This window comes from Dipteris shenzhenensis, chromosome 17 (genome assembly GCF_047967505.1).
Source record: "Dipteris shenzhenensis isolate YYH24624 ecotype China chromosome 17, Dip_SZ_1.0, whole genome shotgun sequence".
Taxonomy (NCBI): domain Eukaryota; kingdom Viridiplantae; phylum Streptophyta; class Polypodiopsida; order Gleicheniales; family Dipteridaceae; genus Dipteris; species Dipteris shenzhenensis.
In genome coordinates, this window is record NC_141612.1 from 39289254 (window position 1) to 39433432 (window position 144179).

At 43.4% G+C, this 144179-nt stretch overlaps 2 protein-coding genes across 3 annotated transcripts; both read right to left on the reverse strand.

Moving 5' to 3' along the window:
* Positions 1–2408: 2408 nt before the first annotated feature.
* On the reverse strand, positions 2409–63224 carry SCY1 (SECY homolog 1). The gene is made up of 8 exons (XM_087388892.1): positions 62945–63224; positions 43503–43672; positions 38245–38630; positions 29041–29340; positions 28852–28941; positions 17424–17547; positions 17054–17217; positions 2409–2799 (listed from the first exon to the last, which is right to left on the reverse strand). The coding sequence occupies exons 1-8, from the start codon at positions 63154–63156 to the stop codon at positions 2560–2562; spliced, it is 1686 nt and encodes a 561-aa protein (XP_087245018.1). The 5' UTR covers positions 63157–63224; the 3' UTR covers positions 2409–2559.
* Positions 63225–78811: 15587 nt separating this feature from the next.
* Positions 78812–107822, reverse strand: DEG15 (protease-like protein). Of its 2 annotated transcripts, none has more exons than XM_087388672.1 (14): positions 107581–107822; positions 102661–102707; positions 96479–96650; positions 95964–96029; positions 89068–89166; positions 88828–88971; positions 88315–88446; positions 82387–82490; positions 82138–82223; positions 81932–82026; positions 80997–81813; positions 80672–80858; positions 79461–79555; positions 78812–79350 (listed from the first exon to the last, which is right to left on the reverse strand). In XM_087388672.1, exons 1-14 carry the CDS (start codon positions 107644–107646, stop codon positions 79010–79012), a joined length of 2451 nt encoding a protein of 816 aa, XP_087244798.1. In that variant the 5' UTR covers positions 107647–107822; the 3' UTR covers positions 78812–79009. The 2 variants fall into 2 exon arrangements, with proteins under 2 accessions (XP_087244798.1, XP_087244797.1); XM_087388671.1 differs by having other exon boundaries at positions 82138–82238.
* Between the last annotated feature and the right edge of the window lie 36357 nt (positions 107823–144179).

Below are 144179 nucleotides of genomic sequence, written 5' to 3' on the forward strand. Positions count from 1 at the left end.
GCAAAGAGGGCTATGTGCAAGTCTATGATCTAGCTTGTTTGTCACTTCAGCCTGCTTTGATACTAGTGAAACATCAACTTGCAAATAAAAAATTAGCTTGCAAAGAGGGCTATGTGCAAGTCTACCACCCAACCACGGATCTCCTCCTTGAGATCCCTATCATCCCGTGTGTGCCTTTGCGTGAGATCTCCCGTGACCTCCTTCCCAAAATGGACCTCTGACTCTAGAATCCTCCCCCATGCCTAATGCCTACCATGTGGAATCCTCATAGTGTGACATGTGTCCTTGAATGGACCCTTCCCTGATGCCCCTCAAAGGCCTTTGATTTGCACCCTAATAATGCCTAGGCCAAGGAATTTCCTCTAGACCCTAGCCTTTATTCCAACTTTGCAAGCATTGTTTAGCCCTCTTGTTTCTCGCTTCACCATAATCGAACCCCAAGGCTCCACGATTATGGTTGATGTAACACAATCCCCGAGGTTGATTTCATTTGTGTTTTAGTATACTTTTCCTTTTGTTTTCTCATTGTTATAATTTGAATCTTTAGCTTTATTTTGCATTTTCACAAAGGCTTTGTACCAAAAACCAATTTCTTTGTCGTGAGTGAGAAAGTCCATTTTCTATAGTTTAGTTAAGTTTCTACAATGGAAAGGCAAAAAAAATTAAATACTGATTTTGCATGGTTGATTTAATTTTTATTTCTTAATCATAAAGTTTGGTAATTTTAATTGAAGGTTATGTCATATAAGCCTTGTGTCATTGCCTTGCTTTCCAATGAGCGTGGTTTGACCAAAAGTACCCCCTCAAATGTTGACATTAGAATTTCCATAGCTATGATAATCATAGCCCTTAAATCCTTTATACCTACTCTCGGTCTACATAGCACATTTTTTACAATTGCATAATATATTGGGTGTTGGAGTACATATATGAGATCAAACTTGCATTAATAGTTGTGGGTTCTAGTAGTAGCATTGGAATGTCTTCCATGATTGTAACCTGTTGCTTAATAAATGATTGAGATCGAGGCACCTCCTCTTTTGATCTCTTCCATTAAATCTTTATTTGATCAAGGGTGTAGATCATCTGTTAATGGCATCCCTTAGATTTACACCTTGATCTAATGGGTAGGAGTGTTCTACCACAAATTTGAATGTATCCCTTGCATTGAAGATTAAACCAATGGATAGTAGAAAAGATCATGGGTCTAAACTATGGGTTAGAAGTAGGTACCACCTCTACATGGCTGTGTCCCACAAAAAGGGACTCTCATTTGGTCCACATGGAGTCCCTCTCCTAAAATAAGGGTTACGAATCACTCATAAAGGGCCCTTTGTAACCCCACATCTTCCCTTATGTACAATGTTCCCTAACACGAGCTCCAACCTCCAACCTTTTCTCCCCTCCCTTTCATTCTCTTGTATGTCTCTCTCCCTCTCCCAAGTGGCTGCCCCTCCCCTTGAAATGTCTCATTTTGCTACATGGCTCTTCTCCTTGAGAACCTTTGGATTCCCTGCCCACAAAAGGACTGTGAACCATAGTTCATGCTTTAGCCAATCCACTGGTTCCTTATAAATTGTTAATGTTGCATCTATAGGTTAGAGCTGACTTTGAGATGTTCTACTTCCTCACAATAAACTTTCTTTCATTCCTTCCTAAGTTCACATGATCCCCAAAGTCAACATACTTGGTAACTTCCATGTCAAGTTTCATGGTCCTTGATGTCATTTGGCGTTGTGGTATCTTTGTGGTCTCTCACGTGATTGGATCTCATACTACCATTCTTATCATCAATCCTTCTTGTGACACTCAATTGGTAGATCCTAACATTTGAATTTAATAAATAATCAAGTTATTGTAGCGCGCTTAATTTGTTATTTGCTTAGGTGTGCATACCTGCTTTCTGTGAAACATACGTGCATGCCATTATGAGATTTAACTGCTTAGGATCTCACTTGTTTCCATGGATGTGCACACTGCAGTTGTGCCACTATCGGATAAACCAAAGTCATGAGTGCATTCATGTCATTAATGGATCGCACCACCACTATACACACTCTCTGCAATACATGAGTCTACACTGGCCATGGAATCATAGTAGAAGTGGTGGATAAAAATTAAATACCTATTTACATGTTGCAAATAATAATGAGCAATATCAGGTCACATGAAAAGGGAGCCAGCATAAACATGCCACAATGGTCAAGATTATGTACAAAAGTCATATGTTCTTCTATTGCATGATCTTCATCTCGTCAGCACTGGGCCAAATATTTGCTGACCTAATAGAAATTTGAGAGATACAGAGCTGTAATGCTCGCCGTTTATTAGCCAGGCATGGCCAACTGGAAAGATCAAATACCAGTCACATTTTAATAGGGGGAAAAACTCCAAGATAGCTTGCTTAAATGTGATTGATACCCTTTACACTCCCAAATTATTCTCTGTTTGATTTTTTCCACTGTGAGCACACACCAAGATTTTCTCCCTTTGGACCAACAAGCTTTCACCATGACTGTACTGGATGGGCTATAAAGTTTAAACACATCTGCTTCAGTTTCAATTCTCATTCTCCTTCTTATTGTTTAAGTCATAAAAATCAATCGTTTCATACTTTTGTGATATAAGCTCAGCTTGGACTTTCCGTGCTATATCAGTGGCACTACCAACAAGAATGAGCACTGAAGTTCCTGCAAACCCTCGAAAGGCTGTCAAGTGTGTGGCACCTTCAACTATAGATGGTGCAGCTGCCATAATCCCAAGAAAAACAGAGCCTAATACAGAAATTCGACTCAGTACCTGCATCCAAGAGAAGATTCATATGAGTCAGTTCTTGCTGTTTTTAGTAGTCGTGTCACGTTCTCTATGCACAAAATAAATGCCACAAACTGAAATAATGAGGTAGGAGTCCTTCCTTTGTTGTCGATATCATTGATTGAGAAAACTAATAATTTACCCATCCCCCAGGAATTCACACAAAGAGGCCCTCAAAAAATTAACGTGAGGCTTGAGACAACAGAGACCGAATTTGCAAATCGGAAAGAGCCTTAAAATACATGTGGTTTTGTTAACCAAAGTGTAGACATGGGTGACAATCATGGGATCAATCCTGTCCTAACTGCGCAACTGAATAAGTTCTAGACACCTGTAGAGCGAGCCTAACAACCTTTTCCCTTTGTTAAAAAGTTTCTTTTTTATGGACTCTGTGTGTGTGTGTTCAGACAGTTGGAAGTCCTTCATGACTGCTTCTAGTTTCGAGTAGTAGCTGTTCCACTTTGGACAGCTATGAATTTACATTTTCTTGAATGAAATATCTCCCTTACCAAAAAAATGTGTGTGTGTGTGTGTGTGTGTGCGTGTATCTATAATGCATACATACATATCTTTCTTTGATTGTCTGCAGACTCATTGCGTAGACTACAATGTATACTTGTCATATACTGAGATCTTCTGCTGATGTAATGTTGAGCTCCTCGTTGAGGTGGAAGCTTCTGTGTAATATAAAGCAGAAAAACTTTCACCAAAAAAAGAGTGTATGTAAGTATAATACATACATACATATGTATACACACGGGGTTTGTGTATGTGTGTGTGTGTGTGTGTGTGTATATACTGGGGGTGTGTGTTTATAGTGTATGTGTGTGTGTGTGTGTGTGTGTAGTGTGTAGGTCCGTGCCAGGCTTCCGTACAGGCCCACGCCCTGCCCGTACAACTGTACGGACGCCGTACAGACAGCCCGCTTCCTCCCTGTGCAGCCCCGGCCGTGTCTGCTAGTCCTTCGATCTTCACCCCACTGTATATCCGTACTCTCCGTCCTTTTCCGTACAGCCTGATTCGCCGTTTTGCGTCAGCAGCCCCGTCCATCTCTGCTTTCCGTACAGCCTCTGCGCATCCTGTCACCTTTCCGTACGACTCAACCCCCCTCGTAGATTCTCTTCTGTACACCCGTACGGTTTGTACATTCCGTACAGTCCGTACAGTGTGTACTTCCACCCTATACCTCGTCCGTACAGTTCTGCTCCGCTTCTGCAATTTCATCAATCCCGCCCTGCTTCCCTCCATGGAAGACCAGTTCAAAAGTTACTCTCGCAAGGAATCGACCCGGGACTCCAAAAGACAGCAAGTTGATTTCTCTACTGCAGATTCCGTAGACACTCACTATGTTTTTGACATGCTTAAAGATGAATTTCATCACAGCCGGAAGGAATGGGCCAAACCTCCCCCGGCCATCAAATATAAGTTGAAGCTGCCTTCATTGGTTGCTCCTCTTCGAAAGTTCTCTCAACAAGCAGTTATCATTTTCTTCCCAGGAAAGTTATCTTCAGCAAATGATGTGGCCCAGTGGGTTCAGGCATTGTTGGGAGGCTGCTTTGTTGAAGGAGTATACTTTGCTTCCAGAGGTTTTTATGAAGTGCATTTTTTAGATGCCTCATATCGTCAGTAGATATTGGAGATGTCGCCTCTATTCTATGGCAGACAAATGGTGCATGTCATGCCATGGTCGCCAAACAAGGATTACCACAGCCTCATTCGACATCACTGCCCCGTATGGGTTGAGGTGGATTTTCCAGACTATATGAGGGCTGAGTTACCAAGTTTGGCAGCTACTTTGGGGCAAGTTGTATGCCCACCCCGTCCTTCGGGTAATCGCAATCGCTTTTGCGTTCTTTGGGATACAGATCACCCAACCCCTCCTTCCATTGCGGTAGAAGTGGAGGATGTTCCCCTCGGTGAAAAATATTTTGATTTGAAATGGGGAGTTTTTGCAGGTGCTTGTTTCACATGCCATAAGTTTGGCCACTTAGCCTCACAGTGTCCTGCAGTCCTGCATCAGCTCCCACCTACAGCTATTGCTCCAGGAAATACTCCCCCCCCAACTTATGGCCCGGGGCCTAAGGCTATGCCTACCAAACTGGGTGATGTGGCATCTAAATCTGTCCCTTCCAAAGAAAATGTGGTTCAGGTTTCAGACAAGCAAAAGGATAAGGGGAAGGGCAAAATTTCAGAATCTCATGCCTCTCCCCAGGGTGCTTGGCAGCAACCCAAAAAGGTATTCGCTCTCAAACCACGTCCGTTACAATCTCGCCATTGGGATGCTTCAACTTCTACCCCTGGTCAGACCTCTACCCCCGCTGATAGCCTCACTTCTCAACTGTGGGTTGATGTGTTAAAAAGGGGCATCCTTGTATGTGACAATGATAAGGATCATAGAGCTAATGATCCAGGAGGCCAGGTTGATGTTGATGTCATGGCTGAGGCCTGACAGCTTATACTTTACTCTGCTTTTTGGTTTGACTGTACATATCTTCTATGTCTACTTCAATTACTTGCATTACATACAATGTTCAGGGTCTTTGCGATGTCAATAAGTGGAGATTTTTCTGGCATTATGTACATAGAATGCACCCCGATGTGATCTCTTTACAGGAACACAACCAACACTTCTTGGCTGGCCAGCAAGGCCACTATGCTGGTTATGATATCTTTTATGCTGGTACAATGTACTTTTCGGGGGTCTGCATGCTGGTAAAACATGATATGCAGCCCACGGTTGCTTACAATGACCCTCAGGGTCGATGGATGGTGATCAGGTGCATCTGGCAAGCTGATCTCTATGAAATACTATCTGTTTATGCCTCACAAACTCCTGCGACTAGAGCTCAAATGTGGGCCTCCCTCAAACAATATCCATGGCTGTCCAATGCTTTTTTGTGTGGAGACTTTAACAACTCGCCTGCCACTCAAGACAATACCACTCATCGTTCTCACATGATCCCCACTGAGCTTCGACATTGGGAAGATATGCTCTCATCCCTGCATGCAGAAGATCTATGGCTCTCAATAAGGGACAGAGATATGGGTTATACATATCATCACAATGCCTTTACTCATTACTGGGCTCGACTTGACAGAGGGTATTTGCTGCATGCTCAGCAGTATGCTGATTTTACATGTACACTATGGGTTGATCATTCCCTCTTGCTATCTGATCATTTTCCAGTATGCTTGACATTGTCTATAGCACGTCTGACAGATGATATGCCTTTTTTTGGTCGTCGCCTGCTCCATGTTAATAGTGCTTATTTGCTTCATCAACAATTTCAGAACATGGTGAGAGTGGCTGTCCGTCCCCTCCTCTTACATGCTCAGGAGGATATGGATTTTGCTTGGATCAGTCTTGCTCATCGCTTGCAAGCTGTTATTCAAGATTATGGACGGAGTTACATGGAAAACCTCAAGCTCAAGCTGAAATGGGCTCAATCTCACAAGCAGCAAATGGATGCAATCAGTTCTCATAGGCAGCTTACCTCTTCTAAACAAGATTCTTGTGCTTATGCGGTTCATATCATCCACCAAAATGATCTTCGCAAATTAAGAAGTGGCAAATCCGAGATCGCATGAAACCCCTTTTGGATAAGGGCTGCTCCTCGAAAGCCTTTTTTAAAAGTCTACATGCTAATAGGCGAAAGGAGGATATTTGCAAGATCAAGAAAGATGATGGCACCTGGACCACTTCCAAATCAGAATTGGAATCGCAATGTTCTAGTCATTTCCAACATCTCCTTTCTCTTCAGCCTCATCATTTGATGCAAGTGAATGCAGCTAGGTCTCAATTTCTTATGCATGTCCAGCCCATATTGTCTTGGGAACAGGCTCATGCATTGGAGCAGCCTTTTATGCTTAGTGAACTGGATGATGCTTTGAGTCATCTACGCAAAAGCAGCTCTCCTGGTTGGGATGGATTGACTGTCGAATTTTTCCGTGCATTTTGGGGTGATCTCAAGAACACTCTTCTTCTAATGATCAATCATGCTTGGGCAGAACAATCTCTTTCTCCATCCTGGAAACATGGCCTAGTCAAATTGATTCCCAAAAAAAGGTTGTGTGAGACGATGGCTGATTGGCGGCCTATATCTCTCATGCCTGTTATTTACAAACTCGTTGCTAAAATGATTGTCCTCAGAGTTCGCTTCTTTTTGCAAGCAGGACTTCATCCTAGGCAGTATGGGTTTGTCCCCAGAAGGCAGATCACTGACAATATCTCCAATGCTTTGCTTGCGATTGAGTATGCCAAATATTCTAAACAAGATGTTCTCATTCTGCAAGTAGACATTGTGAAAGCATTTGATACTGTCCATTGGGATTTTATTTCTCAGACTATGCATAAATTGGAATTTGACCCTCGGCTCGTCCATATCATCTACTGGCTCTATTCTCATGCCACGGCGCAGTGCTTGCTTGGTGGTGGGTTGTTAAGAACCTAGACTATGACCCGCTCAGTGAGACAGGGTTGCCCTCTTAGTTCCTTACTGTATGCCATTGCTACCCATCCGTTACTATTGCATATGGACTATCTTGCAGATACAGGACAGCTTCATGACTTGCAAATTCCAGGGGCACAGTCATTTCTTGCACACGCATATGCTGATGATTTATACTTTATGCCCAGGAATTCTCAAAGTGACCTTTCTCATTTGATGCATACACTGAATGACTTTGGCATAGCTGCTGGACTGCATATCAATTTTCAGAAATCAAAACTTCTAGCTTTGAAAGAAGCTGATTGGCATGCACTTCTTTGGCCAGGCCACATTATCTCTTCCCATACTATTGTGAGGCATCTAGGCTACCCCATTGGCTGGAATATTACCCCGCAACAACAGCTCAAATGGGTGCTTCAAAAGATCAACAAGAAGCTGGAATACTGGCATTTGTCCACTTGGCCTCTACACGTTCGACTTCGGATAGTACAGTCCATCATTATGGCATATGTGCAATTTTATTTGCCTCTTCTTCCCTGGTCCTTTAAGCATTTGGCTTCCTATATGTCCCGGGCTATGGAGATATTTTGGAAAAGCAAATCTCATAAAAAGACTTTGCGACTACTACCTATGCAGTCTATTTGTTCACCCAAGACTCATGGGGGGCTGAATATTCTCAATCTCCGGGTTCATATGTTGGCAAGAAAGAGCACTATGATTGCTGATTTTTTTCAGCAAAAACAGCCATGGGCTATTATGTTAGCAGCTATGTTTGGAAACATGACGTCCCATGCATATGGGCATTGGATTACAGATCACTGGGAAGCAGTCATGACCACATTTCAGGGGAAAATTCCTGGTTGCCCTATTTCTACTGCTTTTATTCATGATTGGAAGAGAATTCTCTCATATGCTAAATGGACAGGTGCTTCCTCTCATCATGGTGATTCTTTTCGCTTGGAAAGCATCCATTGGAGCAAGGTGTTTGAATCGCCTCTCGCTTTACAGGCACCTATTAAAGCATACAATCTCATGAAATTGGGCATAAGATTTGTTGGCGATGTTGTGGATCAACAAGGTTGTATGCTTTCATTTTCACAAGCTTGCTAGACATTCTCCTTGGGTCTGCATCATAGGTCCATTTGGAGAATACTTTCAACTATGTTGCAGCCATTTGTTCCGGTTCCTCCACTGTTTGTACAGGACAGATTACTGGACTGGAATTTGACTTCCTTACCTCCTGCTACCCATACGCTTTCAATGCATAATCTGACCTCCTCGAAGGTCTACAGATTTCTTCTTCCACCGCCATGGATTGACAAGCATGCCAACACTCTTTGGAATTTGGATAGGCCTTTATCTTGGTGGCAATCACGACTCATGAAAATCTGGAAAGCCAAATTGCCATTGAAACAGAGGCTTTTCTTTTGGAGATGTATAGTGGGAGCTTTTTCCATTGGGGTGAAATTGGCAGCACGCCGCATTGCTTCCCCTTCCTGCCCCTGTTGCTCTCATCACCGCGAGACAATTCCTCACCTATTATGGTCTTGCCCACACTCTCGCATATTGATCACTCATGTTTCTCATTTGCTGCGGCTTCGGTTTCCTTCTATCAGATTTGGGAAACTCTTCTGGATGTTTGGATGCCTCTCATCTCAGATGTCTCCATTCCTCCTCTTCTTTCACTAGACTCGCTTTTGGGTACTATGGACCATTTGGACACAGAGATTGCATTCTAGGATGGGTCAATAGTTTCCTCAGGCATATATTTTCTTCAGAATGTCCCTCAAGCAATCCTTATATGATAGTTTTGCTGCAAGGGACTTGGATGCTACTAGCCTTGAAGTGTTTTCTAACTATTTTTGAGTTCTTCCATTGGGCTCTCCTTTGGAGTCTAATGTCATGTACATTGATTTTATGTTAATATAGTAATGTGCTTTCACCAAAAAAAAAGTGTGTGTAGTGTGTGGTGTGGTGTGTGTGTGAGAGAGGAGTAGAGACGCCTTGCAGATTAGCTCCAAAGCCCCCCGCAACCAGCCCGTGAACATCAGCACCCTGCTGCGCTGCATCAACGCCCTGCAATCGGCCTTTTGGAGCAATCATCAGCCGCCGTACAGCCTGTCAGACTTCCGTACAGCTTCCGTACAGCTGGACGGCCTGTATGGACCATTTCGTCTGTTGTAGTCTGCTGCTCCCACATCATATCTGGTTTCTGGACTGTTTTCCACGCAGGGTTCTGCCTCCGGACTACAGCTGCGCACTGATCTTGAAGGCCTTCACTCCCGTTTCTCCCCTCTTCAGTCTCTGGGTCTGCTACACCTTTCCCATCGCTAAAATCTTCCACTTTCCTCTGAAATATAGTTCATCTGGGGTTTTTTACTGGTTTTTTCTCTCGTCTTCCTCTACAAAACTGTTTTCTATCCTATCTCAACCTCTACATCCCTCTTTCCCTTCTTTCTCTTTACACGTATACTTTTTTTCTCTTCTCTGCGGGTTTCCTGTGGGCTTTTTTTGGGACTGGTTTCTTTCCTCCAATATCACTTTACAGGTACCTCCGTTCTGAGTTCCACTTTTTACAAAGCTATGAAAAGACATTTCAAAAGGAACGTTCGGTTCACTGCAAGAAGCAAAAGCAAGCTGAGGGTCAGCATGACCCGGTACATGATACTCTTGAGGCCCAACTGGTCTATGATGTCATGCATGAAGGATTTGCAGACACAAGGAAAGAGTGGAAAGACTCGGTTCCATCAATTGGCCTCATGGTGGAAGTAGATGAAATTGTGGATCCTGTCAGAGAATATGCTAAAAATGCAGTCAAATCGATTTTGCATTCTTTGGGATACTGATAATCCCACACCTGACTCTTATTCAGTCACGGTGAATAATGTGGACATGGGAAGTGCCTTTTATAAACTGAAATGGGGACTATTTGCAGGGGCTTGTTTTGACCGCAAAAAATTTGGACACATGGCTTCACAGTGTCCAATGAATCAGCATAAAATGCCTCCTACTGCTTTGCCGGTTCAAATGCCTACTAAAGATGCTCCTACTACTATTGCAAATAAAAACAAAGGTAGTAGACAGTTTGCTGGAATTCAGGATAAAGGCAAAGCTCCAGTGGTTTCAAATGGAAATGTTTCTTCACATTCACCTCTTGCTATTCAACCCTCGACAAAAGGACAGAAACCTCCAACAAATGGATGGCAAAGTCCAAGAAAAGTTATTTCTGCTAGAAGACTTCCCCCCCTTCGCACTTGGAATGGTGCGTCTTCTAGTGAAAACACCCTAGAGGTCAATACAGGAATTGGGATCACATGGGCTGTAGTGACAGCTAGCAGAACACTCTTCCCTGAAAAAGAGGTTGATGCTTTGTTGTCTACTCCTCAGGTGGATATTTCTTCTCAGGAGAGAAGCATTGACCCTGAGATAGAAATCCAGGGCTGACATCATGAAATTTGCTGTTGTACATAGTTAATATATTGCTATAAATATCTATAAATATGACTGCTCATATCAAATGCTTTACACTCAATGTCCAAGGGATGTGTGACAGTAGGAAATGGAAAACAATGTGGCTGTACATCAATAGATTTCAGCCTGACATAGTGGCATTACAAGAACACAACCAACATGTCTATACCGGAAAGACAGGACACTACTGTGGCTATGACATTTTCTATGCTGGAAAGCAATCTTTCTCAAGGGTGGTCATTTTGATCAAACATGAGCTTCAACCCGTTATTGCCCTAAATGACAACAAAGGCAGATGGCTTGTTCTTCAATGCATTATTCGAGGAGAGGTGTTTGAATTTGCCTTTGTTTATGCACCTCAATCCTCTAGAGAAAGAACTGAAATTTGGAATGCCATGCAACAATATCCATGGAGATATCATGCCTTTATATGTGGGGATTTCAATAATGCTACAATACCTCCAGACATACTCATATGTTAATCCCTGAAAGGCATGCATGGTCTCAATTACTGATGCATCTAGATTTGGTGGACCTTTGGAAGGAATTGCAGCCTTTGTCACCTGGATACACATTCCAACATAATGCTCTTTCTTCTTATCAGGCACGTCTAGATCGATGGTATAGTGTAGCTCCGCAACAAAATGGGGATTTTACATGCAAAATGTGGATTGACTATGCCTTTGTGCATTCTGATCATGCACCTCTATGGTTGCGGTTATCCTTTTATGATATGCCAGATGATAGATTGCCACAAAGGCGACATCTAATCGTGAACAATAGCTACTTACAACATGATGCTTTCAAGGCCATGGTTACTAAAGCATCTCATTCTCTGTCTTCTCGCAGCCATATTCATATTGATGATGCATGGGATTCTTTTGTTTCCAAAATGCAAGTTGTGATAAGAGGTTATGGAAAGTCCTACATGAAGACTCTGAAAGAAAGTATTGCTCAGGCCAAACTCACTTGTGAGGATCTCACTGAACTCAGCCATCTTCGTTTGTTGTCCCTACATGAGCAAACAATACTATGCAAGGCCAGACATTGTCTTAAACTCAATGATCATAGAAAACTGGCTAAATGGGAGACTAGAGCCAGACAAAGAGCCTTTACAGATAAAGGCTGCTCCTTCAAAGAATTTTTCAAAAGCTGGCATCAGAGGAGATTAAAAACAGAAATTTGCAGGGTGCTTATGCCTGATGGATCATGGACCACCTCGCGGTCACAGCTTGCTTCTATTTGTGTGCATCATTTCTCTCAACAATTTGGTTCTACAGTTCCTCCCTCACAGCAAGCTTTGATTGCAAGAAATTTACCGTTGCAGCATGTTTCTCCCATTATTTCCACTACTCAAGCTTTGGAATTGGAGGAACCTTTTACTGAGAGAGAACTGTCAGATGCAATCAAATCTTGCGGCAGATGGAAATCTCCACGATGGGATGGTCTTACAGTTGAGTTTTTTCTAGAATATTGGCCTCTTTGCTACATATGGTGAATGCTGCATGGCAAAATCAAAAAATGCCAGACACATGGAAGAGAGGTCTTGTTAAACTCCTTCCAAAAAAACAAATTTGTGAATCTTTGGCAGACTGGAGACCTATCACCCTTATGCAAGTCATTTACAAAGTCACTACAAAAATGATTGTAGATCGGCTACCTAAAAGGGTTTTTACATGATGGGTTGCATCCTGCTCCCCGCGTACGCATATCACAGATAACATTGCTAATGCCTATGTTGGAATTGAATATGCCAAATACACGCAGCAGGATGTTTTATTATTGCAAGTTGATATTGCAAAAGCCTTTGATACTGTTAAGTGCGATTTTATTTCATCGACTATGCAGGCATTGGGATTTGGCACAAAAATGCAGCAAGTCATCACTCGGTTATATCAAGATAGTAAAGCTGCCTGCATACTTTCAGGGGATATTTCTACATCCTGCACTCTTGGTTGTTCTGTTAGGCAAGGATGCCCCCTAAGTGCTTTACTTTTTGCCATAGCCACTCATCCAATGCTTCACTATCTGACCACCTTTTGGACACTGACCAGTTGCATGGTTTGGAGATTGCTGGCAGTCACACCATGATCGCTCAGGCATATGCTGATGATTCATTCTTTACCCCAAAAAATACTCGGAGTGATCTGTCCATGATTATGCATGCTCTTTCTACATATGGATTGGCTGCTGGTAAATTTTCAGAAATCAAAATTGTTGCCGTTGCATGAACAGGAATGGCACAGTCTTCTGTGGCCTAGGGAAATTGTCCCCGCTTCTCAATTTATTCGACATCTTGGCTATCCTCTAGGTTGGGAACTCACCCGTTCGCAGCAAACTGATTGGTTGTTGACAAAGTTGAGGGCAAAACTTGAATATTGGAGGCTTGCAACTTGGCCACTGCATGTTCGTTTGCAAATCGCACAATCCATTTTGATAGCATACATACAATTTTATCTGCCTCTCATTATGTTCACTAAGGCAGAGCTGAATTCCTTTATGTCAGCTATCATGTTCTGGTGCGCAAAAAATGGCAAGAAAAGTCTCAGATTACTCTCTATGCATCGTCTCTGTTCTCCAAAGATGCACGGGGCTCTGAACATTCTCAATATTCAAATGCATTTACTTGCTCACAGAGGAAAAATGATGTTGCAGTTTATGCAAGGAGATCAGCCTTGGTCTTTCATGATCCGCTCTCTCTTATTACATATTCATACTTCTGCCTTTGGGCATTAGCAGCCTACTCGGTGGGATTTCATATTTGGCTCTATCCAAGGCAAGATCAGAGGCTGCCCTTTTGTTTCTCGCCTGCTTCTCGATTGGAAACATATCTTATCCCACTTGGAATGGCATGGTCGAGATTCTTTGTCGAGAAACTCTTTGAGGGCTGAGAATCTTTATTGGTCTAAAGTATTCCACCCTTCTTTGGCCATTCAAGAACCAAGACGTTCTTATTTTCTCTCCTTTAAAGGCATTACATCTGTGGCAATTTCCCATCTTCACGCAGCTTTGGATCTTGTACGCAATATCCACGACCCCTCCCGATCTTTGAGGATGTACTTCAGGATGATGGTACACTTTTATCTTTTTCTATGGCTGCCAGCAAATACGGTTTGGGAGCTCATTATCGTCCTTTATGGCATAGGATTTCAGCAATGCTTCAACCGTTTTTGCCGGTACCTCGCTTGGAACTTCAGAATAGGCTTGAGGATTGGATTTTACGCTCTTCCTCCTCTTCGACCCATCCCTTGAAGCTCTCACATATCACAGTGCCATCACTGTATAAAGTGCTATTATTTCCACCTTGGATTTCTGAAAGAGCAAATACTGTTTGGCATACGGATCGCCCCCTAAAGTGGTGGAGAAAAAGGCTGCGTCTCCTTTGGTATTACAAAGTCCCTCTTCGACAACAGCTTTTCCTTTGGCAAGTCTTGCTTGGCATTTTTCCATCTGGTCAGCTACTTGCACACAGACATATTGCTCCGGCTGTTTGTCACAAATGCTTACACCCTACTGAATCTGTGCTGCACATCTTTTGGTTATGTCCACATACTTGTGACTTCATCACTCTCATCCGACAGAGGCTTCGAGTGAGATTTCCTATTGTTACATTTGGCAGGCTTTTCTAGTTGTTTGGTTTTCATCCAGCGAGACATGGTTTTGACTTATTTTTTGTATGGGTACGCTACTGAGCACTATGGACTCTATGGATGGACAGAAATCATAGAGTCTTTGGTGATCCACTTTCTTCATCCTTTATTTTTTTCAAACGATCTCTGCAGCAATTATTCTATGATTGTGTTCAGACTCGTTTGATTGATTAGGATGTGTATACAGCTTATACTGAGATCTTTAGTTGAGTAATAGTTACTCCATTTTCGAAGTAACTATGAATGTAATTATTTTACAGCAATAAAAGATTTCTTCTCACCAAAAAAAAAAAAAGTGTGTGTGTTGTACACATATATATATATATATACACACACACACATACACATACACATTTATGTGTGTGTGTGTGTGAATGTGATATATATATATATATACATACATTTATGTGTGTGCATGAATGTGTTCCTTTCCTACAGCCGTCAGACTCTATGCATTGGGACAGCATTATAGGCCTCTTTGGTCTCTATTGTCACAGATGCTTCATGATTTTCTGCCCATATACCTGGTCTTGAGATACTGGACTAGATTCTCCAATCGAATGATCATAATTACTGTCCTCTACCATTGGCTCACGGTTGCATCCATAGATAAGGACTTGCTGCTTCCCCTTGGATTTGTCTTTGTGCCAATTGCATCTGGTCCATCACATGCTCCTCTCAGCGGTGGTGCCGAATATTGCAGTATATTTGGGCTTCCAAACTTCCTCTTTGGCAAAAGTTCTCCTTGTGGCAATTTTTATTTGGAGTTCTCCAATTCGGATAGCTTTTGGCTCGTCGTCATATTGCTCTTGCCACTTGTCGACGATGTCTAGCCTCGCGGGAGTTTGTGCCTCATATCTTTTGGCATTGCCTTGAATCCTATGATTTCCTGCTTTTGTTAAGGCAAAGGCATCACGCTCGTTTTGTTGGAATAAGACCCTCAAGGGGAGTCTCTCGTGGCACATGATTGGAAAGTCCCTCGACCTTGTTGGCAAATAGACGTGGTAAATGGCTAGCAGCTCGAATGTGATTGGATTGTGATATTAATGGCATGGTGATTGGCTACACGGGCGACTACCAAGCACATCTACATGCTTCTAGCGTGGAGGCAACTCCTGCCTCCTACATAGTAAGAAGGATGGCCTGATTTTTCTCCTTTTTACTCGGGCCGTGAGCCTGTGCTATATCTCTTTGTCCATCCTCTCGCACATTCACTGTAGAGTAAGCTTAGCTTGCAAGTCTATAGATTGAGTCGTATGTGTCTTTATTTGTGAGTAGCAACAAACCCGGCAGGAGTGAGCTGTGTGTCTGTCCAGAGCCTATAGATTCATTTCATATAAAGTTTTTGGTTCGTGGCATATGTTGCAGCTTCATATGCCATGAAAGGTCATGTGATTATCGTCATTCACTCAGTTGTAATTTTGTTCTTCAATTCTAACCACGTGCTATCCAGTGTGAATTAAAGGCTCAAAATCCAACAATTGCTATTACAACCGAAATCTCCTTAAGGATCTGTGAAGTGTCGGGTGAACTCTTGAGAGGTCATTTCATTTCAAGTATTCAACACCAAGATTGAGTCTGTGAGAGCTGTGAGGTCTTGCAATCTGTCAGAGTCTGAGCGTGAGTTTTGGAGCTTCAAACGGTTGAGAAGAGAGTTTGTCCAAAATTTAAAAGTCTTATCTTGCCCCACTGTCATGCATGAGGTAGCTTTTGTGACTTGGCTTTCAAGCGACACCATAAAATATATATTTGAAGGTGTTTTGTATGAGTGATGCATTGGCAGCGAGCATCACAAAAGCCTTTTGAGCTGAGAAATGACTTGCTTGATTTGATCACCCAATAATCTTCACCAGCAGAACTATACTCCCAAGTGTTTTGCTATTGAACAGAGGTGGTAGAGAGTGTTTTCACTAGCGAGGAGTTTGCAAGATATGTGTGCACTGAAGATGGTTCGAGGGCGGAAGTTTTTAAGATTGTCAGAGTTATTTTTTGTTGGTGGGTCGTGCCCTATATGGGTGACCGTTTCCATTTTGTGGGTGGGTCATGCCCTGTGTGGGTGACCGTTTCCATGTCAAGTGACTCTGATATTTGGTATTTGGCCCGCTATGAGCATGTCTTCTACTCTGTTGTTTGAATACAGCAGCCTTGCAAATCGCTGACCCCCTCTTAGGCTTGACTTCGCCACCAGCCTTCCCCAGATGGTCATCACAGTGCTGCCAGTTTTCTTGCATGAGCCAAATCCATCTTTCTATACACGTGACCCTTACATGTACACTTCCCAAAAATGCTTGCCGCCTCTGTCTATGCTGCACCTTCGCCAACTATTTCATCCAGCCTCTCAACCTATGTACTGCTTCTCCTAAGCCTTGACCCAGCCTACTCCCTTTTGACAATATCTGCTCAATTTCTTCCCCTCTAACAACCGCTCTTGCCTATCCTTTACTATCCACTTATTCGAGGAGTTAGCCTTGGATTAGTTTTTCAGCTACCTGCTCTCAATCACATATGCTGCTCACTTTTACTGGAGAGATCACCACCTTTAAAATAATGCATATAGGAGGAAAAAGTTTCAAACTTAATGTTACATTCATTCGCTGCAATTAAACCCTTTTTTTTAATGGAATAATAAAGAATGGTCTACAAACACAGGCAAAATAAGAAAACACTTACATTCCTTATGAAGGTTGATGTGGCCTTTCCAGGGCGTATTGTTGGCACAGATGCACCTTGACGCTTCAGCTGGTCACTCACATCATCAGGATCAAGCTGAAGGAAAGTGTAGAAATAATTAAAGAAAGCAATCAGGAAGACATTTGTTGGCAGGTACAATGCACCTGCAGATAACAATGCATTTTGTGTGTAAACAATGGTATGGATCATCATCTACTGAAGAAGATGAAATAAAGTATGCGATTGGGTGGAAAAGCTGCATTCTATATGTGCTCGGTGCATTCCGCACATCTCATTCATAGCTCAAATAACTCGATGAAAGCAAGGCTTGCTTTGAACTATTTGAAGAAACAACAAAATCTTCATATACCTCCTGGGTAAAGGGCAACAGCTGCACTTTTGAAAGCTTCAACCCCAGTAAACCGGGCTATAGCACCAGGAATAGCAAGTGATGATGTTGAGAAGATTATAGGCATCACCCCTGAGCTGTTTACCTGTGGTCCAAAAACATATATATGAAGCTTAACAAAGAGCTCTCTCTCTCTCTCTCTCTCTCTCTCTCTCTCTCTCTCTCTCTCTCTCTCTGTTCAAGTTCAGAAATCAAGCACTCCTTTCACCAAACACATGGCTATACAACTAATGCTGAGCCCCTACAACCTCTTCTCAATATCACCATCCCTCGTGAAACTTTGCAAGACTTTGAAGACCCTCCAGAAAACTCTATAAATTTCACAGTTCCCGAACTCGACATTGTGATGTAAAAGCTAAAATCACCAACGCACACAATGAAGACCATAATCTCCTTCCACTTGCAAAAAGAAGCTTATTGTTTCATGCATTAACCTTAAATACAAACCCATTCATATCTCTGACAACAAAAAACTGAAAACCCAATAGGCATTCTTGAATCTGCACTGTGTGCCCATCCTGTTAAAGCTTTTCTGAGCCAGATAAGAAGTCAGCTCTCTAAAAAATATCTTTGGATATTATCCTAGGCTTCCAAAGGCCAAGAAATAGGTCCTGGATAGCCCAAAGTGTGTGCACAATACACTGCCTGTAGGCTAGGAATCTTAGAAAACACTCATCTAATGTGTCTCTTAAATCAAATAAATGTGATCTCCAAACCCTGCATTCAACGAAAACTTGATAGAAGGGCGTCGGTGGCCCTAATACCGATAGGCTTCGCCTTCCAGGGGCTGGTCCTCGCTCGCCGGCGGTTGCACTTCGCTAATCAATTTACAAAATTTGTGTCCCAAACTTATTTCGCTTCACAATTTTTCCATGCAAGACCAGCTGGCTATATCATAAGCTTTCTCACCATATAAATTGACAAGAGGAATCTATGATGCCTCTTTCTCAGAATACTCAAGAACAAGCACGATCCCAAAAGTCTTTTTGCTCCCAACTAACACGCACCAAAGGGAATTCTAAAGCCTCCTAACAAAAATATATCAGATCTTGAGATTGACATGTAGAGGTCCTCCACATTGCAGACTTCATTATGGCTTGTTAAATTAAGTTCAAATGTGCCTAATTTCGAGTCCTTTCCTAATCTCACTCAAATCTTGACGCCACCTTATGCATAGCTACAGACTTTTATGGATTCCTCCTCTCAACAGATCTTGACACACCTGCTAGAGATGATGCCAGATGTAGATATTTCAGTTTTGGTAAAACCAGACATGAGAGCTTTACTTGATGCACCTCTCACCAATCTCGAATTTAGGACTGCAGTTCTTGCCCTCCGTAAGCGCAAGTGCCCGGGTTCATATGTGTTGACACATACGTTCTTTATTGCTTTTTGGGATACGATTGGGGACCACATTACCTCAATCCAACAGGGCTCCAGTATTATGCATACAGAGGGTCTCGTTCATCTTATCCCAAAAGGGGGTTGCAGAAATTTAATTTTTCAATGGAGGCCAATCTTGGGCACTTTCTATAAGATTTTGGCCAAAGTCATTAGCTACGCCTATAGCCCACCATCCCTCTAGACCTCATCCATGATACACAGACAGGCTTCGTTCATGGCCAAAGCATCTTTGAAATGTAGACGATCTTCATTCATAGCCAAAGCATCATTTTGGGAGGCTTCACATTGAGCTATGCAAAGTGGTCAATGCCATTCTACTCCTAGATTTTGATAAAGCTTACGACAGAGTAGATTGGGGTTTTTTGGAGGGTACTCTTCAACGCTTTCGATTCTAAGAAGCTTGGATTAGAGGGTCTTCTCCTTGTACAGACAAGCCAATAGCCAGGTGCTTATCGGGAGAGAAAGGGGAGAGAGGTTTTAGATTTCTAGATCAGTTTGCTAGGGAGGCTCTCTTGCCCCCTTTCTGTATTTGTTTGTGGGAAGCAATAAGCATATTTTTTAGATCTCACGCAAATGTTATTGGGCTGATGATACTGATGTTTTTTTGGATGCCACTCCACAAAGCCTCACTTCTTTCAAGGAAGCCTTGGATTTACTTTGTTTGGCAGGCAGATGCACATATTAATTGAAATAAATCCAATGGCTTTGGATTCGTGACCAGGACGCTCAAAGTTGGGGGGCTGATTTTGGTGATTCTGTCGGATATTTGGGCTGCCAGGTTGGGATGGGCATCTCTCCTACGCAGCAATTTGCCCCTGTGTTGGAGAGTATCAGGAGGAAACTTCTTTCGTAGTTCAATTAAACTTCATCCGGCTTCTAGGGTAGTGGTGGTCAACTAAGTACTGGTGGCCACGGCATGGTTTGTTTGCCTTGTTTGTGCCATTCTAGAGACTGCATCACTCATCTCAACAGACTGATAAAAAATTTTCTTTGGAGTGGTCTAGATGGTTCAGTAGACACAAGAGCCAGGGTGGCTTGGGAGACTTTAATCCTACCCACGTGGGAAGGAGGACTAATATAATAGATCTAGACTTGCAGAGTAGAGATTTACTATGCAAGATTGTGGTCACAGTTTGGCACCTCCTCCTTGCCATTTGCCCCTTCATTAAAGTCCTAACCCCCATACCAAGGACAACGTTGGTTGTCCTTGGACCCAACTTTTAGACCCCTCTTTTAAAGCCTTTGCCTTGCCCTTAGGACCTAGTGGTGCACCTAGACTTTGCCCTTAGGAACTTCTAGGAAATGTGCACTTCCTCTAGCCAGTCCCTCTTTTAAAGCCTTTGCCTTGCCCTTAGGACCTAGTGGTGCACCTAGACTTTGCCCTTAGGAACTTCTAGGAAATGTGCACTCCCTCTAGCCAGTCCCTCACGGCCAAACCATTACAACACTTAACCATGGTTAAGCGTAGGTTGAGTTAATGAAGATACTTTACATCACTTTTCACATCCTCGTGACATATCCTTCTCTTAAAACAGCAAACTACCTAGGTTGCTGCTGAAAAAGTACAAATAGGCAGAAATAGCCCATACCAAAATATACATCATCTGTAAGATACAACCTACAATGATAATATGGGCTAGGAGAGTCTATCCATACATCAATGCATCCTCTATGTCGAGTGTCGTGAACACCCATCATAGAGACATTACGGCAAAAATATTGTCAGCAAGCAGCATCTCGGGTGAGACAATCGGTGCCACCAAGCAATCTCGAAAGGCATTGTGTATGGTCCAAGTGGCAGGTAGCTTCAGCCTGTAAGCTACATCATTAATGCATTCAAAAACCTGAAAAGGACCATAATACCACATCTTCAGCTTTGTGTACACTTTCGTCTTCCTGAGTCGTGCTTTTTGAAAACGCAGCAGCACCTAATCGCCCTCTTTCAAGAGTAACTCGTGGCGATGCTTATCGGCTGCCCGTTTGTGCTTCTCTTGGCTTTTCTAGAGGGCTGTTTTGACCATCTGGTAAGCAACATCCAAACTTTCCACAAATCTATCCGCTTCAAAAATCTTCTCTTTCGTATGCAGAATGGGAGGTACCTTCCGTTCTCCTGCCACAATTTCAAAGGGGGCTTTCCCCGTGGATGAGTGCACAATGTTGTTGTACGCGAACTCAACTAGCGGCAAAAATTGCTCCCATGTCGATTGCTGATCCAAAACATAGCATTTGAGAAGATCAAGGGTAGTGGAATTGGCTTCTTCAGACTGCCCATCAGATTCAGGATGGAAAGAGGATGAGAAATTCAGCGTGGTACCCAAATTCTCAAAGACCTCTCTCCAGAAAAGACTTGTCATCCGCGGGTCTCTATCACTGACAATTGATTGAGGCATCCCGTGATGTTTAAACACATGAGACATAAAGAGTCTCGCCATCTCGTCCGCTGTAATTTTCTTCTTGACGGGAATGAAGTGGGCCTGCTTGCTGAATCTGCAAATAATGGTCCATATCCCATCTCCAAAATACATCTACCCGAGGTATAGGGAATCTGTTCTTAATGGTAATCTTATTGAGGGCTCTATAGTCAGTGCACATCCGCCATGATCCATCCTTCTTTTGGACCAAGAGCACGGGTGAGCAGTAAGGTGAAGAGCTGGGCTGAATCAGCCCTTCTCCAGCAGGTCCTTGACCTGGTTCATAATTTCCTCTTGCTGGGCTGCAATGACCCTGTAAGGAGGTCGGTTAGGAGGACTGCTACCAGGGATTATATCTATCGTGTGGTCTTCTGGCCTTTCAGGAGCAACTCCTGTGGAAGTGAGTCAAAAAAAGTCCCTAAACTGAAAAAGAAAATCTGTCCGCTGTTTTTTCCAGCTTAGAAAAATGAGACTCTTCTTCTACTGACTTCTTTTCAGATGCAAACACTAAGTACGCTGAAAGATGCTTTTTCATTACGTTGCCAATGGCAGAAGCAGATACAACAGGGATGGATTCTCCCTTCAATTTAGCATCTAAAACGTGGGTCTTACCACGGTGAGTGATTGTGATTGTGATTGTTTTATTCTTTGTATCCAAAACAGCCCCAACACGAAAGTGCCAAGGTATCCCCAATAATACATCACAACAATTCAACGGCATAATATAGAACTCTTCTGTGCCCACGTAGCTCTGAATATGCATCCGCAGCTTGCCTATCACCGGAGTAACTGACTGGCTAAGTCTCGGACAAGCCATATCTGCATCACACAAAGGACCCATCTCTTCTGCCCTTATTCCTAACTTTCCAGCCAGTTCTAGAGAGATGAAATTGGCCTTGGCTCCCGGATCGAAAAAACATCAGAGCTGTCTGGTCTCTTATCTTGCCCCATGCCCGGCATAACTCTGTAGCATATATATTCTGAACAGTCCCAATCAAGTTTGGCAAAAGACCAGCAATGGGCTTGGGCTTTTTATTCTTCTGATTAGTCTTCTTTTCCTCCTTGTGCTCACCCTGATCAGAAGGAGGGAACTTCCGCTTCTTATGTGGGCATTCAAAAGCCCTGTGGCCTTTCTCCTTGCAAATATAACACTTGTTGGCATCATAAAGAATTTGTTTTTCCTCATCAGACACGCAGGTCGGTACTCGCCTCTGTCCTCCAACAAACTTTGCCTTCATGGGCTACGAAAACTTTCTAAACTTCTTAGGGGATTCCATCTTGCTGCCCTTTGACCTTGATGTCTCCTGTGAGCTTCCTTGGAACCCAGAAACTTTCCCTTGCATTAGTGCATAAGCTGTAGTGGCATTCTCAACCAACTGAGACATATTGGAAAACCTTGTCTTCGTGCAGTAGTCCTGAATCTCCTTTGGCAACCCGCAGCAATATCAAATGTAGCTTTCAATTGGGCCTTGAAATCTGCAATTACTTCCTCATTTGATCCGGTGAGCAACATGTCATCTACATAAAGAATGATGACCAGAATATCCCCCCCATCCTTCTTGATGTAGAGGGTGCTCTCAGTTGGACTATTGTGCAGCCCCTTGCTGGTCAGAAAGGCATCAATTTTGGCATACCATGCACGTGGGGCTTGTTTCAGCCCATACAAAGCTTTATTCAGCTTGCATACCTGAAGTGCGTTTCCTGAAATTTCAAAGCCCAGAGGTTGTTTGACATAAAGCTCTTTCAGCAAGTCTCCCTTAAGGAAAGCTGTTTTAATGTCCAACTAAAGAACATTCCATTCAAAATTTGCAGCCATGGCTATAACTGACCTGATGGTGGTCATCCTGGATGTAGGAGCAAAAGTCTCCTCATAATCTATGCCTTTTTTTTTAGCATATCCTTTTGCAACCAGCCTTGCCTTGTACCAATCAATGGACCCATCTGGCTTTCTTTTGACTTTGAAAACCCACCGTGTACCTATGGCATTTTTACCTGATGGCAAATCCATAACATCCCAAGTCTGATTTTTATGAATGGACTGCAACTCATCGTGCATGGCATTCATCCAATGCATATTATCTTTTGCTTCTTCAAATGTCTCAGGCTCCTCCTCATCAAGAAGAGCACCTACATAAGCTGATTCAACTGAATGAGCTCCCTCCACGTGCCTTACTGCACTATGAGTTCTGCGAGGCAATGGAGCTTCAAGCCTACTCTCCCTAAGAGTCTGAAGCAACCAATGCGGGACTATTTTGGCTACGTGTATCTCTTGAATTTCTTGCCTAACAACTTCATCCACACCCTGAGGTTGTACCAATTCAGCTGGGGGCTGAATCTGTACTTGTGGAGCTGGCGGAGGTTGCTGTAAATTCTGATTTTTAGCGGGGGAACCAAATGCTATAGGAAGCATCCCCTCAAACACATCATCTGAAGAGGCCGGAATCTGAAATTCAGCATTTGTATGTGCAGAATTTTCAGAGAATATGACATCTCTACCGACAAAAATCTTGCGTGTAGCACGATTGTAGACACGATAGCCTTTGCTTTGTGAACTATATCCCACCAAAATGCATTTTAGTGCCTTATCTGACAACTTGTGTCTGAATTCCACAGGCACGTGCGCATATGCAACACAACGAAAAACTCTAAAGTGGTCCACTGAAGGCTTTCTCCCATGCCATGCCTCATAGGGAGTGATTTTCTTCAAAGCCTTTGTAGGAGCACGATTTAAAATATAGTTTGCACACATGAGGCCTTCCAACCAAAACCTGTGAGGCGACTTCTTACTTGTGAGCATGCATCTATCCATTTCCATTGCGGTGCGATCCTCCGTTCAGCTTTGCCATTCTGTTGAGGTGGCTTCACTATAAGCTGATGCATAATGCCTTTTTCTTTCAAAAATGTCTCAAATTCATGAGACATGTATTCCCCCCCTCGACCTGTGCGAAGTGTCTACACCTTGAGTCCTGTCTCATTTTCAACCATAGCCACAAAGTGTTTGAAATGCATAAACACTTGTGATTTTGCCTTGAGACCATAGACCCAAGTATAATTTGTAAAGTTATCTATGAATGTAACTAAATAGAGATAACCCCCAAAAGCAGGTGTCCTCATGGTACCGCAAACATCACTGTGAATAAGCTGCAATTTTCTTCTAGCTTTCACTGCACCATCCTTCTTGAAGGGAAGCCTATGCATTTTGCCAAGAATGCAACCTTCACATGCATGAGGAGAAGGCGACTCCAAAGGAGGTAATGCATCAACCATATCATGCCTCTGAAGTGTCATTAAGCTGCCATAGCTCATGTGCCCATACCTGGCATGCCATAACTCCGCATTGTGCATCGCAGCAGTGGGAGTGCTAACTGATAATGCAAGAAGGGATCTTTTTTCATATAAATCAAGCTGAAAAAGACCCCGATACAAAGTGCCAAACAATCTCAAAGCATATTCATTTTCTTTGTCTCTGACTGCACACTTGTCATCATCAAAAACAACCTGAAATCCTCCTCTATTGAGTGAGGACACTGAAAGCAAATTCTTCTTTATACCTGGCACATAAAGTACATCTGAAATTCTGAAATCTGTGCCATCAGTGGATGTGAGAATAATATCTCCCACTCCACACACTGAATAAGAAGAATTATTTGCACAAGTGACCTTCTTCTTGGTGGGTGAAGAATGCAAAGTTACAAACAGATTTTTCTTGAAGTGATGTGCTTTGAAGCACCACTATCAAAATACCAAGTATGTAGTGTCTCATCAACACTGAAAGAGCATTCATCCTTTGAAGGATCGTAACTGCAAGTCAAAAAAGCATATGGGTCATCATCATTAGTGGCTGTAGTATCTGAACTACCCACTAAAAAATCTGAAGTGCAAGTCAAAAAGGCGTGGTGCTCTTCAACCAAGTTGGCTGCAACATCTCCTCCATCATGGCAATGTGGACCTGATGCATCTGATACAGCCATACCGGAATCCCTTTTCTTTTCTTTGGCTATGCGCTTCTTGCACTCTCCAATATAATGACCTGGCTTCTTGCAATAATGACAGATGCCCTTATTTTTCTGCTTGTTTGTATCACCCTGTGCCTTATAAGAAGGCTGTCCAGAATCAGCTTTATGCTGATGTGTGGGCTGATGGGCATATGGCTTATGCTGCCCTTTACCCTTGGGCTTGAACATAGAGAGCATAGCATGCTCGCCAGCCCGGGTTGCCATATTTTTGCGTGTTTGTTCCTCCTGCAACAAAAGTCCTACCAACTCTTGAAAGGAGAGAGAATTGCTGCCCCCCCTCAATGACAAATTCAGCGAGGTGTGGAAACCAAGATAGGACTCAGGGAGGGAGTTCAGAGTGGTGGAGATCATCTCTGAATCCGGAATGACTTCATCAATGTTCAGCAATTGTTCCCTGAGATCCTGAAGCTTCGTGAGGTGAGAATTCATGGAATCTCCCTCCTCCATATGTGTACGGGAAAGTTCTCGCTTCAGAAACGGAACTTTGGCATCGTTTCTTGCTGCAAACATACTCTCCAGTATTACCCAAGCTGCCATAGATGTCTTGCATGACCGAATATGAGGTATAATGAACCTCTTGACAGAAAGAGAAATTACTGAAAGAGCTTGTGCATCTCTAGAGTCCCATCTTTTCTGCTTTGTTGTGGGAGCTCCTAGAACGGCTGCTCCAATCACCTATGCTGTATTTGTACCTCTACCCCTGCCTCCAGCTGTAGGAGTGACAAGTATAGGCATTGTATCTCGTCTTCCTTCATCTCCATTGACATAATCCCAAAGATTTCTGCCAACTAAGATATTGCGAGCCATGAAACTCCACAAGGAGTAGTTGGTGCCATCCAACTTATCCTCCTGTGTGAGAACCCCGAACACCTCATTTGAGTTGTTCTATGCCATTTTTGCCAGATAAACTCAGAAATACAGCAAACTGAACAAGTAAAATCCCGACCTGGGATGTAAGATGCACGAGTAAAATCTGCAAAGAAAAATATGCCCACAGTGACAAAAACTATCACAACCTGTCAAAGGCTCAAAATGCACCACAATGCTCTGCTCAATGCCCAAAAATCTGCAAATAGAATCTGCAAAAGGTGGCAAGAGTCTGCAATTTGACTCCTACTGAGTCCAAAATTGTTTGCAGACTTCCAACATGCCCTTTCACCCACAAAATTGCAACCCAAATGCAAAAGCCCCAATTTCTTGTGGGAAATTGCATACAAAAGAGGGCAAATGGTCTAAAAGCCCCAAATGTTGCACAAATTGCACTATGCCTGCAAAAGCCCCAAATTTCACTGTGATGTACGGAATAGCTACGAATGTACGGCTGTACGACGAATGTACGGATGTATGGAACAATCCATGCGACTTGTACGGACAGCAGCGCAGGAGCAGCGTACGGACGACGAGCTACTGTACAGGTTCCGTATAGTCGACTGACAATGGTACGGCTGCACAAGGATGGCGCACGAATCAATGGTACGGACAACATACATGCTAAGTACCTGCAGCACTTTACCTACGTACGAACGTGTTGCTTGCAGTACTAGCAGTATGGGCGATGTATAGAATAGTGGCGCAGATGTACGGGCTTGGGCAGGTACAGTACGAACAGCAAGAGCGTGAGCTTCGTGAATTGAAGCATGGGCTGTACGGCTGTAAGGGGCTGTTGAGCAGGGAGGTAGGTAGGAAGTTAGGAGTAGGAAGCTTGCGGGCTAGGAAGCAAAAGAGCAGAACCCTTGCTCTGATACCAAATGGTAGAAACAAGAGAGTGTGAGAGCAAGGGAGCTCAACGTAGTGCTTGCAATAGAAGAAGTGACTAATACAAGTAGTGGGATGGGTTTTGTCTAAGTGACAAAACCTTATCCTTCACTAACCGTAGTTAGTGAACTAACTGTGGTTAGGGGGAAAAACCTCTAGAAGAGGATATGCCAAGCATCACCTCGATGTGTCTATGTGGCTATGCGACCTCGTCACTCCCACGGACAGCCTGGAGCTGTCCTAGACAGCCAAGAGCTGCAGTCAACATGCAGCCCCCATCATGGTGATGGATGGCTGCTCAATGCATCTATATCTCTTCTTCACCTATGTTATCATGCTCTTCACCTATGCTATGCTACTGAAGGACAATGAAGGGTAACAGAGGGTGGAGTGGAGCATTGACCCTCAACCCCCTCTTTGTTCGACACTCTTCAACACCCTCTTTGGTCCACACCCCGGAGCATTGACCTTCAACACCTTCCACACTCGACTATTGCTTTGGTCCAATGCCAAGAAGCTCCAGTATGAACTCATGAGTTTCATAACTCAATGCCTTGGTAAAGATACCTGAAGCATTCTCTTTTGTCGGACGATACAAATGATTAATCTCTTTGGTGAAAATCTTTTGTCGAACAAAATGATATTGAACTTAAATATGCTTTGTTAGAGCATGAAGTATGGGGTTCTTAATGATGGCTATGCAACCCTGGTTGTCCCAGTGTAGGTAGTCGAATCATCCTTGCCGAAACCCATGCCATCTAGGATCCACCTGAGCCATACAGCTTGCATCACATGTCACAGTGAACAATATCCCGATACTCTTGTCTCTTTGAAGAGAGTGCAACCATGGGTTGCTTCTTGCTTAACCATGAGACACACCTACCTGCCAACCTAAAACGATACCTAGAAGTAGACCATTGGGTGTCTATACCTCCCTCCCAATATAAGTCACAAAAACCACTAAAAATACATCCTAAGTTATATCTAATACCATATTCTTGAGTACCCTTGACGTACCTAAGAACCCGTGTTGCAGCAAGGCGATGATTCTCACTTTGTTTCGTGGACTAACTCAACAACAAACTACATAACTGATATATTGAAGATGGGAAAGCACAAGGAGAGTACAAATGTGACCTTGGAAGACTCAAAATTCGAACCTGAGGATTGCTCACAGGGAGCATTGTTCCAGACTGAGAATTTCATGGAGAGATTTGTCAAATGGTCGTTACCACTTGGAGGGTGACATTGTGGACACCTTAACAAGTACGACTCAGCAGTTTCCACATGACATGGACCACGCCATCAAAGAGCAAATGTTGGAATTTGATCTATGAGTGTATGGACCAGACATAGAAGATGCCTACAATGTATTCTCCAGCGCTCTTCCCATGGAGTAGATGGAGCGCATTCTTTAAGGAGTGTCAAGTGGGCTGGGGCTCACACGTTGAGAGGGGTGTCAAAGAATTAGGCCCAACCAATGACAATATTTATGAAAATCAATTATCTAAAAATCAATATGCTCCAAACATACAGAATAAGCAAAAGTGCCTTAACCAAAGCTGTACACATCTTGATACTGTGCACTTTGCACCCAAAAGAAGATGCAAGTCAAACATTTGTATTGATGCCAAAGTCTGTATTCACAATTATCATATATAGATCAACATTGTGATGGCTAGACTTATGGAAAATAAACCATGATAGAACATGGACTTGACATAACGTGCTAAATAATGCTGCCATAAGTAGGATAATTCAACAAAAGGCTTCTAAACATACAGATGAGAGAAGCCAACAAACCTTAAAAGGTAGGTAAGCAGCTTTTCCAACTCCTCTTTCATTGAAAGTGTACCTTGATGCATAATTAATGGGAATCTTTCTCTCTGCTTCCTGCAAGGTGGAACTACTCATTTAAGCAATAAGAAATAAATCCAAGAAACAGCCACTAGTTGAAAAGAGTCATTTCAACATACTTTGAAAATGACCAACCTGCACATAGACAATGCCCAGCACCAAAAGAAAGAATGCAAGAATAATGGCAGCAAGGCCCGTGTAGTTCCCATCATTTAATGCTTGAACTACAGTTCTGCCAATTGACGCTGGCAAATATGACACAATGTTTGTGAATATCAAAAAAGAAGTTCCATTCCCAAGCTTTAATTCAGTGATCTGCTCCCCAATATATGTGGTGACAACAGCTCCAAGTGTCAATGCAGTAACAGAAGTTAGAACCCATTCAATACTGAAGTCATATGCATATGGTCGAATGTATAGTACTTGCCCAATCGCCTGCCCATGAAACAATTACAGATAAGCTTATCTCTCTCTCTCTCTCTCTCTCTCTCTCTCTCTCTCTCTCAGTTACACACATTCAGAACCGGGTTGGCACCCCGCGAGCTACGGGTGTGAAGCTCAGTATTCACAAAGAACATTGCCCGCAGATTTCAGTAGAGGGTTTCATTGATCCACCAAGGTACATACAGATCCACATCCGCTCCCAAATGGCGCGCAACGTAAAGATAATGTCCTGCAAGATGGCAACAAGGATAGCCGATGGAGTGATCTGCTGACCTACCATCACCTGGCTACACCGCGCGACCTATATGTTTCAAGCAGTGATGCCGGATACCGTCTCCAGGCATGCCCTCCCTCCGTGAGCCATGCAACCATCCCCCAAGTGAAGTCTCACTGTATCCACTGCGTGTGAGCCACAATCCTAAAGGCCGCCAGCCAAATCCTCTAAGCTGTAGGACATCTCCATAGGCAACGAGATATCGTCTTTAAAACTCAACAAAAGTAGCTTCCATCTACATGCATCTGCTCTAGCCAAACCTCCTACTCGACCCAATAGAGGCGCTCTCGAGGTTGTCCAAGCAGCTGCCTCCAACTGAAGACGACGGCCAATGCGAGTCATGTATGGGAAAAGGGCACCTCCTCTACCTTGCTCGAGTGCCCTCCTCTAGTTGGCCAGAACCACTCCTCCATATCCCGTTGCATATCAAGGAGGGGTCGGCCCTCCCAAAGCCACAGACCCCATCCTCTGGGGTTGATAGGATTGTGTCTGGATCAATGTGCCATCCCTTGCCTAAGCGTCCCACCACCCTGACCCCCTGCCACTCCAAACCATCTAGGACAGCCTCATCTAGACCATCCCTACCTATCTAAACTTGCAACAGCATGCCTCTAGTCCAACCCTGTAAAACCTGTGGTGAAAGGAAACAAGGGTCTCTCGAAAAAACCAAACCTTGAGAGGTACCCCTGTCCATGAGAACTGCCCATACCAACTGTGAGGGGTCCAAGAACTGCGTAGCCCTTCCCACCAAGAGGTGGGGATCGCTACGTCAATCTCTGTTATCCGTGTATCTGCCCCCTTCAAATGCGAAAGGGCACTTCTAAGGAGGGAGAGCTTTGAGGGCCTCCCAAAGCTCCTCATCTGTGAATGGGGCCTCCAATTGTCTGCTCAAGCTCTGCGGGACAACCGTTGGAACTTGCGTCTAAACTGCCTCTTGAGCTATCAGAGTCGCCGAAGACTCCTCTGACTGTAACAACTATCGATAAAAAGATGTGGTCATCTCAAGGATCTGAGATCCATGTGCATCTATGCATGCTCGTCCCTCAATTTCTGAAGCTGATTCCTAGCTGATTCGGGACCAAAGGTTTGGAAGAACTGTATGGTTATCACATCCCCATGCTGTACCCATCTGGTTTTGGAGGAGTGGTACGAGAACTCAGCCCGACGAGTCTCCGTGACCTGCAAGTCAAGCCGCACACTCTCGTACCTATAGTTGAGCCACTGGGAATCTTGGTCCTTCTCTCTAAGCCTCTCAATGGATGCCATATCCCCTCGCAATCCTCTCTCCCTCTGTTGAAGAGCATGCCTCCGCCGAAGGGCCTGGGACTGCAACTCCTGAATACTCCACTGAATCGTATCAACTACCCAGACGCCCAACTAAACATCTTGTTTGGTAGCAACTCTAAAGACTTCTAGCAAAAGTTTCTTGAGCAACGGAGTACTACTACTCTCATCAGCACCATCCTCAAGCACTCCAATGCATGTCCACTCTACCACATTCCTCACTAGCCATCCCCCAACCTCTCGCAACTAGCTTGCCCCGTAGCATGTTCATTGTTCACCACTACTGATATCAAACAAGCAGCCCTGAAGTAACATAATGGATGAGCCAAAGATCATGAGGGACTATATACTAAATACATTGCATATGGACTAAGTACGTAACCTCATTCTTGATAAAAAACATTTAAAAGTTTCCCCCACAGCTTGGACCCTTAATACCGATTTACAAGACAAGGGATCCCATGAACCCTTTGCACAGCTTGGACCCTGAATACCAATCCACAAAACAAGGGATCACATGAGCCTAAAAAATTACGAGACCATCATGATTGAGCATGTCATGTCCAAGATTTATGCCTCGGTACTCGACATGCATTTAGCCAATTCGCGGAGCACGAGGGACACAGAGCTGCCTGACAGGCAGACTTTCGTATTGATCAACAAGGCAAGGGATCCCATAAGCCTAAAAAACTACTGGACGATCATGATTGGGCATGTCATGTCCAAGATTTATGCCTCGCTACTTGACATGCATTAGCCATTCACGAAGCACGAGGGAGTCAAAGCTGCTTGATAGGCAGATCCTGGATCACATCCGTATATTGCAAGGTGTTATTGAGAGGAAGAGGGCATGACAACAGAGGGTTTACTCCTGCTTTGTGGGTTTTCGCAAGGCTTTCGACATAGTGCCACAGGTTCGCCTCATCAGACACGTACAAGATCTAGGATACAGTCAAGAAATTACTTGGGTAATCTTGATACTTTATGAGAGGGTATTGCCCTCGGTCACTAATCATGTTTGGCATCTACATAGATGAGCTTGAGACATTCATCAAGACACTGGGTGGTTCTTTAGCTAGATCCTTAGTTCAAACCGAAAGATGTGGTCTTACTCTCCGCTTCCATTGAGGGCCTCCAAATGACATCTGGATGCACTTCAGACCTTTTGTGAGACAAATGATTTAGGTCAACCCCAGTAAAACATGTCCGGGCTGGTCACGCATATAGAGCAATTTACTTTTGATGGGATGCCAATAGAGATTGTTGCATCCTATACATATCTAGTAGTGCTCCTCGATCTTCACCATGAGACCCGCTATACAGGACTTGCGTAGGCGCTGTACAAGATCGATTGAGTAGGGGCTATGCCACACTTGCCAGGTCAAGCACCAATGCTTCTACTCTCGTTTCTAAGATCCAACAACCAAATCTCTTCTCTTGGACTCTCTAGTCCACACAATTGGTACATATGGCAATCCTTGCTGGGGTCCAAGGCTCCAAGTTTTATTGCTCATACTTATGATATGCAAACATTCGGTCAGACACCTAATCCTCCTAGCTGAGTTTGGAGTTGATACCCTCCAGCTTGATGCAGCCGTCCAAATGATCACATACCTCCATCGAGTAAAAGAATTTTGCGAGTCTTGGACTTCACATGGACAAATTGCCATCTTTTCAATATAGCCTCGACATCCCATGTGTTCCACTCACTTATAATGAGGCAAACCACGACATTCGAGACGATCTTGTATAGCTCCAACACCTACACGACTTGGTTAGCACCTAGCGAGCTTCCAGTGAAGCTCAGCTTCTATAGAGCGCACTATCTACAGGTCTTAGAGAAGGGTTTCATTGACCTGCTTGACTACACTCGGATCCACCTCCTCTAGGCTTTGAGGTTCTCAACTGCGCAGTTTCTTGTTTATTCTCACAAACTACGAATTGAGACTCGATGAATTTTTTTCAGATGTCTTGTGTACTATGAGATCCGACGCCGTCACCATTGCCTATTCAAAGATGAATTCAGACCCCTCTTCAACCTCTTAGTCCAAATGGAATTGTCTTTGCAAACTAGAATCTCCTGGTTGCAATTCTGCTCTCTCTCATGCAAGACTATTTCATGCTCATGTAATGGGAGTTTCAGAACTCTCTCTAGGTTTCTTTTTTTCCTTTGAAGATGCCACTGGTACGGTCATGCCTCTTACATCATTCACCAAATAAGGGCTGCTTTGCATGGCATTACCTGCCCGAGTGCTCAACATTTTTGGCTCAGCCCCAAGGACCTACATGTGAGATTCAGCTGTGGAAGATGCACTTGGAAAGTTACCCTCATAGGTATATTTTTGCACTTCTCGATCCCAAAACCATGCCTAACAAGGATGTGGACTCGAATGCACTGAGCGCACTGAGCCCCCCCTGAGTAATCATGACGGCATAATTTGCATCTCAAATTGCTTACTTCTTGAGCAACCTTTTCCTTCTTGGCATCCTCAACTGCCAAGATTGAAGAAACACAAATTGCATTAATGCCTGTAGCCTACCACTTCTCATAGTGGCACCTGCACACTTTGACCTGCAGACCTATCATAGATGTACGGTACAAGAAACACTTGGTAGTCTGTCGTATAGACTTCAAGCTTTAGGAGAGAAATCTTCAACCTACACAAGGCACAATCAAAATTCAATATAGAATTAAATCACATGACGATCGAATCATGAATGAAAGATAGTACTCAATCACTATCAAATTTCAACATAAAAATTAAATCTGCAAGGCTGCAAGCATTGGCTACAGCCTACAACAGTGTACATACTACAGCCTAGTACTTACACGCTTCCAGATTAAGTCGTGTACAGCCTAGTACCTACAGTCTTGCGCCTTGGCGAATGCAAAGCATGGAGTCTAGAGTGATGCTCTGCAATGCTCACTGATGCAACGGAAGGACTATGCTGCATGCATATGTTAAAAAATGTGTTGATAAAAATGTGCTTTAAAAAAATATTTGCTACAAGTAGCAAACCCGTTTTATTGCAACTATGGTTTCTCATATGTTATGCATAAATAGGAGGATGCAAGGTCACGGTCCTCTTTGATAGGGGCAGTTAGAAGATCTTATCAATGATTACATCACAGCCAAGGTCAATTAAGTAACCAAGTAGTCTCTCCGCTCCACAGATATTTGGCATGCCCCACAACCAGTAAGCATCAAACTATTAGACTCAATGATCTACATGGGCTCGCACGTTTGAAGTTGTAGCTAGTCTTTGATGACCTAGAAAAAGGCTCCATCTTATCAGGAATGGTAGGATCTAATGGATGCCAACTTAGAAGGGACAGCATATGGTGGCACAGACCCCAAAAAAGCAAGCACAGCATTCATGTACCCAATACAGATCATCACAACGCTCCAGAAAATTCTGCATCTATTTCGGCTCTAGCAAAAGAGATGCCACGGGCATCTCTCAGCCCGTGGCCATCTGTCTAGCCCTTGGGCAGCCACAAGGGTCGCTGAAACCCCTACGGAGGTAGATTAGGTAAGCAGCCAATTTGTACGCCATGTGGACAGCCCAGCATGCTGCCATGTCGGTTACCACAGCTCCACAACTGTGGACAGCAATGTAGGGCTGCCATGCCGCTCCAGCCAATAGGTCTACACTGGAGCAACAGCAATAGGATCACGTTGGGGACCTGCCATGTCAGCAATTCATCCATTTGCGGATCCAATCAGCAATTTGGCAAACCCAATCATCCCCTTCACAAACCAAGTTGGATTGCTGTCTAGTCAGGTCAGAACTGGAGAAGAGGGCCTATAATAGCAGCCCTCCTCATTCTACTGCATCAGCAGTCTAGCCTTCAATCCTAGCAAGCTATGGCCAGCCATAACCAGCCCTAGATTCAGCCTATCATTGAGGACAGATAAGGTATATATGGCCCCTTTGATAAGGGATATAACATTGTATTCTTTGAGTTCTGGTGATTGCTAAGGCCACCTGTAACACTATGTAATAGTCTATTTGTGAGAAATCATGGACTTTAGGCATGCACATGGGTTGATTTCTCTTTCCAATTAGCATTCACGCTTGTGCACTTAGTAGGTAGCATGAGCATCATTCTCCGTTTCTCCCTCTCTGACTTCTCTTCCTTTCTCTCCATTTTGTGAAATTTGGCCCACCGGGGAGGGGTTAAAAGGGGGAGCCTTCCCCTCCATCAAGTTGCATTTGTCTGCTCGAGTTGAATTGGCTTCTCCTGGATTCAGAGGGGTATTCCTGTCAGATATTTGGGATGCCAGGTAGGGTTGGGCATCTCTCCAACACAACAGTTTACACCAGTATTGGAGAGTAGAAGGAAAAAGCTTCTCTTCTAGAACTCAGCCAAACTTGACCTTGCATCTAGAGTTGTGGTAGTGAACCGAGTTCTCTTGGCCATTGCCTGGTTTGTGTGTTCATGCTAGTCCCGGTCTAGAGAGTGCATCACTTAGCTCATTAGACCAATCAGAAATTTGTTATGAAGTGGACTCGATGGCACGGCAAATGTTGCAGCGAGGGTGGCCTGGGAGACCATTATTCTCCCTACATGTGAAGGGGGCCTTAATATCATTGACCCGGACTTGCAATGCAGGGCATTGCTTTGTAAGGTGGTGGTGAAGGGTCTCATGCCTGGGCGGGAACCTTGGAAGGACGACTTTTTTGGACGCATTCAGGCTTGCACACCTACCTTGGGAGATGATTGGGTGGACAGCCCTCGCTGGATTTTTACTTCCGACCCTCTTAGATCTCCTGCATCTCCTCTCATGGCTGCCATCCTGAAAGCTTGGGGCAGCTCCAGGAATACACTTCGCAGGGTTCCGCCCTCTACCCTCGAAGAGATTAATAGGCAGCCGGTCATTTGGAATGACAGTATTCTTGATGAGCATGGCAGACCACTGGGCACTTCGCATTACATGCAGTGGTCTAGATGGCAGAGAGGCCCCACCTTCGCAGTAGGCAGTTGGAAAGCATTTATCAGGCTACTTGAGGATCAGAGACTACAATCCGTGAGTCACCTCAGAGGGACAACACGCAAGATTCAGCAGATAGATGCAGCCATCCCGGTGGACTGACAGTTGATATGCCTATTACTTCTGCCACTTGAATGGGAGCTTTCTCGAGGACAGCAATTCCTCTTCCGGTAATCGCTCTTCGAGGTGTTGGGGAGGATGCACTTGTCTTTGACGTTGGGGATGGGGGTCTATTTTCTAGATCCACGGATGATATTCTTCTTTCAGCCTGTTAGGATTGCTGGCTTTGTGGATCATGGAGCGGGTTTGCAGTGGTATTTAGACCCCGAACCTTTGCTCTTGGCCCTGGGATCCTAGAGATTGTGGTTATATGGAGGTGCACCTATTAGGTGCTTACAGTGGGACCTAGGAGAGTGGGAGTGGATAGATCATGGACACCGAGAGTGGTATTTAGACCCCGAACCTTTGCTCTTGGCCCTGGGATCCTAGAGATTGTGGTTATATGGAGGTGCACCTATTAGGTGCTTACAGTGGGACCTAGGAGAGTGGGAGTGGATAGATCATGGACACCGAGAGAGGAGGATTCACTTCTTTCGTTTCACGGTTGGTAATGCCAGGAGATTTCAGTTGAGCAGTGGGTTGGATTCCCTCCAAAGCCCCCCATTGGGACAGCTTCTTCATCATCGCAGATTTGCGTAGGAACTTCTGAAGGAGGCTCTGGAAATCCCTCAGAAATAGAAAGATCACTCTTTTCTTTTGGCTTTCTATTCATGGAGGGATTGCACTAAATTTGTGGAGATCACGATTTGGGGTTGACCCTACTTGCCCTCGTTGTCATTCTGCAGAGTCGTCAGTGCGACATTGCCTTTGGGATTGCAGTCAAGCGAGCACTGTTTGGAATGGGGTTGCTCGGATACTCAGCATTTTTCACACCTCCCCCTTCTTCATGACTTGGGGCTCGGTAGCCTGGTTATCCCTTACTGGGCCCAAGATGTTTTATGAGGGTGATCCTTCTTCTTGGGCACTCTCGGTCCGCAGGCAAGTGATAGAGACCTACTCTCTTCAGGATGTACCATTTACACCCTTCAAAGCTTCTCATGCTTCAGTGGACACTTCCTGGGAGATTCTGGCTCATTTCCTCTTGGCACATCTAGAGAGCCAGATGTAAAGAAGCCCTGGATGGCACCCATATACACCCTTCACATGTGTTCACGGGTATTTGGACTAACACGGTTCATACTTTGATAGCCATTTGGGCTAGCATGCAAGGCCCTTCATGGGCAGCCGCTTCTAGGGAGGGGTTCTCCCTTTTTCTCGGAGGGTTCTACAGGATTGAGATGGCACTTTCAGCCCCAATCCTTTCTTTTTGGCTTTTGAGCTTCTCATGCATTGCATGGTGTATCCCACATGGAGCTTGCTCTAACAGTTTTCTTTAATACTTAATAGAAGTCTCTTTTTGCACACACACAAAAAAAAAAGGGGGGGGAGGGTAATTACAAAGACAAAGCAGCATGTACCAATGAGACCCTCGAGATACTATGAGATCCAAGGCCGATACAAGGAGATACCCCACGGAGGCCTTAGTGGTACTAATGAGATGCCTCACAAGGAGCTACAAGATCCAAGGCCGATACAATTACTTGTTTGGCCATAAGTTTATAGACATGAGTCATGTCATTGACAACTTGGACCAACAAAACAGTACACTGCTCTTTTTGTACTTGAGATCACTAGGCATCTGTCCAAATTCATGAGATCCAAGATAGCCGGGGACCCTGACGACTCATGATCACAGATTTCTTCTTCACAAGAGACAAGCCCACACTGAATAGACCCCATAAGCCGAAGGATCCCGAGCCCATCCTCCAAATACGTCCAATCAACAGAAGGCTGAAAACACGACTGTGAGCTACTGCCCCATTTGAGGCACCCTCATTGTACATCACAGCTGATAGGTTTGCCCCAAGAAGCTGCACAAAGGACAACAGCGCAGATCTCTGACATGTTCCAAACACACCAAGAGTCCTTGTAGAACTTCAGTTGGGCCTACAAAGAGCTCGAGTCATTCTTGAGTGATCCATGATACGACAGTGTTCTTATGCTTATAGTTTCAATATCAGCTTGGAGACTTCCATTTCCCTCTTAGGGGTGCTTTTTCTAATGATGTAACTCAAACTTGGTCTCAAACACTAAATGCCAAAATAGCTTACTCTATGGTAAATATTCCTTGCAATCTTTAAATCTTCCTTCATCAAACAAAAAAAACATCTCATAAAAGATTTATCTTTGCAAAAAAATATAAATCATACAATAAAAAAGCCGATGTGTGGTTAGGGATACCTGAAATATAGCAAAGCCTACAGATGCATATCGTGTCCACTGTAGCACCTTTTTTCTTCCTGCTTCACCTTCCTTTTTTTGAAGCTCTTGAATTGTAGGATAAAGCACTCCAAGAAGTTGGAAAACTATCTGAGCGTTTATGAAGGGCACTATGCCAAGTGAACAAATGCCAAGCCTTCCTATTCCACCACCTGAGAAAGAGTCTAAAGTTCCCAACAAACTGTTCTGATCAAGGCTTCCTTGGAAGGCTTCTCTATTCACTCCACCAAGTGGTATGTATGTTCCAATACGCGACAGAACCAACCATGCAAGCAATGTCAAGAGCTTTTTGGGAAGCTGGCCCTTGAAAAAGTCGTTAAAATCAATAGAGCTGTCCTCAATAGCCGCTGCGAAATAACCACCCAGGCACAACTCTAAGCAAGTCAATTTCATATGAAACCAAGGTGCTATACAAAGCTACTTAAATGACAAGATACATTAACATGCAATGCAAATACCTCAAAGAATCTGCATCAATGATATAAATCAGAAAGCACTATAAAACATAAATATGATGAAAAACAACTTGCCATGAACAATCCGACTCCCAAAACAAAATCATAGTTGGAACCAGATGCGTATGGTTACCCCAATCAGATGTATGAGATCCCCCTTTCCATACGCATATGGAAAGGGGCAAACATACTTGACTTTTTGTTGGTTAAAAATCCATGTCCTGGACCTTTTGAAAATCACGTTTTTGCAAAAAAAAATTGTCTTTCATGAGTTCAACGTTCTATAACTCTCTAACGATTAAATGTGTATAATATATAATTTCTTCTTTTTTGTTTGTTAGAATTAGGGTCACATATGATTCAGCCCCACGGGCTGAACCATATTCCAATCATATTTTCATGAAACGTATGGAAAACACTATGGACAACATTTAAAGTGTTTTCATCATGGTGTATTAATAAACCATGGAAGAGGACAAAGATTAAAGGGGCATTATAGAACTGCAGCCAGCCTGAAAATATATTACAAATCCCTTATTCGACAGAAAAGGAGCAGCACTGTCTTGATCCCAAGGGAGCCTTACTCTCAATGTGGAGAAATACCCACAAGTGCCCAGAGGAAAGAGATGAAGACAAAACGGAATTGCTTTGAATAAACTACAAAACACAGCTCGCCCTTAGCCTTCTCCTCCTCTCCTCCTTGCAGCCTCAACCTCTCCCTTTCCCAGTGCTCTCCCACCATCCTTCCTGCTGCCTGCACTACTCCTGCAAGGAAGCTGCAGCTGGGATCTCTCTTCTGCTCCTCTTTTCTTCAGGCGATTTCACCCCCAACCTCGCTCATAGCACCTTTGATTTTTTCTCTCCCCCTGAACTCTACAGCACACTCCCTCTGTGTCAGCCACTCAGCTGTTTTTCACTCACACCTGCAGCCAACTCTCTTTCCCCCCTGCAACTTTCTCCCTCTTTGATTGTAGCTTACGTTTCTACCTGCACAGCCCATGTCTAGCATGGTTGCTTCACCCTCTCTTTTTCTTTATTTTTACCTCCCTCTCCTTATGCTTCTCCTCACAGTCGCTTTTTCTATTTTCCTTTCCCTCCCTTTACTTTTTTTTCTATCACCCTCCTTTTCTATTTACTTTTTTGGGGGGTGGGAGAACAGCCTTCTTCTCAACTCGCCTTAGGTCATCTGGGGTATCAGAGACTTATTGATCACATTGGATGTGGACCCTTTATATCAAAGATCACAAACTGTAGGTGCAAACAATGTCATCCAGGAGCATATCAGCTTGGACCCAGGTGGAGAAAGACAAAAATGTCTCAAAGACCAGGCACAGCACTCAATCTATCATCTTTTGAAGATTCCTCATCCACCTTAGTCAGTGGCCAGTTGCCTTCACACAAGATCCTTTTGAGACCATAGATCATTTCTTTTTGGGCATATACATTGCAGGTCCCTTTCAATGTTCATCAACTTAGAACACATGATCAGAGAATTTGTGGAGGAAGCCTTCAGGCGGAGCATCTCAAAAGACTCTCCTTCCTAAGCCAATGTCTCTCTAGGCAAACTTTATGCATATAACAGTCCATCATGTAGCAGGGGCTCTTGAATCAATGCATTTCTACTTGAGGTGTAGGAAGTTTGGCTTGTGAAGGTATCGCAATTTTAGAGGTGCCTCAATTGTCATAGCTATAGATTGCTTGGACGACATGAGAAATAGCCTCATGCCCCTCAACATTAGAATGCCCATCAATAGATAGCTCCCACTGATATTTCACAAGTGCCGAGGCAGCATGAGACATAGCTACAGCCTGCTAGAGGCTCAGCCTGTTCAACCCTTCCTCCTTACCCACAACATCATCATCATCCTCATACTCGGGTCAGCCTGGCTGGCACTGGTCCATGCGAGCGGCCCCACAGAAGTATATGTGTGTCAGGGGGATATTGATATGTAGCCAGTGATGGGGCGCTGGCGACTATCTGTGGGTGCCATCCGTCTCGGTCTCTTGGCAATGACTCTGCACTTGACCAGGGCTATAGTAACCCCTATGGACCGAGCCCCAGGTCTGAACAGGGATGGGAGGTCGCTCAGTGTGATATGCATGTCCGTCCGCTGTTGAATGCAGCTTGCCTCGGGCTCTGGGTCTCTGTTGCCTCTGCTGTCAGTGACTGTAGGGCGCGTGCGGTCTGACTGGAAGAACTCTATGATCCTGCTCTGAGAGGGAATGGGTCATGTGCCTCAAGACTGTCTCTGTGTCCTTAGTAAGTGCTCCCTATAGAGGACCGCCTCATGGATGAAGGTGGCGAGGCATCCCTGGTCTGGGTATGAGAGAAGTATGGATATGGCCCAAGACCGTCCCTAAAAAAGGTATGGTATCAACCGCGGATCTCGTAGTACAGGGGGCATCTGAACGCGAAGTGCTCCTCTAACTCCACCTCCTATTGATCATATAACGTGCATATGCGTCTCTCCTTGGGTATCCCCTCAGCTCGCCCACTCTCAATACAGAGTCGGTGTGGTGAAACTCGAAACTGCTCGATAGAGATCCTCAATGAGTGTGGCATGTGGATCCGAGTGTACTCTGGTGGGACAATGAAATCCTCCTCAGAGATGTGCAGACAATGGTCTCTGTAGAAACTGAGCTTCACTGGAAGCACCCTCGGCTCCAACTAGGTCCTGAATGTGTGTAATTGTAGTAGATCTTCTAGAATGACCTGGTTGACCTCGTGGTATCCCAGTGGGATAGATGGAGTGTCTAAGCTGTCCTGAAAGGGGGGCAGCCTGTCTATGTGAAGCCCCAATCTCTCAAACCACCTACGTGTCTAGGCATACCAACCTCTCTCATCCCCCCCATCTGCAAGGCCCATGGATGAAGACAGAGCCAGCCATGGCAACCTGCGTCGCTTCGCTGTACTGGACCCGTACTGTCTGACGCGGTGTAGATAGGTAATGGTTTGGAACGCCGCATCTAGCTACAGTGGGGACGCGCGGCCCGAATGATGTGATGTGGACTGATGGCTTGCTTCGGATCATCCACGAGAGCAAGAGGATCTGCAATCACTCCACCCGAGCCCACTCTGTGTCTAAGAGATCTGGCCCCCAACAAGGGCTACCGCACATGCCTGCTGGTCAAACCAAGTAGTCAAAAAGAAGAGCCTTGGTCCGAGGGTCCAATAAGTGTCAGTGGAAGCATTGTCTCTCCATGCGAGCAAGTGAGGCACATCTCCGGCTCAAACGGGGCTGCATCGTTGGTCTCATTGTGAAAATCGGGCCAAAGAAGACGACGCCCAGGTAGGTATATGAGGAGATGATCTCAACCGATGATCCATCAAATGTGAACTGCTCACTACACATGACGGCCCGAGATGTGTTGAAGATCATTACCTTGGTCTTGCCAAGGTTCACGTTCAAATCATGTGACTCACAAAAAACCTATAGTGCATCCAGATGTCGCTGGAGGCCCTCAACAAATGAGGATATCAAAACAACGTCACCCGCATGCATAGCCATATGCAATAAACTCAATGCATAGCCCCTCATGATCTTTCGTTCGGCCATTATGGAGCCTCAATGCCGTGTCCTTGACACCGCCTCTAGTGAATAGGGTGGTGCGTGTGATGAGTCCGGGGCTGGTTGGTTGGGGACATCATACAAGCTATGTGCGTAGGTGTGCCAAACTTGAGTGTCAATGAGGGGTAGAGGTGATTTCTACTCAAAGAACTTGTGCCAAAAGTCTTTAGAGTTGCTGCTGAACAAAGTATTCAATAGCTCATCCTTGTTTCAGCGGACAAATGCCTGCTTCGTCCGGCGTACTAGACAACGATACTCGCATATCGTGTCAGGTTCACTCGGAAGGCTATATTGGGCCTCGAGTCGGAGTTGCCGACGAAAAGCCTTCCACTCCTCATCGTACCAATTATTGCAGGGCACAGAACCAGGAGGTGGAGGTCTAGTGGAACGTGTGGTGTAGGAGAAGGCATATAGGGCAGCCTCATGGAGTGAGCGGCTAACTAGGGCGGCACGATCCTCTAGGAGTATGTGATCAATGTATGCGAGTAGTGTGTACAGCCATGCGGAGTAGGCGGGTGATAAGTCGTGATCAAAGTGTATGTCATGATAAGTGGTGATCGGTGGGGTGTGTGGTGCTGTGAGACCGGGAGTGGAGATGTTGAAAAAGAGGTAAGTGTGGTCTGCCTCACGTGGGAGCGGTGAAACAAAGAAGTCATTGATGTGTGCTGTGAAGGCAAGAGATCCCATGATATAGTCAACTATGCTAGAGCCCCCCCCATGTGAGAAACAAGTGAAGCCACCTGAGGAGGGCCATAGCTCAAGACCATTATAGATGATGAGGTCGTGTACCCTACCCATGTCCAGAAGTGAATGCCCGTATGATGTGACTGGCCCCTGTCTGTCCGCAGATGCTCGTGTCATCCCTGCCTCATATGGAGAGAGAGAGAGAGAGAGAGAGAGAGAGAGAGAGAGGAGTTTGGAAGAGACGTGAAACAAAGCTAAAAGTAGACAAGAAAACTACTTAGTGAGCAAAGCTACACTTATGTTCTCATCATTATCCAAGCATAAGCTGCCATCTAGATTTTGAAAAATGCTAGACAAATGACACTATCAACAGGGGAACGATCCCCAGTTCCAATAGTAAGAATCATGAAACTTGCTTTGTTTTCCCCAAACACTAAGATTCTAACAGGAAAAACAGGGACGTCCATGTGAAAGGAGTCCATGACTGCATAATAAACATCAAAGATAATACCTGCTACACCTTTGCCTGAAGATGAACCTGCTGGCCTTCCTGACTGCTTGCCTCTAACAGCCTCCATGACATCTATGAAGAGGTCCCTCCAATCATTCAATAACCTTAATGATGTGCTCTCTTGGAGTCCCAACGGATCAAATGAGTAATCTCCCACAAGCCCTGTCCCTCTGAACCCACAATTCGCCATAAACTAAAAGCATTTAAAATCTAACATCTCTTCACCTCACGCTTTCTACATGGCCTCACAAAATTACAAAAGCAGCATAACACTTGCAGAAGCCAAATTGTAAAACTGCTCTTTTCAAAAGGCAAATAGAAGGACCAAATGTACCAGGATTTTACAATACAAATAAAGGAGTCACTGAGAGGGATAAGCATGTGATAATATCATTATGTGTAAATGATGAAATAAAAACCCTTGGTTTCCTCATGATTTGGTTCTTATAGAAATAATATCTTAAAGGGGCAATTATATATACCAGAGGCAAAAGATCAGCATTCACTACTCATGTCATCATCCTTCAGGACTATGCTGTATTTGCTCTTTTACATGCCAGCAGAACAGGGAATTAAACGTCATCCCAGCTGGTTTGCTCCAACCTCTACCTATTCCAGAAGGTAAATGGACACATATCTCCATGGACTTTGCCTGTGACTCCTAGAGGCCAGAACAGCATTTATGCTGGGATTGATAGGCTCACTAAAGCTGCACACTTCATACCCACCAAAATTCAATACTTAGCCTCATCATTGCTTCCCAATTTTAAAAAATGTCTTAAAACTACATGAATTACCACAAGAGATTGTGAGTGACCATAATGCCAAATTCATGGGGCATTTTTGGAAGGACTTGTTTAAATCTATGGGCACAATTCTCACCCGTAGCACTGCTGATCATCCTCAAACTGATGGTTAAACAAGCGTAAATAGATGGTTGGAAGAATACCTCAGACATTTCTGTTTAGGCACTCAAAACAATGTGGGACCAGTGGCTTCATCTAGCTAAATTCTCTATCATAGTACTAAAATACCTCTATTGGGATGAGCCCATTTTGAAGCTCTATGTTTGGCTCCAAAGTTCATGTGCTTTCCACAGTTGTTGATTGAGCAATGGCCAACCAAACCAATAAGCAAAGGATGATCTGGCCCACATGACTACTTTACTACAGCAATGCAAGGATAATACAATTAAGGCCCAAGCCTACATGAAACTGTATGCAGATGAGAATCGAAGAGAACTTTTTTTGAGGAGGGGGATTGTGTGTTTCTCAGGGTCCACAAGATGAGATATGCTTCTCTGAAGGGAGACACTAATACCAAACTTGCACATAGATATAATGGTCCATACAAAGTTCTAAGGAGAGTTAGTGAAGTTGTCTACCAGTTGGAACTGCCCCCATCTTCCAAAAAAACCGGCCTCAAGGAAAATGCCACATGGCATCCCCCTCTTCATTTGCTCCCATTGCCCCTCTAGTGGGGCAATTTTAAGACCAAACCAATGACCAACTTGAATTTCTAGGGGTCCTTTGCCCCCTCTTTGGACCAAACCCCAAATTCACCCCCAAGGCACCAATCCCTAGGGAGAACTTTGCACACCCACATCCCATGGCCCTGCCCACTTGGTTTTCCACGGTCCCTGCCCACATGCAAGTTCAAAAAGCCAAGCCCTCATGACATACCCCTCGCTTGAAACATGGCAAGTGACCTCGATTGCATTTGGATGTTACAAGGATATGCAATAACTGAAATACATGTGATCAATAGAGCATAAGAAAAGGATAGAATAGTATAATCCCATATTTGCTAAAAATCAGCTGGGATAAGCTGTATCTGTCAATTGCATATAACAGCAGGGACTTTGCTCCAAAATTGGGGAAAGTAAACTTCAAATGAAATGACTCTTGGCACAACCCTTCCGGCTGCTATTGCGATTCAAAATGTCTTGTCATAACTGAATTTGAAGCACTATATTATTAGCTTGCAGCACCTGGAAAATGGGCTTTTGCCTCAGCATCATATCAATCATAATCCAATCAATCCGAGACATGGTGCAACCCTTTGAAATGCTTTTTTTTTTCGCAAAGAAAAGAACTTTCTATTAAAACTTGAAAAAAACTCCATACAAATCAGCTGCTAACTAGGGCTGATGATGGTAAATACAAACAAAGGACCTGGCTGTCCAAATCCAGCGTACCAGCAATCCCAGCTCACTGCCTAGGGACTGTCCAAAACAGGGGCTAACAACCAAGAAGGTGGTCTATACTTCCAACGGATATCTCTCGTGGAGAATGTGTAGAATATGCTTGCAAGCCAAGCCTTGCACTGCATAGAGTTCTTTTTCTAGTGTGGGCCAACGATATTGGGTGTCGTCTAGCTTCTTACTCTCAAAAGCTACAAGTCTGCCCTCTTGGAATAAAGCTGTCCCAATCGCAAAATCACTCGCATCGGCCTCTAAAACATAAGGCCGGGTAGGATCGGGTAATGCAAGAACAGGTGCTTCCTTGATAGTTAACTTCAAGGTTTCAAAAGCCTTGTTCAATGCATCATTCCAAGAGATCGGCTGGGTAGACCTACGTCCACGACCTTTCAATATGTTGGTCAGGGGTGCTGTGATGTGTGAATAATCATGCACAGACTTCCGTTGAATACCCGTGAATCCTAGGAAAGAACAAAGTTGTCTCACCGTCTGAGGGATAGGCCATTCCGAGACCTTCTAGATACGATCCAGATTAATGCTAATACCTTCAGAAGAAATCCTGTGTCCCAAGTAAATGATCTCCTTCATAAAGAAATCACATGTACTCATCTTGGCATAGAGCTTATGTTGTCTTAGAATAACTAAGACAATCCGGAGGTGTCCTTGTTACAGAAAGAGAGTGTGAGAGCAAGAGAGCTGAACGTAGTGCTTGCAATAGAAGAAGTGACTAATACAAGAAGTGGGATGCGTTTTATCTAAGTGACAAAACCTTATCCTTCACTAACCGTAGTTAGTGAACTAACTGTGGTTAGGGGCAAAAACCTCTAAATGAGAAAAAAGTGCCCCTAAGCTACTTATTACATTACATTGGTCACTGCTGAATTATAATAATAATTCTAACACCCCCCTGCAGTGCCAATGTCATGTACAAGGAAATGATCAATCACCAAAAGGAGATAAGTTCAGGGCACTGCGAAATGCCTCAAACTTTTCACGTGGAAGTACTTTGGTAAAGATGTCTGCAACATTGTCATGTGTTGACACATAGATCATACTGATCTCTCCTGCATGCAACTTCTCTCTGACATAGTCATAATGAACCTCAATGTGCTTTGTGCGAGCATGAAACACAGGATTCTTTACCACTGCTATAGCACTCTGACTATCAGTGAGAATCTGAGAAGAACCCTCCAATGAAAGATGAAGATCAACAAATAAACGACGCAGCCAAACAGATTCAACTGTCACTGTGAAAGCTGCCCTGTACTCAGCTTCACATGAGGAGGTAGCCACTGTAGATTGTTTCTTGCTCAACCAAGAAATGCAAGCATGTCCTAGAAAGAAACAATTCCCACTGGTGGACTGCCTAGTATCATAGTCTCCAGCCCAATCTGAGTCACTATAAGCATGCATCTGCAAGTCACCCCCCCTAGTAAACATCAAGCCAAAAGACTTTGTACCTTGCAAGTAACGGAAGATGCGTTTTACAGCCTGCCAATGCATAATCTTTGGGCTGTGCATATACCTACTCACCCGAGAAATATCAGGTCATGTATTGCAGAGATAAATGAGGCATCCAACAGCCTGACTATAGAGTGTGACATCAATTGATTCACCCGCATCATGCATTGTAAGCTTCAGCCCCGACTCCATGGGAGTGGACATAGGCTTGCAATCATGCATGTCCAAGAGCTTTTGAACATACTTGGACTGAGACATAACAACGCCACGTTTCTCTTGAATAAACTGGATCCCCAAAAAGAAATGTAACAAGCCCAAATCTGACATATCAAAAGTAGCTTTCAATTGAGCCTTGAAATCTGCAATTACTTTCTCATTTGATCCGGTGAGCTTCCTCATTTGATCCGGTGAGCAGCATGTCATCTACATAAAGAATGATGACCAGAATATCCCCCCCATCTTTCTTGATGTAGAGGGTGCTCTCAGTTGGACTATTATGCAGCCCCTTGCCAGTCAGAAAGGCGTTAATTTTGGCATACCATGCACCTGGGGCTTGTTTCAGCCCATACAAAGCTTTATTCAGCTTGCATACCTAAAGTGCATTTCCTGAAATTTGAAAGCCCGGAGGTTGTTTGACATAAACCTCTTCCAACAAGTCTCCATTAAGGAAAGCTGTTTTAATGTCCAACTGATGAACATTCCATTCAAAATTTGCAGCCATGGCTATAACTGACCTGATGGTTGTCATCTTGGATGTAGGAGCAAAAGTCTCCTCATAATCTATGCCCTTTTTCTGAGCATATCCTTTTGCAACCAGCCTTGCCTTGTACCGATCAATGTACACATCTAGCTTTCTTTTGACTTTGAAAACCCTCCGTGTACCTATGGCATTCTTACCTGGTGGCAAATCCACAACATCCCAAGTCTGATTCTTATGAATGGATTGCAACTCATTGTGCATGGCATTCATCCAATGCACATTATCTTTTGCTTCTTCAAATGTCTCAGGCTCCTCCTCATCAAGAAGAGTACCTCCATAAGCTGATTCAACTGAATGAGCTCCCTCCATGTGCCTTACTGCACTACGAGTTCTGCCAGGCAATGGAGCTTCAAGCCTACTCTCCCTGAGAGTCTCAAGCAGCCAATGCGGGACTGTTTTGGCTGCGTGTATCATTTGAATTTCTTGCCTGACAACTTCATCCACACCCTAAGGTTGTACCAATTCAGTTGGGGGCTGAATCTGTACTTGTGGAGCTCGCGGAGGTTGCTGTAAATTCTGATTTTCAGCGGGGCAACCAAATAGGTCATTATATTGGAGAGTGCAAGAAGCGCATAGCCAAAGAAAAGAAAAGGGATTCCGGTATGGCTGTATTAGATGCATAAGGTCCACATTGCCATGATGGAGGAGATGTTGCAGCCAACTTGGTTGAAGAGCACTATGCCCTTTTGACTTGCACTTCGGATTTTTTAGTGGGTAGTTCAGATACTACAGCCACTAATGATGATGACCCATATGCTTTTTTGACTTGCAATTATGATCCTTCAAAGGATGAATGCTCTTTCAGTGTTGATGAGACACTACATACTCCAACTTATCCTCCTGTGTGAGAACTTCGAACACCCCATTTGAGTTGTTATGTGCCATTTTTGCTAGATAAACTTAGAAATACAGCAAACTGAACAAGTAAAATCCCGACCTGGGATGTAAGATGCACAAGTAAAATCTGCAAAGAAAAAAATGCCCACAGTGACAAATATTGTCAAAGGCTCAAAATACACGACAATGCTCTGCTCAATGCCCAAAAATCTGCAAATAGAATCTGCAAAAGGTGGCAAAATTCTGCAATTTGACTCCTACTGAGTCCAAAACTGTTTGCAGACTTCCAAAATGCCCTTTTACCCGCAAAATTGCATCCCAAATGCAAAAGCCCCAATTTCTTGTGGAAATTTGCATACAAAAGAGGGCAAATGGTCTAAAAGCACCAAATGTTGCACAAATTGCACTCTGCCTGCAAAAGCCCCAAATTTTACTGCAAAATTGCAGTGTGATTGCAAAAGCCCCAAATTTTGGACAACCTGCAACCCAAATACAATGTCTGCCCACAAATACAGAATGCCCCAAATTCTCTGCAAGATCTAAGCCAAACAATGGCTATCTGCAAACAATGCCTACCAAAAAACCAACTGCTAGAGTACCTGCTAGAATATAACCTGCACAAAAGTGCAGATGCCGACGAAAAGTACAAGAGCTTGCAAAATGTAGGGATATCCGTACTGTGTACGGATTTGTAGCAACATGTACGAATGTAATGTACGGATTCCTGTGTGCGAACGTACGGTCCTTCCTGTACGGACAATTGGCGCAAATCTGTACGGAACTAGTACAACGCAGGTACGACGGATGTACGAAATAGCTGCAAATGTACGACGAATGTACAGCTGTACGAAATAGTCCGTGCGACTTGTACGGACAGTAGCACAGGAGCAGCGTGCGGACGACGAGCTACTATACAGGTTCCATATAGTCGACTGACAGTGGTACGGCTGCACAAGGATGGCACACAAATCGATGGTACGGACAATGTACAGGCTAAGTACCTGCAGCACTTTACCTACGTACGAACGCGCTGCTTGCAATACTAGCAGTATGGGCGTTGTACAGAATAGTGGCACAGATGTACGGGCTTGCGCAAGTACAGTACAGCAGGAGCACTTTTTCCTCATTTAGAGATTTTTTTCCCTAACCACAGTTAGTTCACTAACTACGGTTAGTGAAGGATAAGGTTTTGTCACTTAGACAAAACCCATCCCACTTCTTGTATCAGTCACTTCTTCTATTGCAAGCACTACGTTCAGCTCTCTTGCTCTCACACTCTCTTTCTGTAACATTTGGTATTAGAGCAGCAAGACCCTGCTCCTAAGTTCTTGCCTAGCTCCTTGCTCCTAACTTCTTGCCTAGCTCCCTGCTCAACAGCCCCTTACAGTCGTACAGCCCACGCTTCAATTCACGAAGCTCACGCACAAGTCCACGTGTTACAAGTGCATGAAATAGCACGTAAGAGCAACTGTGTAGTCTTGAATCCGGATAGAAAGTGCTTCAATCTTGCGATCCCAAAGCTGCTTCCCAGTTGGAAGCTGCACCTGACAGCCCCATCTTCTGGACAAGTTTGTAATTAACAAAATTATGAGAGCTGCCCGGATCAAAGAGACTATGAACTCTTTGGTCCCTCACTTCTCCATAAACTCGAAAAAGATCATGCCAACCAAATAACGAATTATTAGAAGTGCAATTACAAGAAAGTGCGGACCTGCATGGAGCTTCGGTCCCGGCGCTTGCATCTGGTTCTTGCGCTTAGGACAATCATTCCTAGTGTGGCCCCGCTCCTCGCAGATGAAGCAACGTCCTTCTTTCTTTAACTTCAATGTGCAGAGGAAACGGGCATGACCATTCTTCGTTTGAATCGAGTGCTTCTTGGAGGCGTTGTCTATAGACTTCGACTCCCTGGTACCAGTGGTAGACTGGAAGAACTTCCTCTTGTTCTTCCCACCCGTGTCGGCAACGGTGGTTCCCTTTGCGTTGGCCATGGTATCATCATAGATGCGCGCATAATTCATGGCCTCTTGCAAAGTGGTACACTTATTATTCTTGATCTGTAGCTTGTACGAGTCAAGCAAACCATCCACAAAGAAACCTAACAAGGTCATTGGATCCATCTTTGTAGCTCTGGTTTGCAAATCTCGAAACCTCTGAAGATAAACCTCAAAAGTCAGATTCAGCTTGGACATATCGAGGGCTTTGAGCTTGCCAGCGATATCGTAACCTTCCTCCTTCTTCAAAAACTCTTTCTTGAAGACCCCTTCGAATTCTATGCATGTTGCAGGCTTGGGTCGGAGTTTCTTCCACCACAATAAAGCCTTTCCTCACATATACCCTGCTGCAAGCTGGATTTTCTTGTCATCTAGGTAAGGGTGACACTAGAAGTGTACTTGCCACTTGTGCAACCAAGTGTCAACCACCTCCTTGGTACGGGACTTCTGATCTCTAAAAAAAGGATCTGGAGTGATATTCGGACCTAACACTGAAGCCAAGGCATCCACATGCGTTAGCGCCTGAACAGTGCTAGTCAAAAGTGGGAGTGACGTCTAAATCCCTTGGAGTTGCTGTGTCGACCCTGTTTGATTCGTGTTAACCCGCTCGAACTTTTCATCCAGAGCAGTGGTGAATTCACTGAAGGTAGTCTTCGTAATCAAATCATCGTAGAGACCCTGGTCATCATCCGCATGGTAGTTCATATCCTGGTCTCCCATCGCAAGCTCGGGGTCTACGGAATCAGCCATGACTGAAATCTGATCTGAAAAAGAAGATAGGCTAGAGAAGAGAAACAAGCAGGTGACCTCGGAGCTAGGAGGTAGAGATGAAGTGAAAGCTAGCCAGGAAGGAGACGATGGAAGAAGGGAAGGCTGGCCGATGAAGAAGGTAAGCTGGGCTGAGCTGAGCTGACGATTCAGCTCGGATCCCTGAACCCGAGACTCCCGCTCCTTTTTGTCCATACAAAGTGCTGCAGCAGGCCGTACAGTGGTTATGGCTCCCGAGCGTGAAGACGTAGAGGGGCTGAAAGCTCGCGCAATCCACAAGCAAGGTGCCGAATTTAATAGCGGGAGAGCAGGCTTTTAGTAAAGCCTTGCTTTTCAAAAGCTCACCCTCCAAAAACGGAGGGATAGTGCTTTTTTAAGCCTCCAGTTCCCCCCGAAAAGCATCTAGCCTAGATTGCAATCTAGCCCTATCCTGCTGCGCAGCTTCCGGTGCTCCTCTTCTACCTAGCATCACGCCTGAGCAGCCACCCATATACGGAATCCCCCTTGATTTGCCCCAACCCTACGCTCTCTCACGACTCCCTTCTCACTCCTCTACCCAGACCTCACTACTTCCTCCTAACTACACCTCTCTCCCTCTCTCTCAGTCCGTCACATCTTGCACAAAATCACCCTCTCTCTCTCTCTCTCTCTCTTTCTATCCCAATCCAGTACCACTTCCCTTAACTGATGAACCAACACTCACTTGCAAGGCATGTTTGCTCTAATACCTGACACGACCCCAAATCAAGCCTGTCTAGCCCTAAGCCTCCCCAGGCTACCTGAGCTAGTCCTGTGTACCCAGTACACGTCACAGATACCAATCCATGCACATGACATAACTGACACGACCCCAACACTCTTGAAACCTTTGATCTGCAAGCAAACACAAGAACGTGAGGAAACTAAGCAGGCTACTCACCACCCAACCATGACATCTACGGGATGCGATCCTGAATCAAGAGATGTCCCCTCTGAGCCACAAGCTGAGCTACTGGCACGAACTCCCAACCAACCTGGTGTCCCATACCACCAAGTGGCACTGTGAAGCCTGGGATCTACTGCTCGGCCTTGGGCTACGCTATGATGCACGCGTGCGTCCACTACTCAATCCAGGATCAGACCTAGCACCTGGGAACGAGACTTGCTCCCATCGGCTCCTTGAGAACTGAACCTCTGGGCCCCTTATATAGACTTGGGTCCCAAGCGCCAAAAATAGCGAAGACCTCTAACTAGTTCGTACCCTTGCCACTCAGCCCAAGAATCAAGCTTGCCTAGCCCTAAGCCTCCCCAGGCTACCTGAGCTAGTCCTGTGTACCCAATACACGTCAGATACCAATCCGTGCAAATGACAGTTAGGCCCCACGAGCCACCATCCAGAAGACATAAGAATCAAGATATCTTCCGTGGTCTCACACTGGACCATAGCCATGGCCAAAAGCGACTAACCACCTCCCTGGGAACGTCTTGCTCTAGCCAATGTCGCTCCCTCGAGGGGGACCATCCTGCTGCATCCAATTGATGCCGATGCGGCTCATGTAAGAAAAGAACGGCACCTCCTCTCTCCTGTCCGAGTGTCCCACTCAAACTGGCCAGAACCACTCTCCTAGATCCCACTGGAAGTCCCTAAGAGGCCTGCCCTCCCACAACCAGATATGCCAAACCACTCCCTCTGGATCAGCTAAGATCGTTATGCTACACTTTGCCCGACCAACCAACAATCCTAATCCTCTACCACTCTAAATCCTCCATGCTCTCTAAAGAGCCAGACCCAGAGAGGCACCCCCATCAAAGAAAACTAGATGTCCCAACAATGGGGGGTCCAAGGGCTGCGCAACCCCTCCCACCACAACTCTAGGATCACTACATCGATCTCAGCTATCAGTATACCTGCTCCTTTCAGGCGAAAGAGTGGATCTCGCTGGGCCACTGTCCCACTGTGCGCATTCAATGTACGTCCTCTGCCCTGGCATCCGTCCATCCGCATCTCTGACCTCTAGGTGCCAAAGAATCGGTTGTTTCTCAAATTCCTCCTTGCCAGGAAGGGCTAGCCGGGATGAGTCCCCTTGAAACTCTATGCCACACCGTGATCAGGCTCCACCTGAATCGGGATCCTCTCCCTGTGAGCGATGCCTCCGAGAAGATCCACCTGTAAGACTGTTGCAACTGACCACCTGTCCGGGGGGTGCTCCTGAGAAGTCCTCTCTGGAGGAGTTTCCAAGGCTCTCTGCCTGGTGTGAGACCACGAAGCACCAACTTTCCTAGAAGGTCACGGCTCTGCATCTCTGCGTCTATGATGCACAACCCTGCACTCGACTGTGGAAGAATCACTGTCTGCCAGGCCACTCTAGCCCTAGTGTTCTGTGTGCCATCCAAGCCCACCTAGATAAAGTTACGCACCAATCTTATGAGCTGTCCCATCCAGTCCCTATGGAGAACACCAATAGGATGCGATATACCTAGACGTAACGAGTAGGACCTGGTTAGCCACTAGGGCTCTGCCAGCAAGGGAGAATTTGGCCGAGTTCCAATATAGAAGCTTGCGCCGAAAGCTCTCAAAATTCGGGGCAATCTGCTGCTCTACCGAGATATCCATCCCCGCCTGACACCCTAGGTATCTTGCTGTCTACCCACGTGGGATCCACCTAAATCCAAGGGCTGCCCCCCAATATCGGATCTCTTAGACCTCCTCCATGCCTCCACCATAAAGAAGAAAAGGAAGGGGGCAAGAGGGAAGCCCTATCAAGCTGAACAGGATAAAAGAAAGGCCTCTCTCGTGTGGCCATCAATAGTCACCTAACTGGAGCTCCTTGCATAGAGGGCTGAGACCCCTCTAATCCATCTCTCTGAAAAGCCCAATCTCCCTATCGTACCCTCTAGGAAGGACCACTCCGCCCTATCATACACCTTCTCGAAGTCCAAGAGAAGGATAACTAGAGGCTGAGCCTCCTCTCTGGCCCAATCCACTGCCTCCCAGAAGGTAAAAATGTTGTCTAGGATGCTGCATTCTTAAACAAAACCAGTCTGTGTCATCAATGATAGATATTTGGAAGGTGGGGCCTCAATCGCAAACTCAAGACCTTGGCTAAGATCTTGTATACAATGTCCAATAGGGTAATCGGCCTCCACTGTCAAATGTCCGACCTATCCCCCCTTTCGAGAGCAAGCAGATCCAACCACGACTCAAGGATGGTGGGAGAGAACCTGTATCAAAAATCTCCTCGCAAGCTCGCCGGAGCGGAGTGCAGATATGCTCCAAGAAGAAACGAAAGAAAGTCGGAGTCAAGCCATCCTCTCCAAGGCACTTCTGAGGAGGAAGGGCCTTGAGGGCCTCGCAGAGCTCGTACTCTATGAAAGGGGCCTCTAAGCATCTGCTCAGGCTCAGAGATACCACCACTGGAACCTGCTCCCACATTGCCTCCTTGGCCACAAGGCAAGCGGGATCTCTTCTATCTTAAACAATTGCCTATAGAAGTCCATGGTCATCTCCAAAATCTCCTGGGGGTCCATAAGCATCTATCCCTATGCATCTCTCAGTCGCTGCAGCTGCGTCCCTGCGAAGTGTGGTCCGGTGACCTGGAAAGACTATCGAGTCATCCTATCCCCCTGTCGTCACCCAAAGTGCTTGTGACTCCTGCTGCTCCTTTCTGGGGGAGCACTGAGCCCTCTCCTCTTGGGTCTCTCTCTGCACACTCTATTGAACTTGTGGGGGAGAGGGAGGAGGCCGTGTCTGTCCTCAAGATAGTGTCGAGCTACGTGCCCCCGCTATCTGCAGCATAGGCACTGCCCAGGAAGTCCAAAGATCTCCAACCTCTGTCGAAGTGTACCCCCATCCAGGGTCTCGAGGAGAACCATCTCCGGGAGGGACTCTAGGTTCTCCACAACTAGTCTGAGCCTGGGAACCCCATCATCTGCTACTACTAAAGCTGTTGTAACCGGTGGAGACTCCATGATTGTGTCAAAAGCCCCCCCTATAGAAGGATGGACCTGCACACCTCGGGAAACGGAGCGTCACTAGAAAGCGGGGGACGTGATGTGTCGTATCCATATCCTCCACCATGAAGCCATGATACCAAGGGATACGGTAGACCAAGTATGACCCAGGAAGATCAGACTCTGCTCCACGAGGGCCTGTGAGGTGGCTGGACAGCTCAACTGAAGGAGAAATGCACCCCTCCCATAGATAATAACTTCCTACATGTGGTCACCCGCTAGAGCTAAGCTTGCCTGAAGCCACTCCGGAATCTGCCTCCTCGAGGGTGTCAAATTGACGATCTGTCCTACCACTGCTCTATCCTGAAGAGATTGAATTGTGTGCTGAACCTGTTGCTTGTTTAAGGAGGAGAGGCAAATCTTAACAGCTTTGGGAGTCGAGGATGCTGCCATGAGAGCTCCTCTAGCCAGACCAAGGGGTCGCCGTCAAGATGCTGCTCCCCAAAAAACAACCACTAACACTCTGCTGCCATCAAGAGGAAAGAATGGAAAACAAAAGTGAGCAGCCTGCCAATGAGCTGCAAGCTGAGTGGGCTGCAAGTGCAGTTCAAAAGGAAAGGATTCCTGGTGAGCCCCTTTCCACGATCTTGAAGTGCATGTCACCAATCTTCGGCCACTTGAATCTGAAAAGAACCTGAGGCACGCTCTCTCTGTACGAAGTCTACTTGCGAGGTCTATCTAGAGGCCACAAATGAGAAGCGAGGCCGCACCAAAAGGCAACCTAGTAGCTGCTACACAAACTGGTCAAAGCTCCTCTAAAGAGCCGCCCTGCCAATCCAAAAACTCAGCTGTCCTTTGAAACAAAAGCCTCAAGCACTTGTAGCCACTTCAGAAGGCCATATGGTAGTCGTGACCTGCTATTAAGGTTGCGTAGAGTCCACTCCAAGTTCGCTGAGTGTACCAGGGTAGCCCGGGCCAACCAAACGGGCTGTAGAGCCCCAAATGAAGCTCAGCTGCTCACGAACCAGCCCCGGCCTGAGCGCAAAAAAAGCACCCAGCAAGGAGCCTTGATGTGTAGCGGCAGCGAACACGGGCTGCCACAAGAAACTGGCCCTTGCTCCATCCAATGCGCAGCTCCAGCTTGAGGGCTATCGTGCGAGCTGGAACGATGGCGGGGCAAAGGTGCGACCTGAGCTGCTCCTTGACCGATGCATGCCTGAACGAGGCGCGATGAGGTGCGTATTGCTGCTCCACGGCCTGCTCCTACGAGCCAAACTGGAGCACCAACTCCACGCTAGAGGCTGGCAAATGGTGAACCAGAAAATCAGACGCGAGGCAAGGACCAGTGGCAACAGACAAGCTGAGGCGAAGGCAAGGGAGCTCAAGCCGGGGGGGGGGGGGGAGAGACGGGAGGAAGCAGGTTCTTGGCACGCTTTCAATACTCCCTTGGGATTTAAGTGACATAGTATATCGAGTCTTGTTAAAATTTCACAAATTAGTCCAGTTGTTCTTAGTTTTGAAGAATATTTCCTGCAGCCAAGCATATGCAGCTAGAAGAGCTCCAATGCAAGGAATTTTGGAATGATGACTTGGGCCTTTGATTCAAGAGGTCAACCCAACCACAAGGATGTTTAAAATTTTGAAATCTTGAAAATTTTCCCTGTTTACAGGCTGAAATGTGGCATATAGAGATTGGGGCAATTTTAGGCAACATAATTTTGCACAGAGGTGGGTCTTAGGCTTCCAAACACATGCTCCAAATTACAAATCAATTGGACATGATTTTTCCCACTATCCCGTGATTTTTATTCTCTGATACCTCTGAAACAGAACTAGCTCTATCTCTAACTAGTTCTGGCCCCTCGTCAGACCCAGATCACTCTAACTCTCACAACTAGAACAGAAATCACCAAATTAAGCAGGAGAATGCCTAGGGTAGAAGGGGGTACCTTTTAGCATTTGGGGAAGGTGTAAGTCATGGGCTCAACTTACCAGAGTGGCTTGTGATGGGCTGCACAAGGACTAAAAAGGGTTACTCCTCATTGAATTCCAGGCTGAGTGATTAGCCCTGCTGTACAATCCAGTTTCATTCAATGAATAGAAGTGCAATCATAAGATGAGTGCAGGTGGGACAGCCAGGCCTTTTATAGAAATTAGGGCAGGCAGTTTTACAACTGTGCATGTGGGATAACTCCCCAAAACTGCCATGTGGCATCATCCTAGAAGCCTATAGTCTAACTACAAAGCCAAATAAAGAGCCACTAAACTACCCCTTTTATTACAATATCACTGGCAGAGAAGTGCTAATATTGATAGATTATGGAAGCACTCGTAATTTTATAAATTCGAAGACGGCTCAGGCTATTAGATTGCTGAATACTGACATGAAGCATAGATTCAAGGTTGAAGTGGATAAGGGCAATTTTACCATTAATTTTCAGTGCTGTAAATTGGCCAAACTGAAGCTTATACCTTTTGTGATGATCATTATGTGCTTGAATTTAATGAATTTGGAGCAGTTATGTAAAGAATCCACCACCAGGGTAAGTCTATGTTCAGAAACTGAATGTAAAGGATAATTCTGGACAAGGGCATTGGTATCACACTGGCAGACCCTCACCTGCAGGTTTTGCTTCTACAGTTTTCTGATATGTTTGCTGATTTACCCACTGAGTTTCTCCGAAAAGGGATGTGGACCACTATCCTCCTTGGGAAAGTTCAAAACCAGTAAGCAGGGTTCCATATAGACTGCCTTAGGTGGAGAAAGCAAAACAAAAAATAGAATTTTATAAGGCATACCAATCACCTTTTTATCCCTGAGTGTTAAAAGATAGCTCCCTTCGGCTACGTATTGATTGTAGAGATCTAAACAAGATTACTATCAGAAATAGATTTCCAATCCCACGTGTGGATGATGTTTAGATGAGCTCAAAGGTGCAAAATTATTTTAGACCTTAGGTATATTTCCTATCTTAGCCCATTTGACTCCTAAGCAAAAGAGGTGTGGCTGGAGTTTGGACAGAGTCATGATATGGAGATAAAATATTAGGCAAAGACAATATTGTTGCTGATGCTCTTTCAAGAATGCGGTCATGTTGTACCACATCTCCGAAATTTACCATGGATTGGGTGCACTTTCTTCACAAAGAATCTATGGATGACCAAGAGGTATCTCAGATTTAGACACCTCTACTCAGCATTACCAAATAATAGTTTGAAGAATGGGTCACTGTGATTCCACGGCAGAATATTCCTTACTCCAACTTCATCTTTGACACGGTTGGTTTTGGAGGAGTTGCATTCTTTGCAAATGGCAGGTCATGTGGGACTAAACCAGGCATATGAAAAGGTCAAAGAAGCTTTTGGTGGAAGGGTTTGTGGAAGGACTGTATAGAGGGGTGTATTCCTTACCAGATCAAGTATTTTTACTTTAGAGTGGCTACCATACATGTAGTGGTGTCATTTTTTGATAAGCATGTATAAAAGCTAACATTTCCTCATCATGAGCATAAAGTAGAAATTCCTTCTCGTCTATTTTCTGCTCTCAAAAGCTATTACCCCAGGCTCTTGCTCATAATCCCCTGCCACTAGCATCAGCTTCAACAATAAATGGCTTACTGAAGTCTGAATATTGTATTTTAGGGGCTGTTGTCAAAGCTATCTTTAAGTACCGAAATGTTGCTTGGATTGTGCCATCCTACATGACCCAGGAGGTTGGATAAAGCATAAGCTTTTTGGCATAATGTCTAATATCCTATAAAAGCTTGACAACCACCTGAATCCCCTTTACCGGGTGAAGTTAGAAGTCTGTGGGTTAGGGGGGGGACCTAGCCAAGGCACATTGCCAGGGTTAGAGGCTGAGTCACAAGTCCTGGTTTAGGCAGGTATAGGTCTAATTAGTGGCCCCACTATGGGGCCACTTACAGGCCAGTTATGGGGTTAACTGACCAGGCCAGGTCAATTGGCTTGGACAGGTCAGCAGGCCCCTGCCCCTATATATAGTGCTATTGTCTCCCTGGTCTTTGTACAGTTCCTAGGCAGTCTTAATGCACAGTCTACAGCAGTTCTTGGATAGTTGTGTGCGCAGTTTCCAGCCCTACAGTTATGACCAGACTGAGATGCAGTTCCTTACCTCAGATTGGAGTGTTCGGAGGTGCAGTTTAGCATACTCCACGTGACTTTGGAGGTGCAGTCCGTCAGTGGTGCAGTTCTGCCCTGGGGTTGTGATCATTCTTTGGAGGTTTTCTCAGCAGTAGATGCAGTGTTTTTCCTGTAAAATCATGTGCAGTCTATTCCCTCTCTAGTCGCAGTTTGCTGTCTCTCTATATTACCATATCTGCTCTCTATCGCCGTTCGTATATTCCGCTGCCCACTGACACTTTCTTGGTCTTGCTATATATATGTAGCTCTGTCATCAAAGAACACAAAGACTGACCTGAAGAGAAAGGCTGGCAGGATCTGGTTCATCAGGAACTATAAAACAAAGACATAGGTGTATAGCTATTCTTGAAGACAAATGGACTCATATAAGTAAGAATTTTATTGCTGCTTTGGCTACCACAGCCAAGGGATGTAATAGTACTATGGTTGTGGTTGATAGGATGACAAAAGTCGCACACTGCATCCAACCAAGACCACATATTCTGCATCGCAAGTAACAGCTAGTTTATTGAACATGGTTTTAAACTTCATTGGCTTCCTCAAGGGATAGCTCATTACAGAGATGCCAAGTTCCTAGGTTATTTCTAGCAAGAACTCTTCTTTGTCATGGGAACATGGTTCTTAGCACCTCTCACATCCTGAAATGGATGGATAGACAAAGAGAGGGGACACATTTATGTCACGATGCTCAGAAGCTTGGGATACGTGGATACGCTTGGCTGAGTTTTTTCTTAATACTACCAAGCATCCTCCATTGGTATGATCCCTTATGAGCTACTTTATGGCTACCCCTCAAGCTATCTTCCAGGACAACTTGAGTTTAAAGACTGGCCAAGATGAAGGCTGCATTTGTTGGAATATGGACCTGCGAAGAGGAGGACATGGGGGAGGGTGACATATAACGCTAGATGGGACAGAGAAGTTAAGTTTAGGACTGCCATGTGGGCAGCAGATTGGCTGCCACATGGACAGCACATAGATCTCCTTCTTCTATGGAATATAGGGTGCCACATGGGCCACCCCGGCCAGCAGCACAGGCTGGCACCCGACCCTTGGTGAGGCACATAGGCTCAAGCAAAGGGCAGCCAGATGGGGCCAGCAGAAAGGTGGCGGAAGTGAGAGAAGGACTGGTAAAGCAGGTACAATACTTGTCGGCAGAACGGCAGCAACAGCAACAGGTCCAAGACGTCTGCAACAGGTCGGAAGTACAGCATCGATTGGAGAAGCATCTGGAGGCTAGAGCAGAAGGCAGCAGGTACAAGGCCAGCAAAAGGCACCTGCAGAGGATCTATATAGGCCCCAGATCTTGGTCCATAGGGCAGGAAAGCCACAGACTGGCCCTTGTGGGCCATTGGCTGGCTCACAGACTAGTCGTCCAGTCTGTGAACAGGTCTGCCAGGTCTATGGGCTTTCCAGCCCTATAAATAGGCTCACTTTGAGAACAGGCATTCATTCCAGCAGTCCCAGCCTGCAGGTTACATTTCAGGGTAAGGGACAGAGGGATCAAGGGATCCATACCTATAGTTTTTGCAGGGCAGAAGTCCCAAAAACCTAGAGAACATCTTGGTACAGACCTACACATTGTAGGAAAAGTCGTGCAATGGACGGAGCTTCATCTGCCGAGAACTTGTAAGCAGATTTTCAAGGAGTGCTCAACCTAGAGCAGCTATTGAGGTTCACTTGGGACAGGAGGAGTTGACACCAAAGGGATAAGCAACAGAACCTGCTCTTGGTGTCTTATGGTGTTGTCAAAGTTGTGGCTATATTTTGTACTTTGACATCACCTCTACATATTCCTTTCAAAAAGAAGACTTCTATTAAGTATGAATGAAACTCCAAGAGCTCAAGGGAAGAATACATCATGCATAGCACGAAAAACCAAACACCCTAATAGGGCAAAATCAAATTCAAGTAAAAGAGCTAGAGAACATCCCAAGCTAACGCTGAAAGTGTCACATCAACCTTGCAGAGGACTCTAAGAAGAACAGGGAGCCACTCCACTCCCTAAGGAAAGCAGTCCTCCTGGTAGAGGCAGCCCAAGAGGATCCCTGCATGCTCCCCCAAATGGCCACCAAGGTATGTGTAGTATCTCTCCAAATACTGGCCAGTGTGTGTGCAAGGTGGACCTGACAACCATCCAAGGCCTCTGTTCATCTGGATCTCCAAATATGCCATGCTGATATGCTGGTGTCCACAGAGGCATGTATCGGTCTATAAGGGGAGCCAAGAACATCATCAAGAGAGCATGACTCGGCCCAATGTTGTCTACAAGAAAGAGCCCAAGAAGAGTCATGTCTCTCATAAAACACCGCCCCGAAAGAGAAAGCCAGGCTACTGAAACCCAGGTCATGAAGAAAGGAGAATGCATAAAGGTGCTCAATCAACTAGCATCCCCTTCCAGATGATCCTCGCCTGTCTGCAGCCCATAAGCAATGTGGGATAGACTCCTTAGTAGAGAGGCAACGAATACAAGTAGAGTCTTCCAACATGTCATGTAGATTAATCCCATACACATCAGGTGCATTTATGTCAGGGTTTAGTACTTCAGCAAGAGCAGGGACCCATTGTAAGATCATCTTGGAAGAACATGCTGCCATTTGCATTACTCTGAGATCACTCAAGACAACTTGGATTCTCTTCCCGCTCTCTCTCTCTCTCCCTCTTCTCTATGCGAGCTTCACTCAACAGCCTCCTTGCTTCATCCTTGACGGATAGTCAAAGTGAGGCTATCAAAAAACTCGTCTTGAACTAATGAAGAATTATGTGCATCAGAAAGCCTTTCGCCTTTCCAAATGGACAACAGGATTCAGATTTGCAAGCCTTGGAAATTGCTTACAACTGAAAAGAAAATGGCATCCAGAAGATTATAAATAAAAAGACCAATGTTCAAGCGTCAACAAAAAGAATCTCTTTTATACGCAGATGCGAGTCATATGATCCCATTAGCTCGCCAGTAAATGAATTAGCTTTCAACAATTAAATTCGCGTTTGTAGATCACGTATCGTGTAAGACATAAAGAAAGTATGAGCTACCTTCCAACATCCTTTCATGCTTTTGAGCACTTTGAAAATCGAAGTCTCAAAGTTTTCAAGCCCAACAAACAAAATTTCAAGTCTAGTACGGACACTTGGATTGCTAAAATAATTTTTGAGCTCATAACGCAATCTGACGACGATCAGGACTTTCCAAAAAAAAAGTTATTTCGCTCATATTTCTCTACACTAACGATATCGCGCCGAGAGTTAAATCGCATCAAATTTCACCTCTTCGGGAAATGCAGCGAAGATCAGCGAATGGCAAACGTCGTAAAAAGCCAGAGAGAAGATACCTTACCGGGAATCTGGATAAAACCAGTCTGAGCGACTTGGTGTTCGTCCAAGAGAAGGGGAGGCAAGTGCGGAGCGACAAGGTGAGAAGCATTGACGAGAAGGCGAATTTCTGATGGAGTGATGATGAAGAAAGCGCGAGCAGGAAGAGGAGCTGAGAAAGCCAGAGGAAGCCATAGGCATGGAAGGAGAGGCCGCTGCAGCTGCCACCATAGCCATGCTTGAAAGGTGGCTGGATAATGCACAATGTGTGTGTTTTAACGTGTTTGTTGCTACATTCTCACAATTCTTTCTCTAAGCCTTTCTTTTTCTTTCAATTGTTGTGAATACCCATGGAGAAAGTGAACAAATCTTGGGCTAGTGGTAGAAGATGTTGAAATTATTTTATTTGAATGTGATACATGTAGGTTTCCCTAAGGAATCAAGTATAGTCAAGTAATGGATGAGCACTACAACATCATTATAGAGAGATATGTGTACACACACATACGCACCACGCCAAACACACACACACACATCTCTCTCTCTCTCTCTCTCTCTCTCTCTCTCTCTCTCTCTCTCTCTCTCTCTCTCTCTATCTATCTATCTATCTATCTATATGTATGTATGTATGTATGTATGTATGTGCGTGCGTTCATACATAATACACACACACACAGTACTCAACAAATAAGGAATGCTCAGTTAGAGAGCAATTATAAATTTTGGAGTCCAATGTTAAGAAGATGCAAAAACATCTAAAGGACTGAAATTCATTGGACCCACACAAGCATGTGTGAGAGGCAAAGTCAATGGATCATTTGGTTGTAGGAAGTGTACAAAAGAAGCATAGAATTGGAGCTTGCAAAAATTATGCAACAAGAGTTCACCAATTGAACAATGAATTTGACTCCTCCATTGCAAAGGTGATCTCAATGAACTCAATAAAGTTTTCAGTCCAATGCTCAAAGTTTGAATCAATAGCTAAGGATATCACATCAAATTATTTGAAGTTCGTAAGTCATTTATAGGCAATGATGCCCAACGTATTTGTGATAAGGTTGGCATTAGTGGACAAAGGGTACAAGAACTTAGACAAGGGGTTCAAATCAATGATGAGAAATAAAAGTTTTTAACTATTCGAAAGCCCTACCAAAACACAAGAATTCCTCAATCCAAGGATATTGGAACTTATTGGGAGCTATTGCATTTAAGGCACACACATGTGGGCAAGTCAAATTCTAAGGACATACTTTTCAAGTTGCATACAAATAATAACTTTGTCTTCATGTGTATAAGATAAATTGCAATCAACAATGGTTAAGTTTTACAACATTACCTATGAAGAATGCAATTAACGTTAGATTAAATTGATGCATTGATGCCATCATTTGTCAAAAGCTAGAAGGAGTCACCCTTAAACTAATGAATAGTGCAGAGAAGGGTGACACTGCAAAGGATCATCTAGACTACATTAGCATGAAATCGAAAATGCAATTAGAAAATGATATTGAAGATTTTCTTCAATTTAATAGACGTCCTAGAAATTAGACATCAATCTATTAATGAGGTCTTTGGTCTCTTTTTGGTGTTCCTGAATATGGAGGTTACCATGTTAAATGACACCTTGCAAGTGATTTAAAGACCTTGAAATGCATGTAAATTGTGTCAAATGTAGTGAGTGCAGAATTCCCATGTCTCTATTGTATGTCTTCCAAGAAGAAGGGCAACAATGGAAAGAGAAAATGGATTGCAAGAATACTCAAGAATGGTGCCCTCAAGTGCGAATTTATATGTCATGATGGTAACATCGTGGGAATGGATCCAAATCAGGATCCCATACTTCCCATTTCACTCAAGAGGTCAACTTTTGCACTTTGCATGCATTGTTTTTTTGGGGGGGCACTTCGCATGCATTGTTGAAATTGGTTTTTGAATAGCCACTTGCAAGTGATTTAATGGCAATCTATAAGATGGTGGAAAAAGTTTATCAAAGTTGGATTACATGGAGGGCAAGTAGAAATAAAGGAGTTCAAGAAATTAGGAAATAGTGGGAATCTACCACGTCAACCATGTTATGGTGGCATGAAGGCAAGACAATTCCTTTCTCTGAGGATGGTAGCTTGTTAGTGCGATAACTTGTGAACCAACTTTCTGATTCTCATCATCAACAAGTAAAATAACCCTCCATAGGCTATTTGCTGTGCAACATTCTCTTGGAAAGTTGGGATTTTTGTTCCTTTCCCATGCATTTAATATTTAGTCCCTCTTAGATCTCTTGGAATTCTTCCTCAATGGGAAGGTTCTCTTCATATTGAATTGTGTCCTAGTACATCATAGCTAATGTCTATCACTAAGTGTCCCTAAAATTTGAAACCAATAATGGATATCTACATCTAGATCCACAAATCTTCATCCTCCTAAGGATTTTGTGTTATGATAGCAATGCAATAATCCTCCCTTGTTTCAAACATAGTTTGAATACTAAATTTAAAATTTATTGGTCACCAACATGAATAGTGGGAAGGAGTGGGATCAAAATGAACTCACAATTCTCTAAGTTAGAGGACTTCTTAACACATGAAACAACCACTTTGGTGTTTCTTTTGATGGCACAACAATAGAAGCCATTGCTAACTTAAGTCCCTCTTTGTATCTGAATTGATCTCCCTGATGCTTCATCATCTTTAGCCCTTGTAGAATCATGTCTACTCTCCTCACTGGGTTCCTCTCTACTCACCCCAATGCACCATCAACAAATATGTGCAAGTAGCAAAACATGTCCATATACATAATCAACCAGATGACATTTTTGTCATTGAATGGAGCATGTACTACCCATCCTCTTCTTAGTCATCATCACCTTATAAAAAACTATGTTATACTGTTGTGCCTGGTATGTGGAAGTCTGAATATCACAAATGTGTACGTTGAACACCATCAAACATCACTACATCCTTAGAGGTGCTCTTTTAAAATTTCAGCTCATCTCTTCTACATATGAGCATAAGTACACCAATGTATCTTTGATGGAGAGATCTCAACCAAACATATGATGTAAACCTCTGGCTCATGGTGATGTTGGTGAGCCTTGTACAAAAAGTCAAACAAATTTTCATGATTGGAGTAGCTTGAACATTTGCATCAACCTTGAGCTCTATATAGATTTGACCCCTATTTGATCCATCTCTTAACTGTGAAAGTTGTGATGATGAGAATTGTGAGAAATGGCACATGCACACATTGTCATGTAAGCCTAGAGTTAGGGTTTGATGCTCGATATTTGCTTTGTAGTGATTTGCAAATGTTTAGAACAAAAGAGAACATTTATAAATCAATTAGAAATGAGAATACTCAAAAACTTCAAAAGGAAATTGTACATAATTGTAGCATGATATGGATCCTTAGGTGGAGTATCTTAGGCCATATCACATTGTAGTGATTTTCAAATGTTCCCCACATAAAGTGCATAAAAATGTAGCAATCAAGGACAAGCTCATAAATATGACTTCAAAAAATAAAGAACATTACAATATAATATGGGTCTAGAGTTGAGATGTTAGGGCCCATATCGCATTGTAGCAACTTGTAGACTTAGACATATACATGAGAATCAAATAAAAATGAGCACTAAGGAAAACTTTAAAAGTTTTACATCATCAAGGCATCATTATAATGTGATATGGGTCCTCACCTAAGGGTCCTTCATTCCATTCTGTGATGGATGTGAGGGAAGTGGGAATTAGATGATAGAAGGCAAAAGCTAAATAGAAGGATGGGGATGGGAAGGGATAGGATGGGGATGTGATAAAGTGGGAGAATGGAAAAAGGATGGCGAAAGAGGGTGTGGGAAAAAGAGGGGATGGCGAAGTTATGAGGTATATATGGATCCCTATTGTCATCTTCTGATTATGTTGCTCAGGCCCATTTGCTTCTAGCCCTTGGACATATGCTGTGATAAAAGACATGATATGATCTTCATATGCACTTTGCTAGCATTAAGATTCAAATTTTCTTTCCTAGTCACTAATGTGGTATATTTCACCTAGTTGCGTTAGATTTATTGATAGAGATATCCTTCTCGGGCAATGTGGGTGTGACTTTATTGATGATCTATTGCTTGGAGAGCCTTTTCCAATGCTAAGAGGAGAACACATCAATAGAGATGCTAATCCGCACAGGAGAGTTCATAGGTAGAACCTCAATAGAACCAATTAGTCCATCGACTTCCCAGGTTACAAGTGCACAAATGCCATATTCAAAACACAAATTAACAACCCAGTGTAAGGCATGTGCTTGGGGAGTGTAATGAGCCAAGCTAAGAAATCATTATGAGCCCAAATGAGGGTAGGGTGAACCCATAGGAGGAGCCAAGCCAAAAGACTACTTTTATAGAACCCCCCATCCTTCCCCGTCCCCCCCCCCCCCCCCCCCTTTAGGGTGTCTCTTTTGAGAGAAAGGTGGTTGGCTAGATACACATATAGGAGATATGCCACATGGGTAACATACAAGGGCAATTTGAGTAGTAGGTAGGGGTATGCAAATTCGTGGGCTATGGTCAATGATGATGGGTGGGCAATCGGGATCCTCAAACTACACCACACAAAACCAACATGTAGAGAGAAGGGAGTGATCACTCCACGATAGGCTCAAGTATAAGGAGAAAGTATGCAAGGCCCAATGATATTACAATAAGCACCTTGCAACCCTAAGAATAGAGTTGGAAGCAAAGAAGACCCTCTAGAAGCCCAAAGTACACGTTTATGGTCTTTGTTGATACTAGCAAATGTTATTGCCTCTATAATCCATTAACTCGACATTATTTTGAGTGTATTAATGTTATATTTGTTGAGGTTATCGTTCTACAATCCATCAAGCTAGCAAACTTTTGAGAGTAGAGATGTTATATGTGTTGAAATTTTGTCTCTCCAATCCATCAAGCAACCAATAAGAGATGTTTTATTATGCTATAAATTTCAAAATCTTTAAGAGAGCTCCCATGACACATTCGATATCTCTAGCCATAGATGCCCTACTGGACAATCAATTAGGTCAATAGGAGTATCACTTACTAACCAATTGAGTGCTAAAAACCCCATCGTGGTAGTAGTATATCATTTGTTGGACCATGTGCAGTAAAACCACACAACCCTCATACGCTTTGCATTATTTTTGTTTGGGAGGTATGTGGTTAAGACTCTTGGCCACACCAACCTTCATATTATTCTAGCTGAATTTGGTATCTCTTTCCCAAACTTTTTAGGATAGCAAATAATATATGATCTATTTATTTTGGTCAACCAGATCCCTCTTCTCTACATCAAAAGCCTTATCTATTATTATAGCAGATAATGTATAATCTATTTCTCTTGGTCAACGAAATCCCTTTCTCTACATCAGAAACCTTTTGCATGGAACTTGATTTTGGATGTCAATATTGCCATCTTTATGCATCAAACAAAACCCAAGGCCATCTGGACCCTAGTTATTCCTAGTGGTAGGAACAACAAATGTGATCCACTAAATATATGATTTCAATGTGGTTGTAAGCCTGATAGATTCTGATAACTTTGTTAATCTTTATATCTTCAATCTAGTCCTATGGATCGTGCAAAAGGTCATGGTTGTTGGAATGTTGCCAATGAAGATCATTTGGTAGAGCTTTGTTGGACATCTTGTGTGGATTGTCACTTTATTATTGTTATGTGTGGCACTCTATGGAATAGGCTATTGCAATAGCTAGGCATACCCTTGATGGATCTTGTGAGCTGAATACTTGTGACCTATAAGACAAGAATAAAAAATAAAAAATAAAAGATGAAAAATATAAAGGTTAAGTTAGCAAGAGGTTGTTAGCATGGTATGTGTAAGAACCTAGTGAGGTGTGTTAGTAGAATAAGTACCTATGTAATATCTTGCTCCTTGTCAAGACCAAAGTTCAATGTGTGTGAGACTTGGAAGTACTAACTATCACTAGTACCTAGCACAAGTCAGTGATAGTTAGTACTAAAACTAGTAGTGCTAGTAAGTAATAAAATATATATAGTAATACAATATTTATACTATTATAGTATCTCACGAACATATCCAATATTACACACATACATAAACAAATGCATAGGAGTATAGGACTAGTGAAGGCCATTACTACCATTAAAACTAGCTAGTGTCAGTACTAGAACTAGTTAGTGGTGTGGTAGTGCTAGTGCTAGTTAGTGCTAGTACTATTGCTAGAACTAGTTGGTGCTAGTACTATTACTAGAACTAGTTAGCGGTGTACTAGTGCTAGTGCTAGTACTATTACTAGAACTAACTCATGGTAGTACTAGTGCTAGTAAATGCTAGTGCTAGTACTAGTACTAGAAAATGCTAGTTTGTGGTAGTTAGTGCTAGTACTATAATTAGTGCTCACAAGTGCTAGTACTAGAAAAAGTGCTCATAAGTGCTACTTAATAATGCTATTACAATTATTAGTGCTCACAAGTGCTAGTACTAGAAACGTGCATGAAAATGGAAAATCATAAACATTATGTATTTAGTGCTAGTTAGTGCTAACACTAGTGCCCATCTTTTGATCCAATGGGTCCGCATGTCTTAGCCACATGAGAAGGCTAACGAGTCTCAAGCAAAAAGCTCACTCCTAGCATAAGCACCATGTCCACATGGGAGTGCATTGTGTGGGTGAGGATAGCGGGAAGGCTCTAGATTGTCAAGCATTGCAACTTCATAAATTATGCAGCAAGCTTGTCCAAAGGAACCCATATCCCTAAGATACCAGTGAATAAGTTGAGTCATTTCTACAAGAGTGATGACTAAAATGTGATGATCCTTATCATCTACACCATAAGAAAAATATGACAATATTGGGACAAAAAATGCCATTCAAGTTGGGGAGAGACCTTCTTGGCAACAACATGGATAGGGGAGGAGGTGAGGAGGGGCATTTCATGGATCTTCTACATGGAACCAAGGAAGTGAAAGCTCTTTGATGTTTGCTTTTGGAGCTTAATGGGTATACACCATCTCAAAAGCAAACCTTCCCTAAAGAAAATGGGTGGAACCAAAAGGAAGGAGATGGCTCTCATCAAAGACTAGGGTGCGAGATCGCGGAGAAACTAGATTAAAAAACAAGAAGCCCATGAGGGTTACAATTGAAAGAGAGATCAGGGTGAGCAACAAGATGGCTTGCAATAAAATCTGATCAACAAGGTAGATAAGCTTGTGCATGACATACCAAGCAACCCATCATATGCTAGTGCTCTCCTAAGAGGTTCAAAGAGCATATTTAGAATGCCAACAAGCCAAAAGCCTCACCTTGGGAAGCACTTGGCATTGGAGCAAGAACAATTTTCTCCACTCCTAAAAAGGATGAAGGTTCTTTAGAAGGAGGTAGAGCTGATAGAATAGATGATAACTCAATGCAAAAAAATGGGAAGAGCTTTCAGGTAAGATCCCCTCTAGAATGTTCATACTAGTCTATTGAATGACATTGATGAGGTGGCTCTATTCTAACACAGTCCTAGGGTATGTACATGGCACTAGATGAGCACTAGACCTTCTACAACATTTTTGAATCGATGTGTTTTTGGTTTTGAATATTAGATTCCTATGGAATGGATTCCTATGTCTTCCTCTTTGAGAAACCTAAGATGGCGAGCATTGCTATCAAGAATGGGACTTGGACCATTCAAAATAAATCTCCTTCTGTCAAATGCTAGGAACCTGATTTTTCCCCACATATGCCCCCTTGTCGAAGGCACCTATCTAGGTAGAGTTCCCGTATCGTCCCCTTTTTCTTTTCTCCTCCATGATAATGCCCTTGTTTGGATACTGAGAAATTCATAAATCCTTGAGGCAATCCTCAAGCATGCATCCTTATGAATTTGGTTGGCAATCCTCCAAGTTCTCATGGAGTCAAGGATGGGTTAGGAGTGAGAGGATCTAAAAAATCCACTATTAAAACATTCCCTATTCATGCCTCCTTTGTGGCATGGGACTATCAAGGACTTGCCACAAAGGACTAGTTGTAAAAACCTAGGGAAAAAGACTGAGGAGTCACCACAGATGTGGAACAAAGAAACAAAAGGTGAGGAGAGTGTGCTAGAAATATATAAAGAGATGACTTAGAACACTGAAAAGAGACGGTTTGGTCTCAACAAGATGCCAAGGGTAAAGAGAGTGGTAGCAATAGTTTTCATGTGCTAAGGGATGAAGATATGGACTCAAACAATGAAGTAATGGTGGAGGAAATAGTTCCTAATTCACAATCTTTTGAGAACCACATACTTAAGGATGACAAAGTAAACTTAAAAAATGAATAATAGACTTAGAAAGTGAAGCAAAAGAGGAAGCCAAGCGGACAAGAAGGCTCAATTAGACAAAAAAGCTACATAGATAGACAAAATTGATCTCAAACAAGTTGCAACTCCAAAGGCTAGGGAGAAGAGAAGACCGTCATGTGGATTTGTGATATCCCTGGCATAGATTCCAAGTCAGTTTAAGAAGAAGAGAAATAGCAATATTTAATCACATGACAAACACGTTCAAGGACTAATAAATTATTTGAAACCATTAGTATTAAATAGATGGTTAAGAAGAATGGAGATTAGACCAAAATTTTTGGCACTCCAAAAATAGGGGGTGTCAAGTTGGTAGTTACAATAGTTTTTAGAAGCAACAAAAAATGGTTCATCACATTTGTTGATGAAGGAAGAGGAGGGGCGGCACTTGGGGTAGCCTCTAAACTGGAAAAGTGCATTGAGTGGAATTGGGGTAGAATTTAGACATGAAATTTTGTCTTCTGAAGTGTTTTCAAGTTATGCTCCAAACTTTATTAGGGATATGACCCTTTTGTGGGACTCATACCCCTTTAAAGATGCAACAATTATAATGGGTGACTTTAATAAGATAGACATGGAATGGTCTAGGAAGTGTGATCAGAGTTGTTCTAATGGAGTTATAGCTTTCGAGAGCAGGAAATTTCAGGCCAACTAATTGAACTATGTTTACGATCAGGAAATGTTGGCTATCCTCCTACATGCTTTTGAGAAATGGCACCACTACCTGTATGGTGGCAAGATGAAGGTTAAGATGATTCATAGGGCACTCAAGTACTTCACATCAGATACATGCCTGATAGAACATGATCGAGTTTGGACCTATTGATGTTTGAGAGGAGACCTCTTTTACATGGAGCAACCATCAAATAGATGAACACCACAAGAGAGCTAGGATGTATATATGCTACATTTTAAACATCCTAGTAATGAATCTATATCATGCAATTTCAGGTCTTCATTGTCCTTGCCCTTTTTTGATCATAATACAATCCTATTGAGGTTTGAAAGAGGATAGGGAGAAGTGAAAGGTAGTGGTTCAAAGCTACAATGTTCTTACTTCAAATCTCATATGTTGAGGTTGGAAAGTGGTAAGCCAAAGGAAAATTTGCAAAATCCTGCTTCAAAGCTAACCCTTTCTTCTTTCAGATTCCATATGTTTAGGATAAGATAAAGGAGATTTGGGGTGATGCTTTTAGAAGGACCGCAATTATCTTTGAGAAGTGCTACAGACAAAACTTTGATTTTCCTAAAAGCAATTGGGAAATGAGATGTTGTTGCTAGGTTTAAGAGGAGATAGAACATAGAGAGGAAAATCCTCCAGTTGGCTTCAATTTCTCAAAATAGGGACAAAAGCAATTGAAATATTTCAAGGAGTAAAAGAGAGGAGAGAAAGAAGAAGAGAAGAGAGAAAGAGAGAACGAGAGGAAAGAGAAGAGGGAGATAGAATATAAAAACTCATTTTTGCTCAATAGAAAATGAAAATATAAGATCTCCTGCTCAATAGCAAACAAATTTACACGAGGATGGTGGGCAGACAATTCTGATAAGGCCAATAATTACGTGATTAGGAGATTTAAGGAAGAAACATGTCTAAGAAAGGATGACTCAGTTGAGAAATAATGATAGAGTGATCACAGACAACTTCAAATGTTTTTACAATAGAGAAGCTTTTGGCAAGGTCTATGTGTAGCCACGTTCATCCAAGGGTTATCTCTAAATTATGCTTTTCCTATTTGCCTTGTTTAATTTCTATATATGATTTAGACTTGTTGGACAAGGAGATTAATGTTGATGAACTAAATGGAGCTGGAAACTATATAGGTAAGGGCAAGAATCCAAGAGAGGATGGCTTGTTGAATATTATTTGGTCTCTTAGAATATTATTAGGATCCTCAATGGAGACCCCTAACCTATTAAACACATAGCTCTAGATAAGGGAGAAGCCAAAAGACAAGTAATTTTTCTATTCTTGAGGGATTTCTAGAGTCTCTTCCCAAAATGCTTTCTGCAAAGTCAATTGAAATCTGAAAATTCTCCTAATGAAGAGACTTGGTGGGATTCCATCTTTTAAGGCTAAGCTTGAAACTTGCTGGCATTATTGACCTTGTAGTGAAAGAAGGGGAGGCTCTTCTCTCAATGCTGTACGTCAATCCATTCCACTCTTCTTGACAAGCAAAAATGCAATATGAGTTAGTATATCATTCATAGACTTGGATAACCTACCACAAAATGAACATCAAAGACCAAGGCATCCCCAAGTGAGCCTTGTAGTCCTATAAGCTAAAGTGGGATCCCTGATCTCACAAAAGGCCCAAGCCAAGTAGACCAAAAGTGAGGCCTGACACGTGGAAGAACCGAATACAAGGGTATGTTTGGATCGATCTGCTGAATTCTCCCTACACTTCATTTGAGGTGACCTACTAATTGGAGTCTCCAATCATTTGCATTTACTCTAATTGGAGTCTCCAATCATCTAGAAGGTTTTAAAATCCTTCCAAGAACCCACAGAGGAAGAGGTACATACAATGAGAAGTACCAAGTGGTTTGCCATGATCATCAACTATATGTCATTCCACATGACAAGCCGCCTACTAATCTCTTCCCAAGAGGAAGAGAGAACGCTCCATAAGATACTCCTAAAGTTGGCACAAACTTTCAAAATAGCAACCATAAAGGGGGCGGAGATTGGTTTAGGTAAAGATCCACGGCCGCATGGCCAAATCTCCCCATCTAAAATTCAAAATTCAAATCTAAAGATTTGGAAGGAGAATGGGACTGTATGCATCGAATGAAAAAATCCTTTCAAGGCTATTGTCCTCACAAAACCCTCTAACCACCACCTTGCATAATAAGGCTATGCTCTACAAGTTTAATTCTATTATATTGAGGCCTCCTTTCCACATGAGTAGGATGAAAGATTCCCGAGCTGCCATATCTTTGTGTCTGCCAAACCATCTAGTGCACTCCAAATAAAATTCCTTATCGGCCCTTTGAGCTGAGTGATGCAATCCTAGAATGGCACCGACAAGAGCAAACAAACCATGCCATGGTGGCCAGCAATACCTAATTAACCACCACCACCCTAGTCACATACAATTTAAACTTGCATGTTCATCAATAATCTTTTCTCAATGGGACTTACAAGAAGTAGTTTACATGTAATAGCCACAAGATTTTGAGGAAGAAGGATAAAAATACATGGTATGCAAGCTAAAGAAAGCACTTTATGATTCAAGCTATACACTCAAAACAAAGATGGAATCTTAACAGTCGTTGCAATATACGTGGATGATCTTCTAACCATAGCATGCAACAACATTGAAAAGATAGATCATGTCAATGTAAAGCTATGTAGACATTTTGATGTGAGAGTTTAGTTGTACTACATTTTGGGTATTGAGATCAATAGGACAAAAGATCAATCTTTCTCAATGAAAAAATATACACTAATGAGATGCACAAATAGTTTGATATGATAAATCAGCACTCTAAGGTCACAACACCTTTAAGCTTAGGATTAAACAATTTCAAGATGTGACATTATATGGACAAGCGATTGGCAAACTAACTTATCTAATGACAGCAACTAAACTAGACATCTTTCTGTGCTAGCCATGGTTAGTCAGTCTATGGCAAACCCATGTAATCATCATTGGAAATTGGTGGAAAATTTTCAAGTACATCAAAGTACAATGGAGCATGAGCTTTCATATCTAAGAGATACATGCTAGAGATCACACTTCATGGGAGTATGGTCAAGCAAGCAATATAAAAATAGTGGCTTTGTCTACATGCATAATACATTGCTTTATCAAAATGTGCTTGTGACTAATGTAGCTATGAAGAAGGCTTTTAGGTGAAAGTGCAAGTCAAGGGGAACCTACTATCACCTTTTGTGATAAGATAAGCACAATTGCTTAGCAAAGAAAAAGGGCATTAATTTACCCTACTTTATTGTCATGGGGGTATTAAAATCAAAACTAGCCCATGTAAAGAAGTAGCCGCATGCACACACTCCCAAAATGAATGATGACCTACTATCATGCCCCATACACATGCTTGATTGCTCAATCATTACTAGGATAGGCATCTATTGCTAATTCATGGAAACCTCTTGAGAACCAATTCAATGCAAACAACATGTCAAGAATCAATCTACTTGATACATAGAAGTCCCACAGTTACATTGCAGAATATGACACCAGAAGATAATTCACAGGAATTAATTCCTTAGTTAAACATTTGAGAGTATTTAGCTCTCTAGTTGACGCACTTGTTCTAGAACGGACTCAAGATGTCTTCATAGGATATGCAAAAGAATCCAAGGCATATAGATTGTATGATCCAAACAAAAGAAGGTTGATCACCTCTAGAGATGTTATTGTTGATGAAACTTGATCATATTTTTATGAACCTGCAACAATCTTTGTGTCCACTCAGTCATCAATTCTATTGATTCACAGAACTACCTTGCCAACATTAAACAATGCTCAATCCATAGTGACAACTCAAAGCAAAGCCAAGTAGAAAATGCCATAACTCATCACCATAGAACCAACTAGAGTTTCCCACTCAACCATAAAGCCATCAACACACCCTCGAGCACATAGAGGTGTTTGACTTAGATCCATGGCTTGACCTCATACCATGAACATCACTCCCTAGAGGGTACATAGAGGTGTCTGATTGAGATCCATGGCTTGACCCCATACCATGAGAACATCACTCCTCTAAGGAGAAGCAGTCTTTAGACTAGCTTGCCAACCTAACCCCATACCATGAACATCCCTTCTGGAGGGAGGAGCAAGCTTTAGACTAGTTTGCCAAGATACACAGTTCAGGTAGTGATTAATGAATAGTTATATCATGCCAATATATAGCCTAGCCCATGGCTATATATGGCCTCAATACCTTTTCCCCCCCAAACCTCTCTTCCCTTTACCCTTAGCCCTAGGGCCTTCCAACCTAGGATAACGACCTCGCCCTCTATTGTCTCCCTTATATCCTTAGGGCTAGGTACTGCCAATGCATAGTTAGCTAGCAATGTAACATATGGCTAACCATGAGTTGTAAAACTTGTGTGTGGGTTACTATATTCTTGTTTTTGTTTGATACAAATGCCAACATTCGTCATGTTGAACAATTATTATGGAGCTAGAATATGGACATTATCCAACATATTAGCCACATAAATACTTTTGTTTCAAGATGTATTCCCATAATTGTAGGTGCTTTTTATCTTGTGCGAAGGATAACCATGATGCAATCAATCTTTTATCGAGCTTTGTTAAGGCTTTGACACTTTTCATGCCCTCACATTGTTGCATTTACAGCAGAACTATTGAAGAAGGATTCTTCCCATGATACATGCGAAGGGCACCATTGTTGGATGCTAGGCTACCTCGCAATGCCCATAGAGACCATTCATGGATGCCAATGACAATCCTTTGAGCATGTTCTAGAGGCACCATGACTTTGGACCCCAATCAGGCCCATAGAAGGCTTCAACTACTCATGACTGAAATAAGATAGGACAGACGACTCCCAAGATGCTCCGAGTTTTGTATCTTGCTTGTTGTTCCTAGTTTTCATTTCACCTCATAATCAATAGTTTATGAGGTGTAAAACGACACCCCAATCCCCCCCATCAAGGGTATACTCTCATGTTGGATTCAATTTCTTCTTTGTATTACAGGCTCTTTTTACCTTGAGCAGATTGACCCTTGTTTGCCCCCTTGTTGCTCAATGTTATTCAATTGCACCATAGAGCCTATGAACATACCAAGCTAGTTGCGACACATATTCAAGAAGGGTTACACTGGCTAGAGCTCGAGTAACAAGCCATCTGATTTTTTCTTTAGGCGCATGTAGGTGAACAAACTCAAAGAAGATATCTATGTTATTTTGGACGAAGTTGGTTGAGAGGTCATTGATGATGTTAATATTGCTCAAGTGCTCACCCGACACCTATCTGCTATTGTTGGCACGCCCCCTACGCAAACTGAAGGATACGTTCAACTGGTTGCATTGTTTCTTCAATCTACTCCAACGTTCGTCACGACTGAGGAGCAGCTTCACTTGGAGAGAACTTTTACTTCTCTGAGCTAGAGTTCGTTGTGAAATCCATGGCTCCTTATAAATCTCTCTCTCTCTCTCTCTCTCTCTCTCTCTCTCTCTCTCTAAGATGCCACCCAAAAGCTATACCAGCAAATCCAAAGGATCTTGAACATCTTCAAGCATAGCTAAACCACAATTGAGAAACACTTGCCATGAGTTTGACAAGCCTCTTTAATGAGGCCTTCTAAAAAGGCTTTCCATTTCCTGGACCACCAGCACCATTTCTATCTAGAAAACAAGACACCCACCCTATACCTTGAATAAGGATTTTGTTAACAAATACTATAAACCCAAACCCACTTACAAACACCCATACCCACACACAGGGCACATTCACACACGCATAAACAAATACACGTATATTTACATAGAAGAATACTCAACAATAGCTTTCCCATTTTTCATGTATCTAGCCATTTCCTTTAGATAAATTTCCTGGATTGCCTCAATGTCCATGCCTTTTGTGCCTTAGAAAGTACTTTAACATCGAGAAGGTATATTCTAGCAACATTGCACGACTACGAAGGACCTTGTATGAGCCAAGTTGCATCTGAGATTCATTTCATCACCCTATCAAAGAAATCATCTTCACACTACACTTCCACTATCGTCTAGGCTTTACTGGACAAAAATATAGTAATCAAAAAGTTTATTCTCCTAGAAGAGGCAACTGCTAAAACTAGCCTAGCAATGATAAAGCAAATCAATGTAGCTGAAAAATAAACAAAAACATGTAACCCAATCATATCCCGCCTTACTACCCAGCTCCTCTCTAACTACTTGTCTCTTCCATGTTCCCTTCATCTTGTGGCCAACCAATGTTCTCACGTATCTCTCTTATGTCTTTGCCATCTTGTTATTATGACTCTTCGAGAGACTCCATACATGCTAAAAGGATGCTTGGAAAAGTATATGCAAGCTTTTTTGATCATGAATACTCGTTGTAGAGGTCTTTTGGTATTTCCTTGGTTTGATTTATGTCGTGTTTTCAGGCTTTAGTTCTAAAAGTCACTAGTGTGTTAGCAAGGACTTAGATTTCTTTAGTTTCTTTCTTGATTGGACTACTGTGGCCCCTCTTGCTTATGATAAATTAGCCTTCCTAGTAATTTATAATCTCAGATCCTATAGTTAGATATACCTTGCATTCTGGGCCCAGTTAGTATACACAGTGTTTTAACCAAGTTGACCTAGAGAGGGCTGCCTTGCCTTCAATGACTTCGAACTCCCATGTTTTTGTCTCTCTAGCCAAGTCTCTAGGTGGAGCATTGCTCTCTGGTACAAAGCAAATATTGTTGTGACCTCAATCTTGAACAGAATTTTAGAAAAATCACCACCTATTGAATGATCTTAAGCATAGGACAACCTTCAAATCCTTTTATCTTTATTTAAACCCACATTGTTTGCTATAGAAACAAGAGTAATACCCTTGCAAACTAGCAAGTTGTGCATACAAGCCATAAATTCAAGATTCAAGAATATAGATCGCCTTCCCTTGCTCAAATTTTCGGATTCAATATCAATTTGACCTCTGACAAGATCATACATTGTTGTACAAGAATTTGTCCTATATCCACAACAAATCAATCAAATAAGCTTCACATCAAATCAAATCTTGAATTTGTGCACGAGCATTGTAATCACATGCGACTGTTGAGAAGGTGCCCCGGTAAATATGTTGTTGATGGCACATTTTCAACCGACCATTTTTTTGACACTTGCTCACTCTTTCCCTGCAAGGGATGTGGTTGCTTTGATACCTCCACCTTATTCTCAGCGAGAAATTTTGCAAAGCGTGATCCTTTCTGCAAGCCTGGTTCGACATTCTGACCCTGTAAGGTGCTATCTGTGCTTGGCAGCTTAGGCAAGAAGGGCAAGAGTTGAGTATGCCTTGGAGGTGAAGGAGGCACCAAGGCCCAAACTGCTGCAAGTTGCTCATTAGGCTTACCAAGTGCAGACAAAACTGAAAGGTCTTTCATGTCTGAAAAAGGTAACATAAGAACATCAGTTGAATAAAGTAGCCATGACTGGGACAGCAAGACAGAACTCAATGATGTAAAAAGGTGAAAAAACTTGAAACTGAGGATCCACCTCCAGAAGCATAAGTGAATATGGGCTTCAAAGCTGCATAAGGAATACTGAAGTTAAGATGAGGTATCACAGTTCCACCACTATGCCTCGCATTGCTGTGTAGTTTTTGAATCCACACCACACCAAACACCACAAAACACGTTAGCAAACATCAGAGAAAACAAGAAACCACATGAACTTGAATACTAAGATACCCCCAACCAAATCAGTTGAACTGCATTTCACACACTGCACACAAGATTTTCTAAAAAGAGAAAGAGTGCAAACTTGATGTCTACAATTCCTGGGCCCCAACTTGACATGACTTTATCCTTAAAGTCTTTCACAACTCAAAAAGGGTATGTTGTAATCCCACGTCTAGAAGGTGTTAATTAGTGAAACTCCAGGGACTGAAGGAATTTCGTTTTCGTTATGATATCTGTGAAGATGTAAGCAGGGAAAGATTGCAGCCTGGGATTCATATCAAACTTTGCAGTCCAGGTCTGCACAAGACATTCATCAGGAAGGACCTGTGACACATTTCCTTATAGATTTGGAAATAGGGACCTTTCCTGCTTTTGTAACGTTGCCATCTAGAACATATGAAAAAAAACTTGAAGATATGTATCCAAATTAATAAACCTACAAGCTATGAATTATAAGGCACAGATTCTAACCACAAGCGACGTTAAGTCCTCTATAGTAGATTATTAACTACAGCAATCAGTTTAATGAGCATGATATGAAGCTTTGGAAGGCAAATTGAGAGTACAACTGGGGCATTGTTGCTCCCACTACGTGCTCCAACTAGGTTCCTCCAAGGGGCTTTAGTGTGTTGAAAGAGTCGGGGGTGGTTTTAGCATTTAAAGCAGCCTTCACATACACAAAAACGAAAAGACGTGCAGTCCTTGTCTGTTTAAATCATTCACCTGAGTGTTATAGAGATGGGATATTCCCCCCCATGGATTGGGAATACTCTCGTGATGTTTTCAGTTTTTGGTCTCATAGGCTCTTTTGGCCTTCTGAAGACGTTAATAAACCTGTCTTTCTTTCTCTAACCATAGCATGAGCAACCCAACTACATGTGCCTATGCCTGTGGCTGTGGAACAAAGAATCACCTTATCATTCTGGCTGTTTCCTGAATTTGTCTTGTTTTTTTCTGTGCATGTGGGTGTGAATGCGTGCGTGACATTGGTGTGGGCATGTGAAGAAGAGTGGGATGGAAGGAAACCTTGTGACGAGCCCTATCAAGCGGCCTCGTTCACTCACTACAGCCCCTCCACTCCCACCTGGATGTACAGCAGCTGTAGTCTCCAGCATTGCTGGCAACTCTTCTACATCCGAAAAGCCAACTCGAGGTATACTTCCCGCCTTTACTACTCTAGAAACCACCCCTGCGCTGATAGAAGGGCACAGTTCTGCAAAAGAGTACAATTATGCCTTTCAGCTGCCACCATAAGCACAAGATTGAAATGAAAAATGCAGATTACAAGGGTTCAAATTATCACACAATGACAGACCAAATGTATTGTAAATTGCATTAACATTCAAATCACCTGAACGAGGCCCAAATAGGCCATGTCCAATTACTACAGCTGTTGTGCCTGGCAAAGGGCATCCTTCTTCAGGTTTTATTGGTAGTAGACCAGCTGGTACAGAGTCAAGCTGCAACAGTGCAATGTCCAGTGGTCCTCTTGAAATGTAAACTGCCCTAGCATCAAGCCAAGAGCGAGGCAATGGGTACTCCATTCGTACCCTTATTTTCCTGTAGCTTCTGTAATTTATATCTAAAGTTGGCTGACCAACAACACCATTGTACACTGCATGATGCAGAATCTCATCTGAATGTACAGTCCTGTAAAAGGAAAAATGTAAACTTCCCTGTTCTCTACATTTCCTACAGTTCTCGAGGGACTCGTAGTCACTCCCACATGTATTTGATACCAAATTCCAATTCATAGAATCGCCTCCAGTCTGAGTGGCGTTTTCAAGAGGTTTCAGCTCTTTTTCCCCTTGCGAGTGTGAGAATTGTGTTTTCCCAAAACGCCAAGGCTCTAACAAATGAGCATTTGTGAGTATAAGACCTTTATCGTTCACAAGAATACCAGAAGCCCACGCTCCATCACCAACAGTTACCAAAACAACAGATGTAACAGCATCATTTACGGCTGATGAGCAGAACTGCCGATCCTGATGGGAGCATTCATGGTGGCCCAGTTTCCTGTCACAAATGCCTATATTTCTGGCTTCAACCCCTCTTCCTTCAAACATCGAAGAAATGGCATACTCAGCATGCAATTTCTGAGGACCCGCTTGCAAATCAATTCCAATAACTCGCAGAGCAGGTGCAAGAGCCTCCCAAGTTATCACCAGCTACAAATAACCAGATATAGAATCAATAATAAAGTGCAGACACAAATGTCTAAGGGGAAATAAAAAATGCAAAATGCACAACTAAATATTGTTTCCAAAATATATCTACAGCAGGTACCTGTACTTCAGCACCACCACCACGCCGTCGCAACGGTCTACCAAGCATCCCAACAAATGCACCACATTCATTGAATACTGGTGCACCTTCCATGCCTGTACTATGCAACACGTCCTTTTTAAAGAGATGATTTTAAAAGAGAAATCTTCCTCAAAATCTTACTTAAAATTTTCAATGCCAGAATAAAGAACATAATGAGAGCTCACCAGGAAGGCATCGCACATCAGCCATCAAAAGTGAAACAACAGTAGATGCAGGAGGCCAGCAATTTGCAACAATGCCTACTGCCATGCTGACCAGAAACAATCTATAAGCTGGTAACAGAGTTGAACTAGCTTTACATGGAAACTACGTATCTAATTCACCAAAACCATGTGAGGTCTACCTTTTCAAATGATGTTCATTCCAAGTATAATTAAATATAAATTTTAAGCCATGAAAAAACTTTTACAGACCTGTTGAAAAAATGTAGCGGAGATAAAGCCCCAAATGGAGATCCTACTACTAAAAGAAAATCGCCTCTCCTGATGGGCTCAGCCAACATCAACTTAGAAACAATCTGCATAAACAGGATTAACCTGAGCAACAAACCAAGAGCAGCCAAGAGTTACGTAGTAATATCAACAGTTTCTTATAGACATAGAGCACTGAAGCAGAGCTGTGCAAATTCGTATCATCAGACCAATAAACAGAAGAAGAAGCAACAAAAATCAAGTGATTCAAAGCCAGAATAAACTCATAAACAGCATAGAAGTTTATTAAATTATATCAAAAAGCTATTAAAATTCTTCAACTAGCTTGCAATGCCAAAGTCCATTTGTCCTAAACTTGGTAGATTAGGATATGTCAGTTGATGTAATTATGGCCAGGCTTATTCACAGACAAAAGAAAATAAGATATATAAAGTGTTTACACTCTGTTTTCGACATTGAGAAATCAAGCATAGAACCAGTGAGCAATGAATGGGAAAAATATAACCAGGATACCTAATATAATGAAATTGAACCTTAGATTCTATGGGTTGAAGCTCATCAAAATAAGTCTCAGAAAGACTGCATCTTTTGGCCAAAGGCATCGTATTAGCATGAATACACGTGTGACATGCAAGACATCCTACCCAAGAAAGATGGAGCATCTGTGTGATCAAGGATAATTCAACTTCAACGCATAAAATTGGTGGTGCTATATGGCAAACATCATGTAACGGCATGTAATCACCAAAGTTTTCATCAATTCACGTAAAGAGATTCAAAATTCAGCCATTTAAATTTTCAAGGCAATGGAAGATGCTCATTGATTTTGACTACACTCCCACCTTTATTGATCTCTAGTGTGAGAAGTGGCACATTTGCAAAAGATCTAGTTTATTCTCCTCGTTTTTCTCGATCAGCATGAGTGGGTGGATGGCTCTTTCTATGATGAAATCTTCTCTGATGTACAATGATCTGAGGGAGCTGTCCAATGAAGATGCCACCATGGACCTTCCAAGATGGAAGTGTCCCAGGAGATCCTAGAAGAAGTCTCACTACGAACAGCAAAGAAGTCGTACTCTCGTGTCATTTCCCAAGCCAGTCGCACTGAGTTACCAATGGAGTAATATAAATTGTGGAACACACCACGTCCAGTATCCAAGCAGTGAGCTCATCACATGCAGGAACCCTTGATAATGAACTCGAACTCCTCGGTCCATAATCACTGCAACACCAAGCAATGAGCCGTAAACAAATCTGGTCCATAGTTATACACTGTCACCTTGCCTACCAGAATCTCAACTGATTAGGGCCAGAAGCAGCCCTCTCTCCCACCCACGCGCCCTCTCTAGCTGTAACCCGTAGGGGAGACACCTCAATGTCAGAAAGCTGGAACTATCTTGCGGTCCCTAACATAACAGTCTTTGCTGCTGCTGCCTTGGAAACTCCTGAGTGGTGAGAGTCTGATGAGGAGTCCTGATCCTGAGACTTACCCTTGGACTTGCAGTCCCTCGCCAAATGGCCTCTTTTGCCACACTTGTAGCACCTCCTCCAGTTCTTCTTGGTCTTCTCTTGAGATAAACAGGCCGCACTGCCACCTGGAATGACCTGCAGCTTGCCCTGGGACAAAAGTACTGACTCCTCTTGGAGCAATAGAGAGGACAGTTCATCGAAGTCTAACTGCCTGGCTGAGACCTGACACTGCAAGGCCCGAGAGACCATGTCATAAGTCGGAGGTAGCTTGATGAGAATAAGTGCCGCCAATTGGAGGGAGGTCGGTGCATCTCCCATGGACAAAAGCTGGTCATGGATGATCTTAGACTTCATCAGGAAGGGCTGCATAGTACTACCGCTGGAGAGCTGCCCCATTAGGGTAACAGCCCTCATCATTGTGTCCCTCGCAGAAAGGTCCTCCAGTTTGGACCATACCTTGAACGTGCTTGTCAATGTCTGGACTGCGGGAGAAACCTCCTCTGTGATGGTGCGCACAAGGACGGAATGTGGCTTTGTCTTTGTCTTCCCATTCAGCGAGTTCTTCCTAAAATTCATCCTCCTGATCCTGGGTCTTGAACAAGCTCCCATAAGCCTTTATGAATCATAGTTACCAGGGAACGGGAACGTTCCGAAATTTCAAGTGCTGGAACGGGAACCGGAACGCCACGTCATCAATTCATATAAAAATATACCAATTATGAAAAGAATGAGTAGATGGAGGGAGTAGATGGATGGAGGAGTTGGATGGAGGGAGGAGTAGATGGAAGGATGGAGGGAGGGAGTAGTTGGATGGAAGGAGGGAGGGAGTGAGTAGTTGGAGAGATGCTGGATGGAGGAGTCGGGCTGCTGAAGGAGGGAGAGAGCAGGTGGAGGGCTGCAGGTCGAAATGGTGGAAAAAAGACGGCCGCTGCTCATGGAACGGGGTTGAGGAGGAGACCCTAAACCAGGAACGCCAGGTTTAGGTCTGGAACGGGGTTCCCTGGTAACACCCTGGTTGGAACATTCCAAACAGGTTCCGAGGGGTTCCACGGTTCCCTCTTCTTTGGAACGGTGTTCCACGCGTTTCGGATGGGGGAACGGAGTTCCCTAGTAACTATATTATGAATGAACCAAATCTTGAGCTGTAGTTTCCAGTGAGCATAATTTGCTCCGTTCAACTTGTCCGTGTCATTCGTGCAAGGGGGAGCCATAGATACGTGATCACCCTAGAACTAGTCCCCCCTCTTCAAAGCCGTTGATCCTACACAGTAAAGAGCCTAGGGAGCAGAGAATTTGAGAGACAAGAATGGATAGGGGTAGGGGAAGGAAGAAGTGTCAGACTGACTGCTGTCTACATCCTCAAGTTGGCCCCGTGCTGTCCACACCTTGACGCCTCAGCCAATTCCAAACTCTGATCTGTCAATACGGGCTCCCAAAAACTTTTCGTGGCAGCACTCTATCCACGTGACGGAAGGACACATGGCCCAGTCCCCATAGCACCTGAAAAGATGGCGCTGGGAAGGCCTAGAGAACTTCTACACAGCAGCAAATGGAGGCTGGAGCAGATTGCTGCAAGAAAGATGCGCAGCAAGAAAGGATGGGAACCACTGCGAGACCAAACGTCACAATGCCCCTCCCAGGATCACGTATGATTTGCAGCAAAAAGAGAGCTGAGGCTGTGAGAACATACCGAAAGAGGGGCTAAAACTGCCTTTGAGGAGATCAATTAGCCTCTAGCTCCAATTATGCTAGATTTGCAGAAGCCTTTTGTGCACAAGCTGGTGCTAGTCGCAGATGCATTGGAATATTAGGGCTTTGCATAGCTAACAGGCACCCTAAGTGGGTTTATGCATATAACCTTGTTTCTCATCCTTTTGGAATAGAAAGAAAGAAAGAAAGTTTATTAAAGTCTTCGGGAGACCGTGAAGGTCTATGAGACTAAAGATAACTGATACAATGAGCATAACAGTGGCGGTCTCAAAACGGGCAAGCCAACCGTTTCTACAAAAAAGAGGTTATGAAGGACGGTGTGTCTAGTCCTGATACAAAAAATATGTGTCTACCTCCAGATGATACAAAAAAGAAGGGGGGGGGCACCAAAAATGGGGCAGAGGGGGGAGACACAATATATATGTGCAGGTAGTGATCGTCAGAGACCAATCATAGAGGGGCCATCAAATGGGAGGCCGGAAAAAACCCTGCGATAGATGATTGGCCTCTGACGTCACGCGGCCTAGTCGAGCTCGATCGTCGGGGGCGACGGGTGGCCCTGTGGACCCGAATGTGTGAGTCTGTCCGCTGGCGCAGCTGTCGTGGCTCTGGCTCTCGCTCACGTCCGCGTCGTCGGCTAGACTGAGGAGAGGTATCCTGTGACTGGAAGAAATCAGTGATGGGCCGTTGGGTGTCCTCACGCTGTGTGTGCTGCGCGTGTCGCCGTGCTCGGAGAGAGGTATCTCGGTGGTGAGTCATCTCATGTAAGAAAGCGGCTAGGCATCGTTGATCCGGGAACTGTAGCATGTGTGGGAGGGGGCCGAATCCGTCGCGGAAGAGGCAATGGTACCGGCCTCGAATGGCATAATAGATAGGACATCTGAAAGCAAAGTGCTCCTCCGACTCGATCTCCTGCAAGTCGCAAAGTGGGCAAAGGCGGCCCTCTCGGGGGATACCCTCTGCGCGTCCGCTCTCGAATCGTAATCGGTGTGACGAAACCCTAAACTGACCGAGGGAGATCCGGAGCGCATGTGGTAGAGATGAAGCTGTGTGTAACCCGGAGGTGTGATGAAGCCCTCCTGTGAGATCTGGAGGCAGTGTCGGCGGTAGAAGTCGAGCTTCACAGGAAGCTCGGGGTGAAGAAACCATGTCCGCCAGGTGTGGAGCTGGAGCAGATCCGCTCAAATGAGCCGGTTGACCTCCTGGTCAGTGGGGGAGAGGGGAGATGGTGGAACGTGGAGGCTGTACTGAAAAGGAGGCAACCGGTCTAGTCGAGGCCCAGTCGGGTGAACCAACTGGAAAGACCACTATACCAGCATCGCTGGTCCCCATCAACGGATAAGGCCATAGAGGAGGATAGGGCTAGCCAAGGTAGGCGGAGGCGACCGTCGGAGGAGGAAAAATCCTGGACTCTGTGTAGATAAGTGATAGCCTGGAAAGCCGCATCGAGCTATAGGGGTGAGGCGCCGAACTCTGCTAGAATAATCTGGTGTGGTACCGATGGTTTGCAAAAATTGCATCCCAATGCATGAAGCGTGTCGGCCTCATAATTGTAACGGCAACACAACCTTCCTAAATCACTACATGATGTGTATATAGAAGTACGCATACCATCCACCAAACACGCTGTTCTATTTTTACTCCTCATAGGTCAGAGTGCATACTAACCCTTAGCAAGGGTTCTGTATCTCACATCGCAGCGATCTCTGGAGTCGAGTTACCTGCTCTCCTAAATTTTCCAGGCAGCTTTTTGTACATACAGGGTTTGCCACCCTCTCTTTTCTTATCTTATACCCTGGCTTGGCATGCTGTCTGTAAGGCTTATATTTAATTAAGGTTTGCCCCAAGCCCATCCTCCTGCTATCTGCAGCCCAGCTAGCCTGTTGTGAGTTACTTCTCTTTGTTTTCTGTAATTCGGTGCTGGCCTCCAACATGTGAGCGAGAGAGAGAGGTTTTATTTCAAAGGTCCAAATATGGGACAAAACCAGAGCCTTAAAACAATCAAGAAAAACAATCAGAATATCCTCACCTTAATTTTAAAAAAGGAGAGTTCTGATAAAAAAGGATCTCAAAATGACATGTATATTCCAAATCCCATACAAGACAGGTAGCATCAGCTGCACTATTTCTATGATCTATCCCATGTCCAGTTTAACAATAAGTGAATACATTCACAATCACATAGCCACTTTAACGAGAACAGTAGCTTTTACATAAGCATATTCAAGCATAGCTATTGAATAAAGTAAATCCAAGGAATTGTAAACCTACATTTCACATTCCCAAATAACGTTGACAACTGTCATATAATGTCCCCCTCTCATCATGATTTAGCTATTATGTCACATTTTTTTCAGAAACCCACCTATAAAGTGAATACTATTCTTATATAGACTAGCTAGAGGGCATCAACAAAAAAAATCTCAAAGGCTCTTCAATAATCCTATGCTGACAAAAGTTTGCAAAAGATGTCATAAAATCAAGAGGTTGGGAGGAAGTAAATGCACTCGTGAACAAACTTCCAAGTTCCTATAAGTGTTAAGTCTTGGAAAGCTGGCTTGTAGACAACACAAAATCCATTTTAACATCTAGCATCTGACAAATCCAGAAAATAGCACAAGAACTTGATAATTTGAAATTAGAATATTATTGAGTTGTTTAGACAACAAAAGAGAAAAAGGACAGAAGGGATAAATTGAAAACACTGTAGCTGCGAAAACTGCACCGTACCTTCATTTTCTGCATGTGCACACTCAGAACTGCAACTCTCATCGTTGTGGTGGCAAGATTATTACCAACACTTTCACTGCGTGTGAGAGCATGGAAGTCATCACTTTTGGAAGGCATTGCAGGGTCACTTCCCTGAAACAAGGTTCCACTTTCACTTAGCAAGAACTCAATTTGTATAGAAAGCTTACATCAAAGTAATAAAGCATGTCCAGGACAATAGCTCAAGAGCTAGAATAGTTTCCAAAGATAAGTAACAATAAAAACACTGAGCGATTGAAGTTCAGCATCTCTGGCAAATGTATAACAGTGAAAATCTCCTACAACATCACCAACAGCTTTCTTGAACTACATCTAATCTTCAGGTCTTAAATACTATTTACTACCTAAAACATGAAAGGACACTCAACCGACAGTTTCCAAAAATAAGTGACGACATACTGAACTTTCTGCTTATCATTGCATATTTCAACAACAAAATCAAGCTAAAGCTTGCAAGGAAATCCAAACACTTACTTTATATGATAATATGGTCGGTCCTTGTAACCGAGAAGTGTCTGCAGGAGCCAAAGCCCAGCCTACTTCCCACGTTCCATCGACACTTCCACCATGAGCATCCAATAAAGCCTGTAAAGCTGTGCCAGCTGAGGGGATATCCACCTGACCAAAAAGAGTCCCGAATGCTATCAACCGGAAATCATTTGAGGAGCTCTCATTCCATCCCAAATATAAAAATATATGTAGAATGAAGCATACCAGGGCAACAAGATTAGCAGGTAGCCAAGATGAAGAGGACTTTGCATTGTGACCATCATTCCCATCATTCAACAGAACATGTGTCTGGCTGCAATCCCTCTGTTAAACACATAATCAAATTACCGTCTCAGCACTTATTCTTTCCATGATTAAAAACATTCTTGGGCCAAACAATCAATAAATAACTTGTCAACAGCCATTCAGAGGAAAAGGCTTGCCAAAATGGAGCTCCCCGAAGCTGCTAAGTGATTTGCAGAGAGAGGATCTACTCAGCCAGCTCACTGCATCTCAGTAGCCAGCCTCGCGCATTAAGTCAGTCAACATTCTACATTTCATAAAAGAGGTACACCACACCACAGGCAATGACATAGCATTTGATAGTCAGCTGGTGCATCACTCTCCCACTTTTGCCTCATGTCTAACACTTTTTTGGGGGAAAAAAGAAGAGGGACGGGGGAGGGGGAGGGAGAGCGGGGGGGGGAGGCGGGATCATGGCAAAAGATCAAGCATCTGAAGAGCTTCTCAATATGGCAAAGGGCTCAAAGTCAATAGGATCACAAGCCCAATCATGGCAGCAATTTAGCAAAGATCTTCCATCATAATTTCATGGCAAGAGTCAAGTGTCCAAAGAGCTTCTCCATATGGCAAAGGGATCAAATTCAAATAATAGGATCTTTTAGAAGCACAAGCCCACTCATGGCAACATTCAGCTAGAGTCTTTGATCATAAAGGCAAGAGAAAGGCTAAGAACCATTAGCCTTCAACACCCGTGTCAGAACTGCCCCGAACATGCATGCTAAAACGGAGAAGCAGGTAGAGGCACTAAACTAATTCACAACAAAGACTAAGATAGCATGTCTGCTATGCTGAAACTGATCACCTCCTTGTGGCCCAACAACGTTACAAGTGGAGGCATCTCTTGAATCGTGTGCTTCTCACATGCTTCAATGTGTTGGAACAGCCAGTGGCAAAGGCACAGGACTGGGGTAGCCATACTTGGCCAACTATAATTGACTAGCAGGAAGCTGCGAGAAGAAGGGGGGGGAAGAGGGGGGGGGGGGGGGGGCGGTCATCGCAAGAGATCAAGCATCCGAAGAGCTTCTTAATATGGTAAAGGGCTAAAACTCAATAGGATCGTTTGGAAGCACAAGCCCAATCATGGCAGCATTTAGCAAAGATCTTCCATCATAATTTCATGGCAAGAGACAAGTGTCTGAAGAGCTTCTCCATATGGCAAAGGGATCAGATCCAAATAATAGGATCATTTAGAAGCACACGCCCACTCATGGCAACATTCAGCTAGGGTCTTCCATCATAAAGGCAAGCGATACGCTAAGAACCATTAGCCTTCAACACAGTGTCAAAATGTCCCAAACACGCATGCTAAAGCAGAGAAGCAGGTAGAGGCACTAAACTAATTCACAACAAGAAAGATAGCATGTGCATAAAAGAGAATGCTATGCTGAAACTGATCATCTCCTTGTGGCCCGACAACGTAACAAGTGGAGGCTCTCTCGAATCGTGTGCTTCTCACAGGCTTCAATGTGCTAGAAAATCCAGGGGCAAAGGCACCTAATTAGAGTAGCCATAATTGGCCACTATAATGCTATGCTGAAACTGATCATCTCCTTGTGGCCTAACAACATAACAAGTGGAGGCTCTCTCAAATCGTATGCTTCTCAAAGGCTTCAATGTGTTAGAAAAGCTAGGGGCAAAGGCACCCAATTACAGGACCAGGGTAACCATAATTGGTCGCCTATAGTTGACTGCCTTGGCTGGCTGCCCTTATAATTGCCCATTGTGGCCTAAAAATGGCCTTGGTGTCCACATAGCAACGTACCTTGTTCCCCTAGCAGCTTCCCATTTGCAGCTAAGTGGATCATGTGTACCCCCCCCACTGCCCAAAAAACTTCTACCATGGCCTAGTTTGCTCTCACACTATTAAAACCCTGGAAAAGAATTGCAATACCAAAGATTTCATCAATGACAAAAACAAGAACGGAAATATAAAAACACTAAAGACCAGAGAACACAAGATACCAAATTGGTTGCACTCCACTCCCTTTGGATGATGGATCATGCTTCCCATCTAAAGTACTTGTAATTGTATTGAAAAGCATATGATACATCCACGAATGGCTCCATGAGCCAAAATCAATCCAAGGCCTTTATGCCTTTAATACAAATAATCATACGATAAATTTAGCTCGTGGCTTAGTATGACATCTTTTTACAAACTTGGCCCATGGCCAATATACCACTCGATTGATACTTCAATAGGGAACACCTTCATTGTCTTTCCATTCCTCATCATCCAACTCATCATTGTACTCAAGACTCCAATTACTTTAGTAACAAATAAATGAAAGATACGTGAATTCCAATTAGACCAAATATACTTGGTACTTGCAATATTGGCATAGAATTAGCCCACCGCTTAGTAAAACATCCTTTACAAAATTGGCCACAACCAGTAACATCTTCATTGTCTTTCCACACCCCACTGCTCACAATGTGGTTTGTGAGTGCACCTTTTGTAACCATCCTCTCTTTGGAAATTCTTATTCAGTCGTTGTGTTGCCATATCTTGCTATCTATTCTAGATCTAAGCTTCTATGTATGTGTACACATGTCGAGTAGGATCTAGAGTTCGTAGGTGTGATCTTGTGGACGAGTCATTTTCTACTGTGTAGCTATGTGTAGCTAGAACTTGCACTAGAAGTACATATTCAAATATTTTCGAACAGCTACAACCTTGCAATCATGCATATTAAACTTTTTGAAAAGATTGTACACATAATTCTATTGACAACTTATGATTTATTTGGATCTCTCCAAAACTTAATGCCAAGACAATAATGTCAAAGTCCAAGATTTTGCATATCAAACTCTCATTTCTTGTAAAGTTGATGTTTTCCACTCTCAATCTTCATTAAACACTACATCTCTTGAGATAAGAGTTTTCCTATTGGTCGGATCATACCCTTCGTAATCTTTGCTATGCTCCCTGTATGCGACTAACAAATTAATGTTGGCCTTAGGATTTGGGGTCATTCTTGAGGTTCGTCTCATTGGACAGTCCTTTAAAAGAGGTGATCCACCCCATAGCCCAAGCACAATGGAGCATTCGTGTTGGAAGTGGTTGTTCAGGGTAAGGGTTGGGTCCTTCTTATAGGAGAACCTACTCCATTTATAATGAAAGGAGAATATAAAATTATTGCAACCATGTATTTGAGTCGTACCGAGCTACGAACAACCTCATAGTATACTGAGTTGGATGTTATTCTCTCCCAACATCCAAGAAGTTTAAAATATATTATGTGCCATTAACCTTATAATTGAGCATTGTTTTACAAACTTTTACTGGCAAATGACTTGATACCTCAACAAATATTGTGATTGGCCGGTTCTGCAAGGCGTTTGGGATTCTGCTATGCTTGATTCACTTACAAAGAGACACATTAACCTTGTCCCAAAAGACGGATGCAAAAACTTGGTTGAACAATGGGCCCGTTCTACAAGACCTTGGCCAAAGCTATCAATTTGTGATTCCATCCTTTTATCCCAGATCGTATTCATGATACACAAATGGGCTTTATGCATGGCTGAAGCATTTTTTATAACCTTTTGTCTTTTGGAGGCTTCAGATTGGGCTATGCAAAGTAGCTAGGGTTTAGCCATTCTACTCTTGGATTTCGAGGAAGCTTATGACAAAGTACATTACCCTTCTACGCTTTTGTTTTTCAGATTCTTGGATCAGAGGAGTCTCTTCACTCTTTTGATCAGCCCACATCCAAGTGCTTATCAAGGGGTCAAAGGAGAGAGTTTTCAAATTTCCAAATCAGTTTGACAAGAATGCCCCCTTGCCCCTTTCTTGTACTCATTCATGTATGAAGCCACGTGCATATTTTTGAGATCTCAAGCTGACATTACTGGATTGAGGCTTTCCCTGAGGCAAGATGAGGAGAACCTAAACAGTGAGCTTGTTGATGACACTTCTGTGCCACTTCCCAAACTCTCAATCTTTCAAGACAGCCTTAAATTTCTTCTGTTGTAGTATGCACATATGGTTTCTGGATTAAGATGAGGACATCCTAGATTGGGGCGACTAATTTTGGTTTCATTTGGATTCAAAAAGTTGTCTCTGTCGGGACTCAGATAGTTGGGCTGCCAAGTCGGCATTGATATCTCTCCATCTCAGTAGTTTCTTCCTGTGTTGGAAAGTATCACGAGAAAACTCCTTTTGGAGTTTAGCTAGACTTAAACTCGCATCAAGAATCATAACTGTTACCCAGGTACTGTTGGCCATAGCCTAATTTATTTATTCTTGTTGTCAATTGCCTTAATTCATGTGGTGTGTTGTCGTACCTGTTTCACATGTTGCTGATAATCTTATCCACAACCACTGTCTCTGCTCCTACTTGATGCTGCAACGCTTGCTCATTTAATGACCTTCTCTTGGCTTGAGTCCTCAAATCTTCACTTATCAAGAATTATTGTAGCTCTTCCACTGTGTGTACTTGGTTTTGAATAGTACTCTATACCAGGTTCTCATAACCTTCACAAGTGTATTGAGGATGATCTCAAGAAGCTACTAGTTGAATATTGATGTCATAGACTCTTAGCACATTAGGATTGTCTCCACTTTATTGTTCCACGTGTCATTATTTGAGTTATTTAACTTTATTGAAGGTTGCAAATTGATGTTGCTTGATGTTGACAAGATGATAGTACCAATTGATCACTTTACGTGAACTAGGCCAAAAATTATTATGAGTTATAAAAATAAAGTGCCAAGATTCCCAAAATGAGTATAACAAATATTGCTTTTATACTATGAACCAAATATGGAGCATTGCACTAAATTCGGATAAGAAAGGGACATTTGTGAATGCTTGTCTTAGTGCCCTTCTATGCTTAAAGACAAGGTCCTAAAGCACATTCACATTGGGGGGGGGGGGTATTCAATAGGACACCTGAAATCACAAAACACTTTGGGCTCATAGACACCTAACAATGACAAGACACCCTAAGATCAAAGTTGTCATGGATATGCGATGACCATCTTTCATCAAGCTGGCTGAGAATGAGCTACAAAAGACACTATACAAAATGATGAAAGAAACAGAGACCGTATGAATGTGCTGCTCCTGTACTAGCTATACAATCACCGACATGTACTGTACAATCCAACAAATTTAGTCCATTCCTAGATATTGGGATAGAGGAGACGCAGTGGGCGAGGGTTGGGGGGGGGCGGGGGGGACGATGATTATGATGATGATTGAATTATCATCCCAAAAGTGGAATATGGCCTATGGGACCGAAAAGGGGAGGGGGGGGACAATGATCATGATGATGATTGAATTATCATCCCAAGAGGTGGAATATGATGGGACCCAAAAGAGAGAGAGAGAGAGAGAGAGAGAGAGAGAGAGAGAGAGTTTATTAAAGTCTTCAGAAACATAGTCATATCATCAGTCGTGACATCATCCTCATACTCGGGTCAGTCACCATCAGGGCTGGCTGGCACTGGTCCATGCAGGCGGCCCCACGGAGGTATATGTGTGTGTGCGTGTGTGTGTGTGTGTGTGAGAGAGAGAGAGAGGGAGGGAGGGAGGGAGGGGGTGGCAAGGGTGGGGGGGAGAGAGAGAAAGAAAGAAAGTTTATTGATGTCCACGAAAGACTGAAGGGTCTATAAGACTTTTAAAAAAACAAATACAATGAAAGTTAAGGTGTGGGGCCCCTAAAAATGGGCACCATATCCAAAGCCGATGTCTGAAACAAGAAAATACATACATGATGCAGTCACTCTGAGAGAGAGAGAACCCAAATGAAAAGGGCAATGATGGGAGCCTCACTTGTCCTTGCGTCACACGAGCAGTTGGAGCCTTGGCTTGGTAGGGGGCAATGACTTAAGGGCTCAGGGGACGAGCTTATGAGGAGGAATGCACCCCATCTGGCCCAAAAAGGAGGCTAATATAGGATGTCACGTGATGAATAGGTACAATGAGAAGAGAAATCTATATGGACGTAAAATGTAGCATGGTAGAAGAGAAAGTTGTATGGCCAACTCAAGATGAAAATGGAGATATAGAGGACTGAACAGAAAGGGATCTGAAACTCACACACACTTTTGGTATGCGTTGAGAAGTTCTCATGCACTCAACCAGTGCCCCAAACTTTGTCACAGCAAGGCTTGTAGGGAGTTTCTTACATTATTACTAGGGAGGCATTATTAACTACGTCAACAAACCATAAAAGTCTTTAACAGGTTGCCTAAGCTTAGGAACAGTAGCTACAAACTCTGCAAACATAACCACTATAAGACGCAGACGACTCCCCTCAAACGAATGACCAATTCAAAAAGGTGAGGGCTTCGAGCCTTTGTGTGATGAATCAATAGACTAAAAGCAAAAGCCAATACTAAGACTCCCAAATATGGCTCTTTGGAAATTGTCATATTATGATGCATTCCCTCAAGCTTACCTGAAGCTGCATAGCCTTTTCCAAGCAAGGAGAGAATCCACAATTGATTTTTTCTCAAGAACCTGCAAACTCAAATATTAAAGGCATGCTATGTTTGAGATGATTCCAAAGTCCCAAAGCTAGTATTGGCATGGTATCTATTGAAAACCTCATATAGGAATCAGAATACGATTGGCCTTACTCTTGATGGGGTGCACTTACGTTATTAGCCTATGGTAAAGTAGCTGGGCAAAGTTCCAGCTAACAAAGACCCATTTGCATATGTTGCAGATAACACACAAAAAAGTAACCATCAACATTTGAGGCATCTAAAGCTTGGTCCATGCACACTAAACTAATTATTAAGCTCAATGTGGGGAACTGAAATTTTTGAAAAACTGAGAATGTTGCAGTGAAGAGCCACTAACCTGTTCCAGTTCCTCCACAAGGACATCAACTTCAGCCCCAGCGATCAAGGTCGGTGCATTTTTAGACTACAAAGCATTACATTGAAGTACTAAATTTTAGATGAACATAAAAGTCCTAAGATATCTCTCTAACCTGAGTACAAAAATCCACAATCATTCACAATTTCTCTCAGTATTTCATGCATTAGATTTGATTCCTAATTCTTCCTACTTTAAACTAGTCCAGGGGGCAGTTTACTGCTCTTTCTTCTTTTCTACTTTTCTTCTGTGGGGGAATGCATGTATCTCGTAAAATAAAAAACTGGGGCAGTTTACTGCTCTTCTGTGGGCGACATGTATCTTGTAAAATAAAAAATCTGAAATATTTCATCAGGTAATGCTGTAAAGCCTTACCATTATCATGACCAGAATGTAAAGGAAAGATCCACTCACATTCAAGATGCTATGTATAAACATGTTTAGAAAAAACTCTTCGGGATGCTATGTATAGTGCAGCACACAGATAATGACCTTACCTCACTCACAGATCTCCCAGCATGTGCTTTCAAAAGGAATGGTTCTACAATGGATGCACACGTAATCACCACCGAAATAACTGATGAGTTGTCCCTCTCGCTTGATGCCTGATCAACTTTGACACTGTTATGGAGCAGCAATCCAGATGCAGAGAGAGTGGTGTCCCCAGACCTGATTCAAAAAATCACGCCCGAACACGTAAACATCGTAAAGATTTATCACTGACTTTAGAATTACATATTAAATATTATTACAGGCTATGCTTTATCTGACACCACTGATTATGCTGGTGTAGTGAATGGAGATGGTTGGATTGACCACTCTTAGTCAACCTTAGGCTTTATAAAGCTGACTTAGGCTCTCCCACAGCAGGCACCAGCTTGACTATTGGTTATATAAATACATGCTCGATGTGCCTTATACCTTACAAAAGGGTTATGAGTTTATTCAAATACATTCCTGATGTGCCATGCACACAAAAGGGAGAGCATATAACAACAGCTCTCTTGCACTAATGCAATTACATGAGTTCAACATCAGAGCTCCCACATAAATTAAGGAGGAGGTACCCTTATCACCAACCTAACAGGTGGCAATGGCACCATCACTTAGATGAATGGTAACGTTTTGCCCTTTCTGTTGTCTAGCAGAACCAGCAGGGCCATGAGAATCCCTCTCCATTTACGTTTCTTTCATCTCTAAAACCATTACATTGTCAGAGAATGATCAGCGAACCTAATCCTAGTCCACAGTAGAATATTGAAGTGCGAAGAGCCTCAAACTCTCAGTGCTCACCAACCTCGCACCAAACAAGTGCATTAATAACAAAGTTAGAACTGTCCTTGTACAACAGAAAGTGCAGCAATTATACACCTCATAAGCTTCACAAAATGTGGGCTCAAGGTACGATGGACTGCCACAATTGTCAACCAAATTCTCATGAAATCTCTCAGTCAAGGGGCAGGAAAGCTAAAAGCAAGAAGATGCTGAACTGCTCCTTCTATTCCTCTTCCTCTTCTTGTGTGCCTTATAAGGGGGCGAGTGGATAATGGAAAAGGAAACTAATGGCCCTTGGTCAACCTCAAAAACATGAAAGCTTTAACATTTATTATTGAATCTAGAATCACAAATTCAAATCTAGGTTTTATTTGACAAATGTAGCTCTGCTGGCGTCTTGAATGGAGATGGTTGGATTGATGAACCTTAGTCAACTTCAGATGCCTTATGCTAGGGACACCCTAGAGGTGTGTCCATATATATGAGCTATGGGCTCATTTGGGGGGATCCCTCAAGATTGACTCCTTGGGATACAGGACCTAGAGCAGGCCTATGCCAAGTCTGGCTTAACACCTGGACCAATGGACTCCCATAACAAGGGTGGCTATAGACACGGCGCCATGCTTGGTTAACCTCATGGTCAGATGTTGATTCTTTATATTGGATCTACGGTTGATGATGCTCACCAATATGATCTTTCTAACGTGGTTTTGCAGGCATTGGCTTTAGAGTAGACCATGGATTACACCCAGGCTTGGGCAGCGGGCTTATCTACCCCTCGCCTTGGACGCCGCTGCCAATGCAATAACGTTCTATTTTAGCAGACTATCGACCAAATCACATGTCATTCTTCAAATGGACTCCCATCTCTACCACCAAAGCTTCACTCCACTCCATTTTGCCATTTGCATCATCAAGAGACTTTAGCTCCTTGATCTCTTTGATTTGAGACATCAAGACATAGTTTATTGTGTTATATGGACATCAGAATCTTACGCGGTCTCTTGCTTGTGTACCATCTTGGAATGGTCCTCTCCTTTGCAGAGTCTGCAAATCTAGATCTTCAACTTTCACCACATTCTTCTCCAGAGTCCTTATCATAAAAGCATCAAAGCTGAAAACTCACATGAGCAATGACAAGGTTTCTATCTAAGTACACCTTGTGTGGACTCTTCCCTTCGACCGCCAGCTATGATCTTGTGAAGGTATGCCTCCTCAATCCCTCTCGCAACCTATGTTCTTCAACATAGCAACAACTTTCCGATCGTAAAACTCCACCTTCACCTTATTTTTTATCAAAAGCATTAAGTTCGAGAGATTCTGGCAAACGTCAAGAACATAAAGCATATTGAAGGGTATCTTACCAACTCCTTTGGAGTTTCCACATGAAATGAAACTAAACCTCTATGTAGCCAACTAATTATGAAACATCAGAAAACCTCTATAATCCATCTACGCTTGACCCAAGTCCCAATAACAAGCTCATGATGCCGCTTTGAATTCTGTCAAAAGAGAAGCAATCATCCAACCTACTGCTGGATGAGCAAGAAACTCTCTCCTGAAGTACATAAACAGCTAGACCTAGCTCGATCTATATCACTCTCCCGCCTGGATTGGTACTTTGAACATAAGTCATGTACCAGCCACCTAACTACCATCCACATGTCCTACAGTGAGAACACCATGACCTGGCCTTGAAAAGACAAATGACCATCTTACCATCCCACTCATTGTGAGAAGTGCAGCAGTGCGGAGCAACAATGGAGAGAAAACAGCAAACACTCACTGGATGAGCAAGAAACTCTCTCCTGAAGTACATAAACAGCTAGATCTAGCTCGATCTATATCACTCTCCCGCCTAGATTGGTACTTTGAACATAAGTCATGTACCAGCCACCTAACTACCATCCACATGTCCTACAGTGAGAACACCATGACCTGGCCTTGAAAAGACAAATGACCATCTTACCATCCCACTCATTGTGAGAAGTGCAGCGGTGCTGAGCAACAATGGAGAGAAAACAGCAAACACTCACAGGAAAACTGGAAACAAGAGAGACTTGCACAAGGATCTCAGGAAAAACCTCCTCTAATGCGGGAGAAAAACCTCAACTGGTGAGATAAGAAACAAGGGAGGGAGGCCGGGGGGGGGACTACCAGGGCCGACCTGGTCTACAACAGACCGACCAGTAGGGTCGGCTGTTGTGGGCTGGTGTGAGGCCTAAAGGCCTGCCAAACAAGGCGCCAACCAGGTGCACACGTGCAGCCTGGTGGCAGCCCCTAGGCAGGCTGATGGCGCACCCTACACAGCTGTTTAGCAGGCCCTGCAGACCCCCGCACCCTGTGTGATAGATGGCAGCCCCTCCGTGACATGTGGCGGCCCCTCCACGTCCTCGAAACAGGGTCAAACAGCCCCGCACAGGTCCATGCATACGCAGGCCTCCATGATGAACCCCCTCTGCCTCTCTAGGGCGGGCAAACCCACAACAATGGCCCTGACACTCCCTCACATGGGCAGGCAGACCCACAACCAAGGCCCTCACTTAAAGAGACAGGAGATGAACTCTAACACCCCCTCTTAGCTCCTGGATCATGAATCATCCTAAGGGAGTTGGAACGATCGCCAAGCAGCTGATGTGCCAAGGGCTTGGTGAAGAGGTCCGCCTTGTTGTCCTCTATCTTGCAATATGTCAGCTGGATCACGTCATTGAGAACCTTCTCCCGGACATAGTCGTACTAAATCTTAATATACTTGGTATGGGCATGAAACACAAGGTTCCGGGCAAGAGCAAATTTAAACCATTCTTTTTAATACGAGATAATTCAGATGTGTCTTTAGTGACAATAAATAACAATACTGGGCTTTTACAAGTCTGGTAATTGGAATGAGCACAATCTAAATCCCTTAACGAGGATCCACAGGAGGGCAAGTCTGGTGCAGGCAGCCGCAGTAATTCCAGCTCCAATGGCGTATATTTAAGTTGTGCAGTTAAAAAGCTCGTAGTTGAAAGAAAATAAATACAGCTCGCAATTACGTGAAAGAGAAAATACTTCTAAAATATTTTCAAAAAGAAAACATATTTTATTATGAACAAAACAATAATATTGTGGACATATTTACAAAACTTCTCCAAAAGGAGAATATTCCACCCAATACAGAAAACTATCCTCATATAGGCTCAACAACCCTCACATGGATGTAGGGGTTGTTTATTTGCATGATCATAATGTTTCTCCTCAAAATGTTCCCACCCATTGAGGACGGGATAGACTACCCGTCAGAATCATAGTTAGTATCAATATCAGCTGTCCACCCGTCTAAGTCTAAGTCCTCATCCAACCACCTATATCGTTCCTAGGCTTGCTGGACGAGATTTCATGCTCTTCTCGATGTATTGCAAAGAGAGCATAAGCTCTTTATGCAATTCAAAAATCTCCTTTATGATGACATTGGGATCCCGCAACTGTCTGGCAGAGGTGACTTCATCCTCTAAGGCAACGAGTGACTAATCAAGCTCTAGTGTTGGCCTGAGGACTTATGACCATTAAACTAGAAAAGGATGCTGGCTGAGAGCAGGCGACTAACAGAACAGCACATTGGGGAATTGAATGAGCAACAAACTAGCTGTGCTTCGGTTTTATGGGAACCATGGGCAGCAGCCTGCATTTATGAAAAAAAGCCTACAAGCTCATAAGATATGAATAGCTTTTAGTGCCAAATAAGCAGCAATAGCTCAAATGTGCATGCAATTTGCTACAAGCACATCTCTCCCCTTAAAATTAGCTAGAAACAGCCTACAGCAAATCGAACCGAGGCCCAACACCCAGTTCAAATAGCAAACCAGCTTGTGCCAAAACAGTCAGCACTCCCTATAAAGCAGCTTGCCACAAGTAGCCTGCCTCCTGCATCGTATCCACCTACCCATACTCATATGCTATCCAAGGTCACTCTAGCCTTCTACACGTGCCTACACAAACCAGATTTGAATTAGCACTGTGTGGCTGATGGGCAAACATTTTACTTAATCTTCCCCTGCCAGAAGTAGTGGCTGTAAGAAACCTCCACCTCTGTTTTCTAACAAGCTCCCAGTATTCTTGGCATCTAACTTCAACTATGCTTGCTTTCCTCAAATCCAAGTGTCTCCGGAATAGCACTACCTTTCCTGGATTAGCATTACTTTCCTTGGAATAATTTATCCATGGAATCTAGATCTCATCCATGCCAGATCCAGTCTATACCCTGCGATATTCCTAACCAGTGGTTAGACTAAGCTTGTATTTGCAGAGCAGTACAGAGCCTAGCCCTTACGGGCACAGACCAATCAGTCCTTAGCTAGCAGCCATATGTAGACCCCTAGTCGGGTCTTAGGCAGGCCCAGCTTGGGCCCTATATAAGCCCCTTCTCTAGGCATTCCACCCTCCATGGCTGGCCAATCTTCCTGCCCACATGGCAGTCGTATATGCCGCTTCTATGCTGGCCAATCTTCCTGCCCGTATGGCAGCCATATAGCAGATCCTATGCTACCCAATGCTTAGCAACCATGTGGTAGTACCCTGTGGACACCAAATTGAATGGGCTGTATACAATGCCCATGTGGCAGTCCCGTAGCTAATCCCAAAATGGATAAAGGCATCAAGCCCCGTTGCTCTCCCCATTTGGGGGCTCATAACTGGGGAACTGACTGACATTCTTAAATGCAGAGAATCAACACAACAGCAGGAGTCCTTCCCAGTGCCCACCCATAGAAATGATTGAAGATCCCATCCCATTCACTGCTGCAATGACCTGTCCTTTCTCTATTGTAGGATATAATTTTGCATTGGAAACAGTGCATTGAAAAGTGGAAGGTGCACCACAGCAGAACCATATTGCTCGATTTTCTTTTCAGAAAACTCCAGAATAAGTGTGATTCTTTCATATCTTTGCAATAGTAGCCATTCGAGTTTTCCTCGTAATCAGACAATGTAAAAGCTTGTAGCTCTACCTATCGACACAAAGCTTAAAGGCCGAGTTAATTACATTCCTTCGTAGCAATCAATGATCCAATGACTACCAATCAAAATATACATAAACATACAGTTATTTTACAAGGCTAAATCACTTCTGACATAAAACTAGAAACTTCATAGAATTTGATGAAATCAAAATGAAACCAAAAATAGAAGTGCATCCAACAAATCTCTTATTTGAGAGGGAATGAAACATGCAAAGGAAATGAAAATGAAAACCCCAGTGATATTTGATTGAATTCTTGCAGTCAGTAGTAGTAGACCATTAGTTGCGGCATTTTCAAATTTGTAGTTGCAAATAAGCATCCAAACAAGCCAATGCACTAAAAATTATACTTAGGTAGTTGCTTCAATTCTTTTAGCAATGCAGTGGAATTTCAATTTGTATACATACTCGGAATGGTGGAATGCATGATTCCGCATCTTCCTCCCTTTGGGATCCTGAAAAAATATAGGTTAGGTTATCAGATTGAAATTTTGTGGAGCATTTCAACAAGAAATTAAAATTTTAAATGCAAAAACCATAAATACTCCAAAGAATTTGACATGAGAGGATAAAAAGTTTAACTTGTCTTAGAAGCCTATGTTCCACAATCTATCTTACAAGCCATTACAAGACCAGTACTTCAAAAATAGTGCGAGGCCACAAATACAAATAGAAATTGCTATTGAGAAAGAGTTGCAGAATTCAACATGTAATTAAAATCTAAAAATGCAAATACTAGAAAACTCCAGAGAGTTTGAAGTTCAATGTCTCTTAGAAGCGTATGCACCACAGTTGATCAATTGTACAACATTCTACTTAATGTAAAGGACATCACAAAACCTGTATTTCATAATTAGTATTAGGCCACGAACAGAAATTTTGCTATTGAGAATTAGAATTGCAACACAAAATGAAGTTAAATATATGAGGTTTTGCAGAAAAAGAAGAAACTGACAACACCTTAATTGGAAGGGAATCTTTCACAACAGCACCCTCACACAAAGCCCACAAATGGGCAGGCAAATGGTATGATTTTGATCTTTGAGATCAATGTCCTAAAGATAGAGACATCATTAAAAGGCTGTCGTACACAATTGAGTTTTGTATTAAGGCAGGTGGCACCTCCCATTACAATGCTTTTTAAAAATCATTAAGCAAAAAAAAGGCCTTGCTTCAGGAGCAAGGGACTTCCAAAATGCCCCTCTTTGAAGGCTCAGAAAGACCAAAACGCATTTCTGGGCTGAATTCAGGGCAGATCAGTACAATGTGGTCATTGCCCGTGACATGCTTATTAGATCCACAAAGGCCCAAAAAGAATAAAGCAGCACAGCCTTACAGGAGATCACTTCTGCTGAGCTTGAGCACATGAGCTAACCGGCCTGGAGCTTGGACAGGTCATATATCTAGATGAATCCAAGAACATGCCCAAACTCATCCTCTAATAACACAACATAGTGCAGTTTCAATCTCAGCCTTGGACAGGTCACCCACTGTAACACAGCAATAAGCTGGTAGAAAGACTAGGCCCAAACAATTTTTGCCACCAGTGCAAATACTAGCTACAGGGCCGATCCTTCCTCAAAGAGGAAGCCAATTAACAAGTCCACCAGCCTACAGCAAATGAAAGGCTGAAACTCCAGCAGCCCTGTATGCAGACGCCTTTTGGGTCAAAAATGACACTTCCAAGAAAAAGTTGTCTCCTAGATACTATGGTCCATTGCAGTTAGTGAGCCCATAAATGAAGTCACATATCGACTAGAGCTACCAGAAACTTGGAAGATTCACAATGCTTTTCACGTGAGTCTTTTAAGGAAGTACCAAGAACCAAAACCCACAAAACCAGTTTAAGATGAGCCACCAAAAGTGGAAGAAATGGAGGAGATCCTCCAACCAAAACAGATTGTATATCACAAGGGACCCAAAGATAAGGTCAAGAACTATTTCGCACTCCATGCCAAATGGGTTAAATGACGAGTTCTTTTCGGAGTATCCTCAAGTTTTACAATTGTATCAAGAAGCTTTCCAGTTGAGGGAAACTGATTAGAAGCAAAGGGAATGTCACAAATTGGTGCTTCTCGCAAGAAATAAAGAGGAATCTTTATTAGATTGACTTCTGCCAAAGAAAGTTGATTTTCGTTAAAACTTTGCTTTGCATGGGTGAAAAAGAACTACGGGGACGCCCACAAAAGACTAGGATTAGTCCAAGAACTAAAATGCATGCATTTGGCTAACCTCTAATGGTATTGTTTGTGCAAGGTCCAGGACTTTGGAGAGTGCTAAATACCCCCACTTTTTAGGGGGAAAAGCACAAGACAAGTGGCGCCCCAATTAAAAGAAGGACCCACTTGAGCTAAAAGCATTAAAAGCGCCCCACTCTATGGAGCAAAGCGCATGCTTTTAGGGGAAGTCCAAGATTTTGGAGAAAGCTCGACTTTCTAGAGAAAAGCATGCCCATCTATTGGAAAGTGCATGCTTTCTAGCTGGCTCATCTAGTCTATAAATAAGGGCCTCTAGGCTCCCAGTTGTATTGAGAATTGTACTCAGCCTCATGCAACCTCTGTGAGCCAGTTGTACAAAGTTATTCTAAGGAAATAAAGTCCTTCGGGGGGTCCCAGCACGTATTTTTGGGCCCTAGTGCTGTGTTTTTCTCTCTCTTTCCCTGCTCTTCCACCCCTTCATCCATTGTGATTTCAGTTCCAGCACTTCCTTGAAGCTCCTTGAGCTGTCCCGAAGTTCTCCAATCCCCAAACGTGGCGGATATTGAAGTGGGATTTGCTCCTTGGTGCTGCGAATTGTTCCTGGTTACTGCGATTTGGTTTTCAGCCACCTGTTCTTGAGGATTTGAGGTGCTAATTAGCTAGAGGGGCTCTGGTTTGCTTATGGCGAGCTGCGTTCGAGGTTTACCAAAGGTTTCAGGCCTGCTCTACAGGTCTGGACTCTGCCCTGTCGCCCCTTGCAAATGACATTGCATTCAAAATGTGTTTTAATGACAAGCCAACTTCCACCAAAAATCATCCACCTCTAAAAATGCTATAATCTTTTAAAGCACCCACAAGTAAAAGAACTAGTTTTTCTCACTGAAAGAAGTGTTCTTAATTACTCAAACGAAAGGTTTTTTTCTAACCCAATGGAATTATAAACTTCAGCTGACACATTAGTGCATCCCTTGGAAAAACATCCTTCCGTAATGTGCTTGACACCAGCATCTCCTGCAATGTTAACTATGGGCTATAGAGCACCTTGATTCTTATAAAGGCGCAGAATACTTAAAAGTGCCATAAGGGACTAAAGTTTGATTTGTTTTTGTGGAAAATTAGGGTTTTCCTCTCTCTAAGTCATGAAAACAAGAGGACAAATTCCTACGTTTGACAATTAATATTTCCTGAGCACTAATTCAGATTCCAGAAGTTTTTAAATGAAATTGGACAAATGAACTGTATCAGTCTTTTTCCATCGAGTGTGTTCGAGGTGCTCTACAGATAGAAAAGGCTTCCAACTTCATCTTTCTCTAATTCATCCTCTTAGCAGATAGAACACGGAAAGTTATTGCACAGCGCCCACTGCCCAGCTTTGCATATCAGGAAGGCACAGAAAAATCTACAAAGGTCAGCCCCAGCATATCATCACAACTCATTTTTAGGTGGGCAAGCAAAAGAAGGAACCAAAGTCATTTCTTAAATGGTGACTCATCTTGAGTGGCAACTGGCCAACTCAAGAAGAGCATGCTCATGCTCAACAGGGTGGTGAAAGGATATGAAGACCACATGAGAATAGCGGAATTCCCTCCCATCTATTGCCCATGTTAAAAATAAGACAACACAGGCAAAACCTAACATGTTATGGGTGAGTTTTGACCATCATACCATTCAAACAATAATATAATTTCTTCCAAGGGCTCATCAAAATCGATGGGAATACCTTGTTCAGGCAAGGAGTTGCCTGTCCTAAACATGTGATCCTAATCCAAAAATATGATAAACTTTAATCTTCTAAGCATAACTCCCAGCATGATCACCTCCTCAATCACACAACTGTTCTGTTTACGGCTTTTATAACTGTGCCTTGCTTCTCATTATGAAGTACAAGCCACATAATTCAGATTAACATTTAATAATGTTAACGTGTTTCTCAACAAGTAATCTCCACAGCTACAGTGCTACTTTGGTACCACTAAAGTTTCAAAAAAATGAATGAACAAACTGGCCGCAAGTTTGACAGCAGTATCCAGTGTGATCTAACTCCACATATGAAGCCAAAATTGTGGAAGGCCTGCGTTGGTCTAAAAGCAACATCTGGAGATTTCAGTTGATACAGGTCTGCCCTGCTGCCCCTTCCAAATGACATTACATTCAAAATGTATTTTAATGACAAGCGAACTTCCACCAAAATCATCTACATCTAAAAATGCCATGATCTTTTAAAGCACCCACAAGTAAAAGAACTAGTTTGCCTTGCTGAAAGAATTGTTCTTAGTTGCTCAAATGAAAGGTTTTTTTCTTATCCAATGGAATTATAACCTTCAGCTGACGCATTAGTGCATCCTTTGGAAAAACATCCTTCGACAATGTGCTTGACAACAGCATCTCCCGCAATATTAATTAGGGGCTGTATTCATTCTTACAAAGGCGCATAATACTTTAAAGTGCCATAAGGGACTAAAGTTTTGATTTTTTTGGGGTTTTCTTCTCTCAACGTCATGAAAACAAGAGGACAAATTCCTCACTGCTGTTTTGAAAGCACTAATTCAGATTCCTGAGTTTTTAAATGATGCACTGTATCGTAGTCTTTTTTTAAACCTGTTCAGGTCATTTCTTTGGAAAAGAAATTAATTCACCTTCGGTCATAAATATTTTGGTTGTACCCCTCTAACATTATAAAATAGCATCCGTAATAATCGTTAGTGGAGCACAGAGTTTTTTTGCTTCCTAAGCTTTTCTTGCGCTATTCAGTCCTGCCTTCTTCATCCCTCCTGGTCTATTCTATAATTGCATGATATCTTGAGAGTTATTTCCCGAAATAGTTGTCATCATTGAGCTGGTGGCATGGATTTACTAGTATCGAGTTAGAATCCTGCCACAAAGTTTTTATGATTGCGAATAGCTTGTTTGTGCCGCCCCTCCACATAAAACAAGAAAAAAAACGCTATATCTCAAAGGATCGCCAAAAAGGAGGAGAAAGGAAACAAAGACCTGACTAAAGAAAGATAACAACTAAGAGCAGAACTGAAAACCCAAAATGATGCGTCCAGATGTGAAGAAAGCCTTACAAGAAATCTGCCCAGATAAAAAACGTACAGACCCAACAGTGGAGAAGCTGAAGAGAACTTACAGGGCCATGCACCCGAACCATTACTGCAGTGGAGCGAGCTGCATCCATGGCGTCTCGGGGCACCATGACGGCGGGGGACCTGGAGCTAGGAAGAGTTGTAGAAGCAGGAGGGGGGGTGTCAGGAAACCATGGCAAGAGGGAAGGCTATGGTGGAAGTCGTTGTGGATTTGGGAAGGCCAAGGGGTTTCAAACAGCAAAATCAAACAACAAAATCAAGTGCAGAAGCAAATCATTATCAGAAGTTTGACTCGCTACAGAAGCAACGACGGCGATCTGTTTGGGCGGCATACAAAGCTTTGCAGCCCACGTGGCACCCCATCCACCAGCCACGTGGACCCTTCTGCCCACGTCATCAGCTCGCCTGGTCACGCGCACGCTGTGCATTTGCGTGCCTCCTTAGGGTTGTGCTTCCAACGGTGGTGGCGAAGGTAGGCACAGACCCCTCGCGCACGAGGACTAGTTCGCAAAGTCTATTGCAGTCGTCGTGACAGCTAGAGATGAGAGGACAGCAAGCACAATCTCCACTGGGCTTCAAGCACTCGGTGGCAAAACACGTCCCATCATGTGAACCTAACGGATGCGCTCACCCGCACCCACATGTGAGCATCTGGGTTTGGCGGAAACAAGACTAAAGTATGTTCAGGTGAGTTAAGCAAGCACTCGTGACGACCAACCTCGCCTTGTGAAAGTTGCCGTGCCTTATGAGGCCCATGTTTCATAAGGGGGATGGAGCTATTTGATAACCACTGATGTGCCGTATGAAGCGAGAGATGCCACACCAATGAAAAAGCCCACTGGTGAATGGGGACCCCCCTCTTTCCTATCTAGTATGCCTAGTCATCACTGATGGGAATCCCTTATTCTTCAGCAGCTTCTTCATCTCGCTTATCTCCAGGCTCCCAAATCAAATCTTCTTCTTTTGGCCATGGTAGGGTCCATCCCATCTTTTTTGAACGACCGTTTTTTCCAAAGCGGGGTTGTTGCTAGGGAGACATCTTTGAAAGCAACTTGCCCATCCGCACTTTTTTGAGTCACCCAGCTTTTATGGGGGCAACAAGCTGTCTGAACACTCCCACCCTTTCAAAGATCTTTTGGGTCTTTATCCACATATGGGTATATGCAAAAATACGATGATGACCATTCTAACAACACCAAAGTCATTGATGCATTATTGCAAAATAATGTATAAGATGGGCTTTAATATTCCCTTGATCTTTTTTCCTTTTTTTTGAACGAGCCGATAGGGTGGTCAGCCCTAGCAAAAATTGACCTTATACAAAAATTGGCCTTAAAGGGCAGAATGTCTTAGCCTATGCTACACGCAGCGACCTCCTAATCACCCCACCAAAGGTTTACCTCAATGGAACACAAGGCGTGACTCATTACCGAGCAGGAAGTATCCAAAATGTGGTTCATAGGGGGAGAAGGGAGAAGAGAGAGAGAAGGGGAAATGGGAGAGTAGAGGGAGAGGGAGAGGGAGAGGGAGAGGGAGAGGGGAAGGGAAGAATGAAGTGGCAAACACAAAGGCACTACAAGGGAAACAAGAGAACACCCAAAGCCACTCTTGGAGAGGAGGGAGCTTGTATTCTAAACTTGTGCATACAACAATGAAGACCAAAGTCAACCATTTGGCCTTCTATACAAGTCACCTTTTGTAGGGACTTTTCCTTATACCACTCTCTCTCGTCTCTCTTTTGTTACAACCACTTGGGCCCATATGGCGCCAAGGCATTCTCTCAACCTCTTGTTTTTAAATGGCTCTTGTATTATCCATATATGGGATCCAAATGGCTCTTGTGTTATCCTTGCCAATTTGGATGATCCTAGCGCCTACCTCTGTCCTAAGCCATTTGAGGCTCAAAACCCGTAGGACTAGATCGATGTTGAGCCATTTGCCCCATAGGACCAAATATGTCACCGTGCTCCATGGTTGTGGTGGTTGTCAACATGCCCCCCTTCTTGTTAGTGTGCCGCCCTCGGATCAACCACGATGGAGGTGGTGAGTGGAGAGGATTGTCTGGAGGACTGCGTAGGGGTTCATTTGGTGGGGGATGATTCATGTGAAATAAGAGCGAAACTTCTAGAAGTAGGTGGCATGCATGTCCTCGACGGTGCGAATGTGATGGCCATGGAGGTTGTGGACCCGGAGACCCGGAGGTAGAGGCGTAAGTCTTGGAATTGGGAGGGACCGGTGTCAAGGTTGAAGACAATCTGGTTGGTCATATTATGTAGTCTGTCGTCAATGGACCGACTGTGGGCGGGAAGATCGCGGAGCAACAAAAGGATGAGGCGGTTGAAGTGGACCGCTACAACCACTGCAAGGTCAGGAACAGAGCCGTAGGTATCATTGAATGACTAGAGCCGAAAGCAAAGTCCCTCCTCAGTCATTTCCTTGGGAAAGTTGTATTTCGAGAAGTTGTAGAGAATATTAGGATTATGTTGTTAGAGCTCTCGAAAGTGGGCCCAGGTCCATCGTCTTTCCATGGGCATGCAAAGGGGATGGATCCGTTGCTCGAGGTGTGCGTTGTGATAGTAGTACCAAAATTGCTCCTTTTTCGAAAAGGGATGCGCCAATGGGATTGAAGGTCGGCATTCGAGTCGGTGAGGGGAACATGTGCATCAAGGGCTAAGTGGTAACCACCACCTGTGCGCTTCGGGTGGGTTTTTGCCTCTAGTCGATGAAGGACTGGGTAATAAACTGAGTGAGGGGGTGAACTTCCATTATTTCATATAGAGCCTTCCAATGATGCATTAGGGTGCAATCCTCGAAGGATTGCAGGTCAAGGGCCAGGTCGGGGGCCGCCAGTGGATATCTTTGAGCGGGGAGGAAGGGGGTGCTGGAGGGACATCATCCCACATAGGCTCCTCCTCTGCATTCCCTGTGGGCGTAGGGTCGATGGGCATATGTACAAGATGGGCCGACTACAATAATGTGTTGAGAGCCTCATATGGGAGGCCCACAGGAGCGTTGGAGGAGATGGACGTGCTGTGTGGTGCTAGTGTTGGAGGTGTTAGAGGAGTACTTGGGGAGGTTGGTGTGGGGAAGGGGAGGCAGGACGAGATTGGCGAGTTGTTGGGGGGGTTGGGCGAGATTTATAGGGGGTGGCTACGGTATTTCTACGGGGGTGGTAGAGTTAAAGACAACGATTGCTTCCCGCCCTTGCTCCTCGGTAACATCTTCGGGGTAGGCTTCGGGGTAGGCTACATGAATTGTGTCAAAATTGTTGACCAAGGACTCGAGTGAGTCCCGAAGAGCTTGTAGCACCTGATTGTACAAAATGATGATGTCGAGGGATGGTAGGCTATGGAGTGATATGCAACTAGGTGTCCTTGCATTTGGACAGCGGAAGCCCGACCATAGGTCTGCATCCAGTTCATGTCGTCTTGGAGGCTATTGGGAGTGTAGACCCGTGGGCTAAGTTGTCGGGCTTGGCTAGTTGCATCACTTCATCGTCCTGTGGATAATTGGTGGACTCAGTGATTATGTGACACCACGCTTGGAAGTTGAGAAGGATGGGGTGAGGAAATCTCTCTCTCTCTCTCTGCCCGGGCAATCAGATTATTGAGAAACTCTCTCTCTCTCTCGCCCTGGGCAATCAGACTATTGAGAAAGCTACAAAGAAAGAAATTATCTGCAAAGTAAAGCTTCCTCTCCCGGTCTCTTCCATCAGGCTGCTAGTGCTTTGTGGCAAGGGGAGGGTGAAAAACCATAGAGAAAGCTTCGAGGGGGCGAAAATGCTCTGCAAAGGGAAGGAGATGGCAAAACAGAAAGAGCTAGAGAAGGACAAAAGGGAAAGAAGATGAGAAGGGGGGGAAACAGGCAAGTAGAAAATGGGAGGAAATAGATGGGAGGGGTGAAAAGGCAGGGTTCTCGAGCACAAGTCAAAGAAGGGTATTATGAAGCGCGACGAGGCCAAGTTGGGTGGGGGAGACGAAGGCGGGTGTATCGAGGGGAGGGGAGGCCTTGGGCAAGGTTCAGTTGTGACCAGACGCCATAACCAGTAAGCTCTGAGCTCTCTCTCATAAACAAGATGACCCAAAAACCAAAGTGAGACACCATAACCAATAAGCTCTGAGCTCTCTCTCATAAACAAGATGACCCAAAAACCAAAGTGCTTCAGTTGAGCATTTCCCTCCTCCCTCACCCAAGGGCTCCTTCACATTGCTCTCTCTCTCTCTCTCTCTCTCTCTCTCTCTCTCTCTCTCTCTCTCTCTCTCTCTCTCTCTCTCTCTCTCTCTCTCTCTCTCTCTCTTCGACCCTTGCTTGATACTCCTCATTTGTGACCGTAACTTCCAACTCTTCAACCCTTACTCGATACTCCTCTACTCTATTGAGGGTGGTTTGCCCGGTAGCTTGTGCGGCAACCATGCAGGTGTGGCTATCGCGTGCATTGAGTTGTGCTTGGAGGAGGGAGTAGGACAGTTGGGAAGCTTGCTCTTGCCTCCGTTGCAAAATTGTTTGCACAATTTGAGGGAGCTGGGCCATTGCATCCAGGAACAACTGGAGCTCCATGTGGTCCGTTTATGAGAGTTGTTGGCTTGACATGGTCCTATAACCTCCAAGGGTTTGGTATTGTAGTGCACTGCAAAACTGTAGGGCTTCTGTGAGCCTGGACCAGGGAGAAGAGGAAGAGCCTATGATGAATGAGGTGGGCTCTTAAGATTGTATGGGGGTAGGGGCTATTGTCTGCGGTGTAGAGGGGATGGGAGGAATGCTTACTGCTGCAGGGTAGAGACCAATATTTACATTCTCATCTTCGTGAAACTCCTCCACATAAATGGGGTCCATGTGTTTCCTAGATGATTTCGAGAGGTGGTTGCAGCTGCTATTGGATGTGCTTGGGAGGCATGTTGGGTTGAGATCTCCTCTTCGGTTTGGAGATCCTCTGTCGAGATTGACAAAATATGAAGAGGGGAGAGGAGAAGAGTGGAGATGAGGAGAGAGGGCACAGCTAGAGAGCACACCACAAATGACTAACTGTACACTAGAATTAGTTGAAAAAATAGAATATATACAAACCCTTTTAGGGTTAGGGTTAGGGGATCTAACCCTTTCCTTTATAGCACTCTATAAGGTTAGTGCTATGCACATATGATCACGTGATGATGCTATGCACACATGATCACATGATGTTGAGCGTGAACTCTCAACACCTTCCCTCAAGATCAACATCATGAAGTAGGCCTTCCCTCAAGATGATGATTCTGGGGAATCGAAGAAGGACTGAGCATTACATTCCATCACACCCCTTTAATGGGAATGTCCTTCCTCTGCATCAAACCAAGAGCTAGTCGATGTTTCTCGAATAGCTCTTTACCGAGTGGTTTGGTAAAGATGTCTGCAACATTCTCTTTGCTATCACAATGCTGCAGTGTGATGTCACCAAGTAACACTCTTTCTCTGATGAAGTGCTCTCTGACATCAATGTGCTTTGTCCTGGAGTGATATATTGGATTTTTGGCCAATGCTTGAGCCGATTGATTATCACAGTATATTGTTGTTGGCTTTGACTCATCAAAGTAATCTGTTTCTGACAATATCTTCTGAGCCATATAGCCTCACATGCACCTGTAGTGAGTGCTCTATATTCTGCTTCAGTCGAAGACAAAGAAACAGTTGGTTGTTTGTTTGACAACCATGATATAGCACCTTGACCAAGGAAAAATGCATATCCCTGTGTCGATCTCCTGGTCTCATGATCTCCAGCATAGTCACTGTCACAGTATCCATGCAACCGTGGATGACTTCCTCTGTATTCTATCCCAAACTGTCTTGTACCTCTGATGTATCTTAGGACTCTTTTGGCTGCATTCTAGTGAGACTGTTTTGGATTTGCCATAAACTGTGCTAGTGAGCTTACTGCATAACAAATATCTGGCCGTGTGATTGTCAGATATATAAGAGATCCAATGAGTTGCCTGTAGTATCTGTCATTGACTGTAGGCTTTTCTGAATCTTTAGTAAGTTTCAAACTCTGTTCCATGGGAGTGGCTGCAATCTTGCAATCTGCCATATGAAACTTCTTCAGGAGACTGTCAACATACTTGAGCTGACTCATAAATGTGCTATCTGAATCTCTCCAGAACTCAATTCCAAGACAATAGTGCGTAAGTCCAAGATCTTTCATGTCGAACTCTGCAGATAAGTCTTGTTTTAATTTTCTGATGAAGCTATCCTTGCTTCCTATCACAATCAGATCATCTACGTACAAAAGTGCAATAGTAATATCTTCCCCTTGAACTTTGTAGTAGAGAGTATGATCTGCATTGGACTTCAAGTATCCTAGATCAGCAAAATACTTGTCAATTCTGCTGTACCAACTTCTAGGTGCTTGCTTTAAGCCATAGAGACTTTTCTTGAGATGGCAAACCTTGTTCTCCTTTCCTGGTTCAACATAACCGGCTGGTTGTTGCATGTAGACTTCCTCGTCTAGATAACCATTGAGAAATGCATTCTTGACATCGAGCTGATACACATTCCATTTACTAAGTGTCGCTAGTGATATCAAGAACCATATGGAATCCATCTTTGCTACTGGAGCATAAGTCTCATCATAATCTTGGCCATATTGTTGTGCAAATCCTTTTGCAACTAATCTGGCTTTGTATCTCTGAATACTGCCATCTGGATTGTACTTCACTTTGTATACCCATTTGTTGGCTATGGCCTTCTTTCTTGGTGGAAGGTCGCATAATTCCCAAGTGTTATTTTTATACAAAGCGTCCATTTCTTCATTCATAGCAGTTTGCCATTCTGGCTTATCTACTGCATCTTCGAAGTACACTGGCTCTTCTGTAGCCATGATGGTAGTCATAAGAGCATAGTTGGTGGTTTCCACCTGAATTGCTTTGCCTTTTTGAGCATATGTCAATCTGGCTGGTGGTCTGCTTTCCCTAGTAGACCGTCTGAGCTGCTGTGGCGCTGCTTGGGGTGTTGCTGGCAATTCTTGCTCTTCTTCATCAACCTGTTCTGTAGATGACTGTGAAGTCGATGCTTCTATCTCCTGTGTAGGTGAGGTTTTCCATTCCGATTCCTCATCAAAGATTACATCTCTGGAGATAATGACTTTGCGGTTGATGGGATCATACAATTTGTATGCTTTGCTTTCTTCACTGTAGCCAACCATGATGCATTTGCGTGACTTCGCATCCAATTTCCTGCGATGATCATCATGTATGTGGGCATATGCTATGCAATTAAATATGCGGAGATGCCCAATGCGTGGCTTGTGTCCAGTGAATGCTTCATAAGGAGTCATACCTTGTGTCGGTTCGGTAGGAAGCCGATTAAGCAAATAGTTAGCTGTAGCTATTGCTTCTGCCCAATAGTGATTCGGAAGATGCTTTTCACTAAGCATTGCTCTAGCACTGTCTGCTAAAGTCTCGCATTCTTCCTTTCAGCTCTTGCATTCTGCTGAGGAGTATCTGCACATGTGAATTGTCTTCGAATGCCGTGATTTTTGAAAAGTTCATGAATGCTGAAGACATGTATTCACCTCCTCTGTCTAATCTCATGACCTTGATCTTTCTGCCTGTCTGGTTTTCTACCATGGCAATCTGGCAAACACTTCAGATTTCTCTTTCAGAAAGTAGACCCAACAATATCTGCTGTAGTCATCGATGAAGGTCAAGTAATAAAGTGAACCATTGATGCTGCGGGTCTGGGCATAACCCCATACATATGTATGAATGAAATCAAGAATACCTCGTGCACAAGAGGTACTTCTGACAAAGTTGGTTCGCTTTTGTTTGCCGAAGCAGCATGCTTCACAAACCTTTCCAAGAAACTGTAGCTTCGGAATCCCAATTGCCATATTTTGATTCCTAAGATCTAACAAGTATTTGAAGTTGACATGACCATATCTCTTGTGCCATTTTGCAGATAGTGGCATCTGTTGCATTTGAGCTGACATGGCATGCTTATCTGGTACTGTAGCTAGCATCATGTATAAGCATCCTTCCTTGACACCTTTTGCTACTAGCTGACCTCTTTTGGATTTGTCTCTGATAGTGCATTCATCACCGTCGAAGATGACTTTGTAGTTGTGTTCCGTCATTTGACCTACTGACAAAAGGTTCTTGCTGAGCTTCGGAACATAGAGCACATCTTTGACTAATCCTTTTGTACCAGTGAAATTGTTCATAGGGATAACACCTGTCCCTTGAACCGGATTCGGTGTATTGTCTACTGTGTAGATGACATTCTTTTGACCTTCTAATGGCTTCATTTCTGTGAACCATTCCTGATGATTTGTCATATGAGATGATGCACCGCTGTCGATGTACCAAGGATCCTGTTCCACTTGGTCGACTTGATAGCTGAAATCCTCTTTGGGATTGAAATCAGTGTCTAGGTGCATTGTATCAGTCTGATGCAATTCCTCACTTGCAAGAAACATATTTCCATGTTCATTTGCAAAATGACTGTGACTAGAATGTCCACCACGATGATTTCCTCTTCCTCGGGAATTCCCTCGAGTACTGCTGGATTATTGACCGCCTTGGTCATACTGCTTCTTGTGGCAATCTCTTTCATAGTGTCCAAACTTGTGACAGTAGTTGCATTGAATGTTTGACACATTGGTGGATGCATTCCCTCGTCCTTGAAATCTTCCTCAATTGGAATGATTTCCTCTTTGCTGATTTTGATGTTGCTGAGGATGATGCTGATGTTGATGCTGACTTTGATTTTGTTGATGATGACCACTTTTCTGATATGATCTACCTCTGTTTCTACCTTTGCCTGTGCTTCTGTCTGAAGCTATGAATGCCTGATCATTAGAATGACCTTTACGTGCTTGAATGGCCTGAGTCCTGAGTTCTTCACCAAGTAGAACTGATTGAAGTTCTTCTAGTGTTGGAATTTGCCGTTGGATGGCAATACTCTGAACCAGATTCTCATATCCTTCTCCTAGTCCATTCAGGATTACTTGAACCATTTCTGCGGGATTCATAGTCTCTCCTGCTGCTGTAAGTTGATTGTTGTAGTCTTTGATGCGGAGTACATAAGCATGACCGGTTTCACTGCTGTTGCGGAAACTCTGGTTGATCTGGTTTCTCAGGGTGATAATCCTGGATGTGTTCTTGGACTCGTAGAGAGCTGCGAACATATCCCATGCTTCTTTTGATGTCTTAACTATGTTGAGCTGTCCTAGCATGACATCTTGCACATTCTGCTTGATCAAGTGATAGGCATACTTGTCTTTCTTATCCCATTCTGCTTGAGCTCGGGCAATGGCAGGATCTGCTACTGGTGCGGAAACTGTTTGTGTAGATGTAGATCCCGATGTAGATCCCGTTGCTGGTGCTATGACAACAGATGGAGTAGAGCTACTGGTGGCTGGATCGGCCAATGGTCTAGGTATAGATCCATCAACATACTCCCATTTGTCCTGAAGCACAAGAATGGTCTCCATTCGGTATTTCCATGTACCGTAGTTGGAGTTTTCTAACTTAGCAGATGCCTCCAGATTGAGGTTGCTAGTCGACATGGTGCAAACAATGTACTCAAAAAGTGTCCTGGAAAACTCTGTATGAATCAACTGCAAATACACTGAAGATGCCAATTGAAATCTCTGTACCGTTGGTGAAGATAGAACTGCAGTATATAAAATCTGATTTGTGTTACAAGGCTTGTGGCAATGATGCCGGGAATAGCCAAGAGGCTTTACAAGGCTAAAAATGATGTGCACGATGCCGTGAGATAGCCAAATAGGCTTTACAATGGTGGCATGTGTGTGTGAAATCAAGTGCTATCTGCCCACTGAACCAATCTGCAATGCCTCTGAACTTTGAAGTCTGCTCACTAAATTGATGAACGTAAGGTTTCAGGTAATGTAATGATGTGAAATCGGATGTGAGCGTATGGACTGACTCCGAGTAGGTACTAGTCGGGAATTTCGGGCATGGCTTAGATTGGCAACTTGGGGAATTCAAAGCATCCCCTCTATGGCGATCTAGTCTACTCTGATCTAGATCTAAACCAACCGTCGATCGATGAAAGAGCAGCAAATAATTCCTTTTCTTTTGTTCTTTTTAAGTGCTGGGTCAGATGCGTCGATGTAGAGGCAAATGTGCGTGAAGGAAGTGGTTTTGTCGGCGAGGCTCAAATGTGAGTGTAACTTGCACCGAAATGTGCGCGTGATGTAACGAGCATGTAGAGCACGAAAAACGAGCGACTTTCCTTTTTGGAGCACCCTCAAATTCTTCCTGGATCAAATGGCAGGAGTGTGCACATGCAGTGTGTGAACAGTGTGCCTGGCAAGGGACTGTGCCTGCAGGGGACAGTGTTGAGGTGGCACTGTGTGGGGGTTAAAGGTCACTGTGCCTTAACCCCAGTTATGTACAATACTCAAACACATATATAAATGAATGTAAAAGAAGATTAGGGTGGTTCTGCACCCACCAAAACTTGTGTGGCTCTCTGTCTCTCTCTCTCGCTCTCTCTCCCTCTTCCGTTCTTGCTTCCGTTGAGAGCACTCTCAACTGGTATCAGAGCCCGGGTGATCTAGCTGAGCGTGCGTGAATGCTTGAAGCTCAGCAGCTCTGTGGGAAGAAGGAGAAGCTTTGTGGGAAGCTTTGTGGGTGACTTTACTTGCATCCGAGTGTGCAGAGACCTTGGAGGAACCTTTGGAAAAGTCACTTTGGCTTTGCGAAGTGGTTTTGAGAGCCTGTTAAGAGCTTTCAAAGAAAAAGTCGTTTTTTGAGCTTTTCCCTATTCCGTTCGCTCGATGACAGAGACTCCGTATTGACTTGTAGAGGCAACTATTGCTTGCTTTTGGTGTCCACATTACTTCAGGAGCTTGGAAACACCTTCATTCTTGAATCCGGGATCATTTCATTGGATTTCTGACTCACTCTGTCAATTCCTGCGTTTTTTGCCCGGGTGTTGGAACTCAAGTTTGGAGCAACCATTTGCAGATCTGTCAGTTCCAGTGGACTCAGGAGGTCCTAAAATCATCAACAAGTCCAAGTCTAGGTGAGTTTGTACGGTAGGCATATCACCCACATGCACCAGCAGCTCACAAGTCCTTGGTATTCCAATGCACTCGCTCACATTCATGGTCAGCATTAGGTGAATATGGCAATATATTTTTTGTGTTCATTTCCTTCACGATTTGCATCGTCGCATGCTAACAGCATGAGTCTATGCATCACCTAGTCCGTCCACCCTGTTTTCCCTTCGGGCAACACCCTCAGCATCAATAGTCCTCCTTCCTTTGTCCCCTTACCCCTCTCAGCAATTCTGACATCTGCCAACCCGATGACCCATCGACTTATAGTTATCCACCTGGATCGTCGCCTTACAGCTATCCTGACAGATCGCCACCTTCATCCCAACCCGATGGATTGTTGCCTTCATGTTGACCCGTCGCCTTCATCCCAGCCCATCGACTCGTCACCTTTATCCCAACTCGCTGACCTGTTGCCTTCATCCCAACCCACCGACCCGTCGCCTTCCTCCCAACTCGTTGACTTGTCGCCTTCCTCCCATCCCACTGACCCGTCACCTTCCCTCCATCTCGCTAACCCATTGCCTTATGCTATCCCCCCAGTTGTTGGGATACCAAAAACTACAAAAAGGCCCCTATCCCCCCTGATCGTCGCCTTAGTAAAAACATCAAGACTCTACCATAATTCTACCAGATTTCCCACAGCCCCTTGCCTCTTCCATACTACCTTCCAGCAATCATTTGGATGTCCTCAACCTCATCCTCCTCCACCAACTCATTTATCACCCACTTACCTTCCTTCTTCCCCATGGATCCTGACAACGAGTTCTTCGAATTCAAACAGGACTTCGGCCTCCACCCACCAAATCCACTTTCCACTGGCCCTTTTGAATCCCAAAGCAAACCCTCTGGGACTATTAGAATGCCATCAGACATCTCTGTTGAGAGTTCATGCTCAACATCATGTGATCATGTGTGCATAGCATCATCACGTGATCATATGTGCATAGCACTAACCTTATAGAGTGCTATAAAGGAAAGGGTTAGATCCCCTAACCCTAAAAGGGTTTGTATATATTCTATTTTTTCAACTAATTCTAGTGTACAGTTAGTCATTTGTGGTGTGCTCTCTAGCTGTGCCCTCTCTCCTCATCTCCACTCTTCTCCTCTCCCCTCTTCATATTTTGTCATGGTATCAGAGCTCCCTTGTCTTCCGCTGAGACATTGAGATTCTTGAGAGTGTGAGAGAGATTGAGAGATTGAGAGGTTTCTATCTTTCATCCCGTTGATGAAAGATTTCCATTCATGTGAAGAAAATTTCTGTCCGCAGTTTCGATTTGATTTGAGAGCTTCTTGAGGTGTGAGAGAAAGTATCTTCTTCTTCAATCTTTGAGTGTTTTCTTTGGAGAGATTCAGTGAAAGAGAGGGAGGTTTCAGATTTTTAAATCTGCGAGAAAGAGAGCTCTATACTTTCTCTTAGTACTAGTGAGCCTTTGAACGAGAAAGAGATCGCCATAGTTTTAAACCTGCAAGCAAGGAGCCCCACAGCCTACCGAAGGCTCCTCCAACCGCCAACGAAGGAGCTCCAAGCTCACAACGCCTCATGCTCAGCACTGGCTCATAGGCCGCTCATCGACGATAGAGACTCCAAAGCCTTTGCCTGTATTGATCATCTACTGCGTTAAGGCTGGATGGAGCTATCCGCTCTTCAAAGCTCCATCGACACGGACGAACAACGACACCTCAGACGGGCTGCTTGGATGCTAGGTTCGACTGTTTCTCCCTGATCCTGCGCTTGGATTCGGGAGGGGTACTGCAACGCCAAAAAACTCCATCGCAGCCATCGACCGCAGCTCTCAGTGACTCTTCGTCGAGGACATCCGCCCACACTAGCTCCAAGTTTTCTTTAGCTTCTGGCAAGGAGAGTAGGTGCGCCGTCTTCTTTTCATCATGGAGATCTCGGTGGAGGGTGCCACGAACGCGGTAGCCTCGTTGGAGGAGGCGCATGATCAACCAAGAGCTCAAGTAACCGGAAGCTCCTATGACACACATGAGCAGATCGCGAGGACAAGGTGCCATTGAGCTTTGGAGACAGCAAGCAAGAGGACTGGGTGGCGATTTAGATTGAGCAAAGAGAGAGCTCACGGGCGACCTGCAAAAAGTAGAGACCCTCGAAAGCATCTACGACCAAACGGCCGCCCCGCGCAACAACAACGGGCTCATCGCGAGCTCACAGGCCATCTCCATCGCCATCTACAACAAGCTTACGCTCCAATGAGCAGCAACAAAGAGTTGCGCAGCCCAAGCTCTCGTACGCACCAGCAGCTCCATAGTCGTCTCCAACAAAAACGACGACGGAATCACTAGATTCCATCGCAATCTTCGAAAGATTCTGTCGGCTCCCACGTGGAGTCTTATCTATCAGCCACGTCAGCAAGCCCGCCTAGTGCCACATCATCCCTATCTATCTGCCACGTGTCACAAACTTATCCACTTGCCACATCATCAGGCACTCGGATGTGCCACGTGTAGCTATCTTATCCTCTGCCACGTGGCAACCTTATCTCCAAGTGCCACATCATCTGCCACATCAGCACTAGTAGCCACGTCATCACCGATTGCCACATCACTTGCCATGTCATTAGTGACACGTCATCAGTGACACATCATCAGCCACATCACCTGCCACATCATCAGTGACACGTCACCTCTGCCACATCAACAGTGTGAGAGTGCTCTCAACGGAAGCAAGAACGGAAGAGGGAGAGAGAGCGAGAGAGAGAGACAGAGAGCCACACAAGTTTTGGTGGGTGCAGAACCACCCTAATCTTCTTTTACATTCATTTATATATGTGTTTGAGTATTGTACATAACTGGGGTTAAGGCACAGTGACCTTTAACCCCCACAACCTCCCACTTAAAGGACAATGTGCCTTTAAGGGAGAACAACCAGTGAGCATACTATCCAATGCCCATCAATACACGACAATACTCAAACGGCTGACTAGGTAGACTCTTCGTCAGCATATCTGCAGGGTTATCATCTGTATGAACCTTGACAAGCTCTATGCGCTTGTCCTCAAGTACCTCCCTGATGAAATGGTACCTGACCTCAATGTGTTTGGTCTTTGCATGAAAGACCGGATTCCGTGCTAGCTGAATAGCACTCATGGAATCACTATGCAATGTCGGTACACTTGTATGAATCCCCAAATCTCCCACTAGCCGATCAAGCCATATAGCCTCCTTGCAACCCTCTGTGGCTGCAACATACTTAGCCTCTGTGGTAGACAAAGCAACGCACTTCTGTGCGTGAGACATCCACGACACTGCACCACCTGCAAAGGTGAACACATAACCAGAAGTGGATCTCCTACTATCCACATGCCCTGCATAGTCTGAATCTGTGTACCCAAGTACACGCATGTCTCCTTTACCAAAGCAAATGCACATCTCCTTGGTACCCTTCATGTACCTCATGATGCACTTAACTGCCTCCCAATGCCTCTTTCCTGGATTAGCCATATACCGGCTAACAACTCCCACTGCAAATGCAATGTCTGGTCTAGTAGCTATCATAGCATACATAAGACTCCCAACTGCTGATGCATAAGGAACCTTGGCCATCATGGCCCTCTCCTCATCTGATTTGGGACTATCTGTATGACTCAGTTTCACATATGGAGGCAATGGAGTACTCACTGCCTTCCCCCCCTCCATATTGAAACGCTGTAATACTTTTGTAACATACTCTTTTTGTGAAAGCCAAAGGAGTTTCTTACTCCGATCACGCGTGATGCGCATACCAAGAATATGACCTGCAAATCCCAAATCCTTCATATCAAAGGCCTCATGCAACTTGGCCTTTAATGCATCCAGCTCATAAGTATTCTTGCTAGCCAATAGCATATCATCCACATATAGTGCCAGGATTATCAGGCTACTATCCTTAGCCCTTTTAGTGTAGAGGCAGTGATCAATTTCACTCCTTCTAAAACCCTGGGACCGAATGAAAGCATCAAACTTCTGATACCATTCTCTAGGTGCTTGCTTAAGACCATAGAGACTCTTCTTCAGTTTGCAAACTAAATGCTCTTTGCCCTTTTCTTCAAAGCCTTCCGGCTGCACCATGTAAATGTCCTCATGCAAATCCCCATGCAAGAAAGCTGTCTTGACATCCATTTGCATAAGCTCCATATCCTCTACTGCCACTAGTCCAAGCATGCATCTAAGTGTGGTCATCTTCACAACCGGAGAGAATATCTCATCAAAGTCCACACCCTTCTCTTGCTTGAACCCTTTAGCAACCAAACGGGCCTTGTATCTAGGCACATCATCACCTGTGACCTTCATTTTGTAGACCCATTTACATGGCAATGCTTTCTTTCCATGTGGCAAAGAAACCAAGTCCCAAGTCTTATTCTTCATAAGTGAACTCCTCTTTGATTTCATAGCATACTCCCACTTGCGTTGATCCTCACGCATCATAGCCTCTTTGTAGCAAGAAGGCTCCCCGCAATCAGTAAGCATCACATAGTCTACCCCTGGAACAAACCTATCAGGCGGTCTAGACACTCTAGATGATCTTCTCAATGGCATTTCAGCTTGCTGTCCCACTTGCATATCAGCCACATTTGGCTCATCATTTCCACTAATAGATGATCCATCATCTACCCTTGATTGTATACCTGTGGGAGTACTTGGTTGTACCATTTCTTGCACATTTGGTGCATGGACAGCTTGCTGTCTATCAACATATGCAGGTGGATTCACATCCTGGAAAGTGATTCTCCTCATTTCCACATCCCTCATGGGTGCCTTATGCATCTTCTTCTCATTGAAGACCACATCATGGCTGCGTATGATCTTCTTTGCTTCTGGATCCCAGAGACGATAGCCCATCTCTCCACTTTCACCATAACCTAGAAAGATGCATTTCCTAGACTTAGGATCTAGCTTCTTTCGAAGCTCTTTTGGCACATGTGCATATGCCTCACACCCAAATATACGCAAATGAGAGTAAGAGGGCTTCTTGCCACTCCATGTCTCTTCAGGAATACCACCATCCAAACTCTTACTAGGTGATCTATTGATCACATGCACTGCAGTCTTCATTGCCTCAGCCCAAAAACCACCAGAAAGACTTGCATTGGAAAGCATGCATTGCAACCTTTCTTGAATGGTACGATTCATCTTTTCTGCAACTGGATTTTGCTCTGGAGTACGAGGGGATGTGAGCTCCCTCTTAATCCCACGTGTATCACAGAAATGCTGAAAGTCATGAGAGAGATACTCTCCACCATTGTCAGTCCGTAGGCATTTAAGCGTTCTAGCTGACTGATTCTCAACCAAGGCCAGCCATTTCTGAAATACCTAGAACACATCACTCTTCCGAGCTATAGCATAAGCCCACACTTTCCTAGTTGCATCATCAATGAATGCCACATAATATTCAGCCCCGCCTAATGACCGTGTAGGCATGGGACCACATACGTCTGAATGCACCAAATCAAGCATTTCAAACTCTTTCTTTCCCCTTCTTTTATGGGCTGATTTAGTCTGCTTCCCATAGAGACAGTGCTCACAAAATTCAAAATCAGAGAAACTCAAATGCGGTACATAACCCAAACGGCATAAGAGTTTCATTCCATTCTGGCTCATGTGCCCCAACCTGCAATGCCACAAAGAAGTGCTTGGCTGCTCGGTTATTGCAACAACATGATCAAATACCCCTGATACATGTAAGGGATACAAAGTCTCACACTTGGCACCCCTGGCCAAAAGCATAGAGCCCTTTTGAATTTTCCAACTCTGAAAGCCAAAAGTGGTGTGAAAACCAGCATCATCTAGCTGACCCACTGAAATAAGACTCTTGGTCAGCTTAGGCACATGTCTCACATGTTTCAAAACAAATGCAGACCCATTTGCAAAAGAAAACTTTATGTCACCTGCTCCCACTATGTCACATGCATAGTCATTTCCAAGATGCACACAACCTGTCTTTCCACTATCATAAGTGGAGAACCATTCCCTATGGGGAGTAACATGGAATGAAGCACCAGAATCCAAAATACAATCCTAGGAATATGCATCATCTGAAGTGGTAAGCAACTCTGCAGATAAACTAGACATGAAGAGAACATCATTGTCACTATCACGTGTGACTGCATTGATCTCCTCGATCTTCACTTTTCCTTTGTCCTCCCTTGGACTCTCTTCCTTTTGATTTGCACCCCAATTTGCATTCTTTTTCTTATCCTTTTGCTCTCTTTTCAGCTTGTAGCAATCCTTTTTCATATGGCCCTTCTTGCCACAATGGTAACACTCAATGTTCCGTGCCCTGGATTTGCTACGAGACTTCCCTCTTTCTTGGGACTTCCCCCTGAACTGTGATCTGCCCCTTTGCACATTTAAGGCTGCATCCTGCTTGTTGCCATCCATAGACTTCCGTCTAATCTCCTCGGCCAACAAGCTACCCACAACATCATCAAATTTTAGTACTCCACCAGGTGCAGAGTTACTGACAGCTGTACGGAAGGTATCCCATGAGGATGGCAATGAAATAAGAGAAATATTGCCTTAGTCTCCGCATCAAAATTCATTTTCTGAGCCTGAAGCTGGCTGAAAATAATATTGAATTCATTCAAGTGAGAAGCAATGGAGACCCCTTCCTTCATCTGCAGCTCAAACAACCTCTTCATGAGGTAAACTTTATTAGAGGCAGTTTCCTTTTCATAAGTGGCACACAGTTTCTTCCACAAATCTTCCGTAGTCTGCTCATTTACTACTGTGAAATAAACTGACTCTGCAAGATGAAGTCTAATAGTAGACTTTGCTAATGCATCCAACTCATTCCAATCATCCTCAGACATATTTGCAGGCTTAGCTTCAATCCCTGCCAAGGGTTTAATCTGCTTCTTTTGAATAAGCACATCCCTTATCTATTCTTTTGACAAAGAAAAGTTTGTCCCATCAAACTTTTTAATGCTGAAAAACTCCTTTTCAGGCATGGAAGAGGATGCCATGATGCAAATAAAGCAAAATCCCAAATGCTAGTGCCTGCAAGAGAGAATCACACCAAATACCAGGTGCACCCAAATGTGTATGCCACAATAGACTGAAATATCACAAAAAACTCAAAGCTCAAAGCATCAAAAGATGCATCTGACTCATGTGCATATACTATGCATCCATATGAGCAAATCTGGCCCAAAAGAAAATGCCAATAAGTGCCAAATGACTCAAGCATAAACACTGTCAACTGGCATATGCATCAATAATGTCTCATCCAAGAGAGCATAGCACTATCAGTGCATCACCTGCAATGTGTCAAAGCTGTCCCTCAGCTTAAAATAGCATCCATGTGCAAAGCGTCCATAAAAAATAGCATCCCACAAGGCAATTTGGGCCTATCAGTGCATCCAACAAGGACCGCAATGCATCCAAATGGCCTATAAATCATCCACTGCAACCCAATGCATACCACGAATGAGCGCACACTGCTCAAACTGCAACCAGAGTGATCTGCATAAGGTATGCTCAAGAAATCATAGTCCCACGGTAATGAGCGCTACTGAAAATAGAACCTGAGATGCTTCAAAACATGGACGCCATTGCATAATCGGACTCAGCAAGAAAATCTGCAAATATCTCTCTTCTGCCAGAACTCCAAAATCCCAACCGATGAGTGAGAAATGGGAGTATGCCGAACATCAGCATACCACATCATCAGCCAAGTAAAGCACGTGTTGAGTTTGTGCATCATCCTAGTTGTCAAGTGTGTATCGATGCTGCAGCGTTCACTCTTATGGAACTCTCGAGGTAAGGCATGCGGGTTCTTGTGTGGCTATAACCAAAGCAAAAACAAGTTCTTGTGCTACCATGACCCTTGATGTGGTAGGCGGGTTATGCACCGCGGGTGCTCCATTGAGTAAAGTGTCCTTTGATGGCATGCGCACGGGCCTGGAGGAAGGTTCTTGTGTAACTACCCCACTTTTAGGGGTCATTCCTATGTTGCTTCCTCGGGGACCTTGGCGGCCATCTCCTTGAGTTGTACTATACGTGGAATCATGACACTCCTTGGGCTCACAGAATTGTTCATCGTGCTAGGCTCAAGGGTAGGTTCTTGTGGGACTGCATCAAAAGTTGTTGCAGGTTCTTGTGTTACTACCTTATGACTCCCAGCAAGTTGAGGTCGCGTATTTGGTGTCGTTGGAAGCTTTGGGACCCAAACGTATCGCTCACCTTGATAGTAGCCCTGGGCTTCTAAGAGCTTTGTTGCAACCCAATGCTTGTGAAACTTATGTTTGAGGGGTGTTGGAATTTGACCTTGTTGGCGAGGCAATTAGCAACGTCAAGCTCTGCTCCTTGATGGGATTGCCCATGTTGGTGCGGGACACAAAGGGGTCAGAAACCCTTCCACGGCTTTGGGCTTCCAGGGCTGTTGTGTAAGAAAACAATACAACGTCTGTGCTCAACAGATAACAGGATCTCATATGCAAGAGAGAAAAGTAGATAGTATGGAGAATCAAAAATTTGATTACTGTAAAACTGATACAATAGATGGCGCTGCCTCCCAGCCATGCACTCCTGTGTGAGAAGCTTCGATGGCATGCTGGAAACAGTAGAGGACGGAGGCTGGATGCTAAGGAATAAGGGTTGCTGTAGCCAGTGATGATAATGGGCTTCATAGGCTTGCTCTTATATAGCCACCAGTTGTAGTCGGTTAGACCCAATTGGGAGACCGACCCAGTCGGCCCAAAACGGTGGACTAGAGGTCACGAGATAGGCCACCGACCACACGTTAGAACCGTGGTGCAGAATAGAGCAACTGACCTACGCTTGTCGTTCGGCCCAGAGAATCCGGGATCATATGGGGCCCGTTTGAGAACCTTGGCGTAGAATAGAGCAACTGACCTATGCTTGTCGTTCGGCCCAGAGCAATCCGGGATCATATGGGGCTCCAAACGGGCCCCGCAGCCTGAGAGTGGGCTGCCTCAAGAAATGCTCCATCTACCCTCAGTGCGGTCAGTCATGGGATGCCTTCCCGCACTTGCATGTAGCCTAGTTGGCAGTGTGCCAACTCTATCTAAAGCCGTCCAGCCATCAGGCCACACGTGGCCCCCATCTGGTGTCCAAACTAGGACCTACCAGATAACCAAGCTACTCAAATGACTTCTCCTCATATGGGGGGCTTACAAGTAGAGTTAGCTGGTTCCCGCGTAGTTACACAAGAGTGGAGCATTGATATCTAACACCCCCCCTCAATGTCCACCCGCAAGTGAACTTACATTTTCAGCCCAATGTCAAGTCGATGAAGATGCCTCTCCAGCAAGTCTCTTCCAAGAGCCTTCGTGAAGATGTCCGTAGCATTCTTTGTAGTCAGATAGTACACCAAGTTGACCTCTCCATCCATGATGAGCTTGCGTACAAAGTGATATTGAATCTCAATGTGTTTTGTGTGAGCGTGGAACACAGGGTTCTTTGCAACTGCCATGCAACTCTGATTGTCACATGATAACTGCGTAGGCTTGTTCTGCACTATACCCATGCCCCCTAAAATCCTCCTCAACCACACTACCTCACAAGAGGCAAAACATGCTGATTTGTACTTAGCCTCGGTAGAAGAGAGAGCAACTGTGGGTTACTTCTTGCTGACCCATGACACAGCTCCAGATCCAAGTGAGAAATAGTAACATGTCACTGATCTCCTGCTGTCCACGTCTCCTACCCAATCCGAGTCATAGAATCCGGTCAAGATGTTGCCCTTGGTATATGTGATGCCATAATCAAGTGTGCCTTTGATGTATTTTAGTACCTGCATCCCTGCCCTCCAATGGTTCTCCCGGGGCTTATTGGAAAACTTGCCTAGTACACCAGTCGCAAAGCTGATGTCTGGCCGCGTGTTGCACAAGTAAATCAAACTGCCCACAAGCCTTCTGTACTTCGCTTCGTCCACCAGTGGTGATGAATCCTCGTTTGAGAGCTTCACGTCAACCTCCATAGGGGTGCCAATTGTCTTGCACTCAGCCATGCCAAATGCCTTTAGTATCTCTCCAGCATACTTCAGCTGTGAGATGAAGATCTATTTTGGCTCTTGCCAAACTTCAATCCCCAAATAGAAATGCATCAGTCTGAGGTCTATCATTTCAAACTCTCTTCCTAGCAACTGCTTTGTCTGTGAGGTCTTTTCTTCATGGTTCCTTGTTATGACAAGGTCGTCCACATAAAGGACCACGATCATACACCTGCCTCCTTCTCTGTAGATATACAAATTTGCATCAGAGGGGCTCCTCCTGAACCCATTTTGTAGAAAATAGGCATCAATCTGCTAGTGCCACGCTCGTGGGGCCTGTTTCAGCCCGTAAAGTGCCTTCTTCAGTTTACCTTCTAAATCGGGATCACAAAACCTAGTGGTTGTTCCATGTTTACCTCCTCCTTGAGATCTCCATTCAGAAAGGCAGATTTTACATCCATTTGTGCGAATCCTTTTGCTACGAGCCGAGCCTTGTACTTATCCAGCGTGCCATCGTACTTGGTCTTGTACACCCACTTGGTGCTGATTACCTTGTGTTTTGGTGGTCGATCCACAAGGTCCAAGTGTTGTTCTTCATTATGGAGCCATACTCTGACTGCATAGCCTCCATCCACCTATCATCACCCTGTGCCTCTTCAAGACACGGGTTCTTCAGCATGGATCACCTCTGTCATCAAAGTGTAGTTGACCAAGTGTTCCTGTGCCCTTCTTTGCTCCTCTAATCTCTTGGACCGGTGGTGTTCGGATGGTTCCTCCTCAATGGCTAGAGGTTCTCTGCCGTCCAAAAGCTGCTTTACCCACTTCGGGAATGGTCATTGCCATTGTGGTTTTGTAGGCTCTTCTTCCTCTACTTTATCTTGAATCCTCCCAAGCACCATTGGGGGAGTTCGGTCCGCTATTGGTGGTGGTTGTACTGGATGGATATCCTGGTCCTCGTTGTCTGGAAAGGAAGCATCCTCCTCCAATTGATGTGGCTGTTCTGAGAAGACCTCATTGCGACTTACTATTACCTTCTTGGTAACAGGATAATAAAGACGGTAACCCTTCGCCTCTTCACTGTAGCCCAAGAAAATACACTTCTAGCTCTTTGGTTCCCATTTAGTCCTGTTAGCATCAGGGACATGCACAAAATAGTCACATCCAAAAAACTCTGAAATGTGCAGCTGAAGGTTTCTTACCATAAAAGACCTGCAGTGGATTCATCCCATTCACAGCCTTCGTGTAGCTACGATTCAGAATGTAAACTGCCGTGTTACATGCTTCAGCCCAGAAAGTCTTTGTCAAATCTTTCCCTTTCATTATAATCCTGCCCATTTCACAGATGACGCGTATCTTGCGCTCTGCTACTCCATTTTGCTGTGATGTATGTGGCGGGGGTTTCTGCCTCTTGATCCCATGACTTTTGCAGTAACTTTCGAATTCACTTGATGTGAACTCACCACCTCTGTCTAATCTCAACTTCTTCACGTTCCTCCCTGTTTCTTTCTCGACCATTACATGCCATTCTTTGAACTTACTAAAAGCCTCATCTTTAGTCTTCAGGAAGTATATCCATATCCTTCCACTGTAGTCGTCGATCAGCGTCATGAAGTAGTAGGAACCACCCAAAGCTTCCGTCTCCATCTTTCCACAGAGGTCCGTGTGAACGAGCTCTAGAGGAGCCTTTGCCCTGCTAGCCTCTTTAGGAAAGGGCTATTGATGCTACTTGCCCATCATGCAAGCTTCACATACATCGAGCAAATCTGTAATTTTTGGTAGGTCTGCAATCATTCCACTTTTATGCATCTCCTTTAAAGAACTAAGGTTTAGATGACCAAACCTCTCATGCCATAGCTTAGTGTTGCTCACATCATCTCGAGCACTGAAAGCTGAGAGTTCGTAGATGTTGTTGCACCGTGTACGTTTACCAATGACCTTCCCTTGAAGATCCAAAATCTGTGTGCCATTCTTATCGAAGTGAACTTTGAGGTCCCGATCCGTGATCACAAAAACAGACAACAAGTTCCTCTTGATATCTGGCACATAAAGAACATTGGACAACTGTTTTACAACTCCATCTGACTTGAGAGCAATCATACCTTTTCCTTTTGCTGGACATTTTGCATCATTGCCGACTGCTACCAGGATGTCATTCCCTACCGGATGTAGAGAGGTATACCAATCCTTCCGATTGGTCATGTGGCGTGATGCACCACTGTCAATAATCCAAGGTTATGCACCGCTGTCAATAATCCAAGGTTCATCCGTAGGTACATGAACTACCTCCATGCAAATCTCCTCAATTGCTACGGACAACTCTACTGGTACTGCCTGCATGCTATTGTTGGACTCTTTCTTTACTCTGTTCTTCTCATCTGTAATCTTCTTCTGGCACTCATTCTACTTGTGCCCTGCCTTGTTGCAATAGAAGCACTTGATCTTCTTCTTTCTCTTTTTATCATCAGAAGAAGATGGGTTACCAGAGTCCTTACCCTTACCTTTCTTTGATCCAGTCGAGAAAGCTGAATCTTCTCTAGTCGTCATCTTTTGATGCATCTCCTCCTCCAAAAGCATTACGTTGAAATCCTCAAAGTTGAGGAGTGGATTTCTGTTTGGCGTATTCAGCGCCGTAACAAGACCATCGTACTTTTGTAGGAGAATCCGTATGCACCTTCGTGCTAGATTCTTGCTGGTGATGGTGATGCCAATTGCAGTCATCTGATTGTGCAAATTCTTCACCCTGGTGATGAACTTCTCTTTCGTTTCAGACTCAGACAATTTCTCGTTCGTGAGTTGAGTCTCTAGATTCTAAATCCGCATCTGATTTGTGGCCTCATACTGATTTTTCAAGACTGTCCATGCCTCCGCTGTGGTGACATGATGTTGAATTAACGCCATAACAGAATCACTTACATTGCAGACAATAGAACACAGTGCATCTGCATTTCTTCTTATCCACGCAAGAATTTGATCCGTAGTTGGTACTACATGTTGTCTTGCATTAGTTGGATTTGGTCTCGTAACCGGCTTCACGTCCACCCAAGTAGCAGTATCCCAAAGCTCGTATGCGCTTAGGATGGTCTTTATCTTGAACTTCCAGAGTGGATAGTTAGTGCCGTCCAACTTTTTGCTTTCACCGAATGGTGGGATTCGCAGTCTTGCGGGCTGGGCCATCTCTCACAATCTGCTCGCAAACAGAAACACACTACCAAATCTTCTTGCTAGAGCCCAAGCTCTGATACCATGTAAGAAAACAATACGTCTGTGCTCAACAGATAACAGGATCTCGTATGCAAGAGAGAAAAGCAGATAGTATGGAGAAACAAAAATTTGATTACTGTAAAACTGATACAATAGATGGCGTTGTCTCCCAGCCGTACGCTCCTGTGTGAGAAGCTTCGATGGTGTGCTGGAAATAGTAGAGGACAGAGGCTGGATACTAAGGAATCAGGGTTGCTGTAGCTAGTGATGATAATGGGCTTCACGGGCTTGCTCTTATATAGCCACCAGTCGTAGTCGGTTAGACCCAATTGGGAGACCGACCCAGTCGGCCCAAAACGGCCGACTGGAGGTCGGTCTCAAAATAGGCCACCAACCACATGTTAGAACCGTGGTGCAGAAAAGAGCAACTGACCTATGGACGCCGTTCAGCCTAGAGCCATCTAGGGCTCCAAACGGGCCCCGCAGCCCGAGAGTGGACTGTCCCAAGAAATGCTCCGTCTACCCTCAGCATAGTCAGTCATGGGATGCCTCCCCGCACTTGCATGTAGCCTAGTTAGCAATGTGCCAACTCTATCTGAAGCCGTCCAGCCATCAGGCCACACATGGCGCCCCATTTGGTGTCCAAACTAAGACCTATACTAGATAAAGTTAGTTGGTTCTCGCATAGTTACATGAGAGTGGAGCATTGATATCTAACATGTTGTTCCTTTCTGAAGTGGCATTGTGCACAAAGGACGGCTTTGTGCACTTGTTGTTCATGGGATTTTTGGGCCGAGGTGGTGAGAGATCAGCTCAACATCATGTGGTTACATGTGCATAGCACTAACACATATAGAGTGCTATAAAGGAAAGGCATACCCTAACCCTAACACTAAATGGGTTTGAATATATTCTACATTTTTAACTAAATCTAGTGTATAGTTAGTCATTTGTGGTGTGCTCTCTAGTTGTGCCCTCTCTCCTCATCTCCACTCTTCTCCTCTCCCGTCTTCATATTTTGTCATGGTATCAAAGCATCCTTGCCTTCTGCACTAAGGCATTGCCATCCACGTGAGAGAGATTGAGATATCAAGAGATCGAGAGATTGAGAGTTCTTGAGTGTTCTCTTTCGTGAGAGAAAAATTTCGTTCATTGAGAGTCTTTGAAGGAAATTTTTGATCATTCTTGATTGCGAGAATTCTAGCATTGAGAGAGAGATTTCTATTCTTTGATTGAGAGCCTGTTATGGGAAACACTCGCGGAACCTGCAAATCCTTGAAAAACACAGCAACACTCTTCGAAAATATGCACAAACTCGCAAAACTCACAAACGGAAGAGACAGAACAAGCGTGCTAGGTACAATCTCCCCCCATAGGAGTGGTGCTCTCCTTCCACCTCCTATGTATTTATGTATATTTCTCAAAAAACTTTCGAGAAAAAATCATACAAAAGCCCATGTGCTTTCCTCCATGCACCCTTTTACAAAAAGCCCATCCACCTTCTAGAATAGTTGGCTTTTTCTAAAAATAAAGCTTTTTCTAACTTTACTTTATACACTTAGCCAAGCCACTAACATTCCAAAATTCAAATATGTACATAAGCTTTTGTAATATCAAAAATTAGGCATAAGCCTGCTTACAGTGACTCAGATTGGGCTGGAGACTATGATACTAGGTAGTCCACCAGTGGGAATTGTTTCTTTCTAGGACATGCTTGCATTTCTTGGTTGAGCAAGAAACAATCTATAGTGGCTACCTCCTCATGTGAAGCTGAGTACAAGGCAGCTTTCATAGCGACAGTTGAATGTGTTTGGCTACGTCGTTTGTTTGCTGATCTTCATCTTTCATTGGAGGGTCCTTCTTCGATTCTCATTGATAGTCTCAGTGCTATAGCAGTGGCAAAGAATCCTGTGTTTCAAGCACATTGAGGTTCACTATCACTATGTCAGAGAGAATTTGCATGCAGGAGATATCAGTATGATCTATGTGTCAACACATGACAATGTTGTAGACATCTTCACCCAAGCACTTCCACATGAAAAGTTTGAGGCATTTTGCAGTGCCGTAAACTTATCTCCTTTTGGTGATTGATCATTTCCTTGTAAATGACATTGGCATTGCAGGGGGGTGTTAGAATTATTATTATGTTCTAGTAGTGACCAATGTAATGTAATAAGTAGGTTAGGGGCACTTTTCCCTCCTTAGAGGTTTTCCCCCCTAACCATAGTTAGTTCACTAACTATGGTTAGTGAAGGATAAGGTTTTGTCACTTAGACAAAACCTTTCCCTCTTCTTGTATTCAGTCACTTCATCTATTGCAAACTTACGTTCAGCTCTCTTGCTCTCTCACTCTCCTATTTCCTATACAACAATCATAGAAAAAGTGGATTCACAAAGAAGAAGTGTCTAGATAATACAACCTTTAGGGAATAATGGCAAAGTTCATTGAAAAAAACCCAAATTCATCTACAGAGATGAAGCAGGCACATATGGCTCCACCATTGAGCCAATATTTAACACCAAATAACTCCATCAAAGAGTTACTTTTTGGCATGGGAAATCTAGTCATCATGCATAATATATAGACTATAGTTGGATTTTCCCACTATCAACTTCCATCAATCTATAATGATTATTGTGATTAACTTTATTCAAACATACCATTGACCATTATACTATTGTCCACCACCATATCTTTCACTAAAAACATGTGGGACATTGAAAAAAAGGAATCCAGAAGCCAACAAAGGAAAGCATAGTACATGCAAAGAATACATGTCCTACAAAAAGTTTTCCATAGAATTATAGTCAATGTAAAGACGCTTCATAATATGCATATATGCACATGGTTAATGATAGCCAATGCACATACAATTCACAAGATGCATATATGCACAAGATGCAAAGCAAAAAGTCATAATTGTGACCAATGGACTTTACTCTATGAAAAAATTACGTATAAAAATGAAGTTATAGATTTGGGAGAAGGATAAACCCCAAATGTCATCCTAAGCAAAATCCCAACAATGGTAAATTTCAGTCTCATTATTCCAATACAAATGTAATTAGACTTGATATCATGTAAACTACATAAAGAAAAAATCCTACAAGCGAAAATAGATATCATACAACATTAAAAATACAACCTTGACAACACTAAAATCTTATTGATTAGTATATCAAATAATGCAAAATATGAAATCAATGTCAATAGATTTGAGATGACATCTATATCTAGTAGAAATATTGAGCATTACAACACCTCAAATCATTTTAGAAAGCATAAAAAGAAATGGATAAGCAAAAACTCCTCCAATATAATATAAGCAATACTGATACAAATATTTTACAACTAGAATGAATACTTGGGACAAGGCTGTGTGATCAGAGTCATAAGACATGGACAAAAATAATACTGATCAAGCTTATTGGACCTTATGCAAACATGAGATAAAAGTCATAGACACTTCGAAAGAAGAATCAAAAGCATATGTGCAAGAGCAATATGCAAAATTAGTTGCAAAGCACATTAGAGAATGCACGACATACAAAAGGATGGACAATCATCACATCCAAAGAAGACTAGTGATGTGATCAACAAAGGACATTTTGGTGATTACATCCAACACAAGTTCTTAGAGAGAACATAAAAATACAAAATTGCATACAATTTTGATAAAATGTTTCGCAATCATCAAGATATGGGTGTCACTTTCATCAATGAAGGCATTCCACGAGTTTAAAAAATACTAATGAAAGGGTGATGTAAATATAAACCATTGGGTGGTGTAAACGTACATCATTGTAATTTTGAAGGATTTTGGGTGGTGTAAACATACATCATTGCAATTTTGGGTGATGTAAACATACATCATTGTAATTTTGAAGGATTGTGGGTGGTGTAGCATATACCATTATAATATTGAAGGATTTTTGTTGTAATGCAACATTTGCCCACCCTTATACCATTATAATGTTAAAGGATTTTTGTTGTAGCATATACCATTATAATGTTGAAGGATTTTTGTTGTAATGCGACATTTTCCCACCCTCCTCTCCACAATGGATGATGCTATTCACTTTGACCTGGGATTGTATCCCTATAAGTTTGTAAAAAAAGACCAGATTATTACTCCGAGCTCCATTCATGCTTCTTTGTAGGATAGCCTTTAGATAGATGCTACATTGTATATTTCCTTGGGAAAACTTTTGAACTTGCAACTCATACCATAGAGCCAAGAATGCATTGGGGATTCTTCCTCATCCTTTGAGATTTGAACAACTTTATACTATGAAAAGGAACCTTCCAATCTTTAGATACTCTCCGAAATCACCACCCATGGAACAATTCATGTGGTCCTGAAGGATTGGGAATGCCTTTTTCCGGTTGTTGAATAGTCTCCTTCTTGGACTCCATTGATCCACTGATAGCCTTCAAAACATGTGTGTTTGCACCACATGGCTTACAGGAGAACGCCATCACTGTAGAAGGCCATGTCTACCGCATACGTCTTCAACTGCACCCCAAACTTTGCAGATGAATTGCATTCATGTCCACTCGCCCAATACCTTGCAGGATCACTAGTATGATAGGTAGAGTATTATACTAAAATCCACCTAAATAGATTATCATTCCTCATACATCTAGATCAATTGAAATATTTTTTTAATTACGAGAATAGAAAGAGTAAATTGATTCATTAATGATTGGTATTCATTGTCACACTTTGATAATAGTATAAAGCTTGAAAAAGACATGGATCGGAATACAAAAGTACTTCCTCATTCGGAATTCTTGAACCTGACATATGCATAGTTTGCATGAGGAAGAGATAGATGCAGCTTGTAACTTGCACAAGCTCCAAAGCAATTACATGTAGCTTCCTTCTAAGGTTTGTTATATGCCTTCTACAAGTATTAAAAGAGAAATATCTTATGACTATAGTTTATGTATGTTGATGGAGCATTCGCTCCCAATTAGCATAATGACTGTGACTTGAATGTCCACCATGTTGATTTTCTCTTCCATGAAAATTTCCTTGATTGCTCCTAGATTGAACTCCTTGGTTGTACTGGTTCTTGAGGCAATCTCTTTCATAGTGTCCAAACTTATGACAATAGTTGCATTGAAGTTTGACATGTCGGTGGATGCATTCCCTCTGCCTTGAAATCTTCCTTAGTTGGAATGATTTCCTCTTGGATGCTGATGCTGCGGATGTTGATGCTGATGCTGACTTTGATGATGATGAGCACTTCTTTGAGATGCTCTACCTTTGCCTCTGCCTCTGCATTTATCTCTTTCTAAAGCTATGAATGCTATTCATACCTTTGATAAATATGGAGAGAGGAAAGGAGAAGAGTGGAAATGAAGAGACAGGGCACAGCTAGAGAGCACACCACAAATGACTAACTTTACACTAGATCTAGTTGAAAATAATGAATATATACAAACTATTGCAGTTCTGTATGTAGATGATATGCTTGTGATAGGAAGCAATGAGAGATTGGACTTATGCACTATTGTCTTGGAATTGAGTTCTAGAGAGACTTAGATAACACCTTCATGAGCCAACATAAATATGTTGATAGTCTCCTGAAGAAGTTTCATATGGCATATTGCAAGGTTGCAACCACTCCCATGGAGCAGAGTTTGAAACTTACAAAAGATCCACGAAAGCCTACAGTCAATGACAAGTACTATTGACAACTCATTGGATCTCTTATTTATCTGACTATCACAAGGCTAGATATTTGTTATGTAGTTCGTTCACTTGCATAGTTTATGGAGAATCCAAAAGAATCTCATTGGAATTCATCTAAGAGAGTCTTGGGATACATCAAAGGTACAAGACAGTTTGGAATAGAATACAAACAAATTCATCCAAGGTCGCATCAATACAGTGACAGTGACTATGCAGGAAATCATGAGACTAGAATATCCACACAAGGATATGCACTTTTCCTTGGTCAAGATGCTGTATCATGGTTGTCAAACAAGTATCCAAATGTTTCTTTGTCTTCAACAAAAGCAGAATATAGGGTTCTCACAAAAGGTGCATTCGAGGCTATATGGCTCAGAAGACTATTGTCAGAAATAGATTGCTTTGATGTGCCAAATCCAACAACAATAGAATGTGATAATCAATTAGCTCAAGCATTAGCCAAAAATCCAATATATCACTCCAGGACAAAGTACATTGATGTCAGAGAGCACTTCATAAGAGAAAGAGTGTTACTTGGTGACATAATATTACAACATTATGAGAGCAAAGAGAATGTTGTAGATATATTTACTAAACCACTTGGGAAATAAATTAAAAAAAACCTTCAACAAGCTCTTGGTTTGACACAGAGGAAGGACATTCCCATTAAAGGGGTGTGATGGAATGTAATGCTCAGTCCTTCTTTAGTCCCATCGAGAGAGAGAGAGAGAGAGAGAGAGAAAGAGAGAGAGAGAGAGAGAGAGAGAGAGAGAGAGAGAGAGAGAGAGAGAGAGAGAGAGAGAGAGAGAGAGAGAGAGAGAGAGAGAGAGAGGATCCCCTAAACAGGTCTAGTAAACATCCGACCTTGGTAGGATACAACTTTTAGAAAGAGTCCATACAAACCATGGGATACACCCGTATACAACCCATAAGTGTTGGAGCTAGCAGCTCACCTCCCAGCCATATGCTTAGTACATTTAGCCATCGCTTGAGGTCTAGACCACTAAGAGAGCCATCCAACCTCTAAGTCTAGACAATTGTGCCAGACCACATGCCCTTTCCTCTAGCTTCTGCTCTTAAGTCATCATGTTTATGTCCATTGGAACACACTCCTTGGACCCCTAATAATGAGGCCCTAGCTTATACTTCTAGGCTAGGCCCCGGTTATATTTAGTTGTAGGCCTTTCTTTAGCATGCATGCCTAAAGTAACCTTACTTTACTTTGTGGCATGCTCTGACAAGTTTAGAGCTTAGCCATGCCATGGCTTGGTGGACTGGCTCAATCCATAGGATCTAGACCTCATCCATACTAGCTCATCACAATGCTGGGCTAGTCTATGCTCTAAGCTTAGATTGAGTCCCAGATCCCAAATTGGACTGGCTAGCTATACTATAGTTAGACTGGTCATCGACTTAACATTCTCCTCCCCTGAAAATAGATTTATCCTGGCATAAATCAAGGTAGAAGAGTTGAATCAATGATTCTTAGACTATACTCCTCAGTCCTTCATTTGATTCCAAGTGGTAGTGTTTGTGAGGTACCCTTGAAAGGATTTTTTGGAATCAAAACATTTACCATGCATGCTAAATGGAGAAGTATCAGTGCCATACTCTTTGAGTAAACTCAGAAGATCATTCCAACTTCCTTGAAAAGATTTTTTGGAATCAAAACAATTACCATGTTTGATAAATGGAGAAGTATTAGCTCAAGAATATTTTGAATAAACTCAAAAAATGATTCCAACTTCCTTACTCAATTCTCATCCGACACTTTACACAAGTTGCATTCAATATCCAAATGAACATTCAAATTGTGATTTAGTTGAGAATCAAATTAGTGTTGTAGTCTTTCATTGTCATACCCAAGTATGCCAATTTTTCCTTTCTGACTCTAGGATTACTATATAGTATTTGTAGGTATATATGAATCATAATCCCTTAGAATCCATCAAAATACTCATAGGCACAATATAAGAATTTAGTACACTTAGTAGATGATGAAATCAATTACAACACTATATAACTTTCTTAACAAAAAGTTAGATGTGACTAGCTTACCAAAAATCAGCCTAGTAAGTTACCAATCCCCTTACCCAATATCCTTTTAGTAACTACAATCCATTGGGTATGTCTTTTCAGAGACACTCACGAATAGGTGATGTAAGGTACTACAAGGTATCAAGCCATTGAATTTTTGAACTAAAACTTCATTAGCTCTTAGCAAAGTGATAAACTTTGCTAATGTTAAATGTTTGAACGTTATACCTTTTAACAAAATCAAGGCCTATTGGATCATTAAGTGTAGACGTCTGTAAGATCCAAGTTCAAATCAAGGTCTACTAAAGTCCTTTAAAAAAATCATTTCCTCCCTTAAAGATAAAATTCAGGATTCCCAAACCTATCTCACAATACCATGGCCATGAGGGGGAGGTATGGGTGGAAAATCATTCACGTATGCAATTCAACTTCTTTTCATAGATTGCTTATTTAGCCAAAAAGTATACCCGTGAAATCTGGGTTACTTCGTCTTCTAAATAGCAAGAAACATGTATCCTACTTGTCAAATTTGTTAGCAAATGATGCATGCAATGATAGATTTCTTACATTAAAAATTGCTAGCTCTAGTATGCAGTTTCAACATAAAAGAATACACTCAAAGACCAGAAACGACTACAACGCATGATGAGAAGACTTCATAATGCCTTATCTCAAGACTTCAAACCTCAAATTGAGAATGTGACACAATAGAAGACAAAAATGACACTTTATTCATAGGACAAGCAGCTCATGCCTACCAACCTTTTTGCTGCATACAAAGACTTAGAAAGTTAACCAACTCGACTAAGAACCCTAAGACCTCGACTCAAGAGCAATTCCTTTAATCTCTACACACTGTCACTAGCCAAGAAAGCTTGGCAGAAAGAATACTTATCATAATGACTCTCATGGGAAAGTCCTAGATAATAGAGAGTGAGAAGTGGGTCATTCCTACTCTTATATGTTGTCCCACCACCATGTCATGTGAAGCATGGCTGGCACTCCATACATCACCACGTAGTCACCAGTTGCAACCTTGACACCACTATCAAGGCCCTGAAAACACCTCCATAAGCCCCATGAATTGAGGAGGGAAAATAGTTTGATCACCTAGTAGAAGATGCCCACACACACTAAAAGAGACCAAACAAAAAGAGGTTACCACCCACATAGGGCTTGGTAGCAAGTCACCATGCACTCAGAGCATAGTGACAAAAAGATTCCCCACATAGGGGACAATACAAAAAAATATTCTGGATCAACACGAACTTAAAAGGCCCAATCATCTTGTGTCACTGGATCTTCCTTTGCAACAACACGTCCCACAAATTTTTCTATTGGGAGGACACTATTAACGGCACAATCTTTTTCCATATATTCTACAAATTGAATGCCTTTTTGTAGCAATATTTCACATCGGTTCATAAAGATGCAATATAAAAGGTTAGTGCACGGAGGGGTAATTCTTTAATGATGACATAATGGGAAAGAGGTTTTAATGGGAACAACTAATTACCCATGCTAAACATCATAATGTTTGGTGAACTTGTGGATTTTATGTAATTTTCAACCCTCAAATGAGTCACAAAGTCTTTTCTCCCACTAAACCATTGACAATTAGAACTCATCGGTTTTGTGGAAAAAAAAGGAGAAAAAAGGTGGGGGACCACATGCCACCTTGGCATTAAATTTCTCATTACCCACAAAACTGCCATAATGCCATAAGGCTTTTACATGCTGTTTACATACTTGAGGGGATTTATAAAAGAGCAACTTAGTGTAATTTATATGTGTAGATTTATGGAGGGTTGTTTGAACTTTAAGCTTGAAAAGTGTACTTGCAAGAGGGGGTTATTCAATTACATGGGAAAATGTTAAAATGCAAGAATAGGGGCATTTTAAATACATGCTTGCTTGCACATGCTATATGGGTGTGACCCTCCCATGCAAACCTACCTCTCTCTCTCTCTCTCTCTCTCACACACACACACACACACACACACACACACCTACTTCTGATGTCTCATACAGGCATGCACTCATGGTGTCTACAAAATTTGCCCTAATTGCCCCCCAACCACACACACACACACACACACACACACACACACACACACACATGCACACACCCACGCACAGACTTTTGCACTTGTTGCCCCTCAAGGTTTCCTTGACATATTTGCACTTTTCTTTGTTCAATTATTAAATCTTTTCTTTTAATCTAATTCCTTTATTTCCTTAATTTAGTATGAGTCTTTATGTTCCTTTCGGTTTTTCTCTCATTATGTTGGCTTGATTTATTTTTATTTTAAAAGTTGTATATAGCTACACACACACATAATTAATAACTGAAATGTATGAACTCTTATTACATGTCCCTTTATAGTCTCCAACTTTCTGCTCTTTTGTAGTCTTTTGATTCTTTGCCACCTTTTTTACATCGTTCGTACTCCCTCTCTACTCCTTCAAAGCCTTTACACACAGCCACCTTTGCTCCCCCTACTCTCAGGCTTGGCCACCTGAGCTCTCCTTCCTATTCAGTCTCTAACAGTATGCACTTCATCCTCTCGGTGGTGCAAGTGACAACTCATGAAGAATATTAATAAGGTTTGAGCTCGTAGCTTGGCTAACTTGCCCTTCCCTATGATATAACCAGCACGATGCTTTGGTCTTCTACTTGCGTTCTTCTAATACCTCTTCTTAAACCTCAATAATGTTAGCTATTGTTTGTTGCGGGCATCGTTCCTTGACTTCGATCCTCACATTCACTTTCCATGTTTGCTTTGCATGAATCCCTTTGGTGGGTTGCTCATGGAACGTACTCTTGGCACCTTTCCTTCACCTTCAGCCTTTGTGTTTTCCACGCTTACTTTTGCCAGCCACGTTGAGAGTGTAGCTACTCCCTCCTTACAAGTACAAAGGCTATGGTGTAAGCTCTCCATGAAGGTAGGTTCTTACAATTCGGCCAAGCATTCCTTGAAACCTTCCCATCACGTTATCACTCCTTCCACTCATTCCATTTCTTAGTTGCCACTGTCAATCTCTCAGGTTCTATTCTCCCTTCTTTTATGTATGTTGCTTTCCATTTTTTGTGGGGGTCAAAGGCCACTGTACCTTAACCTCGGTTATGTACAATACTCAAACACATATATATATGGATGACATAAAATATTAGGGTGTTCTACACCCACCAAAACTTGTGTGACTCTCTCTTCTGGCTCTCCCTCTCTCTCTCACCTTCTTCCATTCCGCTTCCATTATTCCGCTTCCATTGTTGAGATCTCTCAACTGGTATCAGAGCGCGGTGTTCTAGCTGAGCTCGAGTGTGAGCTTGGAGCCCAAAGTCTACTGCTATAGCTCTGTGGGAGGAACGAGAAGCTCCATTGGGTGTCTTTACTTGCATGCTGATGTGCAGAGACCTTGTAGAAACCTTTGGAAAGTTCTCTGAGTGGTTTTTGCAAGCCAGCAGGTGGTTTTGGAGGCAAAAAGGCAGTCTATTTTAGACCTGAGAGTCTTGTGATAAAGATATCTTTCTTTAAAAGCTGAATCTTGTCCCAAGATCAAAAGAAAAGTTGTAGAAGACTTTGAGTACTTCATTTGTTGTTTTTCCATCTTTGTCATCCAAGTTTTCACTGAAAAGTTACAACTCTTGCAAAAAGTGACGAAATTCAATTTCCTGAGCGGATTTCGTGTGTTGGATCTCCATATCTAGGCCACCATTTGCAATTTAGACACTCCCAATGGATTTAGAGCAGTCCAAAACTTCTACCTGTGAAGCTAGTTCCGATTCCGTGAAGTTCTGAAGCTGTAGTGAAGCTCTGTCTACTCCAACATCTTCATTCTATCATTTCGTGTGTGAGTGGAAACTCAACATCTGGGCCTCCATTTGTAGAGCTATCTATCCTGTTGGATCCGGGACTGCTTGAAACATATGTCTACAAAGCTGCTTGCTATTCCGTGAAGAATCGAGGGAGTTGTGGTTCTCTATGTTTTTCCGTTGTCTCTTTGAAGGAAATTTCTCAAAGTTTCTAAGACCTTCTCATTGATTGCCATGTGGCATTTTGGCTAAGGTTAAGTTTCCTAAGGTTCATTTTTTACAAAGAAATGCAAGGGTTGACTGGCTCTTACTCCATCCGTAGATGAGATTTTGGAGTTGTGGCAGAAGAGAGATATTTGCAGATTGTCTTGCTGAGTTCAATTATGCAGTGATGCCCATGTTTTGAGACATCCCAGGTTTTATTTTCACTAGCAGTCATTGCCATGGGGCCGTGATTCTTGGATATACCTTATACAGACCACTCTGGTTTGCATTGGGTTGCAGTGGATGCTTTACATGCCATTTGGATGCATTGCGATCCTTGTTGGATGTGCTGATAGGCCCAGATTGCCTTGCGGGATGATTGATTGATGGACGTTTAGCACACAGATGCTATTTTATGCTAAGGGACAGCTTTGACATATTGCAGTGGATGCACAGGTTGTGCTATGATCTCTTGGATGAGACATTATTGATGCTTATGCCCATGGACAGTGTTTATGCTTGAGGCATTTGGCTCTTATTGGCATTATATTTGCCATTGTTTTGTCCTTGTGGGTTGACATTTTCTTTTGGGCCAGATGTGCTCATATGGATGCATAGTATATGCACATGAGTCAGATGCATTTTTGATGCTTTGAGCCTTGAGTCTCGGT

What these genes read in the sequence shown, in the direction of transcription:
- SCY1 (XM_087388892.1), bottom strand. Translation starts at nt 63,156, where the DNA reads ATGGCTATGGTGGCAGCTGCAGCGGCCTCTCCTTCCATGCCTATGGCT. An exon ending in TAGGCTTTGCTATATTTCAG is followed by an intron (nt 29,341 to 38,244) that starts GTATCCCTAACC and finishes TTTCATGGGCAG; the next exon opens with GCGATTGGGCAAGTACTATA. An exon ending in CATCAACCTTCATAAGGAAT is followed by an intron (nt 2,800 to 17,053) that starts GTAAGTGTTTTC and finishes TCTTGGATGCAG; the next exon opens with GTACTGAGTCGAATTTCTGT.
- DEG15 (XM_087388671.1), bottom strand. Translation starts at nt 107,646, where the DNA reads ATGGTGCCCCGAGACGCCATGGATGCAGCTCGCTCCACTGCAGTAATG. An exon ending in TGCACATGCAGAAAATGAAG is followed by an intron (nt 82,491 to 88,314) that starts GTACGGTGCAGT and finishes CTGTTTATGCAG; the next exon opens with ATTGTTTCTAAGTTGATGTT. An exon ending in CCGCTACATTTTTTCAACAG is followed by an intron (nt 82,239 to 82,386) that starts GTCTGTAAAAGT and finishes ACCAGCTTATAG; the next exon opens with ATTGTTTCTGGTCAGCATGG.